The sequence below is a fragment of the Rhinoderma darwinii genome (assembly GCF_050947455.1).
Source record: "Rhinoderma darwinii isolate aRhiDar2 chromosome 1 unlocalized genomic scaffold, aRhiDar2.hap1 SUPER_1_unloc_1, whole genome shotgun sequence".
NCBI lineage: Eukaryota > Metazoa > Chordata > Amphibia > Anura > Rhinodermatidae > Rhinoderma > Rhinoderma darwinii.
In genome coordinates, this window is record NW_027461645.1 from 163,440 (window position 1) to 307,618 (window position 144,179).

Sequence of the window (144,179 nt, forward strand, 5' to 3'; positions counted from 1 at the left end):
TAGGCTCTCCCACTCCTCAGCCTCCCATCCTGACTGGTAGAAGATCGTGTCACTCTCTCAGACCTAGGAGCAGGTGCAGACTGATTACCCACGGGCGTCGACACAGAAGCTGTGTCTGGCAGATCCTTTACAGTTTGAAGACCGATTTCTTTGTAAAGCGACCATGAGAATGAAGAAACACACCCAAAAATCTATCACCCGGTTTCTCCTGTTTTCAAAAATACTCCCATTGTTGCCCCAAACTGCTTATTAGACGTGTGGCTGGGCCAAAAAGAGAGGGAGCATGCTTTGGCTTTCAGGGCACAATTGAATAAATTCTAGGCCCCATATCATGCATTTAGAGGCATTGAGCTGCCTGAACAAAAAAAAAAACCACGCATAAATGACCCCATTTTAAAAACTAAACCCCTAAAGGTATTCATTCATCTAGTGGTGTAGTGAGCATGCGGACCAAAACATTTTTAAAAGGAGGAAATAATGGGTATTATTTCAGACATTATGGGTATATAATGTTTTCTTCAAATTCCTATTACGTTTCCAGATAAAATAGAGGAGACGTGGTAGAAGGTTATTTTGTTAGAAATATGCCACATTAATAAATTTGTGCGGCATACAAAAGAGAAGTGAAGCCGTGTATTCATAATGGATACATGTTTGCTATAGACGTATTTGCGTGTACTTATGACTATGCCTTGCTGAAGAGGCAGTTGTCCCGCATCTGTGCCATTATGATGTCATTGTGGACAGAATTCTGTCCTAATATAAAATCAGTAAGAGAGGAAAAAATAAACTGTACTGGAGTGATGAGCAATATCTTCAAACAAATGGAGGAAAATGTATCCAACTATGTTGCAAACTCGAGTCTGTTCACTAGATAGAAGAACACCTGCAGGGCTGTCATGACAAGGTTTTTTTTTCTTTCAGTGACTGGTTGTACAACGTCTCTTTAGCTCCATCAATCCTTATGAGGGACGAACGTGCCAAGTGACGCGGTACACCATAACAGGCCCCTGCCCGACAAGGTAGAAACCGCTATGTGCACAAAACAACCAATCACCTACAGAATATATAGAGGGGCAGTGTCCAAAACCATCTATAGGAACAGTAAAGGATCACTAATCCCCAAAATGAAGTCAGTATTTCCAGAAGAACTGTAACAAACCCTATGGTGTATTGATAAGGAACAGCTCGATTATTAGAGATCCTCCAAATAAAAAAAGATCATGCCCGTATCACGGTACAGAATTGGGAATGTAACAGCTGTATGTGGCAGGACATAGTCATATGTACAGTCAAAATAAAAAAATTCTGAATGTGGGAATTTGTACTGGACAATTAATTCCAGCACTTGATCACCCACAAATAAATAAAAAAAATCATAAGGGGTAAAATTAGTTTCACGGTCTGAAAAAAATGTGCTCTGCAACCTCTCCCACAATAAATAATCCGTACTTGGAAAGCCCACAAACTAAAAAGAAAATATAAAGATATTTACTTCCTAAAAAGACCCCTCACCCATTTTTTTTTTTTTTGGTGTTAAATGCTAGTAATTTGAAACCGTGTGAAAGGTTTCGAAACAGGGGTAGTTACAAAGGGGTGGTTTTGATGGACACATGGGGCAATAAAAGCGGGTATCCCTCCTCCTGCCATGCTTGCTACACACCCGACACCTTCTTTGGGGATAATTTTGGGTCTCAGTGGAAGGAATAGGGTGTAAAAAGTGGTGCTCTGAAAGCCTGCGCACATCCTCATATTCGCAGGATTGTGCAGGTATAGTGAACTCAAAAAGGAGATGCTCAATGACCTTCTCTTGAAATTGAAGAAAAGTGAGCGTTCTTTGGGCTTTTTTGAAAATAACAAAACTGTTATAGGTAGCAACCTGGATGAGATAGATTGCTACCTTTTGTACCAGGCCTTATTTTTGCTCTTCACCAGGTAAGGCTGAAGCACCTGGTCGGAAAGGTCTACACCCCCCATAAAGTTGTTGTAGTCTGTTACAGACAGGTTTCTGCTTTGCAGTGGTAGCCCCCCTCTCCGTAATTGCCACAGTGGTGTCCGTGTGTACTGTGGACAGCATGTAGACATCCTTCCTGTCGGTCCACTTCACTGCAAGTAATTCCTCACTTGCAAGGGCCATAGATGTTTCTTTTCCCAAACGCCTTGACACCAACTGTTGTGGGAATCCCACTCTGTTCTTCCGTACTGTCCCACAGGCCCCTGTATTTTCAGCATGGGGGGCTTTATAAAGGGGAACACCAGTATAAAAGTTGTCTGTATAGACGTGGTACCCCTTGTGCAGAAATGGCTCCATTAGGTTCCACACTATTTTGCCAATAGTTTCTGGGCAGCCTGGGGTATGAATTTGGCGGTCCCTGCCTTCATATATTTTGAAACCGCAGGTGTAACCCGTTGTGCTCTCGCACAATTTGTACAATTTCATCCCATATCTGGCTAGTTTGGAAGGGTTGAATTGACGAAACGAAAGACGGCCTTTGAAGCTCATGAGCGATTCATCTATAGACAAATTTTTATCAGGGGTATACAACTTTAAAAATAAATAATTTAGAAGGGTGATTAATGGCATTAATTTATTAAGCCGATCATAGGCCTCATAGCGGTTTCTGGACATCACTGCTGCAAATATAGGGGTAGCGTGGACAGCACTAGAAGTCCAGTAGGACCGGAGAGATGGTTTTTTAACCAAACCCATATTGAGGGTAATGCCTAAATTTTTTTTTATTTCTGGGACACTTGTGGGGCTCCACATTCTTTAATAAAAAGACGCAGGCTTTTGCAGAACAAACTGCCTGGCATACAGATTAGTCTGCTGGACTATCAAGTCTAGAACCGTATCGCATACAAATAAATGAAAAAAATTATAGGGGGTAAAATTTTGGACGTCAACACTAATTCCTGGAGTCGCTTCAAATTGGGGTACTTGGGGGGGAAATGATAGTGCAGGATCCCACATCACGGGAGGGGCTGCAACACTCGGCCCTGCACTTGACACCTCTACAGCGACTGACGTATCTACCACCAAAAGACTATGGGGTTCAGTGGTAGAATTAGAATAGTCACGGTCACTGTCAGGAACAAATTCTGAAGCGGTGTCTGTTTCGCTTTCAGAACTGTCGGAACACAGCAAGGCGTAGGCTTGCTCCGCGCTGTACATTCGCTGAGACATATTTATAGATATGTGTATATATATATATATATATATATATATATACCCTATAAGTCCTAACCCTAAAGTAAACCTAAAAACGACAAATTATTATTTATTTATTTATATAACAGACGTAAAAAAAATTCAATAAAATAAAGCCCTAATGTAGTATTATGGACCTAAACACTAACGCTAAACTAGCCCTAACCCTAAAGTAACGCTAAACTAGCACTAACCCTAAACTAGCACTAGCACTAATCTAGCACTAACGCTAAACTAGCACTAACGCTAATCTAGCGCTGACACTAATATATATATATATATATATATATATATATATATATATATATATATTAGGTTGAGTTGTTTTTTCACTGTTTTTCTTCGCAGAACAGGACGCAGACTGATCTCTCTCTCCTCTCAGAACAACTACAATGGGAGGAGAGAGAAACACAGACCATGTCCTGGCTGTGTTATGAAAATAACTGTCTGTGATCTCTGTGATAGGTTTTATCACAGAGAACACCTGATCAGGGACCAGCCACAACGGTCCCTGATTGTTGCTGTGCCAGCTGCCGACACAGATGGGAGGGGGGGACACTAATTACCCATTCTCTCTCCTCTCTAAGGAGTTATTCCATGAGAGGAGAGAGAAATGGCAACGATCTGCTGCTTTACCGTGAAATAACGATTCACGGCGATCACGTGACCAGAGACCACTCGTGGTGGTCTCTGGTCGTTGCTCCGAACTCTCAGCTAAGAGAACAGAGCTCTGATCTTCCGTTTCGGCGCTACTTTAGGCTTAAGCGATCACGTGAAAAGGTATCGCCTTAGCCTAAAGCCCCTTAGTGACGAACGTAAAAAGGCGTATTGTTGGTCACTAAGGGGTTAATTGCCCTAAATTTTCAGAAAGGGTCTGTATTGCTTACAGGATCTGGGTGAAATTAATCATCTTAATAAGATGAGCTCTTCCTGTAATCGACAATGGTAATTCCTTAAACCTTTCCAGCACCTACTTCATTTTTTGTATTACCTTAATATAATTTAATTCATACATTTTATTCAGATTTCTAGCAAGCCAAATGCGTAGATACATGATTTTATCCCTAGCTCTTAAAACTCCCAGTTTAGGTGTATAGTGGGAGGATGCATCCTCCTCTGGACTATGAAAAAACACTTCGCATTTCTCCTTTTTAATCCTGAACCCTGAAAAGGATGCACACCCCAAAGCAACTCCATTGCCTTCCCTATAAATTTATTACAATCACTGAAGTATAGGACTATATCATCTGCAAAGAGATTGATCTTTAATTCCTCCTCACCTATAACGATCCCATCTATCTCTGGGTTCTGTCTTATGGCCTCTGCAATAGGCTCTATAGACAGATTAAATAATAAGGGAGATAAGGGATATCCCTGTCTTGTTCCCTTATGGAGGGTCATATGTTTAAAAATCACATTAGATGTACATATTTGTGCCTTCGGGTTTTCATACATTGATCGTATAACATTAATAATATTTCCTCTAAAGCCCATCTTAAACATCACCTTAAAAAGCCAGGACCACATCAAATTAGCAAAGGCTTTTTGTGCATCATTAGTCATCAATGGTTTTCCCCTGGCTTGTTCTGGATTAGCCTTTGCCCAATTCAAATTTGTAATAGCCCTTCTTATGTTACATGCCCCAGTTCTTCCCTTTTATTAAACCCCAACTGCGAAGAATGAATTAAGTCTAGCATTATTTTTGCCATTCTATCGGCCAATATTTTTGATAAATATTTTGCATCCTGATTCATCAGAGATATTGGCAATATGAACCCCCTCTCAGTGGGTCTTTCCGTTTTTTTAGGATTACTTTAACATGCGCTTGTTTTCCTGTTTTCACACACACATATATTATATATATATATATGTATATATATATATATATATATATATATATATATATATATATATATATATATATATATATATGTATATGTATATATATTCCTGTAGATATAAGAAAATCATAAAGCTTGGGGTTATCTGCAAAAATAGAAATAGTGCTATTAATCCCATCCTCTATATCATTAATAAATAAGTTGAATAATAGTGGTCCCAGCACGGAACCCTGGAGTACACCACTTATAACCAGGGACCATTCAGAGTAGGAATCATTGACCACAACTCTCTGGATACGGTCCTTGAGCCAATTCTCGATCCACTTACAAACTATACTTTCTAAGCCTGTAGTCCTTAATTTACCCATTAGACGTCTGAGGGACAGTGTAGTAAAAAAGAAAAACCTTTTCGCATTTTTCTTCAAAAGTAATGTAAAAAAAGGAAACAAAACTGGTACCGCTGCATCTGTAAAAGTTCGAACTATTACAATATAGCATTATTTAACTCGCACGGTGAACACCGTAAAAAAAATAAAAGAAATAATTAAAAATGCCAAAATCTCAGTTTTTTTCTCAAATTAGCTGTAAATTTTTTTTTTATAAAGACTGATCAAAAAGTTGTATGTACCAAAAAATGGTACCAATAAAAACAACAACTCGTCCCGCAAAAAAATAAGCCATCACACCGCTCAATCGACCAAAAATAAAAAAGTTACGGCTCTCAGAATGTGGTGAAAAAGTGAAAAATGTGGTGTAAAAGTAGTAAAATCTAAAAAAAAAAAACACTAAATAAATTTGGTATCACCTTAATCATATTGAGCCGTAGAATAGTTAAGTTGTCGTTTTTACGGAATGCAGGGAGTGAAAAACAAAAATAAAAGCAAAAATTGATCAGTCCTCAAAGGGTTAATTCATTTCTAATGAAAAAAACATTTATGACCACATGTGGGGTATTGCCGTACTCAGGAGAAATTGCTTTACAAATGTTGGAGTGCTTTTTCTGCTTTATTCCTTGTAAATATTAAAAATGTGTACATTTTGTCAGCAAACAAAATTTACATTTTTACAGACTAATTCCAATATATTTAGCAAAAAAACTGTGGGGTGATTTAGGGGGTCTATCTAGTACATAAGGCACTCAAAGCCATTTCAGAACTGAACTGGTCCCTGAAAAGATAGCCTTTTGAATTTTTTTTGAAAATGTGAGAAATTGCTGCTAAAGTTCTAAGCCTTGTAAAGTCCTAGAAAAATAAAAGGACATTTAAAAAACAATGCAGAGATAAATAAGACATATGGGAAATGTAAAATAGTAACTATTTTATGTGGTATAGTACTATCTGCAGATACATTTAAATTTCGAAAAACGCAAATTTTTGCTAATTTTCTTAAAATTTGGGTGTTTTTCGCAAAGAAATACTGAATTTATCGACCAAATTTTTCTACTAACATAAAGTACAATGTGTCACGAGAAAATCTCAGAATAGCTTAGATATGTAAAAGAATTCCAAATTTATTAGCACATAAAGTAAGACGTCAGATTTAAAAAAATCGTCTGTGTCCTGAAGGCCAAAACAGGCTGTGTCCTGAAGGGGTTAATATTAATTGGCAAGATGTTAAAATAAGACTTGTTTTCTATAGACTGGTTAAGCCTTAGGCTGGGTTCACACGAGCACATTAACGTCCGTAATGGACGGACGTATTTCGGCCGGAAGTCCCGGACCGAACTCAGTGCAGGGAGCCGGGCTCCTAGTATCATAGTTATGTACGATGCTAGGAGTCCCTGCCTCTCTGCAGGACAACTGTCCCGTACTGTAATCATGTTTTCAGTACGGGACAGTAGTTCCACGGAGAGGCAGGGACTCCTAGCGTCGTACATAACTACGATGCTAGGAGCCCGGCTCCCTGCACTGAGTTCGGTCCGGGACTTCCGGCAGAAATACGTCCGTCCATTACGGACGTTAATGTGCTCGTGTGAACCCAGCCTTACACTTCCATTCGGCAATTTCTGTAGTACTTTTAGTCCCTTGGTGGCTTCTCTTCTTATTTGTTGTTGATTTTTTATATTCGTTTTTGGGGCCAATTTTTCATGGTTCAAGGCCTTTCTGCTTCTCGTGTCGTTTACCACAGGTTTTCACCAAACTTTCAATTGTCTGGAGAACATATAGAGTATGTAAAAATTAAAAGGTTTCAGGGATTTTCCGCTCCTTATATCCTGTATACAGGGCCGCACCGTCCATGAGGTGAGATGAGCATCTCGCATCAGGCGGTGGCCTGCTGCCTCTCTGAGGGGGTGGCGGCGCTACTGAAACCAGCCGCCGCCACCCCCTCCTGCACTATAATTGTACCTGCGTCTTTAGGACGCAGATACAATTACATCCATAAGCAGTGAATGGCAATGACGCGCCACTTGCGTCCTTGAATTGAAGGGCACGGCTCCCCGCCAATCAGCGCCTTTCAACTACACAAACGGTGCGATTACATCATCGCTACCGCTTGCGTCGTTGAAAGATGCTGATTGGTAGGGCAGAATGACTTGCCCTGCGACTCAGCGCCTTTTACAGACGCAAGCGGCGCGATGACATCGCTTAGCCCCAGCAGACCTACTCAGAACAGAGCAGGCCTGCATTGCAAGAGGACGACATGGGAACGGTATAAGGTGAATATGTAAAGTTTATTTTTTTCTGTTTGAGTGGCTTTATGTGGGGCACTATCTACACTGTTGAGCACTATCTACAGGGAGGGGCTATATGTGGAGCACTACAGGGAGGGACTATATGTGTGAGGGGCTATATGTGGAGCACTATCTACAGGGGGGCTATATTTGAAGCACTATCCACAGGAGGGCCATATGTGGAGCACTATCTACAGAGAGGGGCTATATGTGTGAGGGGCTATTTGTGGAGCACTATCTACAGGGGGAGCTTAATGTGGAGCACTATCTACAGGGGGGCTATATGTGGAGCACTATCTACATAGTGTGTGAGGGGCTATATGTGTGAGGGGCTATATGTGTTTGGGGTTATATGTGGAGCACTATCTACATGGGGCTATATGTGGAGCACTATCTACAGGGAGGGGCTATATGTGTGAAGGGCTGTATGTGGAGAACTATCTACGGGGGGGTTAAATGTGGAGCACTATATACAGGGGGAGCTCAATGTGAAGCACTATCTACAGGGGGCATATGTGGAGCACTATCTACAGGGGGAGGCTATATGTAGAGCATTAGCTACAGGAGACTATATGTGGGCGCTATCTACAGAGTAATCTCTAGGGTCCACTATCTACAGGGGGATCTATGTAGGGCACTATCTACAGGGGGCTCTATGTATGTGGGGCACTGTCTGCAGGGGTCACTATGTATGTGGGGCACTGTCTACAGGAAGCTCTACGTGGGGCAGTCTTCAGGGGTTTCTATGGGGGCACTATATACCTATGGGACACAGTTTATGGTTCTATTATAATCAGGGACACAGTGTATGGTGCTATTATAATCAGGGACACAGTGTATGGTGCTATTATAATCAGGGACACAATGTATGGTTCTATTACAGCTTTATTAGAGGTGAGGTATGGCAAGATTATATTTAGGGGAATAGTGTGTGTGACACCATAAACATTTTATCTTTGTTTATAGGATAAGAATTGTTTGAAATGTGAGAAGCTGAAGATATCGGAGCGGAAAACTGCAGAAATAGGCTGCGGCCGGGAGAAGTCATCATAGAAGTCTGGACCAGATGGAGAAGAAATGAGAAAAAGAATGTAGTATATATGTCAGAGCTTGGTTCTGGTGCTGTAATTATTTAGGATATATTTATTTATAATAACAAAATTTCATGGCAGATGGAATTGTTGCAATTCATTGTATATTTTATGGGAACCTGTCTGGTAGTTTTAACCCTTGAACCGCCACCATGCAGTAAAACATGACCTGACAATATTTCCAAACATTCCCCTGTAAGTTTTTTTCAGATGCAGCAAAATCTATAAAATAATCTTTTAAATGGCGCACACAGTATGTGAATTACTCATTAAAGTGTCATGGGCAGTACCACTATCTTGAAGAGTTACATAGTCCTGCCTCCAAACCCACCTTTCCATGTGTTATTGACATCCCCCTGGCTGTTCTACATCATTACCAGTCTCCTCTAACTTTCTCGGATGCGCCTTTGCCTTGTACCACTTGGGCACGCACCGTAGAGGCAAAGGGAGGTATCAATACATGCAGATGACAGTCAGGAAACAGCCTTACCCATTACAGCAAAAGAGTGTCCAAACCTGTGTCGGCTCTGCCACAATGACCCCAATGCGCGTTTCGCTGTGCTTCCTCAGCACATATCCCCTGAGGAAGCACTCACAGCGAAACGCGCGTTGGGGTCATTGTGGCAGAGCCAACACGGGTTTGGACACTCTTTTGCTGTAATGGGTAAGGCTGTTTCCTGACTGTCATCTGCATGTATTGATACCTCCCTTTGCCTCTACCCTGCTTCTACCAGTCCATAATGTGTATGGGATACTAGAGGGTACTAGGGGCTATCAGGGTAGAACCCACTGTGGTCCAGAATATATATTTTGCGGTTAGTCAGTACAGTCTTTCTATACTTCATTAATTTCATTAAGTAACTTCCATGTTAAGCGCTACAATACCACATTGTTTGCACTAGAGTCTTGTAATTACATGTTTTTTTAAATGTATGTTATTTTTATGTAATAAAATGGTTATACTCTTCTATAATTCTGGCTATATGCTCTATTTTTTTCTGGTATGGTTCATATTGCGGACAATTGCAGATTATGCACATAAAGGACTGCAGGCAGAAAAACAACCTTCGTGAAAATTCAATGTACATTTGTCCGAGGTTGTATCACAAGTTTTCAGCCAACTGTTCTTTAATGAGAGCAGGCTAGAATATATAAAATATAGATAAATAGCTTATCCAGTGGCTTGCTTTTAGGTTTAGCAACCTATTCCTCAAATGTGGTCAAGTTAAAAGTTCAGGGCACTCTTGGGCACGCAAAAGCTCCTAAGAGAATTTGCACACGCTCCCCTAAAATGGATTAATCCCCCAGATACAGGGAGGCCAGGTGTACTATAATAGGTGGGGGCAATACAGGTGGAGCAGTACAGTGCAGTAGCACAGAGACAATAGCACGGTAGTGGCGGTATCACAGCAGGCCAGCCAAGATATTTGTGGTGTCACAGCGGACCCGCACCACATACATTTAAAGAAAGGAGAGGGCAAAATCAGGGTCAGGGCGGTTAATCCCACTCAAGTTTACCACACACTCCAGGGGTCACCCCAGGATCTTCAGGGGGGCCTCTGGAGACTGGTAGTGCACGGCATCTGCGGCGTTCAGCATTAAAGAGAGAGGATTGCGGGGAAAAGAACACTCGCGTATGCGTGCGGACGTTCCTATGTCACCACGCCACCATCCTTAATGGGCAAAAAGGAAATGTTAAAAGCCATCCCCCTTTTAAAGCAACCAGACTGATCTTATAATTCAATCAGCATGACAGAATCATATCTTCTGCCTTGTCCTCGTCAACCCTTTCTCCTGAGCTAACAAGAACATAACCAAAATGATTTTAGCAGGTCATGTTGTGGCAGGGCTGAAATGCAGTGGAATTTTTTTTTTGTGGTTAAGTGAATTTTCCTGGCAAGGAATGACTTTGCAATTAATTGCAATTCATCTGATCACTCAGATGGTTTATCACTAAAGCACTTCCCACATTCTGAACATGAATATGCCTTTACCCTGTGTGACTTCTCTTATGTGTAACAAGACTTGAATTATGTGTAAAACATTTCCCACATTGTGAACATGAATATGGTTTCTCTCCTGTGTGAATTCTCTCATGTTACAAGATTTGATTTATGTGTAAAACATTTCCCACATTCTGAACATGAATATGGCTTCTCTCCTGTGTGAATTCTCTCATGTTTAACAAGAGTTGATTTTTCTGTAAAACATTTCCCACATTCTGAACATGAATAAGGCTTCACTCCTGTGTGAATTCTCTCATGTTTAGCAAGTTCTGTTTTATCTCTAAAGCACTTCCCACATTCAGAACATGAGAATGGCTTTTCTCCCGTGTGAATTCTCTCATGTGTTACAAGATTTGATTTATGTGTAAAACATTTCCCACATTCTGAACATGAATATGGCTTTTCTCCTGTGTGAATTCTCTCATGCATAACAAGAGTTGATTTTTCTGTAAAACATTTTCTACATTCTGAACATGAATATGGCTTCTCTCCAGTGTGTCCCTTCTTATGTTTAGTAAGATGTGATTTTTGTATAAAACATTGCCCACATTTTGAACATGAATACAGGTTCTCTCCTGTGTGACTTCTCTCATGTGTAACAAGATGTGATTTTCTTGAATAGCATTTCCCACATTCTGAACATGAATATGGCTTCTCTCCTGTGTGAATTCTCTCATGTTTAACAAGATTTGATTTTTCTGTAAAACATTTCCCACATTCTGAACATGAATATGGCTTCACTCCTGTGTGAATTCTCTCATGTAAAGTAAGATGTTTTATCTCTAAATGACTTCCCACATTCTGAACATGAATATGGCTTCTCTCATGTATAACAAGACTTGATTTAACTCTAAAACATTTTCCACATTCTGAACATGAATATGACTTCTTTCCTGCGTGAATTCGGTCATGTAAAGTAAGACCTCTTTTATCTCTAAAGCACTTCCCACATTCTGAACATGAATAAGGATTCTCTCCTGTGTGACATCTTTCATGTCTAACATGTGATTTATCTGTAAAACATTTCCCCCATTCTGAACATGAATATGGTTTCTCTCCTGTGTGAATTCTCACATGTTTAACAAGAGTTGATTTTTCTGAGAAACTTTTCCCACATTCTGAACATGAATATGGCTTCTCTCCTGTGTGAATTCTCTCATGTAAAGTAAGATGTTTAGGGGAATTATATGATAGATCTGTACTGTGAAGTCCTGGATGTACATTAAGGGCAATGTGGTTTTCTCCTGAAGACGGCTGCTTGATATCTTCATCTTCTATTTCATAATTTATCGAAAACATGAGGTTTCCCTCAGAGTTCATACTGGCATCTTCTGTTAGAATTAAAAATAGATTTTGTGAATTTTATATTTTTCAAACCACAAAGTAGACAAATTTATGACATATTAGGCTATATGCAGTTTATTTTATAGTCAGTCAGTAGTGGATCCAGCAGGAAGAAAAGGTTTGAGCCATTCCCTTCAAAACCACCACTGGATTTGGCTCAAAAAAACCGCACCAAATACTGCCACAAAAATTTAATGCCTAACTCCAGCCTTAAAAATCTTTGAAAAACACTTTAAATGGACAATAACTTTTCATTAACAAACTTATGTTAATCTAATAGTATACCTTACCTCTAGCAATTTTGCTTTCTTAAAAAAAATTATTATTTATCCTTGCAAAGTCTATATGAAGTTACTGCCACTAGGTGACTCCTTTTCTAGAATTTGTTGTCCTGCTATAAACTGTCATGTAACATCTGCCTGAAAAAAAACTAATAAAAAAGGACAGAAAAACGACACTGTGAGGGTGGTTTCACACACAGTGCAAGGCTGGAAATGTCAACGAGAGAATTATCAGAATTGATCTTGATGCTCAAGTGGTTAAACTGAGTTTTCTCAGATCTTGGCTGTTAGTGCAGCGGTTAATTGCAGCTGATGCCCCTCAAAATCTGATACTAAGCCTAGTGCATAACCGGATCAACACCGTGTAGAGAACTTCTATGTGCAGGCACAGCTTACTCAGGTCCAGCACTATGTATAACATGTTGTCTGAAGTGTTACTGTACTGTAAAACCAAGGAGGAACCTCATCTCAAGAAACCCCCAGAATTCACCTTCTAAATTTAATATTACTTACCTGTGGTAACACCTCCGGGAATTTCCTCCTCCACTTCACTCTTACACGGTTGATCGCCCCTCAACCACTCTTCTTCTGCTTCATCCTCTGCTTTAATATTGGTCAGATCTTTCCCCTGATTTCACATGTGTAACAGTTTAGTACAATACAGCAGAGAGTGCGAAGAATCTAACAGATCAACATAAGCAACCACCAAAATCTATGACCACAGGACCAAAAAGCTCCACACACCCCTATATAGATCTGGTATAGGGCTCAGCTTCATCTACCTGATGATTCTCTGGGACATTGTGATTTTCCTCTGGGCAATTCTGGGAATACCGAGGACTGGAACATCTCTCTGGTGGATTTTGCCTACTCGATCCATCTGTAGGAGACACAGTGACTGAATACATGACTACTGTCGATCTGTCTATATATCAGACACTTCTTTCTACTCTTCTATGTTTATTATCAGAGCCAAAACAACAATGTTGTGCTTCTAACCAACTGCGCCGTGGTCCCAGTGCTTTGCAAGCTGCAGGCCTATTGTGGACTACCAGAGTGAACGGCGGGGAACCGATGGCTTTCTGCTCCACCATAGTATTCAATTGCATTTCCCTCTTAAGGATGTGAATACACGTGAAATCGGCAGGACGCAGGGGTCCTATTATAAGTGCCCCGTGCCAACCAATGTAGTATCAGGTCATTGCCCTGGAAAAATAACCTCTGCTTATATGGGAAGTCGTTTCCTTGCCCTGGTGCTGTTATGGCGAATGGAGAAAAAAATGATATTTAGGATTACATATACTGGTAATTGGTTTTCTGTGAGACCATGACAGTGCTATGATAGAGATGACCCACACTGTCGTCCTCCATATACAGTATACACCGATCAGCCATAACATTAAAACCACTGACAGGTGAATTGAAGAACATTGATGATCTTGTGACAATGGCGCCTGACAAAGGGGGGGATATTAGACAGCAAGTGAACAGTCAGTTCTTTAAGTTAATGTGTTTGAAACATGGAGAAGTGTAAAATAACAAAAGGCCAAATTGGTCATGTATCCCCAAAACTGCCAGTCTTGTGGGGTGTTTCTGGTATGTAAGGGTTCTTCCCTACCAAAAGTGCTCCAAGAAAGGACAACCGGTGTACCGGCAACAGCGTGATTGGCGGGCAAGACTCATTAATGTGTGTGGGGAGCTCATCTGGTCCCAACCCACAGAAGAGTTACTGTACGACAAATTAATGAATAAGTCACTTCTAGATATAACAGAAAGGTGTCAGAACACGCAGAGCATCGCAGCTTACTGCACAAGGAGCTGTGTAGCCACAGACCAGTCAGAGCACCCATGCTGACCCCTATCCACCACTAAAAGCACCTACAATAGGCAGTATCAGAACTGGGCCATGGAAGAAGGAGGCCTGGTCCAATAAAAAAAAAAATCTTTTACATCATGTGGACGCTGGGAACGTCGCTTACCTGGGAAAGAGATGGCAGCAGGATGCATGATATGAAGACGACAAGCCGACAGAAGCAGTGTGATGATCTGGGCAATGTTCTGCTGTTCCTGGCATTCATGTAAATGTGACACGCACCACCTACCTAAACATTGCTGCAGACAAGTACCCCCTTACTTTCTGAGCTTGGTGGTTTAAGTGGCTTATGAACTAAGTGGAGTTCTAAAACCGGATTGTGTTGCTGTACTTCTGTGTTTGTGAATCTGTTTTGATTGCTAGCAAATTGAAGATAGCAAAAACTCACACAATTTAAAAAGAAAAAAAAAAATTATAATATTTTTTTTTTCTCTTGCAGATTCGTTCCAGCTGAGCAGCTGTCTAGGAGGAAGGGGTTAACTGGACACAGGTGGTATAAATTAGTCAGCAGACCTCATTTTGAGCTTGCTCTTTCTGAGCTTGGTGGTTTAAGTGGCTTGTGAACTAAGTGGAGTTCTAAAACTGGAGTTGAAAAGAGGAGTTGAAGCCACAGTAAGTACTCTTCTTTTCTTTTACTTTGACAATTGTTCGCTGTTTTGGTGTAACTTGGATAATGGATAGCAAGATTGGAGGTTTTCTTCAGTGCACAGTTTGCCATATGTATACACGACTGGAGCCGGAGTTCCAGGGTGAATATCTCTGTGGCAGATGTGAGCATGTTGGTCACCTGGAAGCTCGTATTAGAGATCTGGAGGAGCAGAATGCAACACTAAGGAGGATAGACAATCTTGAGCTGAGCTTGCTGCTCACGGAGCATGCAGTTAGTGGGTTAGAACTGGAGGGTGAAGACATGGGTGAGCAGGATCAGGTAAGTAGCTGGGTTAATGTAGTTAGGGGCAGTAGAAAAAGGTCAAAGACAAGGAAGGCCGATCCGGTTTCTGGCATTCCAAGCAAAATTGCCAGGTTGGGTGATGATGCGAGGGTGTCAGTCTCAGAAAAGGCATCCCTAGTGGATACTGATCTCCCTAACAGCCGGGAGAACAGCCCAGCTAGTAGTCGTCGGGATGGTAATGCAGGTAAGCCAAGACAATTGATAGTTGTAGGGGATTCTATAATCAGGAAGACGGATAGAATAATTTGTCGCCAAGACCGCCTCAACCGAATGGTTTGCTGTCTCCCTGGTGCCAGGGTTCGGCATGTGGTGGAACGGGTGGACAAATTGCTGGGAGGGGCTGGTGATGATCCAGCTGTTGTGGTCCATGTCGGTACCAACGACAGAATAAATGGTAGGTGGAGGAGCCTTAAGAATAATTTTAAAGAACTAGGCTACAAGCTGAAGGGAAGGACCTCCAAGGTTGTATTCTCAGGAATACTGCCTGTGCCATGCGCATCACAGGAAAGACAGCGGGAGCTCAGGGAGTTAAATGCATGGCTTAAGTCTTGGTGTAGAGGAGAAGGATTTGGGTTCCTAGAGCACTGGGCTGACTTTTCATTGGGGTACAAACTGTATTCTGCAGATGATTTGCACCTAAATGGAAGGGGGTCCGCTGTGCTGGGGGAGAGAATTCTAGCTGGGGTGGCGGAGTGTTTAAACTAGGGTTGAGGAGGGAGGCCAATGTAGGAAATAAAGGGGTAGTTAGGTTAGAGAGGGGTCAGACTATATTGGTGGGGGGAGAAACAGACGGTGGGGAGAGGACTAGGCAACAAGATAAGGAGATCCTTTCGTTACAAAACAGCAGTGAAAATAAAAAGGCCCAAATGTCAAATAATCACATTTCTGATAGTGAAAGTGAAACATTTAAAGGAAAGTTAAAGTGTATGTTCACAAATGCCAGAAGTCTAGCAAGCAAAATGGGGGAGCTGGAGGCCTTAATACTGGAAGAAGATATAGATATAGTTGGTGTTGCTGAAACATGGCTGGACTCTTCACATGACTGGGCTGTAAATCTACAGGGTTTTACACTGTTTCGGAAAGACAGGGCAAATAGGAAAGGTGGTGGTGTATGTCTGTATGTGAGAAGCGATATGAAGGTGAGTGTAAATGAGACATTAGAGGGTGAAGACTGTGAGGAGGTTGAAACCTTGTGGGTGGAATTACAAAGGGAAGTAAACACTGAAAAAATTACTTTTGGTGTAATCTATAGACCCCCCAATATAACTGAAGAGATAAAAGGTCAAATATATAAACAAATGGAGCGGGCTGCACAGGCGGGTACTGTTGTGATAATGGGAGATTTTAATTATCGGGATATTAATTGGTGTCATGGTTCGGCTTCAACTGCAAAGGGGAGACATTTCCTCAACCTGTTGCAGGAAAATGTTATGTGCCAGTTTGTGGAAGACCCGACTAGAGGTGAAGCTCTGTTGGATCTGGTCATTTCTAATAATGCAGAGCTTGTTGGGAATGTCAATGTTCGTGAAAACCTTGGTAACAGTGATCATAATATAGTTATATTTTACCTATACTGTAAAAAACAAACGCAGGCTGGGAGGGCAAAAACATTTAATTTTAAGAAAGCCAATTTCCCCAGGATGAGGGCGGCAATTCAGGATATAGACTGGGAAGAACTAATGTCAAATAATGGGACAAATGATAAATGGGAGATTTTCATATCTACTTTGAGTTATTATAGTGCAAAATGTATTCCTACAGGTAACAAGTATAAACGACTAAAATTAAACCCCACATGGCTTACACCTTCTGTGAAAGGGGCAATACATGACAAAAAAAGGGCATTTAAAAAATACAAATCTGAGGGTACATCTGCAGCCTTTGTAAAATATAAAGAGCTTAATAAAATCTGTAAAAATGTAATAAAATCAGCAAAAATACAAAATGAAAGGCAGGTGGCCAAGGATAGTAAAACAAATCCTAAAAAATTCTTCAAGCATATAAATGCAAAAAAGCCCAGGTCTGAACATGTAGGACCCTTAGATAGTGGTAATGGGGAGTTGGTCACAGGGGATCAAGAGAAGGCAGAGTTACTAAATGGGTTCTTCCGCTCGGTATATACATCAGAAGAAGGAGCAGCTGATGTAGCCGCTGCCGGTGCTGTTAATATATCAGTTGATATACTGAATTGGATGAATGTACATATGGTCCAATTTAAATTAAATAAAATAAATGTACACAAGGCCCCGGGACCAGATGGGTTACACCCTAGAGTTCTTAAAGAGCTTAGTTCAGTTATTTCTGTCCCCCTCTTCATAATATTTAGAGAGTCTCTCATGAGTGGTATAGTGCCAAGGGACTGGCGCAGGGCAAATGTGGTGCCTATTTTCAAAAAGGGCTCTAGGTCTTCGCCGGGTAATTATAGACCAGTAAGCTTAACATCAATTGTGGGGAAAATGTTTGAGGGGCTATTGAGGGACTATATACAGAATTATGTGACAATAAATAGTATTATAAGTGACAGCCAGCATGGTTTTACAAAGGACAGAAGCTGTCAAACCAACCTGATTTGTTTTTATGAAGAGGTAAGCAGAAGCCTAGACAGAGGGGCCGCTGTGGATATAGTGTTTTTGGACTTTGCAAAGGCATTTGACACTGTCCCTCATAGACATCTAATGGGTAAATTAAGGACTATAGGTTTAGAAAGTATAGTTTGTAATTGGATTGAGAATTGGCTCAAGGACCGTATCCAGAGAGTTGTGGTCAATGATTCCTACTCTGAATGGTCCCCAGTTATAAGTGGTGTACCCCAGGGTTCAGTGCTGGGACCACTATTATTCAACTTATTTATTAATGATATAGAGGATGGGATTAATAGCACTATTTCTATTTTTGCAGATGACACCAAGCTATGCAATATAGTTCAGACTATGGAAGATGTTTGTGAATTGCAGGCAGATTTAAACAAACTAAGTGTTTGGGCGTCCACTTGGCAAATGAAATTTAATGTAGATAAATGTAAAGTTATGCATCTGGGTACAAAAAACCTGCAAGCATCATATGTCCTAGGGGGAGCTACACTGGGGGAGTCAATTGTTGAGAAGGATCTGGGTGTACTTGTAAATCATAAACTAAATTTCAGCATGCAGTGTCAATCAGCTGCTTCAAAGGCCAGCAGGATATTGTCGTGTATTAAAAGAGGCATGGACTCGCGGGACAGGGATGTAATATTACCACTTTACAAAGCATTAGTGAGGCCTCATCTAGAATATGCAGTCCAGTTCTGGGCTCCAGTTCATAGAAAGAATGCCCTGGAGTTGGAAAAAATACAAAGAAGAGCAACGAAGCTAATAAGGGGCATGGAGAATCTAAGTTATGAGGAAAGATTAAAATAACTAAACCTATTTAGCCTTGAGAAAAGACGACTAAGGGGGGACATGATTAACTTATATAAATATATGAATGGCGCATACAAAAAATATGGTGAAATCCTGTTCCATGTAAAACCCCCTCAAAAAACAAGGGGGCACTCCCTCCGTCTGGAGAAAAAAAGGTTCAACCTGCAGAGGCGACAAGCCTTCTTTACTGTGAGAACTGTGAATCTATGGAATAGCCTACCGCAGGAGCTGGTCGCAGCAGGGACAGTAGATGGCTTTAAAAAAGGCTTAGATAATTTCCTAGAACAAAAAAATATTAACTGCTATGTGTAGAAATTTTTTACTTCCCCTTTCCCATCCCACTTCCCCTTTCCCATCCCTTGGTTGAACTTGATGGACATGTGTCTTTTTTCAACCGTACAAACTACTACTACTACTACTTATGGCGTTATTCCTAACCGTAGTGGGCACTTTCAGCAGGATAATGCCGCCCGCCACACTGCAAATATTGATCAGGAATGGTTCAAGGAGTTGACTTGGCTCCAAATACCCCAGATCTCAATCCGATCGATTATCTGTAGGGTGTGCTGGAAAAACAAGTCCGATCCATGAAGGCCGCACCTCACAACTTACAGGACTTGAAGGATCGGCTAACGTCTTGTACCAGATACCATGGAGATGCCACGTCTCCATGGGTCAGAGCTGTTTTGGCAGCACGGGGGCGGCCTTTACCATATTAGGCAGTTGGTTTTTAGGTTAGGGCTGATCGGGATAGACAGAGAGAGACATTTTAAATAGTTACATAGTTAGTGAGTTAAACAAGGTCTAAGTCCATCAAGTTTAAACTTCTTTATAGAGGACTTGTCGGCTCTCCTCACATGTCTGTTTTACGACATACTTGTATTCCCCATGAATCAACAATACTGGGGCATCTTTTCTCAGAACTCTACGTTATGCAGTTCCTCGGTTATTCCTACTGGAAATTTAAGATTAAATTGAGAAAAAGGGTGTTACCATTCCCCTTGTGAAAGAGTTGTGTCCCTACACCTTTTGATATTGTCAGCACTTTTTGGACATTGTCAGACTGTATGGACACACCCTCGGCTGGTAACACCTAGATGTCAAATCATTCATACATTTCTAGGAGGAATAACAGAGGAACAGTACAATGCAAAGTTCTAAGAAAAGGTGATCTATAATTGTTAAATTATGGGAAATGCAAGTATTTAATATATCTAACGAATCCCAGTAGATTTAGAGGAAGTTGAAAACCAATCTTTACACGACATAGACCCAATTCTACAAAAGTGGATAATACCTCCATGCCCCCGGCTGACAATCGGATAGATCCCTGTATCCACATTCTACATTACTAGCAGTGACCCTGTATATTGTGTCTTACAAGGAAGATACTTAACCCTTTGTTATATCTCCATGATTGTCACGTCCGCTGTTCCCACATGATAGAACTTTACACTCCTCATGTTGTAGAGATTATAAGAGCAGTACAGATCAGTCACTGGTTATATAAGACTATGTTCACACATAGAAAAATGGTTGCAGAAATTTCTGTGATTGTCCAACTCATCTGATTGTGGTTTAAAACTTCATGTACTTGCTACAAAAACAACAACATTCAGTTATAAGGAAACTTCTACAACAAATCTGTGAACATTCCCTAGTGCAGCACTGCAGCAAAGCGAGGAACGTGTGATCTGACATCAGGAATCACATATCTGTATATACTGCACATGATGGAATTAACACTTCAACAAAAAAATTATAATATATAAATTATATATCTATATCTCACCTTGTGATGTGCGCGACCGATAGTTCTCCATCATGACCTCCTCGTACAGATCCTTGTGTTCTTCAAGATACTCCCACTCCTCCATGGAGAAATAAACAGTGACATCCTGACACCTTATAGGAACCTGACACACACAATGATAGTCATCACCCAGACACCTCCAGTGCTGTTACTGTAGAATTTCCCAGCATTCCCAGCAGTGTCACCTCTCCAGTCAGCAGCTCCGTCATCTTGTAGATCAGTTTTAAGATCTTCTTATTGTTCTTCTCATGTATCTGGGAGTGAGGGGGTGGCTCTGTGATGGGGCTCTGACTACTACACCATCCTTATGACTCATGGATGATGGGAGTCGTACAGTCACCCGATGTCTTCTTCACTATTGTGTACTCCTGTGTATGGAGAGAGACACTTAGAGAACTGAGCACAGTATTCCCCCCTCAGTAGAAAGAGGGAGATTGTGACCCCGCTGTATAGAGCTCTAGTGACCCCACATCTGTAATACTGGAGACCTCACCTACAAAAACACATTGAGAAAATAGAATGAGGCCAAAACTAAAAAGGAAATACTATTGGGGGGACTAGATGGACCATGTGCTCTCCTCCTGCCGTCATCTTCTATGTTTCTATATAGAGGTCATCCTGATCCTCCTGGTTCCTTGTCATTCTCATTGCTCTACAACATTACTATTGCTGCATTGGTGACATGACACATAACTGACCGTATTGGTGGCTGATCTTCAGCTTTTCTGCTGTTGGCTTCTTGACGTCACTTGGAAGATGAGAAGACTGGAGGAACTGGAGGATCTAGTACTGCAGACGTCTTTATAAAGAAAGGGGAAGATAGAAATCATACAGGGGACAACATCATGTGTGACATACAGAACCACACTTATTGATCATTGAGCGAGAGTATCGGCTGTGTGCTGTAGCTGACACTTCAAGGTAACGAGAGGGATCCCGCTCGTTTAACCCGTTAAATGCCACGGTCAATAGCGACCGCGGCATTTAAATTACTAGAAATGGGGGCGGCCCACTGCGATGTTCTAATGGCCCCCCTTGCGACACAATCGGTGGGGCGCCGTTGGTTGGCATGGCAGCTGATGACGGTCCCCAGGTCTGTTTTTCTGAAGGAATCAATAGCGTAGTCGACTGCGCTATTGATTCCGTCATTAAAATGGAAACCTGCCAGAATGGTGACAAACGGAAACCATTAGCAAGGTTTCCGTCACCATTGATATCAATGGTGACGGAAACGGAAGCTGTGGTTTCAGTTTGACTTTCCGTTGCGGGGTTCACCCGACAGAAACCTCAGACGGAACGGAAAGCCAATTCTGATGTGAACAGGTCCTAAATGCGGCTCCACCTCTGCCCGTGCCCAGGGCTGGCATTAGGGGGGCAAACTGTGCAATTGCCCAGGGCCCCAATTCTCAAAGGGCCCCCTGGTTCAGCACCGCTGTTTAGCTGCCTGTCCGAGGATGCGTGCAGCTGAAAAACAGTTTAGAGACTGTAAGCACAAAACTGCTCTCTCTATGCTGAGAGCACTGTGTGATAGCAGAGGAGAGGAGGCCCACCCACCGGCAGAATCTGCTAGTTGCTCAGTCTCTGTCAGGTCCTGCATCACCTACCTCAGCCTAGCTTGTAGTAACAAGTAACATTTAGCAGTCGGGACAGACATAAGGGGAGGGAGACTGCAGACACTCAAACACAAGAGATTTCCTGTACTGTAGTGCCAATGCTCCTCCACTCACAAAACTTCATGTGCAGAAAAGGTTAGTCTATGTGTAATGTGTGTGCATAATGTGCAGATATGTTATAATAATATTTATATAGCGCCAACATATTACGCAGCACTTTACAATTTAGAGGGAACATGATACAAACAAAATCAGACATTACATAGTGACAAAGTTAATTTACAATTCAAACCAGAGGAGTGGGGACCCTGCTCGCAAGAGCTTACAATCTATGAGGAAATAAGGGAGACACAAAGTGTAACAGTTTTTGTTCTGTACAATAGTTCAGCCATTTTTTATAGACATGGGTGGTACACATAAAGCTGCATGAGCCGGTCACCAGCCAGTATCCGTGTATGACGCTTATTCTGATAACTAATCTAAAAGTGGGGCCATGGAAAGGAGTCAGATTAGGGAATGTTATAGGCCTGTCTAAATAGATGTGTTTTCAGGGCACGTTTAAAACTGTGGATATTGTGAATTAATCTGATTGCCTGGGGTAGCACATTCCAGAGGACCGGAGCAGCACGAGAAAAATCTTGGAGACTGGAGTGGGAGTTTCGGATTATGGAGGAGCCCGAGTAGGGTGGTAGACAGATGAGGGAGGAGATGTAAGGAGGTGCAGCACTGGAGAGAGCTTTGTGGGTGAGAGTAATAAGTTTAAAGTTTATTCTGAAGGGGATGTGCAACCAGTGCAGTGACTGGCACAGATTAGAGGCGTTGGTGTAGCGGTTGGTCATAAATATGAGACTGGCTGCTGCATTGAGGATAGATTGGAGAGGGGAGACTTTAGTGAGGGGAAGACCGACTAGTAATGAGTTACAGTAGTCAAGACGAGAGTGAATCAGAGCAACAATTAGAGTTTTGGCCATTTCCTCCTTAAGAATAGGGCGGATTCTGGAGATGTTTTTGAGGTGAAAATGACAGGAGCGTGAAAGTGATTGAATTTGAGGAGTAAAGGACAGATCTGAGATATGTGTGCAGATATTTGTATATATGTGTTATGTATATATGTATGTAATATAATGTGTGTAATATGTATGTATATTTTTAATGTGCGTTATGTATGTATAATATAATCTGTGTGTGTTGTGTATGTGAATACTGTATGTATATAGCGTGTAAATATACTATATGTATGTAATGTGCACGTATATGTGTGTGTATCTATCTTACTATATAAATATATATATATATATATATACAGGGTGGGCCATTTATATGGATACACCTAAATAAAATGGGAATGGTTGGTGATATTAACTTCCTGTTTGTGGCACATTAGTATATGGGAGGGGGGAAACTTTTCAAGCTGGGTGTTGACCATGGCGGCCATTTTGAAGTCGGCCATTTTGTATCCAACTTTAGTTTTTTCAATGGGAAGAGGGTCATGTGACACATCAAACTTATCGAGGATTTCACAAGAAAAACAATGGTGTGCTTGGTTTTAACGTTACTTTATTCTTTCATGAGTTATTTACACGTTTCTGACCACTTATAAAATGTGTTCAAAGTGCTGCCCATTGTGTTGGATTGTCAATGCAACCCTCTTCTCCCACTCTTCACACACTGATAGCAACACCGCAGAAGAAATTCCTCCCGATCTGACCCCCTTAGACTATTATCTTTGGGGTCATCTGAAGGCAATTGTCTATGCTGTGAAGATACGAGATGTGCAGCAACTGAAACTACGGATACTGGAAGCCTGTGCTAGCATTTCTTCTGCAGTGTTGCTATCAGTGTGTGAAGAGTGGGAGAAGAGGATATATTCAGTGTTTATTGGTGAAAAATTGCAAAAATTGCAAAAATTAGAGAAAATTTTGAAAAAACAGCATTTTTCACAATTTAAATGCATCTGCTTGTAAAACACACGGTTATACCACCCAAAATAGTTACTAGTTCACATTTCCCATATGTCTACTTTAGATTGGCATCGTTTCTTGAACATTCTTTTATTTTTCTTGGACGTTACAAGACTTAGAACATAAACAGCAATTTCTCATATTTTTAAGAAAATTTCAAAAGCCTTTTTTTTAAGGTTCCTGTTCAGTTCTGAAGTGGCATTGTATTAGAAACCCGCATAAAACACCCCATTTTAAAAACTAGTATTCAAAACAGCATTTAGAAAGTTTTTTAACCCTTCAGGCATTTCACAAGAATTAAAGCAAAGTGGAGGTGAAATTTGCAAATTTCATTTTTCTTGCTGAATTTCAATTTTATTACATTTTTCTTCTGTAACACAGAAGGTTTTACCAGAGAAACACTACTAAATATGTATTGTCCAGATTTTTATACATCCCCCTGAGGAAGCATACGTGGCGAAACGCGCGTCGGGGTTTATGCGGCGGAGCAGACACTGTCTTCTACTCTATGGGTAAGTCTATGATCTGACAGCTAACCTTGCTCAATGTACTGTTTCTTGTAATACACTTTTGAAATAGATGTCTATCTAGTATATCCACATGTTTGCCCATAGACTATAGTTAGCAATAATATTTTGTGCGGTCTCCGTCTGTTATACTAGAGTCATTTCTTTCTGTTTATTTTAACTATGTATGGTGTTTGTTTAATAAAATTCAAAACTTTTATATATATATATACATTGGCGTCAAAGGCTCTTAATTGTTTCTCTGTGTTATATAGATTGTCCAGATTCTGCAGTTTTTAGAAAAGTCCCACATGTGACTCTGGTGCGCTCGTGAACTAAAACACAAGCCCGAGAATCAAAGAAGCACCTAGTGCATTTTGAGGCCTCTTTTTTTATTAGAATATATTTTAGGCAGCATGCCAGGTTTGAAGAGGTGTTGAGGTGATAAATCAGTAGGAATCCCCCAATAGTGACCCCATTTTGGAAACTGCACCCCTCAAGGAATTCATTTATGGTTGTTGTTACCATTTTAACCGCACAGTTTTTTCACAGCACCTATTTGAATTGGGCTGTGAAATTAAAAAAATTACATTTTTTCCAATAAGATGTCATTTGTGATCAAAATTTCTTCGTTTCACAGGGAAAAAAATACCCCATTTTGTTGCCCAATTTGTCCTTAGTGTGGCAATACCCCATTTGTGGTGATAAACTGCCGTTTGGGCCCATGGGAGGGCTCAGAAGGAAAAGAGCGCAATGTGTTTGTTGGAGTCCAGATTTTGGTGGATTGGTTTTCGGGTGCCATGTCACATTTGCAGAGCCCCAGAGGTATCAAAGCAATGGAAACACACCAGAAGTGACCCCATTTTGGAAACTACACCCCTCAAGGAATTCAAACATGGTTGTTGTTATAATTTTGACCGCACAGTTTTTTCACAGCACCTATTTGAATTGGGCTGTGAAATGAAAAAAATGTCATTTTTTCCCATAAGATATCATTTTTTTATCAAAATTTCTTATTTTCACAGGGAACAAAATACCCCATTTTGTTGCCCAATTTCTCCTGAGTGCAGCAATACCCCATTTGTGGCGATAAACTGCCGTTTGGGCCCATGGGAGGCCTCAGAAGGGAAGGAGCGTTGTGTCTTCTTTGGAGTGCAGATTTTGCTTGTTTGGTTTTCGGGTGCCATGTCGCATTTGCAGAGCCCCAGAGGTATCAAACCAATGGAAACCCACCAGAAGTGACCCCATTTTGGAAACTACACCACTCAATGAATTCATTTATGGGTGTTGTGACCATTTTGACCCCATAGTTTCTTCACAGAACTTATTTGAATTGGGCTGGGTATTAAAAAAAATATATTTTTTTCCAATAATATGTAATTTTAGCTCAAAAATTCTTATTTTCACAAGAAATAAAATACTACATTTTGTTGCCCAATTTGTCCTGAGTGCGGTAATACCCCATTTGTGGTGATAAACTGCCGTTTGGGCCCATGGGAGGGCTCAGAACGAAAGGACCACAATTTGGCCTACTGGGGTTTTTCTGGTGCGAAGCCATGTATGCATAAGCCCCTGAGGTACCAGTACAGTTGAATCCCCCAAGAAGTGACCCCGTTTTAAAAACTACACCCTTGAGGCATTCATCTAGAGGTGTAGTGAGCATTTTGACCGGAGACATACAACCCATAAAACTGTAATGTTGGTTCTCACGGGTACGGCAATACCCTCAATGTGGCTGTTATCAGCTGCCTGGGCACACGGCAGGGATCAGAAGGGAAAGATGAGGGGAATAAGCTGTGCGGAGTGCATCAGGGTAAGTAAAATTGGGGCAAATTATAAACCAAGGGATGTATGATAAATCTTAAAACACTCTTTCATACAGAGCTCTGGTTTTTCGGGACACGCGTCACATTGATATATTGTGTCCTCCCTTAACCCCCTCTTATAGCAGACTTTGCACCTCTTTTGACTCTTTCCCTTCTTGCCAGTTTGGGGAACTTCTCCTGGAAAGTGTTGCGCTGGTAAGATGCATGTGGCCTCGCTTCCAGAAGTACTGGGTGCCCTCCCCTTCCTGGTCCCTAAAGATTAGGTTCTTGATAACCACCTCTTGAAATTCCAGGAAAGTTCTCCTCTGGCCTGTACATCGACGTAGCACGTACCCCATTGTACAATGCCATCTGTATGATGTGCACTGCCAGCTTCTTATACCACACCGCATGGCGCTGTAGGGCTTCAGGGCTTGATCTGACAAGTCCACCCCTCCCATGTACCTATTGTATTCCAGGATGCAGCCTGGTTTGGGGGTCTCTGTACTGGTACCTCGTACAGGTACATGGGTACTGGTGTGGCATCTCTCTTGTATTGTACTTGACACACAATATGTTGCTGCTGGATTGTGCCCTGCTCTCACCCCTTCTGAGTGTTTGCCCAAGCAGAGTCTTGGGGAGGCCTCTCAGGTTTCTTCTAGCAGTGCTGCAGGACTGGAAGCGAGGCAGTTGAAGAGTGGGACGCTGGTATAAAAATTATCCAGGTAGAGGTGGTAACCCTGGTCCAGCAGTGGGTGCACCAAATCCCACACAATTTTTGCATTAACTCCCAGTAAGGGGGGGGGGGCATTTTGGGGGTTGAATACTGGTGTGTCCTTCCCTTTATATATCCTGAATCTGTAGGTATACCCTGATGCACTCTCACACAGCTTATACATCTTCACACCATACCTTGCCCTCTTACCCGGCAGGTACTCGCGGAATTGATGCCTCCATTTAAAATCTACCAAGGACTCATCAATAGAAATACACTTCTCGGGGGTGAATGCTTGGGAAAACCGGGCACTGAAACGGTCTAATAGGGGTCTCCGTTTATACAAACGGTCAAAACTGGGGACATCTCGGGGTGGGCACGGCTCATTATCCGTATAATGTAAGAAGCGAAGTATTGCTTCATTTATTTATTTTTTTAGGTTCCAGTTCAGTTCTGAAGTTGCTTTGAGGGGCCCATATATTAGAAACCCCTATCAAACACTCTATTTTAGAAACTAGACCCCTCAAAGTATTCACAACAGCATTTAGAAAGTTTATGAACCCTTTAGGTGTTTCACTGGAATTTAGAGCAAAGTAGAGGTGAAATTTACATATTTTTTTTGTCAGAAAATCCTTTTTATACCATTTTTTTTATAACACAAAAGGTTTTATCAGAGAAACGCAACTCAATACGTATTACCCAGATTCTGCAGTTTAGAGAAATATCCCACATGTGGCGCTAGTTCGGTAATGGACTGAAGCACCGGCCTCCGAAGCAAAGGAGCACCTAGTGGATTTTGAGGCCTCCTTTTTATTAAAAAACTAAACAACAGCAATTCTACTATTGTTTTTGTATTCTATTTTTTTACAGCGTTCACCGTGCGCTATAAATGACATTCACTTTATTCTGCGGGGCGATACGATTACGGCGATACCAGATGTTTATAGGTTTTTTATGTCTTATGGCGTTTGCACAGTAAAATACGTTTTGTAAAAAATCATTTACTTTTTGTGTTACCTTATTCTAAGAGCCAGAACTTTTTTATTTTTCCATCAATAAAGCCGTGCGAGGACTTATTTTTTGCATAACGAACTGTAGTTTCGATCAGGACCATTTTTAGGTACATGCAACTTTTTGATCTCTTTTTATTCCATTTTTTGGGAGGTGAACTGACCAAACAATTGTGATTCTGGTACGTTTTATTATTATTTTCTATTACAGCGTTCACCGTGCGGGATAAATAATGAAATAATTTTGTAGTTCAGGCCGTTACGGACGCGGCGATACCAATTATGTATAGTTTATTTGTTTGTTTATATATTTTTATTAATAATAAAGGACTGATAAGGGAAAAGGGGGGATTTTGACTTTTATTACTTTTAAAACTTTTATTTTCTTATTTTTACACATCTTTTTTGAACTTTTTTTTAACTTTATTACTTTGTCCCACTAGGGGACTTGAGGGCAGGAGGCTCTGATCACTATTCTAATACACTGCACTACATGCGTAGTGCAGTGTATTAGAACTGTCAGCTACTCACTGACAGCAAGCATAGTGGGTCCTGACTTCGTCAGTACCCACTAGGCTTCCGTCGATGGCATAGCCGGACGCCATTGTTTGGTGTCCGGTTGCCATAGCTACCATCGCCAGCCGCTATCGTGTAGCAGGCTGGCGATTGTAGCTTAACCCCTAAAAAGCCGTGATCGCTATTGAACACGGCTTTTAAGGGATTAATCAGCGGGGACACAGCGATCGGTCCCCGCTGTAGGAGCTGTGACAGCTGCTGTACGAGACAGCAGCTGTCACAGCTCCTGTATGTGTCGGGAGGACGGCCGAAATGGCCGTTACTCCCGCGACGTAACAGTCCGTCGCTGAGCGCTAACGATATAGTTAGCGCAACGGATTATTATGCCGCTGAGCGCGAAGGGGTTCAAAAAAGTATTTGGACTAGACCCATGTCGCAGCTCTATAGATCTGCTCGATTGAGGCAGAAGCACTCTCGCCCAGGACGTAGAAACATCTCTGGTTGAATGAGCATTAAAGAGGCTCTGTCACCAGTTTATAAGTGCCCTATCTCCAACCTAATCTGATAGGCGCTGTAATGCAGATAACAACAGTGGTTTTTATTTTGAAACACGATCATTTTAGAGCAAGTTATGAGCAATTTTAGGTTTATGCTAATTCATTTCTTAATGACCAACCGTGCATTTTATAACTTTTTACCAAGTGGGCGTTTTAAAGAGAAGTGTATGACGATGACTAATCAGCGTCATACACTTCTCTTCATTCATGTTTAGATGTGCTGTCACTTACTCACACATTAACTTTACTGAAGTGCCTTGAGAGTGAATAGACATCGCCTCCAGCCAGGACGCGATGTCTATTCACACTCCCGACACTTCAGTAAATTTTCTGTGGGATTTATTGCACAGCGGGATCTCGTGAGATCAGGCTGTGAATGACATTTGACATATGGCTGGAGGCATACGTCTATTCATACGCCATTGTTCCAAGAACCTATATAAAAAAGAATGTCATGTCATGTGACCCCTGCAGCCAATCACAGACTGGAAAGGTCACATGTGATTAAACGCTATCACCGGGTTCACCAGGACAAAGAGCAGCCAGAAGAGCAGGGACGTGTTGCTATGGCAACGCTCGGAGAGGTGAGTATGGGCCTTTTTGTATTTTCTCATCAGAAATTCCGGAGGATTATACGCACTCCATATGGGGTGAATATTCGGCTGAATTTCCTTGCGTGTTGTGGGTCGTAGACGCTACATGTGAACATTCAGTTAAACCGCACGGTAAACGCCATTAACAAAAACAAAACATAATAGGATAAAATAGCTTTTTTTCATACACCCCTAAAATGTATAAAAGATAGTGAATAATTTGTATGTACCTAATATTATGTCATTACAAAATACGACTCGTCCCACAAAACATCAGACAACTACAAAAACCAGAAAAAACAACTTTAACGCTCTCTGAAGTTCCTGCACTATTGACCCCAAAGAGGTTGGTATCGAAGGGGCTAAAATCCTGATCAGTCTGGGATTAGGAGTCCAGTGGGCTGGGTCACTCAATGATTGACAGCTATCTGTGTACACATTTATACAGGGATGACTGATAACAGAGAAAACACCCGACCATCGCCTGCTCCCTACCTCTTATGCTGCAATCGCTGAAGGACCTGTGCTGATGTCACCACCATGTGACCGGCGCAGGAGGAGCGGAGCTCAGCAATAGAGAGTAGTACTGGATGAAGAACCTGTGACGATATCAAGATCACTTGACCGCTACATCAGGGGGGCGGAGCTTAGAAGTGGTAAGATGGATGAAGGACCTGTGATGATGATCACGTGACATGAGGGGGTCATGAGGAACATGTGACCGATGCAGGAGTGGTCGTAGCTAAGCAGTGCAATATATAATAGTTTGTGGCTAAAAGACCTGTGATGATTTCACCACCATGTGACCGGGCCAGGAGGGGCGTAGCTTATCAGTGGAGAGACGTATTGGATAAAGGACCTGTAACGATCACGTAATGTGAGGGCTTGGTGAGGGTTGGGGCCCTGTGCTGTGTGGAGAAGTGATGGATTCAGTGTTTTCTTCTTTGATAGGCTGTCAGCAATTGTGTGAGAGCTGGAGCCAGGGTAATGCTAGGAGTTGTAGTCCTCTCCTTTTATATTCCTCCCCGTAAGGTCCTGTAATATCCAATAACAACAGTCTGGAAATGCTGGGTATTGTAGTCCTATCCTCTTATACCCCTCCCTGTAATATCCTCTAAAATCCTATAATAACAGTCTGGACATGCTGGGAGATGTAGTGCTATCCACTTATACCTCCTCCCTGTAATGTCCTCTGATATCCCATAATAGCAGCATGGAGATGTTGGTAGTTGTAGTGCTCTCTTCCTATGTACAATTCTATGAAGGCCTTTATTTATTCTGGTCCTGCAGCAGAATTTCTAGATTTGGATTTGGCCAAGAAGTTGGGGGTTATCCCTGCACCTGTGGAGAAACCCATTGACATTTGTTCATTGGATGGTACTCGTGTGTCTGGAGGATCGGTAAGATGCCGTACTCCTGGTCTGAAGTTTTCAGAAGGAAGTATCCACTGTGAGCCTGTTTCTCTTCTGTTAGTTCTCTCTCCCTCCTATACAATTATTTTGGGGTATCCTTGGTTGTTCCTCCTTAATCCAGTGTTTGATTGGACTTCAGGAGAATTAGTGCAGTGGGAAAATTTTGTTCAGGGAGATGTTTTACTTCCCCCGATTCTAGTCGCAATCACCAGTCTCCAGGGTCTGCCTGTTGAGTATAGAGAATTTGTGAATGTTTTGTGTGAAAAATCTGCTGATGTTCTTCCCGCTATAGAGAGTATGAGTACCTTAAAGAGGCTCTGTCTCCACATTATAAGTGCCCTATCTTCTACATAATGTGATCGGCGCTGTAATGTAGATTATACAAGTGTTTTTTTATTTAGAAAAACAAGCAAGTTATGACCTATTTTAGATTTATGCTAATGACTTTCTTAATAGACAACTGGGTGTTTTTTAGCTTTTGACCAAGTGGGCGTTGTAAAGAGAAGTGTATGACGCTGACCAATCAGCAGAAGTAGTAGGACAACAGCACACGTCTTCAAATCATCAAAGTGGTTTTATTGTCAAGACATCCACAAACGACAAGCAACGTTTCGACCCATAGTGAGTGAAGGGTCTTTGTCAAGCCTTGACAAAGACCCTTCACTCACTATGGGTCGAAACGTTGCTTGTCGTTTGTGGATGTCTTGACAATAAAACCACTTTGATGATTTGAAGACGTGTGCTGTTGTCCTACTACTTCTTTGGATATACATCGTGCTGGAGTGGGTTTGCCTGGCTTGACAGCGTGCACCGCACCATACTCGGGACTAGTGCTGCTTCAAAAATCTCCTTTTTGCTGACCAATCAGCGTCATAATCTTCTCTCCATTCATGTACTCAGCACATAGTGATCTTGCTAGATTATGATGTACTGTCACTTACTCACACATTAACGTTACTGAAGTGTCTTGAGAGTGAATAGACATCGCTTCCAGCCAGGACGTGATGTCTATTCACATTCCCACAAAACGAAAAGTTTTACCAGTACAGCATGGTTGATATAGCACAGAGAGACAATTCAAGAGCCTTTAACGCCAATGTATCAATATAAAAATTGTTACTTTTATTAGACAAACATCGTATAAGTTAAAAATGAACAAACAAGTATGACTCTAGTAAAATGACGGAGTCCGCACTCACAGACTGTTACTAACTGTAATGCATGGGCAAGCATGTAAACATAGTTGTATAGACCACCCTTCAAACATAATCAAAGACAGTGCATTGCATAAGGTTAACTGGTCAAATCAAAGGACTTACCCATGTAGGTAACAGAGGATAGAAAGAGTGTCTGCTCCGCCGTGTTTGGAGTCTATAAATTGACAGTACAGCATGGTATATTTATTAATTTGATTCATGGTTAGCATTTACATCAGTGGGTATACACTAATTTTGGGAATCATTTGTATGTTCACATTTATTAGGACACTATCATAAACCTTAACAATGGGTAACTGGAGGCGTTATGCCTTCGTTATCTATATATTTAGATGGGTATAAACCTATTTATCATATAAAATAATCAGTATATAGATACATTATTGACCCTACACAAAGTGTTCCCAGCTGATAAATTCCCCTGGATAAAACCCCCCCTTTTTGGACTATTTGTCCTATTGGATTACGTTTCTATAGGATAGATTCTCTTCCGGGTAGTAAAATGGCCGATACACAATGGAATACACACTGCGCATGCGTGAAATTAAGATAGTAACTTTTTGCCAAGATAGCCGCCGCACTATGTGCGATCTAGTACGCATGCGCGGGAATAGCTGCTTGCAATCTCGCTGGATTTTGCGATGCATCGCAAGCAGCGATTGCAGTTCTATTACACGTGTGTTATACGTTGTATACCCACATGGACAGCTGAGACCAAGAGGAATGAGCCCTTCCGGTTTCTGCAATTGAGATTTTTGAATCATTTTGATTATACACAACCGGGTGAGTTATTATGTCATTAAAGGAAGGGTGTCGCGAAAAAAATACTTTTTTTATATCAATTTGCTTTTAGTGTTTTATTTTTAAAAAAAATTAATTTATTTGTGTGTTTGTGTTTTACTTTTTTTTTCTAACTTTTTCTTCCCGATGGGGGCTGCCATTTTTTTTTTCATCTCTGTATGTGTCGATTAACGACACATACAGAGATGGAATACGGCACATACATCCCCATAGAGAATGCGAACGGGAGACGTTCGCATTCACTATGGTGTACGCCGTATGTGTGGGAACGGCGCATGCTCCCACAGTCCAAATGGAAGGTCTTCGGCCGAGCGACATCCGGCGCCATTTTCTTGTGGACCGGAAGCCGCGGCCGGACAGTAAGATGACTACTTCCGGTCGCGGCTTCCGGACATATGTTCAGAAGCGAGCAGACGGAGTGGACGGACCGGAGGGAGCGGCGGCGGCAGGAAAGTTATATTTGTGTATGTTCGTGTTTTTGTGTGTGATTACCACTGTATGTAAGCCTACAATGCTGTGTATTCGCTCAAAAAATGGCGACACACAGTGTAGGAGGTTTGAACATTCAATCCCCTCCTTTCTCCTGGCACTAGCCAGGATAAAGGAGGGGGGATTGTTTGAGGACGCTAGAGCGAGTGTGTCTTCTCAAATTTTGCAGCATAAAGCAATGTGGTTGCTTTACCACATGCCAATGCTGCAATTTTGGGAATTGCTCCCTCTAGTGACCAGCACAGGGAAATGTTATAAATTAGAATCTAATTTATAATATTTCCTGACTCGTGAAAAAATAAAAAAAATTAGAACAATGTTTAATCATTTATACACTAACTGTTTAACTAAAAAAATATATATATATTTTCTAGCGACACATTCCTTTTAACACTCTATTGAATCTAGGACCGTCCTTTTTCCGTACCAGTCCCTTAAACACCATTAAGTATATTTACATGTGCACTGGCATTCATGTCTGTATTTTAACACTGCACGTTGTCTTTGTGCAATCCATTTTATATTGTATTTGGTCTTAATCACTGCTTGATTTCAATTGGGCTTTGCAAGCCTTTATATACCTATGACTTGATGTGTGTTTTTATGCTTGAAAAAAGTCTTGTTGGACTGAAAATTCGCACGGGTGAATAAACAGCTGATGCTTTTTTGGAAGTGCTGCCTCTGTCCATTTCTTGTCTGCTATTCACAATCCCGACACTTCGGTAATGTTTATGTGGGACTTAACCCCTTCGCGCCATTTCACGTACAGTTACGTGATGGGAGATGGCCTTTTCGCGCATCTCCACGTAACTGTACGTGATGGAGATGAAGCTGGCTCAGTAGTTGTGCCAGCGACATCACCGCCGGGTGACAGCTGTATGTTACAGCTGGCACCCTGAGGTATAGGCCAGGACTGAAGCTAGCCTCCGATCCGACCGATTAACCCCTCACATGCTGCGTTCAATAGAGATCGCAGCATGTGAGGAGTTTATAGCCATCGGCACCCCAGCAACGTGATCGCTGGGTTGCCGGTGGCTGCAAAGGCGATCGGAGGGCTAATGCTTACCTCCCGATCAGCCTGTAACGGAATCCTCCTATGCCCCGTCGTCGGCGGGGCCCAGGAGGCTTCCGGTACCATCGGCAAGATGGCGCCGGCTCAGCTTCCGGCTCAGAAGCTGAGCCGGCTTCATCAGCAGTGGGTGTCCGCTGTATGTTACAGCGGACACCCCGATCTATCGGCAGGAACTGGAGCTAGCTCCGATTCCTGCCATTAACCCCTTCAATGCAGCGATTCAATGCAATCGCTGCATCAAAGTGGTTTGTATGCAATCGGCAGCCTTGCCATGCGATGGCAAGGCTGGCGACTGCTACTATGGCAACAGGATGCCTAACAATGGCTTCCTATCTGCCATTACGTTAGCCGATTAGGCCCCGCCCGGAGGCGGAGCCTGATCGGCTTGCTGTCAGTGAACAACTGACAGTTCTAATACATTGCACTACATAGGTAGTGCAATGTATTAGAACATCAAACAAACAGTTGGACCTTCAAGTCCCCTAGTGGGACTAAAGAAAAGGTGTAAAAAAAAGTGTAAAAAAAGTAAAAATAAAAGTTGTAAAACATACAATAAAAGTTTCAAGTAATAAAATAAAACACAATCGCCCTTTTTCCCTTATCAAGTCATTTATTATTGAAAAAAATAATAAAGCCATACATATTTGGTATCGCTGCGACCGTAACGACCTGAACTATAAAAATATTATGTTATTTATTCCGCACAGTGAACGGCGTAAAAAAAAAACTAAAAAATACTGACATAATTGCTATTTTTTGGTCACTTTGTCTTCCAAAAATTTTAATAAAAAGTGATCAAAAAGTCGCATGTACCTAAGAATGGTACCTATAAAAACTATAACTCGTCTCGCTAAAAATAAGCCCTCATACAGCTCCGTCGACGAAAAATTAAAACCGTTATGGCTCTCACAACTTGGCAACAGAAAAAATCCATTCTCTTTACAAAAGTTATTTTATTGTGCAAAAAGTTGTAAAACATAAAAAGTGCTATAAATTAGGTATCACCGGAATCGGACGGACCCGCAGAATAAAGGTAACATGTAATTTATAATGTGTGGTGAACGCTGTATAAAAAAAAACTAAAAAAATCACCTGGCCTCCCAAAAAAAAAAGGATAACAGGTGATCAAAATGTCGCATGTACCCCAAAATGGTACCAATAAAAACTACAGCCCGTCCCGCAACAAACCAGCCGTCATACCACTACGTCTATGAAAAAATAAAATTAGTCAAGGCACCAATAAATCAGGAAAGAAAAATATGTAGTTGTGCCGGCTCGAGGGGAACATTTCTTCTGTTTCAAGTGGCGAATTATCAAGGCCCCTAAAATTAGGGATCCAGGAAGGGGAGGGCTCAAACATATCTGCTGGAAGCGACGGTGCCCGTATTATACCAGGACAACACTTTCCCAGCAAAATTCCCCAAACTTCAAAGGTGCGGAGTGTGGACCAAAAGGGAATAAGTAAAGACCATTTATTAGTGCGACACCGGCTGGTGCAGAAAGGATTGTGTCACAGCATAACACACATCTATGGATTATTTTATTGTTTTTTTTTTACCCCACTATACCACCTGACTATGCCCCTTATATACTCCGCCCGCCTTACATGTACCCCGACATTATAAACGGAAACACCAGTAAGACTCAATACAAGACTACTACAAGCAAAATCCACACTCCAAAAGCCAAATGGCGCTACCTCCCTTCTGAGCCCTACAGTGTGCCCAAGCAGCAGTTTACTTCCACATATATGGCATCGCCATACCCGGGAGAACCCTTTTAACAATTTTTGGGGTGTGTATCTCCAGTGGCACAAGCTGGGCGCCACATATTGGCATATCTATTGAAAAAACATTTTCACTCTGCAACATCGAGTGCACACCAATTTCTGCCAATCACCTGTGGGGTTAATATGCTCACTACACCCCTAAGTGAATACCTTGAGGGGTGTAGTTTCCAAAATGGGGTCACTTCTGGGGGGGATCCACTGTTTTAGTCCCACAGGGACTTTGCAAATGCGACATAGCGCCCAGAAACCAATCCAGCAAAATCTGTACTCCAAAAGCCAAATGGCGCTCCTTCCCTTCTGTGCCCTACTCTGTGCCCAAACAGCAGTTTATGACCACATATGTGGTATTGCCGTACACAGGAGAAGTTGCTTTACAAGTGTTGGGGTGCTTTTTTTCATTTATTTGTTGAGAATATGAAACATTTTCAGCTAAAACTACGTCTTATTGAAGAAAAAGGATTTTTTTTATTTTCACTGCCCAATTCTAATAAAATCTATGAAACACCTGTGGGGTCAAAATGCTCACTACACCCCTAGATGAATTCCTCAAGGGGTGTAGTTTCGTGAATCGTGTCACTTTTGGGGAGTTTCCTCTGTACTGGTACCTTAGGAGCTTTGCAAAAGTGACATGGTGTCAAGAAACCAATCCAGCAAAATCTGTGCTCCAAAAGCCAAATGGCACTCCTTCTCTTCTGATCCTTGCCGTATGCCCAAACAGCCGTTTATGACCACAAATTGGGTATTGCCGTACTCCAGAGAAGTTGCTTTACAAATGTTGGGGTTCTTTTATTCCTTTATTTGTTGAGAAAATGAAAAATTTTGAGCTAAAGCTACGTCTTATTGGAAAAAAATGTTTTTTTTTTATCTTCACTGCCCAATTCTAATAAAATCTATGAAACCCCTGTGGGTTCAAAATGCTCACTACACCCCTAGATGGATTCTTCAAGGGGTGTAGTTTCCTAAATGGAGTCACTTTTTTGGTGTTTTCACTGTTTTGGTCCCTTAGGGGCTTTGCAAATGCGACGTGGTCTCCGCAAACCATTCCTGCTAAATTTGATCTCCAAAAGACAAATGGCGCTCTTTCCCTTCTAAGCTCTGCCGTGTGTCCAAACAGCCGTTTATGACCACATGTGGGGTACTGTTTTACTCGGGAGAAATTGCTTTACAAAAGTAGTGGTGCATTTTCTCCTTTTAGTCCTTGTGGAAATTAGAAAAAATTAGCTAAACCTACATTTTCTTTGAAAGAATGTAGATTTTCATTTTCACGGCCTACTTCCAATAATTTCTGCAATAAACCTGCGGGGTCAAAATGCTAACTATACCCCTAGATAATTTCCTCAAGGGGTGTAGTTTTCAAAATGGGGTCACTTTTGGGGGATTTCCACTGTTTTGGCACCGCAAGAGCCTTTCAGACCCGACATGGAGCCTAAAATATTTTCTAATAAAAAGGAGGCCCCAAAATCCACTAGGTGCTCCTTTGTTTCTGAGGCCGGTGCTTTAGTCAATAAATGCACTGGGGCCACATGTGGGGTATTTCTAAAAACTGCAGAATCTGGGCAATAGTTATTGAGTTGCATTTCTCTGGTAAAACTTTCTGTATTACAAAAAATATAGATGAAAAATGAATTTCTGCAAAAAAAAAAAGAAATTTGAACATTTCACATCTACTTTGCCTTAATTCCTGTGAAACATCTAAAGGGTTAATAAACTTTCTAAATGCTGTTTTGAATACTTTGAGGGGTGAAGTTTTTAAAATGGGGTGACTTATCGAGGGTTTCTAATATATAAGGCCCTAAAATCCACTTCACAACTGAACTGGCCCCTGTAAAAATAGCCTTTTGACATTTTCTTGAAAATGTGAGAAATTGCTGCTAAAGTTCTAAGCCTTGTGATGTCATAGAAAAATAAAAGGATGTTCAAAAAACGATGCCAATCTAAAGTAGACATATGGGTGATGTTAATTAGCAACAATTTTGTGTGGTATTACTATCTGTCTTACAAGCCGATACATATAAATTTAGAAAAATGCTAATTTTTGCAATTTTTCGCTAAATTTTGGTGTTTTTCACAATTAAATACTTAATGTATCGAGCAAATTTTGCCAGTAACATAAAGTCCAATGTGTCACGAGAAAACAATCTCAGAATCGCTTGGATAGGTAAAAGCATTCCGGAGTTATTACCACATAAAGTGAAACATGTCAGATTTGAAAAAATAGGCTGTGTCCTTAAGGCCAAAACAGGCTCAGTCCTTAAGGGGTTAATGACAGCAAACGGGATCTCGCGAGATCACGCTGTAAATGACCCGTCCACCTCCAGAAAGAACTGCCGAGAAGTATCAGGGTGATGGAGAACGGAGGCTGAGGTGAAAGCGCTCTTGAGGTTAATAAATTCTGATTCTACCTCCAGAAGCCAATCCTTGGCGTTCACCCTCCTCTTGGTGAGGGATGAGATTGCAGCAGTCAGAGACGAGAAGTTCGAGATAAATTTCCGATAAGAGTTTGCGACTCCTAGAAATCATAGTATGGACCGAAGGCCCTGTGGATGTGGCTATTCTAAGAGGGATTTCACCTCCTCTGGGTCCATCTTGAGTCCACGGTCAGATACGATGTAGCCTAGGAAGGGCAGAGAGCTCTTCGAGAACACACTTCTCGAGTTTAGCATATGGGCGATTCCCCGTTAACCCCGACAGAACTTGGCGAACATGCTTCCGATGTGTTATCAAATCATGTGGCCCCACGAGTTCTATTGAAAAGTTCTGAAAGAAGCGGCATGGGATACTTATTCTTGACGGTAATTTGGTTCAGGTCCGGTAGTCGATACAAGGACGAAGAAATCCGTCCTCCTTCACGAAGAAGAATAAGACTCTGGCCGGAGAGGAAGACTTCCGGATGAATCTTCTCGAAGTTCTCCTTAACGAAGGCGGACATGGCCAGGGTCTCTGGCAGTTAGACAGGATAAACTCGTCCGCGACGTGGTGAGGCATCAGGAAGTAACTCAACCGGGCAGTCGTAGATGCCATGACCACGAAGAGTCTCTGCTTCCTTCTTACTGAAGACGTCCGCAAAACTAGCATAACGTGAAGGTAGATCGGAGTGTGACTGAGACAGTGGAGGAAAAACAGGACGAACCTGTGGCAGGCAGGGGTTAAGGCATTTGGGCCCCCATTGGAGGACTTCTCCAGAACTCTAGTCGAGAACCGGAGTGTGTAGACAAAGCCAAGGCAGGCCTAGCAGAACAGGGTTGATAGCTTTAGGTAGAACGAGGAAGGTGATCTTTTCCGAGTGAAGGACTCCGATTTGTAGTGTCAGTGGTTTAGTGACGGACACAATAAGATCGGGAATTGGTAGTCCATTCACAGAGGCAACAGCCAGGGGTCTCTCCAGAAGAAATGTGGGTAGATGTAGGAGATTCACTAGCTCCTGGTGGATAAAGTTTGAAACTGCTCTGGAATACAGATAGGCAAAGGACGGGTGTGATGTCTCTCCATAGTTGATGGTTACATGAATAGATAACTTGGGAGAGGCTTTGACGTTTGGCGTCGTCCCACCTAGGGTTGTCTCTCTAACCAACCCTAGTTGCTGGAGTTTCTGGGCTTTTCCGGACATTTGCGCACGAAATGGCCTTTAAGGCCGCAATACAGACACAGACCTGAAAAGCGTCTGCGCTGTTTCTCCTGTTAGGACAATTTGATTATGTCTACCTGCATAGTTTCTTCAGGTAGAGCAACAGGAGGCGGCAATAGGGATCTCTGGAACGAGGGAGCCAGTCTGTGGAAAGGTCTCTCCCGCCGAACCTCCTGAGCACGTTCCTGGATCCTCATGTCGACACGGGTAGCCCACAGGATAACAGCATTAAGGGAAGAAGGAAGATCGCGGGCTGCTAGCTCGTCTTTGATGAGCAGAGATGAATGGGCACGAGTAGATTTAGCCTGATCTCTTAGTGCACAGACTCCTGTGTATAGATTTTATCAGTAAATTCATAGCAGAAGTCAGAGCGGGATTAGGTGAGGAGTCTGATAAGTGGAGCAAAAAAATGTATTTTCTGTAATAATATAAATTACAAAAAGTTTCTTATCCTTGGATATACTGTACTATTGATTTATGGGAAAAATAACTTAAATGATAGTTAACCTGCAAGAAATCGCTGAAGTCAATTTCTAAATTCATTATTACTTACCTGTGGTAATAGCTCCTGGAATTTCCTCCTCTTTACTGTTACAGGGTTGATTGCCCCTCACCCGCGCATCTGCTTCATCCTCCGCTTTAATATTAGTCAGATCTTCCCCCTGATTTCACATATGTGACAATTCAGTACAATACGGCAGAGAGTGTGAAGAATCTAACAGACCAACATAAGAAACCACCAAAATCTATGATCACATCTATGTCGGCAGGACCAAAAAGCTACACCCCCTCCCCCCGGTCCTATATAGATGTAGTATAGGACTCAGCTTCATCTACCTGATGATTCTCTGGGACATTGTGATATTCTTCTGGACAGTTCTGGGAATACAGAGGACTGGGATATCTCTCTGTTGGATTTCTCGTACGGGATCCATCTGTAGGAAACACAGAGTGACTGAAATACATGACTACTGTAGATCTGTCTATATATCAGACCCTTTACTCATGACCTGCAATTTCCATGTTTATTTTTAGAGTGTAAGTTATAGTGTTTGGGTCCTCACAAAGTGTTCTTGGGTCCTAGAAGTTAATAGTTTGCAGGCCTGATGTGGCCGATGGGCAAATGAGAGCTAATAGTGTTGCAGGGGAAAGACGGCTTTTTTACTCACTTAACAAGATGTAAAAGAAAACGTGATTCATCAGACCAGGCCAACTTCTATTTCTCCATGGTCCAGTTCTGATGCATGTGCCATGATGCAGCAATTTAAAGAGTTCTGACTTTTTGATGTGCGTAAAGTGCTGTTCCTCATGTATTTACATTGTGATCCTCAGAGTCAGGGTAAGTGGAGCAACATATCGGAAGCTGTTGTACTTCTGAACTCTTACTGAAGTTGCCCGGTTTCTTAACCCCTTCCCGACATATGACATAGCTACATCATAGCCGGATAGGGGAAGTATGGAGCGTGCTCACAGGCTAAACCCGCTCCATACAAAGCTGGTTTGTTTGCCGACACTTCACAATAACGAGCAGGATCGAGCGTGATCCTGCTAGTTTAACGAGTTAAATGCAGCGGTCAATAGGGACCGTGGCATTTAAAATACAAAGAGGGGGGACGACCCCCTCTAACAGCTCATCGATCGCAATGCGATCTCGGGGGCCCGATGGTTGTTATGGCAAGCTGGGGGCCTAATAAAGGCCCCCAGGACTACGATCTTTATGCTTATGCTACCAACTACCTCTGGTAGAAAGACGATATACTGCAATACATTAGAATTTCAGTATATAGTGCAAGCGATCCAATCCAATCACTGGTTCAACCCCCTGGGGGGACTAATAAAAATGTATTATTTAAATAAAGTTTTTTTTGTTGTTTTTTTTTATCTACAAAAAAAATATATTAAATGTCAAAAAAAAAAAAACCTTTTCCCCACAAAGCATTGTGAAAAAAAAAAACAAGTCTGAACTATTAAAATAAATATTTAAACCACACGGTGTACGCCGTAAAAAAAAACAAAAAAATATTTAAAACGCCAGAATCACTGTTTTTTGGTCACCTCATCTCCCGTAAAAAATGAAATAAAGTGATCAAAACCTCGCATGTACCCAAAAATGGTACCATTAAAAACATATATATTCCCTCATACCGCTCAATCCACAGAATAATGAATTTTTTACAATTAGTTTTTTCCATGTAAAAGTAGTAGAATATAAAAAAATATATAAAATCTAAGACTAAAATTAACCTGTCATTTTATTTGCATGTTGAATTCCGTAAAAACAATGCGCAAAAAACAATGGGGAAAATGCTGTTTTTTTTTTTAATTTCCTATTCCACAAATATTTTTTCCCGCCGTTTCCTAGTACATTACATGGCACAATAAATGGTGCCATGAAAAACTACAAATCGTCCCACAGAAATCAAGTCCATAGGACTATATCGACGGAAAAATAAAAAGTTATGGCTTTTGGAATGTGGAGAGGAAAAAATTAAAAACTGAAAAACGGCTGTGGCAGAAAGGGGTTAAAATATGGACGTGGTCTAAAAGAGACGACATCATGGCTTGTAAGCCGGTCTCAGCCTGAACAGACTCACGTGACTGTGTATGTATGTCCAATGTGGAAAAAGCCAGAAGGCTATTGAGATCAGTGAAAATTATGTGTACTACAAGCTACGTGGTCTCTGGTGGGACAAATACTACATAAATTTCTTGTTCCACACATAAATTGCCCTTCCCACAAATGTGCACAGAAGTGTAAAGTAATGAACCCCACATCACAGACTTGCAGCAGGTGTTCTTAACATGGCCACCAGTGCCAGCCTGTGCCCACAGTAATGGTCAAAAAAATTAAATATATATATATATATATATATTTATATACACAGTGAAGGAAATAAGTATTTGATCCCTTGCTGATTTTGTAAGTTTGCCCACTGTCAAAGCCATGAACAGTCTAGAATTTTTAGGCTAGGTTAATTTTACCAGCGAGAAATCGATTATATTTAAAAAAAAGAACAGAGAACCACATTGTCAAAATTATATATATTTATTTGCATTGTGCACAGAGAAATAAGTATTTGATCCCTTTGGCAAACAAGACTTAATACTTGGTGGCAAAACCCTTGATGGCAAGCACAGCAGTCAGACGTTTTTTGTAGTTGATGATGAGGTTTGCACACATGTTAAATGGAATTTTGGCCCACTCCTCTTTGCAGATCATCTGTAAATCATTAAGATTTCGAGGCTGTCGCTTGGCAACTCGGATCTTCAGCTCCCTCCATAAGTTTTCGATGGGATTAAGGTCTGGAGACTGGCTAGGCCACTCCATGACCTTAATGTGCTTCTTTTTGAGCCACTCCTTTGTTGCCTTGGCTGTATGTTTCGGGTCATTGTCGTGCTGGAAGACCCAGCCACGAGCCATTTTTTATGTCCTGGTGGAGGGGAGGAGGTTGTCACTCAGGATTTGACGGTACATGGCTCCATCCATTCTCCCATTGATGCGGTGAAGTAGTCCTGGGCCCTTAGCAGAGAAACACCCCCAAAACATAATGTTTCCACCTCCATGCTTGACAGTGGGGACGGTGTTCTTTGGGTCACAGGCAGCATTTCTCTTCCTCCAAACACGGTGAGTTGAGTTAATGCCAAAGAGCTAAATTTTAGTCTCATCTGACCACAGCACCTTCTCCCAATCACTCTCAGAATCATCCAGATGTTCATTTGCAAACTTCAGACGGGCCTGTACATGTGCCTTCTTGAGCAGGGGGACCTTGCGGGAACTGCAGGATTTTAATCCATTACGGCATAATGTGTTACCAATGGTTTTCTTGGTGACTGTGGTCCCAGCTGCCTTGAGATCATTAACAAGTTCCCCCCGTGTAGTTTTCGGCTGAGCTCTCACCTTCCTCAGGATCAAGGATACCCCACGAGGTGAGATTTTGCATGGAGCCCCAGATCGATGTCGATTGACTGTCATTTTGTATGTCTTCCATTTTCTTACTGTTGCACCAACAATTGTTTCCTTCTCACCCAGCGTCTTACTTATGGTTTTGTAGCCCATTCCAGCCTTGTGCAGGTCTATGATCTTGTCCCTGACATCCTTAGAAAGCTCTTTGGTCTTGCCCATGTTGTGGAGGTTAGAGTCAGACTGATTAATTGAGTCTGTGGACAGGAGTCTTTTATACAGGTGACCATGTAAGACAGCTGTCTATAATGCAGGCACCAAGTTGATTTGGAGCGTGCAACTGGTCTGGAGGAGGCTGAACTCTTAATGGTTGGTAGGGGATCAAATACTTATTTCTCTGTGCACAATGCAAATAAATATATATAATTTTGACAATGTGATTTTCTGTTTTTTTTTTTTATATAATCTATCTCTCACTAGTAAAATTAACCTAGCCTAAAAATTCTAGACCGTTCATGTCTTTGACAGTGGGCAAACTTACAAAATCAGCAAGGGATCAAATACTTATTTCCTTCACTGTATGTAAGATGTGAGGAGTACATCAGTGTATATGTAAGATGTGAGGAGTACATCAGGGTATATGTAATATGTGAGGAGTACATCAGTGTATATGTAATATGTGAGCAGTATATCAGGGTATATGTAAGATGTGAGGAGTACATCAGGGTATATGTAAGATGTGAGGAGTACATCAGGGTATATGTAATATGTGAGCAGTATATCAGGGTATATGTAAGATGTGAGGAGTACATCAGGGTATATGTAAGATGTGAGGAGTACATCAGGGTATATGTAATATGTGAGCAGTATATCAGGGTATATGTAAGATGTGAGGAGTACATCAGGGTATATGTAAGCTGTGAGGAGTACATCAGGGTATATGTAAGATGTGAGGAGTACATCAGGGTATATGTAAGATGTGAGGAGTACATCAGGGTATATGTAAGATGTGAGGAGTACATCAGGGTATATGTAATCTGTGAGGAGTACATCAGGGTACATGTAATATGTGAGGAGTACATCAGGGTACATGTAATATGTGAGGAGTACATCAGGGTATATGTAATCTGTGAGGACTACATCAGGGTATATGTAATCTGTGAGGAGTACATCAGTGTATATGTAAGATGTGAGGAGTACATCAGGGTATATGTAATCTGTGAGGAGTACATCAGGGTATATGTAATATGTGAGGAGTACATCAGGGTATATGTAAGATGTGAGGAGTACATCAGGGTATATGTAATATGTGAGGAGTACATCAGGGTAAATGTAATATGTGAGGAGTACATCCGGGTATATGTAATATGTGAGGAGTACATCAGTGTATATGTAAGATGTGAGGAGTACATCAGGGTATATGTAAGCTGTGAGGAGTACATCAGGGTATATGTAATATGTGAGGAGTACATCAGGGTATATGTAATATGTGAGGAGTACATCAGGATATATGTAATATGTGAGGAGTACATCAGGGTATATGTAATATGTGAGGAGTACATCAGGATATATGTAATATGTGAGGAGTACATCAGGGTATATGTAATCTGTGCGGAGTACATCAGGGTATATGTAAGCTGTGCGGAGTACATCAGGGTATATGTAAGATGTGAGGAGTACATCAGGGTATATGTAAGATGTGAGGAGTACATCAGGGTAAATGTAATATGTGAGGAGTACATCCGGGTATATGTAATATGTGAGGAGTACATCAGTGTATATGTAAGATGTGAGGAGTACATCAGGGTATATGTAAGCTGTGAGGAGTACATCAGGGTATTTGTAATATGTGAGTAGTACATCAGGGTATATGTAATATGTGAGGAGTACATCAGGGTATATGTAATATGTGAGGAGTACATCAGGGTATATGTAAGCTGTGCGGAGTACATCAGGGTATATGTAATCTGTGCGGAGTACATCAGGGTATATGTAAGCTGTGCGGAGTACATCACGGTATATGTAAGATGTGAGGAGTACATCAGGGTATATATAAGCTGTGCGGAGTACATCTGGGTATATGTAATATGTGAGGAGTACATCAGGGTATATGTAATATGTGAGGAGTACATCAGGGTATATGTAATATGTGAGGAGTACATCAGGACATATGTAAGCTGTGAGGAGTACATCAGGGTATATGTAATATGTGAGGAGTACATCAGGGTATATGTAATATGTGAGGAGTACATCAGGGTATATGTAATATGTGAGTACATCAGGGTATATGTAATATGTGAGGAGTACATCAGGATATATGTAATATGTGAGGAGTACATCATAGTATATGTAAGATGTGAGGAGTATATCAGGATATATGTAATATGTGAGGAGTACATCAGGATATATGAATATGTGAGGAGAACATCAGGGTATATGTAAGATGTGAGGAGTACATCAGGGTATATGTAAGCTGTGAGGAGTACATCAGGGTATATGTAAAATGTGAGGAGTACATCAGGGTATATGTAAGCTGTGAGGAGTACATCAGGGGATATGTAATGTGTGAGGAGTACATCAGGGTATATGTAAACTGTGAGGAGTACATCAGGGTATATGTAATATGTGAGGAGTACATCAGGGTATATGTAATGTGTGAGGAGTACATCAGGGTATATGTAATATGTGAGGAGTACATCAGGGTATATGTAATCTGTGAGGAGTACATCAGAGTATATGTAAGCTGTGAGGAGTACATCAGGGTATATGTAATATGTGAGGAGTACGGCCTCATGCACACGACCGTAAAAACTCCCGTTATTACGGGTCGTAATTACGACCCGTAATAACGGGCTCATAGACTTCTATTGGCGACGGGTGCCTTCCCGTTTTCTCACGGGAAGGTGCCCGTGCCGTTGAAAAAGATAGAACATGTCCTATTTCAGGCCGTAATAACGGCACGGACAGTCCATAGAAGTCTATGGAGCTCTCGTAATGACGGGTGGCTACATGTGTGCACCCGTCATTACGGCAGCGTTGCTAAGCGATGTCAGTAAATAGTCACTGTCCAGGGAGCTGAAAGAGTTAACTGATCGGCAGTAACTCTTTCAGCACCCTGGACAGTGACTACCGATCAGTATAAACCTGTAAAAAATAAAAATAAAAGACTTTCATACTTACCGACAACTTCCTGCTTCCTCCAGTCCGGTCTCCCGCCCGTTGCCTTGGTGACGCGTCCCTCTTGACATCCGGCCCGACGTCCTGGATGACGTTTCAGGCCATGTGACAGCTGCAGCCAATCACAGGTCAATCACAGGCTGCAGCGGTCACATGGACTGCCGCGTCATTCAGGGATGTCGGGCTGGATGTGAAGAGAGGGACGCGTCACCAAGACAACGGCCGGGTAAGTATGAATTTCTTTAACTTTTATTACCGAAAAGGCTGTCCCTTCTCTCTATCCTGCACTGATAGAGAGAAGGGGCTGCCGATTAGTGCAGTGCTATTTTGGCGCCAAAAACGTGCCCGTAAATACGGGTGGAATACGGGTGACACCGGACCCATATTTACGGGCACGGGTTCGTAAATACTGGTGCAAAACGGGTGGAATACGTGTGACACCGGACCCGTATTTACGCCAGTATTTACGGGTGGGAAAAAATACGGTCGTGTGCATGAGGCCTACATCAGGGTATATGTAATATGTGAGGAGTACATCAGGGTATATGTAATATGTGAGGAGTACATCAGGGTATATGTAATCTGTGCGGAGTACATCAGGGTATATGTAATATGTGAGGAGTACATCAGGGTATATGTAATCTGTGAGGAGTACATCAGGATATATGTATTATGTGAGGAGTACATCAGGGTATATGTAATCTGTGAGGAGTACATCAGGATATATGTAATCTGTGAGGAGTACATCAGGATATATGTAAGACGTGAGAAGTACATCAGGGTATATGCAATCTGTGAGGAGTACATCAGGATATATGTAATCTGTGAGGAGTACATCAGGATATATGTAATATGTGAGGAGTACATCAGGGTATATGTAATCTGTGAGGAGTACATCAGGGTATATGTAATCTGTGAGGAGTACATCAGGATATATGTAATATGTGAGGAGTACATCAGGATATATGTAATATGTGAGGAGTACATCAGGGTATATGTAATATGTGAGGAGTACATCAGGTTATATGTAATATGTGAGGAGTACATCAGGGTATATGTAATATGTGAGGAGTACATCAGGGTATATGTAAGATGTGAGGAGTACATCAGGGTATATGTAATATGTGAGGAGTACATCAGGGTATATGTAATATGTGAGGAGTACATCAGGGTATATGTAATATGTGAGGAGTACATCAGGGTATATGTAATATGTGAGGAGTACATCAGGTTATATGTAATATGTGAGGAGTACATCAGGGTATATGTAATATGTGAGGAGTACATCAGGGTATATGTAATATGTGAGGAGTACATCAGGGTATATGTAATATGTGAGGAGTACATCAGGGTATATGTAATATGTGAGGAGTACATCAGGATATATGTAATCTGTGAGGAGTACATCAGGATATATGTAAGATGTGAGGAGTACATCAGGGTATATGTAATATGTGAGGAGTACATCAGGGTATATGTAATATGTGAGGAGTACATCAGGGTATATGTAATCTGTGAGGAGTACATCAGGATATATGTAATATGTGCGGAGTACATCAGGGTATATGTAATATGTGAGGAGTACATCAGGGTATATGTAAGCTGGGCGGAGTACATCAGGATATATGTAAGCTGTGAGGAGTACATCAGGGTATATGTAAGCTGTGAGGAGTACATCAGGGTATATGTAATATGTGGGGAGAACATCAGGGTATATGTAATATGTGAGGAGTACATCAGGGTATATGTAAGGTGTGAGGAGTACATCAGGGTATATGTAAGCTGTGAGGAGTACATCCGGGTATATGTAAGCTGTGCGGAGTACATCAGGGTATATGTAAACTGTGCGGAGTACATCAGGGTATATGTAATCTGTGAGGAGTACATTAGGATATATGTAATATGTGAGGAGTACATCAGGGTATATGTCATATGTGAGGAGTACATCAGGGTATATGTAATATGTGAGTAGTACATCAGGGTATATGTAATATGTGAGGAGTACATCAGGGTATATGTAATATGTGAGAAGTACATCAGGGTATATGTAATATGTGCGGAGTACATCAGGATATATGTAATCTGTGTGGAGTACATCAGGGTATATGTAATCTGTGCGGAGTACATCAGGGTATATGTAATATGTGAGGAGTACATCAGGGTATATGTAATATGTGAGGAGTACATCAGGGTATATGTAATCTGTGAGGAGTACATCAGGATATATGTAATATGTGCGGAGTACATCAGGGTATATGTAATCTGTGAGGAGTACATCAGGGTATATGTAATGTGTGAGGAATACATCAGGGTATATGTAAAATGTGATGAGTATATCAGGGTATATGTAAGCTGTGCGGAGTACATCATGGTATATGTAATCTGTGAGGAGTACATCAGGGTATATGTAAGCTGTGAGGAGTACATCAGGGTATATGTAACATGTGAGGAGTACATCGGGATATATGTAATCTGTGAGGAGTACATCAGGGTATATGTAATCTGTGAGGAGTACATCAGGATATATGTAATCTGTGAGGAGTACATCAGGGTATATGTAATATGTGAGGAGTACATCAGGGTATATTTAATATGTGAGGAGTACATCAGGATATATGTAAGATGTGAGGAGTACATCAGGATATATGTAATATGTGGGGAGAACATCAGGGTATATGTAATATGTGAGGAGTACATCAGGGTATATGTAATCTGTGAGGAGTACATCAGGGTATATGTAAGCTGTGAGGAGTACATCAGGGTATATGTAATATGTGAGAAGTACATCAGGGTATATGTAATATGTGAGGAGTACATCAGGATATATGTAATATGTGCGGAGTATATCAGGGTATATGTAATCTGTGAGGAGTACATCAGGGTATATGTAAGCTGTGTGGAGTACATCAGGGTATATGTAAGATGTGAGGAGTACATCAGGGTATATGTAAGCTGTGCGGAGTACATCACGGTATATGTAAGATGTGAGGAGTACATCAGGGTATATGTAAGCTGTGCGGAGTACATCTGGGTATATGTAATATGTGAGGAGTACATCAGGGTATATGTAATATGTGAGGAGTACATCAGGGTATATGTAATATGTGAGGAGTACATCAGGGTATATGTAATATGTGAGGAGTACATCAGGGTATATGTAATATGTGAGGAGTACATCAGGGTATATGTAATGTGTGAGGAGTACATCAGGGTATATGTAAGGTGTGAGGAGTACATCAGGGTATATGTAAGGTGTGAGGAGTACATCAGGGTATATGTAATATGTGAGGAGTACATCAGGGTATATGTAAGCTGTGAGGAGTACATCAGGGTATATGTAATATGTGAGGAGTACATCAGGGTATATGTAAGATGTGCGGAGTACATCAGGGTATATGTAATATGTGAGGAGTACATCAGGGTATATGTAAGCTGTGAGGAGTACATCACGGTATATGTAATATGTGAGGAGTACATCAGGATATATGTAATATGTGAGGAGTACATCAGGGTATATGTAATATGTGAGGAGTACATCAGGGTATATGTAAGGTGTGAGGAGTACATCAGGGTATATGTAATCTGTGCGGAGTACATCAGGGTATATGTAATCTGTGAGGAGTACATCAGGGTATATGTAATCTGTGCGGAGTACATCAGGGTATATGTAATATGTGAGAAGTACATCAGGGTATATGTAATCTGTGAGGAGTACATCAGGGTATATGTAATATGTGAGAAGTACATCAGGGTATATGTAATATGTGCGGAGTACATCAGGATATATGTAATCTGTAAGGAGTACATCAGGATATATGTAATCTGTGTGGAGTACATCAGGGTATATGTAATATGTGAGGAGTACATCAGGATATATGTAATCTGTGAGGAGTACATCAGGATATATGTAAGATGTGATGAGTACATCAGGGTATATGTAATCTGTGAGGAGTACATCAGGGTATATGTAATATGTGAGGAGTACATCAGGGTATATGTAATATGTGCGGAGTACATCAGGGTATATGTAATATGTGAGGAGTACATCAGGGTATATGTAATCTGTGCAGAGTACATCAGGGTATATGTAAGATGTGAGGAGTACATCAGGGTATATGTAATATGTGAGGAGTACATCAGGGTATATGTAATATGTGAGGAGTACATCAGGGTATATGTAATCTGTGAGGAGTACATCAGGATATATGTAATATGTGCGGAGAACATCAGGGTATATGTAATATGTGAGGAGTACATCAGGGTATATGTAATCTGTGAGGAGTACATCAGGGTATATGTAAGCTGTGTGGAGTACATCAGGGTATATGTAAGATGTGAGGAGTACATCAGGGTATATGTAAGCTGTGCGGAGTACATCACGGTATATGTAAGATGTGAGGAGTACATCAGGGTATATGTAAGCTGTGCGGAGTACATCTGGGTATATGTAATATGTGAGGAGTACATCAGGGTATATGTAATATGTGAGGAGTACATCAGGGTATATGTAATATGTGAGGAGTACATCAGGGTATATGTAATATGTGAGGAGTACATCAGGGTATATGTAATATGTGAGGAGTACATCAGGATATATGTAATCTGTGTGGAGTACATCAGGGTATATGTAATATGTGAGGAGTACATCAGGGTATATGTAATCTGTGAGGAGTACATCAGGGTATATGTAATATGTGAGGAGTACATCAGGGTATATGTAATATGTGAGGAGTACATCAGGGTATATGTAAGCTGTGCAGAGTACATCAGGGTATATGTAATATGTGAGGAGTACATCAGGGTATATGTAATATGTGAGGAGTACATCAGGATATATGTAAGATGTGAGGAGTACATCAGGATATATGTAATATGTGGGGAGAACATCAGGGTATATGTAATATGTGAGGAGTACATCAGGGTATATGTAAGGTGTGAGGAGTACATCAGGGTATATGTAAGGTGTGAGGAGTACATCAGGGTATATGTAATATGTGAGGAGTACATCAGGGTATATGTAATCTGTGAGGAGTACATCAGGGTATATGTAATATGTGAGGAGTACATCAGGGTATATGTAATATGTGAGGAGTACATCAGGGTATATGTAATCTGTGCGGAGTACATCAGGGTATATGTAATATGTGAGGAGTACATCAGGGTATATGTAATATGTGAGGAGTACATCAGGGTATATGTAATCTGTGCGGAGTACATCAGGGTATATGTAATATGTGAGGAGTACATCAGGGTATATGTAATATGTGAGGAGTACATCAGGGTATATGTAATCTGTGCGGAGTACATCAGGGTATATGTAATATGTGAGGAGTACATCAGGGTATATGTAAGCTGTGCGGAGTACATCAGGGTATATGTAATATGTGAGGAGTACATCAGGGTATATGTAAGCTGTGCGGAGTACATCAGGGTATATGTAATATGTGAGGAGTACATCAGGGTATATGTAAGCTGTGCAGAGTACATCAGGGTATATGTAATATGTGAGGAGTACATCAGGGTATATGTAATCTGTGAGGAGTACATCAGGGTATATGTAAACTGTGAGGAGTACATCAGGATATATGTAATCTGTGAGGAGTACATCAGGGTATATGTAATATGTGAGGAGTACATCAGGGTATATGTAATGTGTGAGGAGTACATCAGGTTATATGTAATATGTGAGGAGTACATCAGGGTATATGTAAGCTGGGCGGAGTACATCAGGGTATATGTAAGCTGGGCGGAGTACATCAGGATATATGTAATCTGTGAGGAGTACATCAGGGTATATGTAATCTGTGAGGAGTACATCAGGGTATATGTAATCTGTGAGGAGTACATCAGGGTATATGTAATATGTGAGGAGTACATCAGGGTATATGTAATATGTGAGGAGTACATCAGGGTATATGTAAGCTGGGCGGAGTACATCAGGGTATATGTAATATGTGAGGAGTACATCAGGTTATATGTAATATGTGAGGAGTACATCAGGGTATATGTAAGCTGGGCGGAGTACATCAGGGTATATGTAAGCTGGGCGGAGTACATCAGGATATATGTAATCTGTGAGGAGTACATCAGGGTATATGTAATCTGTGAGGAGTACATCAGGGTATATGTAATCTGTGAGGAGTACATCAGGGTATATGTAATATGTGAGGAGTACATCAGGGTATATGTAATATGTGAGGAGTACATCAGGGTATATGTAATCTGTGCGGAGTACATCAGGGTATATGTAATATGTGAGGAGTACATCAGGGTATATGTAATATGTGAGGAGTACATCAGGGTATATGTAATCTGTGCGGAGTACATCAGGGTATATGTAATATGTGAGGAGTACATCAGGGTATATGTAATCTGTGAGGAGTACATCAGGATATATGTAATATGTGAGGAGTACATCAGGGTATATGTAATCTGTGAGGAGTACATCAGGATATATGTAATCTGTGAGGAGTACATCAGGATATATGTAAGATGTGAGAAGTACATCAGGGTATATGCAATCTGTGAGGAGTACATCAGGATATATGTAATCTGTGAGGAGTACATCAGGATATATGTAATATGTGAGGAGTACATCAGGGTATATGTAATCTGTGAGGAGTACATCAGGATATATGTAATCTGTGAGGAGTACATCAGGATATATGTAAGATGTGAGGAGTACATCAGGGTATATGTAATCTGTGAGGAGTACATCAGGGTATATGTAATATGTGAGGAGTACATCAGGGTATATGTAATCTGTGAGGAGTACATCAGGATATATGTAATATGTGCGGAGTACATCAGGGTATATGTAATATGTGAGGAGTACATCAGGGTATATGTAAGCTGGGCGGAGTACATCAGGATATATGTAAGCTGTGAGGAGTACATCAGGGTATATGTAAGCTGTGAGGAGTACATCAGGGTATATGTAATATGTGGGGAGAACATCAGGGTATATGTAATATGTGAGGAGTACATCAGGGTATATGTAAGGTGTGAGGAGTACATCAGGGTATATGTAAGCTGTGAGGAGTACATCCGGGTATATGTAAGCTGTGCAGAGTACATCAGGGTATATGTAAACTGTGCGGAGTACATCAGGGTATATGTAATCTGTGAGGAGTACATCAGGATATATGTAATATGTGAGGAGTACATCAGGGTATATGTAATATGTGAGGAGTACATCAGGGTATATGTAATATGTGAGTAGTACATCAGGGTATATGTAATATGTGAGGAGTACATCAGGGTATATGTAATATGTGAGAAGTACATCAGGGTATATGTAATATGTGCGGAGTACATCAGGATATATGTAATCTGTGAGGAGTACATCAGGATATATGTAATCTGTGTGGAGTACATCAGGGTATATGTAATCTGTGCGGAGTACATCAGGGTATATGTAATATGTGAGGAGTACATCAGGGTATATGTAATCTGTGAGGAGTACATCAGGATATATGTAATATGTGCGGAGTACATCAGGGTATATGTAATCTGTGAGGAGTACATCAGGGTATATGTAATATGTGAGGAGTACATAAGGGTATATGTAATATGTGAGGAGTACATAAGGGTATATGTAATATGTGAGGAGTACATCAGGGTATATGTAATCTGTGAGGAGTACATCAGGGTATATGTAAACTGTGAGGAGTACATCAGGATATATGTAATCTGTGAGGAGTACATCAGGGTATATGTAATATGTGAGGAGTACATCAGGGTATATGTAATATGTGAGGAGTACATCAGGGTATATGTAATCTGTGCGGAGTACATCAGGGTATATGTAATATGTGAGGAGTACATCAGGGTATATGTAATATGTGAGGAGTACATCAGGGTATATGTAATCTGTGCGGAGTACATCAGGGTATATGTAATATGTGAGGAGTACATCAGGGTATATGTAATCTGTGAGGAGTACATCAGGATATATGTAATATGTGAGGAGTACATCAGGGTATATGTAATCTGTGAGGAGTACATCAGGATATATGTAATCTGTGAGGAGTACATCAGGATATATGTAAGATGTGAGAAGTACATCAGGGTATATGCAATCTGTGAGGAGTACATCAGGATATATGTAATCTGTGAGGAGTACATCAGGATATATGTAATATGTGAGGAGTACATCAGGGTATATGTAATCTGTGAGGAGTACATCAGGATATATGTAATCTGTGAGGAGTACATCAGGATATATGTAAGATGTGAGGAGTACATCAGGGTATATGTAATCTGTGAGGAGTACATCAGGGTATATGTAATATGTGAGGAGTACATCAGGGTATATGTAATCTGTGAGGAGTACATCAGGATATATGTAATATGTGCGGAGTACATCAGGGTATATGTAATATGTGAGGAGTACATCAGGGTATATGTAAGCTGGGCGGAGTACATCAGGATATATGTAAGCTGTGAGGAGTACATCAGGGTATATGTAAGCTGTGAGGAGTACATCAGGGTATATGTAATATGTGGGGAGAACATCAGGGTATATGTAATATGTGAGGAGTACATCAGGGTATATGTAAGGTGTGAGGAGTACATCAGGGTATATGTAAGCTGTGAGGAGTACATCCGGGTATATGTAAGCTGTGCGGAGTACATCAGGGTATATGTAAACTGTGCGGAGTACATCAGGGTATATGTAATCTGTGAGGAGTACATCAGGATATATGTAATATGTGAGGAGTACATCAGGGTATATGTAATATGTGAGGAGTACATCAGGGTATATGTAATATGTGAGTAGTACATCAGGGTATATGTAATATGTGAGGAGTACATCAGGGTATATGTAATATGTGAGAAGTACATCAGGGTATATGTAATATGTGCGGAGTACATCAGGATATATGTAATCTGTGAGGAGTACATCAGGATATATGTAATCTGTGTGGAGTACATCAGGGTATATGTAATCTGTGCGGAGTACATCAGGGTATATGTAATATGTGAGGAGTACATCAGGGTATATGTAATCTGTGAGGAGTACATCAGGATATATCTAATATGTGCGGAGTACATCAGGGTATATGTAATCTGTGAGGAGTACATCAGGGTATATGTAATATGTGAGGAGTACATAAGGGTATATGTAATATGTGAGGAGTACATAAGGGTATATGTAATATGTGAGGAGTACATCAGGGTATATGTAATCTGTGAGGAGTACATCAGGGTATATGTAAACTGTGAGGAGTACATCAGGATATATGTAATCTGTGAGGAGTACATCAGGGTATATGTAATATGTGAGGAGTACATCAGGGTATATGTAATGTGTGAGGAGTACATCAGGTTATATGTAATATGTGAGGAGTACATCAGGGTATATGTAATATGTGAGGAGTACATCAGGGTATATGTAAGCTGTGCAGAGTACATCAGGGTATATGTAATATGTGAGGAGTAGATCAGGGTATATGTAATCTGTGAGGAGTACATCAGGGTATATGTAATCTGTGAGGAGTACATCAGGGTATATGTAATCTGTGAGGAGTACATCAGGGTATATGTAATCTGTGAGGAGTACATCAGGGTATATGTAATATGTGAGAAGTACATCAGGATATATGTAATATGTGAGGAGTACATCAGGGTATATGTAATGTGTGAGGAGTACATCAGGATATATGTAATCTGTGAGGAGTACATCAGGATATATGTAATGTGTGAGGAGTACATCAGGATATATGTAATATGTGAGGAGTACATCAGGATATATGTAATATGTGAGGAGTACATCAGGGTATATGTAATATGTGAGGAGTACATCAGGGTATATGTAATATGTGAGGAGTACATCAGGATATATGTAAGATGTGAGGAGTACATCAGGATATATGTAATATGTGGGGAGAACATCAGGGTATATGTAATATGTGAGGAGTACATCAGGGTATATGTAATCTGTGAGGAGTACATCAGGGTATATGTAATCTGTGAGGAGTACATCAGGATATATGTAAGATGTGAGGAGTACATCAGGGTATATGTAATCTGTGAGGAGTACATCAGGGTATATGTAATCTGTGAGGAGTACATCAGGGTATATGTAAGCTGTGCAGAGTACATCAGGGTATATGTAATATGTGAGGAGTAGATCAGGGTATATGTAATCTGTGAGGAGTACATCAGGGTATATGTAATCTGTGAGGAGTACATCAGGGTATATGTAATCTGTGAGGAGTACATCAGGGTATATGTAATCTGTGAGGAGTACATCAGGGTATATGTAATATGTGAGAAGTACATCAGGATATATGTAATATGTGAGGAGTACATCAGGGTATATGTAATGTGTGAGGAGTACATCAGGATATATGTAATCTGTGAGGAGTACATCAGGATATATGTAATGTGTGAGGAGTACATCAGGATATATGTAATATGTGAGGAGTACATCAGGATATATGTAATATGTGAGGAGTACATCAGGGTATATGTAATATGTGAGGAGTACATCAGGGTATATGTAATATGTGAGGAGTACATCAGGATATATGTAAGATGTGAGAAGTACATCGGGGTATATGTAAGCTGTGAGGAGTACATCAGGATATATGTAAGCTGTGAGGAGTACATCAGGATTAATGTAAGATGTGAGGAGTACATCAGGGTATATGTAATATGTGAGGAGTACATCAGGGTATATGTAAGCTGTGAGGAGTACATCAGGGTATATGTAATATGTGAGGAGTACATCAGGGTATATGTAATATGTGAGGAGTACATCAGGGTATATGTAATATGTGATGAGTACATCAGGGTATATGTAATATGTGAGGAGCACATCAGGGTATATGTAATCTGTGAGGAGTACATCAGGGTATATGTAATATGTGAGGAGTACATCAGGGTATATGTAATCTGTGCGGAGTACATCAGGGTATATGTAATCTGTGAGGAGTACATCAGGGTATATGTAAGATGTGAGGAGTACATCAGGGTATATGTAATATTTGAGGAGTACATCAGGGTATATGTAAGGTGTGAGGAGTACATCAGGGTATATGTAATCTGTGCGGAGTACATCAGGGTATATGTAATCTGTGAGGAGTACATCAGGGTATATGTAATCTGTGCGGAGTACATCAGGGTATATGTAATATGTGAGGAGTACATCAGGGCATATGTAATATGTGAGGAGTACATCAGGGTATATGTAATATGTGAGGAGTACATCAGGGTATATGTAATATGTGAGGAGTACATCAGGGTATATGTAAGCTGTGAGGAGTACATCAGGGTATATGTAAGCTATGTGGAGTACATCAGGGTATAGGTAATATGTGAGGAGTACATCAGGGTATATGTAATATGTGAGGAGTACATCAGGGTATATGTAATATGTGAGGATTACATCAGGGTATATGTAAGCTGTGCGGAATACGTCAGGATATATGTAATATGTGAGGAGTACATCAGGGTATATGTAATATGTGAGGAGCACATCAGGGTATATGTAATCTGTGAGGAGTACATCAGGGTATATGTAATATGTGAGGAGTACATCAGGGTATATGTAATCTGTGCGGAGTACATCAGGGTATATGTAATCTGTGAGGAGTACATCAGGGTATATGTAATATGTGAGGAGTACATCAGGGTATATGTAATATGTGAGGAGTACATCAGGGTATATGTAATATGTGAGGAGTACATCAGGGTATATGTAATCTGTGCGGAGTACATCAGGGTATATGTAATATGTGAGGAGTACATCAGGGTATATGTAATCTGTGAGGAGTACATCAGGATATATGTAATATGTGAGGAGTACATCAGGGTATATGTAATCTGTGAGGAGTACATCAGGGTATATGTAATATGTGCGGAGTACATCAGGGTATATGTAATATGTGTGGAGTACATCATGGTATATGTAAGATGTGAGGAGTACATCAGGATATATGTAATATGTGGGGAGAACATCAGGGTATATGTAAGCTGTGAGGAGTACATCAGGGTATATGTAATATGTGAGGAGTACATCAGGGTATATGTAATATGTGAGGAGTACATCAGGGTATATATAATATGTGAGGAGTACATCAGGGTATATGTAATATGTGAGGAGTACATCAGGGTATATGTAATATGTGAGGAGTACATCAGGGTATATGTAAGGTGTGAGGAGTACATCAGGGTATATGTAAGGTGTGAGGAGTACATCAGGGTATATGTAATATGTGAGGAGTACATCAGGGTATATGTAATATGTGAGGAGTACATCAGGGTATATGTAATATGTGAGGAGTACATCAGGGTATATGTAATATGTGAGGAGTACATCAGGGTATATGTAAGCTGTGAGGAGTACATCACGGTATATGTAATATTTGAGGAGTACATCAGGATATATGTAATATGTGAGGAGTACATCAGGGTATATGTAATTTGTGAGGAGTACATCAGGGTATATGTAAGGTGTGAGGAGTACATCAGGGTATATGTAATCTGTGCGGAGTACATCAGGGTATATGTAATCTGTGAGGAGTACATCAGGGTATATGTAATCTGTGAGGAGTACATCAGGGTATATGTAAGCTGTGCAGAGTACATCAGGGTATATGTAATCTGTGAGGAGTACATCAGGGTATATGTAATCTGTGAGGAGTACATCAGGGTATATGTAAACTGTGAGGAGTACATCAGGATATATGTAATCTGTGAGGAGTACATCAGGGTATATGTAATATGTGAGTAGTACATCAGGGTATATGTAATGTGTGAGGAGTACATCAGGTTATATGTAATATGTGAGGAGTACATCAGGGTATATGTAAGCTGGGCGGAGTACATCAGGGTATATGTAAGCTGGGCGGAGTACATCAGGATATATGTAATCTGTGAGGAGTACATTAGGGTATATGTAAGATGTGCGGAGTACATCAGGGTATATGTAATATGTGAGGAGTACATCAGGGTATATGTAAGCTGTGAGGAGTACATCACGGTATATGTAATATGTGAGGAGTACATCAGGATATATGTAATATGTGAGGAGTACATCAGGGTATATGTAAGGTGTGAGGAGTACATCAGGGTATATGTAATCTGTGCGGAGTACATCAGGGTATATGTAATCTGTGAGGAGTACATCAGGGTATATGTAATCTGTGCGGAGTACATCAGGGTATATGTAATATGTGAGGAGTACATCAGGGCATATGTAATATGTGAGGAGTACATCAGGGTATATGTAATATGTGAGGAGTACATCAGGGTATATGTAATATGTGAGGAGTACATCAGGGTATATGTAAGCTGTGAGGAGTACATCAGGGTATATGTAAGCTATGTGGAGTACATCAGGGTATAGGTAATATGTGAGGAGTACATCAGGGTATATGTAATATGTGAGGAGTACATCAGGGTATATGTAATATGTGAGGATTACATCAGGGTATATGTAAGCTGTGCGGAATACGTCAGGATATATGTAATATGTGAGGAGTACATCAGGGTATATGTAATATGTGAGGAGCACATCAGGGTATATGTAATCTGTGAGGAGTACATCAGGGTATATGTAATCTGTGCGGAGTACATCAGGGTATATGTAATCTGTGAGGAGTACATCAGGGTATATGTAATATGTGAGGAGTACATCAGGGTATATGTAATGTGAGGAGTACATCAGGGTATATGTAATCTGTGAGGAGTACATCAGGATATATGTAATATGTGAGGAGTACATCAGGGTATATGTAATCTGTGAGGAGTACATCAGGGTATATGTAATATGTGCGGCGTACATCAGGGTATATGTAATATGTGAGGAGTACATCATGGTATATGTAAGATGTGAGGAGTACATCAGGATATATGTAATATGTGGGGAGAACATCAGGGTATATGTAAGCTGTGAGGAGTACATCAGGGTATATGTAATATGTGAGGAGTACATCAGGGTATATGTAAGGTGTGAGGAGTACATCAGGGTATATGTAAGGTGTGAGGAGTACATCAGGGTATATGTAATATGTGAGGAGTACATCAGGGTATATGTAAGCTGTGAGGAGTACATCAGGGTATATGTAAGCTGTGAGGAGTACATCAGGGTATATGTAATATGTGAGGAGTACATTAGGGTATATGTAAGATGTGCGGAGTACATCAGGGTATATGTAATATGTGAGGAGTACATCAGGGTATATGTAAGCTGTGAGGAGTACATCACGGTATATGTAATATGTGAGGAGTACATCAGGATATATGTAATATGTGAGGAGTACATCAGGGTATATGTAATATGTGAGGAGTACATCAGGGTATATGTAAGGTGTGAGGAGTACATCAGGGTATATGTAATCTGTGCGGAGTACATCAGGGTATATGTAATCTGTGAGGAGTACATCAGGGTATATGTAATCTGTGAGGAGTACATCAGGGTATATGTAAGCTGTGCAGAGTACATCAGGGTATATGTAATCTGTGAGGAGTACATCAGGGTATATGTAATCTGTGAGGAGTACATCAGGGTATATGTAAACTGTGAGGAGTACATCAGGATATATGTAATCTGTGAGGAGTACATCAGGGTATATGTAATATGTGAGGAGTACATCAGGGTATATGTAATGTGTGAGGAGTACATCAGGTTATATGTAATATGTGAGGAGTACATCAGGGTATATGTAAGCTGGGCGGAGTACATCAGGGTATATGTAAGCTGGGCGGAGTACATCAGGATATATGTAATCTGTGAGGAGTACATCAGGGTATATGTAATATGTGAGGAGTACATCAGGGTATATGTAATCTGTGAGGAGTACATCAGGGTATATGTAATCTGTGAGGAGTACATCAGGGTATATGTAATATGTGAGGAGTACATCAGGGTATATGTAATATGTGAGGAGTACATCAGGGTATATGTAATCTGTGCGGAGTACATCAGGGTATATGTAATATGTGAGGAGTACATCAGGGTATATGTAATATGTGAGGATTACATCAGGGTATATGTAATATGTGAGGAGTACATCAGGGTATATGTAATCTGTGAGGAGTACATCAGGGTATATGTAATCTGTGAGGAGTACATCAGGGTATATGTAATCTATGAGGAGTACATCAGGATATATGTAATCTGTGAGGAGTACATCAGGGTATATGTAATATGTGAGGAGAACATCAGGGTATATGTAATCTATGAGGAGTACATCAGGATATATGTAATCTGTGAGGAGTACATCAGGGTATATGTAATATGTGAGGAGTATATCCGGATATATGTAATATGTGAGGAGTACATCAGGATGTATGTAATCTGTGAGGAGTACATCAGGGTATATGTAATATGTGAGGAGTACATCAGGATATATGTAATCTGCGAGGAGTACATCAGGATATATGTAATCTGCGAGGAGTACATCAGGGTATATGTAATCTGTGAGGAGTACATCAGGGTATATGTAATATGTGAGGAGTACATCAGGGTATATGTAATCTGTGAGGAGTATATCAGGGTATATGTAAGATGTGAGGAGTACATCAGGGTATATGTAATCTGTGAGGAGTACATCAGGGTATATGTAATATGTGAGGAGTACATCAGGATATATGTAATATGTGCGGAGTACATCAGGGTATATGTAATCTGTGAGGAGTACATCAGGATATATGTAAGCTGTGAGGAGTACATTAGGATATATGTAATATGTGAGGAGTACATCAGGGTATATGTAATCTGTGAGGAGTATATCAGGGTATATGTTATCTGTGAGGAGTACATCAGGGTATATGTAATCTGTGAGGAGTACATCAGGGTATATGTAATATGTGCGGGTACATCAGGATATATGTAATATGTGCGGAGTACATCAGGGTATATGTAATCTGTGAGGAGTACATCAGGATATATGTAAGCTGTGAGGAGTACATTAGGATATATGTAATATGTGAGCAGTACATCAGGGTATATGTAATATGTGAGGAGTACATCAGGGTATATGTAATATGTGAGGAGTACATCAGGGTATATGTAATCTGTGAGGAGTATATCAGGGTATATGTAATATGTGAGGAGTACATCAGGGTATATGTAATATGTGAGGAGTACATCAGGGTATATGTAATATGTGAGGAGTACATCAGGGTATATGTAATATGTGAGAAGTACATCAGGATATATGTAATATGTGAGGAGTACATCAGGGTATATGTAATGTGTGAGGAGTACATCAGGATATATGTAATCTGTGAGGAGTACATCAGGATATATGTAATGTGTGAGGAGTACATCAGGATATATGTAATATGTGAGGAGTACATCAGGATATATGTAATATGTGAGGAGTACATCAGGGTATATGTAATATGTGAGGAGTACATCAGGGTATATGTAATATGTGCGGAGAACATCAGGGTATATGTAATATGTGAGGAGTACATCAGGATATATGTAATATGTGAGGAGTACATCAGGGTATATGTAATCTGTGAGGAGTACGTCAGGGTATATGTAATATGTGAGGCGTACATCAGGGCATATGTAATATGTGAGGAGTACATCAGGGTATATGTAATATGTGCGGAGAACATCAGGGTATATGTAATATGTGAGGAGTACATCAGGATATATGTAATATGTGAGGAGTACATCAGGGTATATGTAATCTGTGAGGAGTACGTCAGGGTATATGTAATATGTGAGGCGTACATCAGGGCATATGTAATATGTGAGGAGTACATCAGGGTATATGTAATATGTGAGGAGTACATCAGGGTATATGTAATATGTGAGGAGTACATCAGGGTATATGTAAGCTGTGAGGAGTACATCAGGGTATATGTAAGCTATGTGGAGTACATCAGGGTATAGGTAATATGTGAGGAGTACATCAGGGTATATGTAATATGTGAGGATTATATCAGGGTATATGTAAGCTGTGCGGAATACGTCAGGATATATGTAATCTGTGAGGAGTACATCAGGGTATATGTAATATGTGAGGAGTACATCAGGGTATATGTAATCTGTGAGGAGTACGTCAGGGTATATGTAATATGTGAGGAGTACATCAGGGTATATGTAATCTGTGAGGAGTACATCAGCGTATATGTAATCTGTGAGGAGTACATCAGGGTAAATGTAATATGTGAGGAGTACATCAGGATATATGTAATATGTGAGGAGTACATCAGGGTATATGTAATATGTGAGGAGTACATCAGGGTATATGTAATCTGTGAGGAGTACAATAGGATATATGTAATCTGCGAGGAGTACATCAGGGTATATGTAATCTGTGAGGAGTACATCAGGGTATATGTAATATGTGAGGAGTACATCAGGGTATATGTAATCTGTGAGGAGTATATCAGGGTATATGTAAGATGTGAGGAGTACATCAGGGTATATGTAATCTGTGAGGAGTACATCAGGGTATATGTAATATGTGAGGAGTACATCAGGATATATGTAATATGTGCGGAGTACATCAGGGTATATGTAATCTGTGAGGAGTACATCAGGATATATGTAAGCTGTGAGGAGTACATTAGGATATATGTAATATGTGAGGAGTACATCAGGGTATATGTAATCTGTGAGGAGTACATCAGGGTATATGTAATCTGTGAGGAGTACATCAGGGTATATGTAATCTGTGAGGAGTACATCAGGGTATATGTAATATGTGCGGGTACATCAGGATATATGTAATATGTGCGGAGTACATCAGGGTATATGTAATCTGTGAGGAGTACATCAGGATATATGTAAGCTGTGAGGAGTACATTAGGATATATGTAATATGTGAGGAGTACATCAGGGTATATGTAATCTGTGAGGAGTACGTCAGGGTATATGTAATATGTGAGGAGTACATCAGGGTATATGTAATATGTGAGGAGTACGTCAGGGTATATGTAATATGTGAGGAGTACATCAGGGTATATGTAATATGTGAGGAGTACATCAGGGTATATGTAATATGTGAGGAGTACATCAGGGTATATGTAATCTGTGAGGAGTACATCAGGGTATATGTAATATGTGAGGAGTACATCAGGATATATGTAATATGTGAGGAGTACATCAGGGTATATGTAATCTGTGAGGAGTACATCAGGGTATATGTAATATGTGAGGAGTACATCAGGGTATATGTAATATGTGAGGAGTACATCAGGGTATATGTAATATGTGAGGAGTACATCAGGGTATATGTAATCTGTGAGGAGTACATCAGGATATATGTAATATGTGAGGAGTACATCAGGGTATATGTAATATGTGAGGAGTACATCAGGGTATATGTAATATGTGAGGAGTACATCAGGGTATATGTAATATGTGAGGAGTACATCAGGGTATATGTAAGCTGTGAGGAGTACATCAGGATATATGTAATCTGTGAGGAGTACATCAGGGTATATGTAATATGTGAGGAGTACATCAGGGTATATGTAATCTGTGAGGAGTACATCAGGATATATGTAATATGTGAGGAGTACATCAGGGTATATGTAATATGTGAGGAGTACATCAGGGTATATGTAATATGTGAGGAGTACATCAGGGTATATGTAATATGTGAGGAGTACATCAGGGTATATGTAAGCTGTGAGGAGTACATCAGGATATATGTAATCTGTGAGGAGTACATCAGGGTATATGTAATATGTGAGGAGTACATCAGGGTATATGTAAGCTGTGCGGAGTACATCAGGGTATATGTAATATGTGAGGAGTACATCAGGGTATATGTAATATGTGAGGAGTACATCAGGATATATGTAATATGTGCAGAGAACATCAGGACATAATAAGAGGGTATAATAATGCGGTAAATAAATAATAATTCATAGATATGTGGCCGGTGTCGCACTGATAAATGGTGCCCAATCTTATCCACTTTTGGACACTCTGCACAATTTCTGTCGCTATATTCTGAGCGCCATAACTTTTTTTAATTTTTTCTCCACTGGAGCCGTGCGAGGGCTTATTTGTTGCGGGACAATCGGTAGTTTTAATTGGTACCATTTTAGGGTACATGTGATTCTTTCGATCACTTTTTATTTGATTTTTTGGCAAGCAAAGTGACAAAAAAATATACATTTTGACAATGTTTTTTGTCCTTTTTTTTTTACAGTAATCCCTGTGCGCTATAAATGACATTTTACTTCATTCTGCAGGTCGGTAAGATTACGGCGATACCATATGTATATAGTTTTTTTATGTTTTGCAGCGTTTGCGCAATAAAATCACTTTTTTATAAAATTATTTATTTTTGTGTCGCCATATTCTGAGAGCCGTCATTTTTTTATTTTTCAGTCAAAAAAGCAGTGTAAGGGCTCGTTTATTGTGGGACGGGTTGTAGTTTTTATTGGTATTACTTTGGGGTACATACAAATTTTTGATCACTTTTTATTCTATATTTTGGGAGGGGTGATGACCAAAAAAATAGTGATGTTTTTTAATTATTTTTTTGCGGTGTTCACCGTGCGGGAAAAAGAATATTACAGTTTTATAGCTGGGGTCGTTACGAACGCGGTGATACCAAATATGTGTACTTTTTTAACGGTTTATTTTTTTTCCTGTAATAAATGACTTATTATAGGAAAAAAAGCATTTTTTGTTTTTACACTTTTATAAAACATTTTTATTACTTTTTTTTTTTTACTTTTTTTACTTGAAGAACTGCAGCACTGATGGATGCTATAATACATTACACTATCTAGGTAGTGTAACGTATTATAAACACAGTCAGTGTGACGTTGACAGTTACACTGACAGGAAGTCTATGAGGACCAGCTGGTCCTCTTAGGCTTCCGTGAATGGCAGACCGGAGGCCGTTGTATGGCCAATGGTTTTGCCATGCAACCGACAGCAGCACCCGCAATCGGTCCTCGGGAAAGTTTGTTGCAGCAACAAACTTTCCAGTTTGTTGCTACAACAAACGTTCCCTGCGATCACATGATCGGGACCTGAACCAATCAGGTCCCGGTCATGTCTACGAGACCAGAGGCAGGGGTTGACCGCGCGATCCGGGTGTCACTACTATTCTGAGACACCCAGATTGCGCTTTTAACACCTACTGTGAATTCACGTCAGCGCTGCACAGAGCCCAGCAAGTACCGACGTGAATTTACTGTCGGTGGTCACGAAGCGGTTAATACCGGTGATCATATTCTCTGTAGTCGAACCAATCGGTTCGGCTGTCAGAGAACAGGTTGCTGGGGAGCCGCGGACACTGACCCAGCCGGCGTCCGAGCGCTTTTCAAAGCGCTATGCGGGCTGGAACAGAGATCTGTATATACACGTCCTGGCAGCACGGGGTATGTGAGAAAAGCACGTGTATCTACAGATTGTCGGCATGAAAGGGTTAAAAGCTATGTACACATTTATAGGCACTTTAATTAAATAATTTTCTATCAAAATATATATATATATATATATATATATATATATATATATATATATATATTATATACTTTTTTGGGGAGGATTTACGTGATTAAACACGTTTTTTTAATTGACTTATTAAAACTTTTATTTCACATTTTTTCGATTCAGCGGTTACGTCTCCTCTATACACAGAAGCTGGATCATTCGCTACAGGACCCGCTCTCAGCCGAGTCGTCAGTTCACTTCACTTACGGATTTGGCTGAGATCGACTTACCTGCAAACGCTGATGCTGCTGCAGAATCAACTGTAGCCTCTGGTGCCGATGTGGCCGTCACGATGCAGGACCTGTGAGTGACGTCACAGATCTGCACTGTCAGAAGCTGGGCGTTCTGAAGAGAAGAGGATGTTACTTCTCTTCAGAGCGCCCAGCTAGTGAAAGTATTAAAAACGCCCCGATGTACGCACCTAATACACGCCCACTTGGACTTTTACTTTTAAACACACCCACTTGGACTTTTGCAAGCCTCATTTGCATAATTACAAAAATGGTCATAACTTGGCCAAAAATGCTCGTTTTTTAAAAATAAAAACGTTACTGTAATCTACATTGCAGCGCCGATCTGCTGCAATAGCAGATAGGGGTTGCAAAATCTGGTGACAGAGCCTGTTTAATAGGGATGAAAAAAGACACAAGTCCATCAAGACCAACCTATAATCCGACCGTGTTGATCCAGAGGAAGACAAAACCCCCATGAGGTGGATGACAATTGTCTAATTAGGGGAAATCTCCTCCCCGACTCCAAATCTGGAAATCAGAATAAATCCCTGGATCACCGTCCCATCTCCAGAATCTAGTGCCCATAACTTGTAATATTAAAGAGAACCTCCGATTATACTGACATTATATAGGAAACTATTATACTGCCGGAGTGTGCCGATAATCGTCTTTCTACATGACTTGTATTACCAGGTTTACTTCTGACTACAGCACAGACTGCCCATAGTCCACGCTGCCGGCTGCCCATAACTCTGCATTAGGAGACAGCGCGTCCTGCTCGTCTTCATGGCTCCTGTATCCAGAACGGCCGCCAGCGCTGTACAATGTAATGTGACCTCTAATGCAGAGTTATGAGCAGCCGGCAGCACAGACTATGGGCAATATGGTAATACAAGTAATTTAGAATAATTATCGGCGGTACTTTTTAATATTTATAAGAAAGGCGTCCAGGTCCTGCTTGAATTAGCTTAATGAACCAACAATCACAACATCCTGTGGCAGAGAGTTCCATAGTCTCACTGCTCTTACAGTAAAGAATCTCTGACTATGTTGGTATAGAATCCTTCTTTCCTCCAGATGTAGAGGATGCCCCCTTGTCCTTGTTACAGGCCCGGGTGTAAAAGATCATTAGAAAGATCTCTGTACTGTCCAATTATATATCTGTACATTGTGATTAGATCGCCCCTAAGACGTCTTACTTTCTAAACTGAATAGCCCCAAGTTTGATCGCATTTCTTGGTACTGCAATCCACCCATTCCCTTTTCTGCCTTGGTTGCCCTCCTCTCCACCCGTTCTAGTTCAGCCATGTCCTTCTTATACACAGGTGCCCAAAAATTCTAACCAATATTCCACGTGTGGTCTGACTAGCGTTTCGTTTCTAGGCTTCTTTTGATGCATCCCATGATTTTTTTTTGCTTTGGCAGCAGCTGCCTGACACTGGTTGCTAAAGTTAATTTTACTGTCCACCACTTTTTTATTGGTCCTGTAGTCTTTTATGGCTTTGGTGCTATCTAATAAACCATGTGGATTTCTCTGTGCTACCACCAGAGGACAACAATCTGCTCTGAAAAGTCTGTTAGAAATGTTCCACCCTCTCCTGTAAGAAGCCAACGGGGTTGTATAACCTACATTTTCTGTGGATAATCGCTACTTAAAGAGGCTCTGTCGCCACATTATAAGTGGCCTATATTGTACATGATGTGATCGGCGCTGTAATGTATATCACAGCAGTGTTTTTTATTTAGAAAAATGATCATTTTTTGAGTTATGACCTATATTAGCTTTATGCTAATAACTTTCTCAACGGACAACTCGGCGTGTTTTACTATATGACCAAGTGGGCGTTGTACAGAGGAGTGTATGACGCTGACCAATCAGTGACCAATCAGCGTCATACACTTCTCTCCATTCATTTACACTGCAGATAGCGATATAGCTATATCACTATATGCAGCCACATAAACACACTATAACATTACTGCAGTGCCCTGACAATGAATATACATTACCTCCAGCCAGGACGTGATGTGTATTCAGAATCCTGACCACTTCTGTAGCGTCTCTGTGAGTTACAGCATAGCAGGCGTAGTCTCGCGAGACTACGCTGTAAGCTGTCATTCCCAGCGAGATCTCGCTGTGCTGTAAATCACAGAGACGCCTCAGAACTGGTCAGGAGAATGAATACACATCACGTCCTGGCTGGAGGTAATGTATATTCATTGTCATGACACATGAGTAACGTTATAGTGTGTTTATGTGACTGCATATAGCTATATCGCTATCTGCAGTGTAAATGAATGGGCAGAAGTGTATGACGCTGATTGGTCACTGATTGGTCAGCGTCATACACTCCTCTCCACAACACCCACTTGGTCATATAGTAAAACACGCCCAGTTGTCTATTGAGAAACTCATTAGCATAAAGCTAAAATAGACCCCTAGAAGAAGCCAGAATTCTGGCGAAACGCGCGTCGGGTGCTCAGCAACAATTTTAATAATCCTATGGTGCACTACTTGGCATCCCTGTCCAAGTTCCACTATTTGCTCCACGATCCTCCTTCAACCACGGCTGCCAGCTGCTTGCTGGCTGTCCGTGCTTGTGACTGCAGTGCGCCCTGCTGAGTCTATCAGCTGGGTGATTCATCCTGTCTGGCCTATCGCCGGCTCCCGTTGGTGACTTAGTTCACCTGCGGGTACTGACAGTAACCCTGCCGCACACACTGCTTCTCGGCTCACAGCTGAGCACAGCTACTATTGTTTACGGCCGTTCTCACTTTGCCTCTCAGCTGACAGCTGAGAGTGTTCTCACTGTAATATACGACCGTTCCCAACGCTGCTGCTCTGATCCCCAGGGACACCAGCGTGTGGGTGCAGTTCATTCTCGGCTCACAGCTGAGCACAGCTACTATTGCTTACGGCCGTTCTCACTTTGCCTCTCAGCTGACAGCTGAGAGTGTTCTCACTGTATTACACGACCGTTCCCAACGCTGCTGCTCTGATCCCCAGGGACACCAGCGTGAGGGTGCAGTTCATTTACTGTTTACACCACCATACCAACACTAACGCAGGGGTAAGAGGCTTGCAAGGTTTCACCTTGCTTATTCTCATACCTCTTCTCATTACAGGGCACACCGCTACTGGCCCAGCTGCACTTAGTATTATACAGTATAACAGTCAATACTCTAATCCAGGCTATACAGCCGGTCCAATCTAAGACAGAGTGAACTACTAATTTACAGTTTCATTCATTTTCATTAATCTGTGGCCACTGCAGTTTAATTATCTGGTACTAGTAACGGAACAACGGACAGCAATATTATATATTACCTCATCTATTAATTTTTGGCCAAGGGTATGTGAATTGAGGGGTCACTCACACATACCAAATTGCACCATTGGACCTTTTAATCATTTTTCTTAATGCATACTTAATAAAAGTTAAATATTAATTTCTTCACAGACCACATCCTTTTCCCCTTTCCTTTTCCCTGATTCAACTCTATTGAGAAACTCATTAGCATAAAGCTAAAATAGGTCATAACTCCATCAAAAATAATAGTTTTTCTAAATAAAACACTGCTGTTATCTACATTACAGCGCCGATCACATCATGTACAATATAGGCCACTTATAATGAGGTGACAGAGACTCTTTATTACTAGGACCACTGTTATCTACATTACAGCGCCGATCACACCATGTACAAGATAGGGCACTTATAATGTGGTGACAGAGCCTCTTTATTACTAGGACCACTGTTATCTACATTACAGCGCCGATCACATCATGTACAATATAGGCCACTTATAATGTGGTGACAGAGTCTCTTTATTACTAGGACCACTGTTATCTACATTACAGCGCTGATCACATCATGTACAAGATATGGCACTTATAATGTGGTGACAGAGCCTCTTTAACCCTTTGGCATTGCAGCCATTTTTAGATTTTTCATCTTTTCTTCATCTTTTTTTAATCTTCCTCTAATTTTCCGTGGACATAGCCATATGAGGGCTAGTTTTTTTAATAGAACTATTTAATGTACTATATAATGTATTGGGAAACTGAAAAATAATTCTTTGTGGGATGGAGTTGGAAAAAAACAACAATTCTGCCAATATTTTTTGGGTTTCGTTGTCATGGCGTCCACCGTGCGGTAAAAATGACATGTTCACTTTATTCTGCGGGTCAATACGATTATGGCGATAGCAGCCATATAGAGTGGGCTCAGCTGAGCCCATGAACCCCATCCATACGTATCCCCCGTGCTATGACAGTGTCGTCATGGTGCAGCAAGTGGTTAAAGACCATCTGTCATCAAAATGTGCTTATTGCGCAATTCTCCTATGCTGAAATATAACCCAATTGAGGCCTAACAAGGAAGGAGCCCCCAGTTGATTTTTAGGGCAGAATTTTGGCTTAAATGATTTGCAGCCATTACTTGAGACCTGCTGAGGCCATACACTCTAGATAGCGGTCAGCTAAACCATCATTCCTCACCTTCTCCATATACATGAACGCTCGGTCAGGTGTGTATGTGTCCTCAATAGGGAGAAAACCGCTGCCAGACTCCTCTGATAGCGACTTATCTATTAACAAAAGGATCCGGAATCTTCAAATTCAACAGGCCGACCCTTCTCTCTCTTGACATCTGCCGTCCGGGGGGGGGGTGGTCTTCATAAACATTGGAAAATGAGCAGGTCCGGCCGACATACAACATATATGTATGACCAGCGAAGCACACTGGCGGAGATTGATGACCGGCAGGGACATACACCTGGTACGACTGCCCATCCTCCACACTACAAATGAGCATCAGGTCACATACTATGATTCTCTTGTTCCGCCCCACAACTGTGCACAGATGTGTAAAGTAATGGCCCCCACATCACAGATTTACAGCAGGTGATCTCAATGTCTGTGGGGGGGCTGATATTAACCCATTCCAGTATCACTCCTTACATGTTCTGCACGGACAGGAGGTAAAGCAAGGAATGTGTGTTTGGAGCTCAGGCATCGGCCCCATCAGGAACGTCTGTCACACCCTCAGAGTTCATGATCAGGATCACAAAGGAATAGCTGTCAATCATTCTGTGTGGGCGGGGGAAGCAGGACTCACAGGCTCTCTCTAGGTGTCCTGGCAGAAATTAGAAGGGAACCTTGTGAGTAGGTTTGGAGCCACAAACCCACAGAATGTCATTATGTACCTGGAATTTAGTGTTCCAAACCTGCCCACGTCAAAACCCTCCGTTTCAGCAAAAGAGCTTACAAGTTACCGAGAGGAGTCCAGAGAAGGAGACCGACGGGGCTGAGGGCATGCACATTACATATATGAAGCCGAGGACGGTACACCTCGCTTTAATGCGCTCGTACATAAATTTGTGGAGCTCCTACATTATATGTCATTGTACACACGTGTACGTACTACACATGATGGTCTTAAGACTTCAACATGGCCGCCACTCCAGCCTGTGCCCACAGTAATGCCAATATAGATCTGTCTCTTCTTACCTTGTGATGTGCGCGGCCGGTAGTTCTCCATCATGACATCCGCGTACAGATCCTTGTGTCCTTCTAGATACTCCCACTCCTCCATGGAGAAATAGACAGTGACATCCTGACACCTTATAGGAACCTGACACACACAATGATACAGTCATTACCCAGACACCTCCAGTGCTGTTACTGTAGAATTTCCCAGCATTCCCAGCAGTGTCACCTCTCCAGTCAGCAGCTCCGTCATCTTGTAGATCAGTTCTAAGATCTTCTCATGTATCCCGGAGTGAGGGGGAGGCTCTGTGATGGGACTACTGCTCCATCCTCCTGACTCATGGATGATGGGAGTCGTACAGTCACCCGATGTCTTCTTCACTATTGTGTACTCCTGTGTATGGAGAGAGACGCTTAGAGAACTGAACACAGTATTCCCCCCTCAGTAGAAAGAGGGAGATTGTGACCCCCGCTGTATAGAGCTCTAGTGACCCCACATCTGTAATACTGGAGACCTCACCTACAAAAAGACATTGAGAAAATAGAACGAGGCCAAAACTAAAAAGGAAATAATATTGGGGGGACTAGATGGACCATGTGCTCTTCTCCTGCCGTCATCATCTATGTTTCTATATAGAGGTCATCCTGATCCTCCTGGTTCCTGGTCATTCTCATTGCTCTACAACATTACTATTGCTGCATTGGTGACATGACACATAACTGACCATATTGGTGGCTGATCTTCAGCTTCTTGCCGTCACTTGGAAGGTCTGGACGCTGTTATACAGGACACTGGATTCCTCCTATTACTTCCTATTATGTATTGTCCCTTCCCTATGTGTGACTTGTTCTATAATGTAGAAAAGTTTACCTCTCCGCTCAGCAGGTAGATGATCTCCAAGGTGAAGTCTAATATTCTTCTGCTCATCTCATTCCTGTCCTTGTCCATCCTTGGTGGGTCATTCAGGAGAAGGAACGTTGTGGAGGAGAAGATGAGAAAACTGGAGGAACTGGAGGATCTAGTACTGCAGACGTCTTTATGAAGAAAGGAGAAGCTGGAAATCATACAGGGGACAACATCATGTGTGACATACAGAACCTCACTTATTGATCATTGAGAGAAACATCTTCTCAGAGCCGTCACCACATGGAATAAAGGGGTATTCCCAACACGGACAACTCTCCCCAGGATATGCCAGAAATGTCTGATAGATGAGGCTCCACCTCTGGCCGTGCTCGGCTGTTTCTGGACCTCCTATACAAGTGAATGGAGAGAGTCGTGCACATGTGTGGTCACCTCTCCATTCATTCTCCACCTGGATGTAGTCATCGCCTCACCAGGCAGGTCGGGGGACCCCCGTTCTCCACACAGAGGTGGGACCCCCATATATCAGACATTTATGGCACATCTCTCAGGTGAGAAGAGTAAAATGAAGACATTTTCCCCCCAGACAATGAAGACCTGACTCCTGACAACCTGACACATGGCGGATACTGGGGAGACATTGCTGACACCTCATAAGACGTGGTTTTTAGGTAAAGTTTTTAGTCATGTACAAAAAATAAACGCCATGAAATTTTTTTTAATAAAAAGTGATCAAAATCTACAGCTCGTCCCACAAACAACAAACAAGCCGTCATGAAAAACTATAGAAATTTGGTATCACCGTATTCGTATCGACCGCAGAATAAAGTTATCATGACGTTTTTACCACACACAAAAAAAACATTGGGGGAATCAGAATTTTTTTTCCTATTTCACCCCACAAAGAAGTTTTGCAGTTGCAGTGACATTATGTGATACTTTATATGACGCCCTGAAAAACTACAACTCGACCCGAAAAAAATAATTCTTCACACCGCGGGACTGACAGGAAAACAAAAGTTATAGATCTGAGAAGACGGGAGAGGGAAAAACTAAAACTGGCCTGGTGGTTAAGGGGTTAACCTGCAGTGCGAATTATAGACACGAAGGATATCGGATTTATACCGCGGATTCCCTGCACATTTGTTGCAGAATTTCCCCATTAAGTTCAATGGAAAGTCAAGTTCCGCAACAAACGCCATTGTTCCCAGAATCCTCTGCGGCTCCACCGCGTGTTCACAGCAACTATGCAGGTTACACATATATAAAAAAGAAGGCGTCATGTGACCCCTGCAGCCAATCACAGGCAGAACATTCGCTATGTGTGAACATTCCCTTAAGGGTATGTTCACACGGCAGCGTCCGTAACGACCGAAATTACGGGGCTGTTTTCAGTAGAAAGCAGCCCCGTCATTTCAGCCGTAACGGCATGTGCAGGCGCTTGAACACCGCGTCCATTACGCACGTAATTGGCGCTGCTTTTCATTGGAGTCAATGAATAACGGCTCCAATTATGTCCCAAGAAGTGACAGGACACTTCTTTGGCGCGGGCATCTATTTACGCGCCGTCTTTTGACAGCGGCGCGTAAATATACGCCTCGTGTGAACAGACAAACGTCAGCCCATTGCTTTCAATGGGCAGATGTTTGTCAACGCATTCAAGCCGTAATTTCGGACGTAATTCCAGGCGTAAAACACCAGAATTACGTCCGTAATTTGGCCGTGTGAACATACCCTTAACCGCACGGTGAGCGACATTAACAAGAAATGTATAAAAGTCAGTGAATAAGTTGTAAGTCCCGAATATTATGTCATTACAAAATACGACTCGTCCCACAAAACACCCGACCACTACAAAGACCAGAAATAACCACTTACCCCAAAGAGGCCAGCACTGGAGGGGTTAAATCCCGGCTAGGCGTCCAGGGGGCGGGGTCACTCAATGATTGACAGCTCTCTGTACACACACTCGTACAGGGGTGACTGATAACAGAGAGAACGCCCGACCAGCGCTTCTACAAGGCAATAATGGACCTCTGATGGGGCGGGGCTACTATGCTGTGTAAAGTGATGATGATCACGGGACACGAGGGGCGGAGCTCTGTTCTCTTCTGCCGGTGTCACATGGTGGTGACGTCATCACAGGTCCTTCAGCTGTTTCCGTGTATGAGGTAGAGAGCGGCGCTGGTCGGGTGTACATGACTTCTGGTCACCGCTGTTGTTTACTGTTCTCTCTGTTATCAGTCAGGAGATTTCCCATGATGCAGTAGTAAGGTAAGGTTATAAAGGGTCATTTCTGTCCGTCTTTGGTGCGTTTGTATTTGGCACAGTGTTTGTAATTATTATTATTCTGAGTGCTGTAAATATGAAATACAGGAGGGTTTAACCCCTTGGTGACATCAGATCTATAGTATTATGTTGTACGTGCGCCATCACACTAGAAGGAGCGGAGCCTGCACCGTACAAGGCTTCTCACAGCCGCCTGCAACCGCCAAGATCGGAGACAGCTCCATCCCGGGTGTTTAACCCCTCAGATGCCGTGACATCAGTTAGAGATAATGGCTTCCTCTGTCCTCTGAAGAAGTTGTGCGATGATGACCGGTTACCATTGCAATACTTTGTAATACGTTTTGTTTTTTTTTTACAAAAAATGATTTAAGCAATAAAAATAAGTAACGTAATCGCCACATCCGTTAAAGTCCAAATGATTAAAATATCAAGTTATTTAACCCGCAGAAAAAAATAATTCACAATGTGAACGTCGCTGTTTTTGGTCACTGCGCATATTGAATAAAAAGTCATGTGCACCGCAAAATGTCACCAACAAAAGCTACAGCTCGCGTGACACAAAAACACACCCTCGCACAATCTCCGGAAAAATATAAAAAGTTCTGTCAATCCCAATACAGCGACGCAAAACCATTTTATTTTTTGAACAAATAGTTTTTTCCTTGTAGAAGATAAATATGTACATTTTGGTATCGCCGAAATCGTATTGATCCGGAGAATAAAGTAAACAAGTCATTTTTACCGTATGGAGAACGCTGCAAAAACGACGCCCATAACACAATAGGATTTTTTTCCTCTTTCCCAGTATATTAAAGGGGTTTTCTACGACTGGACAACTGATGACCTCCACCGGAGAGGTCCTCAGTGTATGATGGGTGCACGTCCCGGACTCCACAGCGATCAGCTGCTCCGGCTGCCTCCGGGCACCAGACGTCCATGCTGAAAGCAGATACCTCTGGTCACGGAATATCGGCCGTGCTGCAATACTGTTCAAGTGAATAGGAGCAGATCTGCCTTTCTGCAGAACGTCCGCTAGGCAGTGGTCGGAGAACTTTGCTTCCTGCTCCAATTACTGCATACTGTTCAAAACATCCGGCAGCCGGGACAGCTGATCGGTGCAGGGTCCTGTTGTTGGACTTCATATACTGGTAAACTATCCGGTGGATAGATCATCTCTTGTCCGTTCGTGGAAAACCCCTTTGAAAACCTTCATCACGTCCCACAAAAGACATGTTCTCATCCGGCTATGTCACCGGACAAATCAAAAAATTATGGGTTTTGGACGGAGGGAGGGAAAATAAAAGTTGGCTGCGTGTCCAAGGGGCTAAGTACATAAGAAGAGACAATAAACAATGTATGACAGACTGGTCCAGAAGGAGAGACCCTGCCCGCATAGACTGCACTCTACAAGAGAAGGAGAGAGACCCTGCCCGCGTAGACTGCACTCTACAAGAGAAGGAGAGAGACCCTGCCCGCGTAGACTACACTCTACAAGAGAAGGAGAGGTAGACTGCACTCTACAAGAGGAGAGAGACCCTGCCCGCGTAGACTACACTCTACAAGAGGAGAGACCCTGCCCGCGTAGACTCTAGAAGAGGAGTCAGTAGGTGAGGGTAGAAGCTGGTCATCTGGTGGAGTAGTGGCAGCCGGTTATTTCAGGGTGTTTCTGAAGAGGGGGTGCTCAGGTTACTAGTGAAGGTTTGGATGGTGGGAGAGATTTGATGTGTTGGGTTAAAGAGTTCCAGAGTATGAGTGATGCATGGGAGAAATCTTCTAGATGATGATGTGAGGAACAGAGGAGCGGAGATGACGTGTGGGGAATTATTGGGAGATTAGGGCAGAGCTGTATGGAGGGGACAGGATGTTGACAACCTTGCATGTCCTTTTTAATATTTTTAATTTAGTAGGTAATGGGTAGCCAGTGACCGCAGAGGGGGAATGAGGGGAGAGGTAGATTTACCCATGCAGCTGAGTTGAGAATGGGTAGAAGGGGTTCACTAATGTTAGATGAAAAGCCACATAGAAGGATGTATGGTCTACTGTGTTGCAGGTGGTGGACAGGTCTATAGGGAGGTCTAGAGGGAGGAGCACAGTAATGTAGAAGCAGAGGACAGGTCTAGAAGGAGGAGCACAGAGTAATGTAGAAGCAGAGGACAGGTCTAGAAGGAGGAGCACAGAGTAATGTAGAAGCAGAGGACAGGTCTAGAAGGAGGAGCACAGAGTAATGTAGAAGCAGAGGACAGGTCTAGAAGGAGGAGCACAGAGTAATGTAGAAGGCGAAGGACAGGTCTAGAAGGAGGAGCACAGAGTAATGTAGAAGGCGAAGGACAGGTCTAGAAGGAGGAGCACAGAGTAATGTAGAAGCACAGGACAGGTCTAGAAGGAGGACCCGGACATGCATGAACCATGGTTGGTGTCTGTCTTGCAGATGTGAACAAAGTGTTAGTTACAGGGTACAGTGAATTACAATTACTATCCGGTAAAACAATCTACAAGGAATAGGGGAATACTGTAATACATAAGAATTTTAGATGTCTCTGAAGATCCAGGATCTCTGAGGTAACTTCTAATATCTGTAAAATCTTATATTAGGGGTCTATTAATTCATAAAGGGCATCTGTCACATTGACCACTAGTCTGATCTGTTGGCAGAAGATTATATAGCAGGACGACCTGAGCAGATTGTGTCTCTCCATTCACTTCTATAGGAGTTACGGAAACTTCCAAACAAGGCCACCCAGAGGTGGAGCCGCATCTATCAGACATTTCTGGCATATCCTGGGGAGAAATGTCCGTGTTTGGAATACCCCTTTATTCCATGTGGTGACGGCTCTGAGAAGATGTTTCTCTCAATGATCAATAAGTGAGGTTCTGTATGTCACACATGATGTTGTCCCCTGTATGATTTCCATCTTCTCCTTTCTTCATAAAGACGTCTGCAGTACTAGATCCTCCAGATCCTCCAGTTTTCTCATCTTCTCCTCCACAACTTTCCTTCTTCTGAATGACCCACCAAGGATGGACAAGCACAGGAATGAGATGAGCAGAAGAATATTAAACTTCACCTTGGAGATCATCTACCTGCTGACCGGAGAGGTAAACTTTTCTATATTATAGAACAAGTCACACATAGGGAAGGGACATTACATAATAGGAAGAATCCAGTGTCCTGTATAACAGCGTCCAGACCTTCCAAGTGACGTCAAGAAGCTGAAGATCAGCCACCAATACGGTCAGTTATGTGTCATGTCACCAATGCAGCAATAGTAATGTTGTAGAGCAATGAGAATGACCAGGAACCAGGAGGATCGGGATGACATCTATATAGAAACATAGAAGATGACGGCAGGAGGAGAGCACATGGTCCATCTAGACCCCCCCAATATTATTTCCTTTTTAGTTTTGGCCTCGTTCTATTTCCTCAATGTCTTTTTGTAGGTGAGGTCTCCAGTATTACAGATGTGGGGTCACTAGAGCTCTATACAGCGGGGTCACAATCTCCCTCTTTCTACTGAGGGGGGAATACTGTGTTCAGTTCTCTAAGTGTCTCTCTCTCCATACACAGGAGTACACAATAGTGAAGAAGACATCGGGTGACTGTACGACTCCCATCATCCATGAGTCAGGAGGATGGAGCAGTAGTCCCATCACAGAGCCTCCCCCTCACTCCCGGATACATGAGAAGAACAATAAGAAGAAGATCTTAGAACTGATCTACAAGATGACTGAGCTGCTGACTGGAGAGGTGACACTGCTGGGAATGCTGGGAAATTCTACAGTAACAGCACTGGAGGTGTCTGGGTGATGACTGTATCATTGTGTGTGTCAGGTTCCTGTAAGGAGTCAGGATGTCACTGTCTATTTCTCCATGGAGGAGTGGGAGTATCTAGAAGGACACAAGGATCTGTACCAGGAGGTCATGACGGAGAACTACCGGCCACGCACATCAAAAGGTAACAAGAGACAGATTATATATATATATATATATATATATATATATATATATATATTATATAATCTGTGATTCCTGATCTCTGATCGCACGTTCCTTGCTTTGCTTCAGTGCTGCTCTAGGGGATGGTCAGATTTGTTGTAGAAGTTTCCATATATCTGAATGTTGTTGTTTCTGCAGCAGGTACACTACCGTTCAAAACTTTGGGGTCACCCAGACAATTTTGTGTTTTCCATGAAAACTCACACTTCTATTTATCAAATGAGTTGCAAAATGACTAGAAAATATAGTCAAGACATTGACAAGGTTAGAAATAATGATTTTTATTTGAAATAATAATTTTCTCCTTCAAACTTTGCTTTGGTCTTGGAATCCTCCATTTGCAGCAATTACAGCATTGCAGACCTTTGGCATTCTAGCTGTTAATTTGCTGAGGTAATCGGGAGAAATGTCACCCCATGCTTCCAGAAGCCCCTCCCACAAGTTGGATTGGCTTGATGGGCACTTCTTGCGTACCATACGGTCAAGCTGCTCCCACAACAGCTCTATGGGGTTGAGATCTGGTGACTGCGCTGGCCACTCCATTACAGATAGAATACCAGCTGCCGGCTTCTTCCCTAAATAGTTCTTACATAATTTGGAGGTGTACTTTGGGTCATTGTCCTGTTGTAGGATGAAATTGGCTCCAATCAAGCGCTGTCCACAGGGTATGGCATGGCGTTGCAAAATGGAGTGATAGCCTTCCTTATTCAAAATCCCTTTTACCTTGTACAAATCTCCCACTTTACCAGCACCAAAGCAACCCCAGACCATCACATTACCTCCACCATGCTTGACAGATGGCGTCAGGCACTCTTCCAGCATCTTTTCAGTTGTTCTGCGTCTCACAAATGTTCTTCTGTGTGATCCAAACACCTCAAACTTCGATTAGTCTGTCCATAACACTTTTTTCCAATCTTCCTCTGTCCAATGTCTGTGTGCTTTTGCCCATATTAATGTTTTCCTTTTATTAGCCAGTCTCAGATATGGCTTTTTCTTTGCCACTCTGACCTGAAGGCCAGCATCCCGGAGTCGCTTCTTCACTGTAGACGTTGACACTGGCGTTTTGCGGGTACTATTTAATGAAGCTGCATGTTGAGGACCTGTGAGGCGTCTATTTCTCAAACTAGAGACTCTAATGTACTTGTCTTGTTGCTCAGTTGTGCAGCGGGGCCTCCCACTTCTCTTTCTACTCTGGTTAGAGCCTGTGTGTGCTGTCCTCTGAAGGGAGTAGTACACACCGATGTAGGAAATCTTCAGTTTCTTGGCAATTTCTCGCATGGAATAGCCTTAATTTCTAAGAACAAGAATAGACTGTCGCGTTTCACATGAAAGCTCTCTTTTTCTAGCCATTTTGAGAGTTTCATCGAACCCACAAATGTAATGCTCCAGATTCTCAACTAGCTCAAAGGAAGGTCAGTTTTATAGTTCCTCTAAACAGCAAAACTGTTTACAGCGGTGCTAACATAATTGCACAAGGGTTTTCAAGTGTTTTCTAATCATCCATTAGCCTTCTAACACAGTTAGCAAACACAATGTACCATTAGAACACTGGAGTGATGGTTGCTGGAAATGGGCCTCTATACACCTATGTAGATATTGCATTAAAAACCAGACGTTTGCAGCTAGAATAGTCATTTAGCACATTAACAATGTATAGAGTGTATTTCTGATTAATTTAATGTTATCTTCATTGAAAAAAACTGTGCTTTTCTTTCAAAAATAAGGAAATTTCTAAGTGACCCTAAACTTTTGAATGGTAGTGTACATAACTTTTTATTAACCACATTCAGATGAGTGGTACAGTGACTTCTGTGTGTGAACAGTCTCTTATATAACCAGTGACTGATCTGCGCTGCTCTTATAATCTCTCCTACATGCGTAGTGTAAAGTTCTACCGTGTATGAACAGCGGACATGACAATCGTGTGGAAAGATGTTCTGCAGGTTCAGTGTGAGATCTACTAATACTGGAGTCTACCCTTCTGCACATAGATAAGACGTTCTGCTAGTAGACACTTAAATAGTTTTGTACTTACAAGAGTAATAATAATCACGGTCCATATGTCCTATAAGTATATATTACTGTCAAACGGGGGTCTCCGGCTCGGTACCCCATTCTATTAGTCGTCGTCCCCTGCATTCCATTGGACATAACTTTTATTTTACATAATTGTTGTGGTGTGAGATCTTGTTTTCTGTAGGTTTTTTTTTTTTTTTAGGAACCATTTTCAAGGAATATAAGTGTAGTATTTAATTAATTTTTGGAGCAAAATGCATTAAATTGTCAAACGTTTTTGCCAGATTTTTGTTTTTTATACCAACTGATGGTTATGTTTTTTATGGAGGGGGATATTTTAGATTTGGGGATAATACGAGGTATGGAAGATCTCAGTTATGACGAAAGATCAGCAGAACTAAATGTATTTCCCCTAGAGAAGAGAAGGGGGAGGGGACAGCCTTATATAAATATGTAAATGTAATTATTATTTTCATGGACCCAGCAGAGAACATGGGATCACTGCCTACGATTAAAGGAAGTGCAATTACATCACCAAGTCCTAATGCCGCACATCACTGGCCGAACCGTAAAGTTATGGAGCCTGCTCCCGCAGGATTTGGTAATGGTAAAGTGTGGAGAGATATAAGTAAGGGTTAAATATCTTCCTAGTAAGACACAATATACAGGGTCACTGGTAGTAATGTAGATCTGTCCTATTGGCAGACAGGGGCAGGGAGGTATATTTCTCTTTATGGATTATTGGGTCTCTGCCGTGTAAAGATGTGGTCATCAGGGTTGTCATGGACAGGTTAAACTTTACTGTTCCTGTGCAGGGAGAAGCTGCTGATGATTACAAGCCGTTCTCCCTGCAGTAACACCACTGTCCGAGCTGTGCTCAGGATAAACCGTATCGTACTTTTTCTACTGCATGAGCATGGCTCCGCATAAGCAGTGAGAGAGTTAAAGAGCTACTTTCATTGTATTATATTGTTGGCGTTCGTGTGATTGGGAGTTGTGTAATATTACGTACATATTATCTTTGACCGCCCGCAGTGTAGTCCAGCAATATAATCTGACGTTGCGGCTTTCACCTGCTGGACCCATGGCGCACGGCTACTGTCTGGACCAGTTTCCTTTTTGAGAAGATTTCTCCAGTTAGAACAATCCATTTAGTGTGGATCTGTCAGGTCTCTTATATTCCCCTATCAGAGGGCAGCATAGGATCGGGGGGTAGAAGCTGAGATCTGAGATTTAACGTTGTCTATGACTTCATTCAGTATTTTCATGTAAAGAACGGTTTAAATGCTGCCAGGACACCTAGAGAAAGCCTGTGAGTCCTGCTTCCCCCGCCCACACAGAATGATTGACAGCTTTTTCTTTGTGATCCTGATCATAATATCTGAGGGTGTGACGGACGTTCCTGATGGGGCTGATGCCTGAGCTTCAAACACACGTTCCTTGCTTTAGCTCCTGTCCGTGCAGAACATGTAAGGAGCAATGCTGGAAGGGGTTAATATTAGCCCTCTGTCGTATAATTTGTCGAAGACAAATTATTACAGTATGAGTTTCTAACCTTGTATAAGGAGACCCGACGCCCTTAAGGTTCTTTTCTGATTTGCCTTTGTTCCAGACGTGCAGCTTATTTTATACCATAATTAATAACCTAGAAATACACTGATATCCAACCACAGTGCAGGTTCACACCTTCTAAGAAACCTTGATCAACCAATAATAACTAAGGGAACCTGTCAGTAGGTTTGGAGCCACTAAACCACCAGCATATCATTATACAGCCGGGATCTAGTGTGCAATACCTTTCTACCTCATAGACGTTTAGGGAATAGTTAGTAAAGTAAATTACAACTTACCGAAAAGAGTCCGGGAACGACATTTGGCGCATGCGCATATGAAGCAGACATTCCCTAAATGTCCTTTTTTGAGGTAGGCGGGTTTAGAATGCTAAACTCCAGCTTCATGACAGCGTACTGGTGGTTTATAGGCTTCAAACCTACTAACAAGTTCCTTTTTAACGGCTATGTACACCTTTTTTTAACGGCATTTTTTTTTTTTTTCATTTTCTTCCTCAATGCAAATTAAGCCACTTTCTAAATATTCTTCATTCAAATTTCCTACCATTTGTCTGCTGTAGAGTTTGTGTAACTCCTGTAGACAGCTGGTCTCCTGAAAATTCTAACTCAAATCCGCACTACTCTAAATGGCTGACTCAACCCCTCTTGCCCACTTCCCTTCTTTCAGTGTTAGAGATAGCAGCAGAGGGGGGGGGGGGGGGGATGGGTTGTACAGACCAGATCAATGTGTGATCAGGGAGGACAGATCACACAAGCTGTTAGTATCATAGTGAAGATAGGGAGGAGAGCACACATGCTGTCAAGATGCTTTCGCTATACGCGGACCTGCTATGTTCAAGCTCCCCCTGCTTCTATCTCTAACACTGAGAAAAGGGAGGGGGAAGTGAGGTAGAGTCAGCCATCAGGAGCAGTGGCATGACGGATTTGAGTTACAGGAGACCAGCTGTCTACAGGAGTTACACAGACCTTACAGCAGCCAAGTGGTAGGACATTTTTAATGAAGACTATTTAGTAAGTTGCTTAATTTTACATTTAGGAACCAAACAAACAATATAAAAATAATTCAGTTTGAGGGTGTACATAGCCTTTAACCCCTTCCCGACCACCCCACGTAGATTAACGGGCTGCAGCACTGGTCCTTGTGCCTGCAGCCCGTTAATCTACGTGTGCTCCTAACATCACACAGGCACTCACTTATGCCCGGCATCTCCCAGTATGGGCTGCTACTAGCAGCCTTAGTACTGGGGGAAAACATTGGGTCGGACCACAGCGGTGATCCGAACCGATTAACCCCTTCAATGCAGCAGTCAATAGCGACCGCCGCATTTAAGTTGTTATAGCAACATCGGCACACCGCTACGCGATTGCGGGGGGCCGATTGTTGCGGGGGGCGATTGCTATGGAAACCGGGTCTGCCATCTATGGAAGGCAATTAGGTCCTGCCAGAGGCAGGACCTAATATGCCTCCTGTCAGTGTGAAACTGACAGGTATAATACCATGCAATACATAAGTATTGCAGGGTATTATAACAACGATCCAACAATTGGATCTTCAAGTCCCTAGTGGGACTAAAAAAAAAAAAAAAAAAAAAAGTTCAAAAAAGTTACTAAAAATGTACAAAAGTAAAATGTCAAAATAATAAAAAAATTGTACCAATAAAAACTACAGTTCTGCAAAAAAACAAGCCCTCACACGGCTTTCCTGATAGAAAAATAAGAATTTTGTGGCTCTTCGACTATGGCGACAAAAAAAGAAATCATTTTTTTAAAATCGTGATTTTATCGTGCAAACACCGTCAAACATAAAAAACCTATATACATATGGTATCGCCATAAATCACATCGACCCACAGAATAAATTAAATAGGTCATTAATAGCACACGGTGAACGCCGTAAAAAAAAAGAATTAAAAAGCAATAGAAGTTTTGACGGCCTAATTACACTAAATTCAGCAAAAAACCTATGGGATCAAAATGCTCACTATACCCCTAGACAAATTCATTTTAGGGCTGTAGTTTCCAAAATGGGGTCACTTCTGGGGGGTGTCCACTGTTTTGGTTCCTCCAGGGTGTTGCAAATGCGACATGACACCCGAAAACCAATTGAGTAAACTTGAGCTCCAAAAGCCAAATAGCGCTCCTTCGCTTCTGAGCCCTGCTGTGCGTCCAAACAGCCGTTTATTACCACATATGGGGTTTTGCCATAATCCGGAGATATTGCTTTACAAACCTTGGGGTGCTTTTTCTTCTTTATTCTTTGTAAAAATTGATAATTTCTAGGTTTTATTTAAAAAAAAATTTAGATTTTCATTTTTACGGACTAATTCCACTAAATTCAGCAATAAACCTGTGTGGTTAAAATGCTCACTATACCCCTTGATGAATTCCTTGATGGGTGTAGTTTGCCAAATGGTGTCTTTTTGGGTATGTTGCCACTGTTTTGGCACTACAATACCTCTTCAAACCTGACATGGTGCTTAAAATATATTCTAATAAAAAGGAGGCCCCAAAATCCTCTAGGTGCGCCTTTGCTTCTGAGGCCACATGTGGGATATTTCTAAAAACTGCAGTATCTGGGCAATAAATATTGAGTTGGGTTTCTCTGGTAAAACCTTTCGTGTTACAGAAAGAATGGATTTAAATGGATTTTCCGACATAAAAAAGAAATTTGTAAATTTCCCCTCTACTTTGCTTTAATTCCTGTAAAAAAATTAAGGGTTAAGAAACTTTCTAAATTCTGTGTTGAATACTTTGAGGGGTGCCGTTTTTAAAATTAGGTTCCTTATGGGGGTTTCTAATATACAAGGCCCTCAAAGCCACTTCAGAACTGAACTGCTTCCTATAAAAATAGGTTTTGGAAATGTTCTTGAAAATTTGAGAAATTGCTGATAAAGTTCTAAGCCTTGTAACGTCCTAGAAAAATAAAAATAAAAGGATGTTCAAAAAACGATGCCAACATAAAGTAGACATATGGGAAATGTTCATTCGTAACTATAGTGTGTGGTATAACTATCTGTCGTACAAGCAGATACATTTAAATTTAGAAAAATGCACATTTTTGCAAATTTTCTCTAAAGTTTGGTGATTTTCACAAATAAATACTGAATTTATTGATCAAGTTTTTCCACTAACATACAGTACAATATGTCACGAGAAAACAGTCTCAGAATTGCTTGGATAGGTAATCGGTTATGGGTCCCCGCACCGATCCGGCACTCCGGCTGCCTCCGGACGATGTTGCCGTAAGCAACATGGCTCCGGTCAAAGAATAGGAACATAGCTGCAGTTTTGCCGAACGGCCGCCATCCAGTGGTCGGAGCCACATTCGGTGCCAGGAGACAGCCAGAGTTGTGGATCGGTGCGGGCTCCAGATGTCTGACACGCACCGATCATATACTGATGGCCTATCTGGTGGATAGGTCATCAGTTTTCAGAAAGTGGACAACCCCTTTAAGTAGTACAAAATTAAATGACGTCCGCTCATGATTAAAAGCCAGTAAATCATATAATCGTTTGTTTTATTTTCAACGGCTGAAACTAAAGATAACAAGAAGTTGTGGCCCCCTTATCATCAGTGCGTTCGAGCCAAATACAGATGTTATCCAACAAAAGTTCAGCCCAAAATGAGATGTGGTGAGAAAGCAAAATATTCTAATCCAAAAATCCATTAACAATTCTGAAGTTAATTTAATTATTCAAAATTCAGGCAAAATGGATCAAGTGGCCATTCCATAGTGAAGTTCTCCTACATTTCCCTCCTCTCATGATTCTATCACTCTTAATAAAAAAAGGTTTAGTAAACAACAAGGAGAAATTCTTCTCATCTACTAACCTTATTGTATTATCTGCAGTATACATTGCCACCATATTATTCATAGTTGATACACATCTGTTACTGGCCCATAGGATTATTTTAATATCTTTGTATATAAGAAATCTTATGGCCATACCTTGATCCCTTACCTGAGGTGCCTCACTGAACCATCTGTTTGGCCTTCGTCGGGCTGATATACGTCAGTATACAGCAAAAAAAACTGTATAGAATATCGTAGTACACTACAGTATTCCATTCTGCAGAGTCCGGTAAAAAACATATACCCTAAACATAAGGTTTTTTTCTTTTACAATGGGGGGCCTATAGGTGGCAGATGGCACTATATGGCATCCGTCACAGGACTCAGTTAAGCGGATAAGGTGAGAAGCTCCAGTGATGTAACTGAACAGTTATCACTGGAGCTTCCCTGGGCAAACTCAATCCTTTCAATATTGTGTATCTCCACCTTAGAGGATCGTAAGACGGATAGGCTTGACCTGATCTTGCTCCTTTAATAACCTTCTCTAGAACAGAGACATTAGGGCCTGCAGTGTGTACGTAGGCTGTGGCCCCCTTCTCCTTGCCACAGCTGTGCTCGTGCCGCAGACAAGAACACTCCCCACTTCTGGCCCGCACCTCATAGCTGGGCACAATACATACTCCCCGAATGAAGCGGCTGCAAGAGGGGAACAAACTACAATACATACAGCATGACAGGCATTGTTTCTATGAACTATACATAGTATATGGGGGAACAAGGAGAAGTATGGAAGAGGTAAAGGCAAGGTGGGGTGATCACTTTGTACCTCTGTTACACTGATTGCCTCTTCCTCATGGTAGTAGTAAAAAGTACCCCTCCTTGTTTCCCTATAATGTGTATTGTTCAGTGAAGCACTGCCTGCGAGGGGAAAGGGTCTGTATAGGCAACGTATCCCACCGTCTATTTAGTGGGATACATTGCAGCCTTCCGTGGAAGGTATACGTCGGGAGTCCTGACATGTATGGAAGGCTCAAAACGTGGTCTGCACAGAGCCCAAGATATACACCCATCAGCCATAACATTAAAACCAGCTTCCTAATATTGTGTATGTCCCTTTCGTGCCACCAAAACAGCTGTGATACAAGACCACTGAAAGTTCCTGTGGTATCTGCCACAAGATGTTAGCAGCAGATCCTTTAAGTCCTGTAAATTGTGAGGTGCGGCCTCATTTGATCGGACTTGTTTTTCCAGCGCATTCTACAGATCATCGATCGGATTAAGATCTAGGGAATTTGTAGTTTGTCAGCACTTTAAGCACTGAACGCTTTGAAGTTGGAACTTGGAGTAGTTGTTTTCCTTTATACAGGTACTTTGTGTAACTAATAAGCGATGAGGGTCTTCACTGTGGGTTCCCTCTCTTGAAATTTAGAATTCCCTAATAAGCAGGTTAATAAATGTCCTCTGCGCCCGACCTCTTTCAACTGTATTTGCAAATGTCAGGACACGCCCTTTTACTTTGATTAAATAAACATAGATTTGAAGGTGGTGACAAAAGTGTGTGATATATAGACCGATATACAGTAGTCATGTATTTAGTCACTGTGTGTTTCCTACAGATGGATCCAGTAGGAGAAATCCACCAGAGAGATGTCTCATTCCTCTGTATTCCCAGGACTGTTCAGAGGAAAATCACATTGTCCCAGAGAATCATCAGGTATATGGCTTTAAACTCTCATCAAAATATGACTATAAAGCTGAGGGGGGGGCAGACGGAGATTGTGCCGCGGGCACAATTAGGAAAGATGGTAGGGGGGCGACATGGGCATAGTAAACAAAAATCCTGAATTTGCCGGGACAGTCCCAGCAAATTACCGCACGGACGTATCCCGGCAACTGCCCTATTCAAATGTATCTGCGTCCTCAGCAGAAAAAGAATGGCGACAGCACACTGCGACACTAATGCCACCTAAACCACTAAATATAAATAAATATGCACTAAAGCTAAATCTACTTATAATAGGGAGGTTCTTAGTGTATCCCGGCAACTGCCCTATTCAAATGTATCTGCGTCCTCAGATACAATTGAATATTATGGCAGATCAAGAAACTATCACTGCTCTGCCATTCACTCTTGGAGTGGAATCCCCGGCCAGAGAGTTGCCGATGCTCTGGCCGGGTATTCTGCTCTTAAAGGGAGCCCCTGACACCCCTGTCCATATATGGACAGTGACGTCGGGCTCCTCCAGGAGAGGAATCCCCGGGCAGAGCGGGGATTCCACTCCTAGAGGGAGCCCCAATGGCACTATCTACAGGGAGGGGGGTGTAGCACTATCTACAGGGTTGTGTGTGTGTGTGTGGCACTATCTACAAGGGGGGCTGTGTGGCTTTATCTACATGTGGGTGTGTGTGGCACTATCTACAGAGGGCTGTGTTTGGCACTATCCCTTGGGGGGAGTGTGTTATTACCTACAAGGGGGTGTGGCGTTCTATACAAGGGATGTGTGGCACTATCTACAGGAGGGGTGTTTGGCGGTTTCTCCTATGGGGGAGTTTGGCAGTTTCTCCTATGGGGGAGTTTGGCAGTATAGACAGCGGTAGCTGTGTGGCAGTATCTATAAGGGTGGTGGTGGCACTATCTGCAAGGGGGTTGTAGTACTATCTACTAGGGATAGTTTGGAAGGGCAGTATCAACAAGGGGGGCTATGTGGTACTGTCTACAAGGGGGGCTGTGTGGCACTATCTACAGTGGGGGTTTGTGGCGCTATCTAGAAGGTGGCTTTATTTGGAGCGCGATCTACAAGGGGGGCTGTGTGGCAAGATCTACGAGGGCGGGTGTGGACTATACAAGGGGGGTGACACTATCTACATGGGTAGGTGGGTGACACTACAGGGTGGGTTTCGTGACACTACAAGTGTTCGTGAGAGACACTATCTACAAGGGGGGCTGTGTGGCACTATCTACAAAAGGAGGCTGTTCATTATGTCACCATATAGTCTCATTACCCTCAGTTATACAATCTGTTTTAGTCTGGCACTGACCTCTTTATTTATTTTCTTTTAATTTATTGTTATGGTAACTCCCTTATAGAACTATATTGCTTGTAAAATGCACAAATGATTTTATGCTGAAGTTAAATAAAAAAATAAAAACAAAAGTGAAAAAAAATTACATCATATTGATTGGTAGGTGAAAGCAAACCTGGCGAGGGGGAAAGAGATGTCGGAAGAGGAGTTGGAGGGGGGGGGGGGCAAACTAAATCTTTGCCCTTGGTGCTGGATTACCTAGCTACGTCTCTGCTTTAAAGTAATTGAACCCAAGTTCATTTTGCATTTTTTTCTTGTCTGTTTAGGGTGAAAATCTTATTGATATTAAGCTCGAGGCTAAAGATGAAGCAGAAGAGGAGACGGATATAATGGCTGATCAGCAGTGTAAGGAGGGGGAGACTTTAATTTGTTGTAAAGACACACCTGTATTGAGGGTCAGCTAGATACTACGCCCATCATCTCATCATCACATGTAAACAATCTATTCCTTCTATGTGTGTTTCCTACAGTCGGATCCAGTAGGAGAAATACACCAGAGAGATGTCCCAGTCCTCTGTATTCCTGGGACTGTGCAGAGGAAAATCACAATATCCCAGAGAATCACCAGGTAGATGGCGCTAAACTCTCATCAAAATATGACTATAAAGCTGAGGGGGGGGGGTGGGCGGGCAGGCGAGAAATGTGCCCCGGGCACAGATAGGAAAGAAGGTAGGGGGGCAACACCGGCATTGTTGTCAACAATCCTGAATTTGCCGGGACAGTCCCAGCAAATTACTGCCCGGACGCATCCCGGCAACTGCCATATTCAACTGTATCTGCGACCTCAGGACGCAGATACAATTTAAAATTTTTGGCAGGGCAGGAAACTATCCCTGCTCTGTCATTCACTTCTCCTGGAGTGGAGTCCCCGGCCAGAGAGTTGCTGATGCTCTGACAGGATATTCCGCTACTAAAGGGGGCCCCTGACGTCACTGTCCATATATGGATAGTGACATCAGGGGCTGCTCCTGGAGTGGAATACCCAGCCAGAGCGTTGCAGACTCTCTGGCCAGAGACTCCACTCTTGGAGAAGCCCCTGACGTTACTATCCATATGTGGACAGTGACGTCTAGGGGCTCCTCCAGGAGAGGAATCCTTGGGCAGAGCGGGAATTCCACTCGGAAAAGGAGCCCCAATGGCACTATCTACGGGGAGGGGGGGTGTAGCACGATCTACAGGGGGAGCTCTGTGGCAGTATCTACAAGGGAGGCTGTGTGGCACTATCTACAGGGGGGCTATGTGGCACTAACTACAGGAGTCTGTGGCAGTATCTACAAGGGTGTACTATCTACTAGGGGGTGTGTGTGGCAGTCTCTACAAGGGGGGCTGTGGGGCACAATCTACAAGGAGGGGCTGTTTTTATAGCAGTATCTACAAGGGGGGCTGTGTGGCAGTATCTACAAAGAGGGAGGTGGCAGAATCTACAAGAGGGCAGTGGCAGTATCTACAAGGGGGGAGTTGTGGCAGTTTCTACAAGGGGGGCTGTTTGGCAGTATCTACAAGGGGCTGTGTGACACTATGTACAAAACGGTGTGTGTGACACAATCTACAAGGGGGCTGTGTGGCAGTATCTACAAGGGAGTGTGTGTGGCAGCATCTACAAGGGGGGTGTTGTCTGGCAGCATCTACAAGGGGGGGGGTGTGTGGCAGTTTCTACAAGGGGATGTATGTGGCCGTATCTACAAGGGGGGCGGTGTGACTATAAGGGGGTGTGTGTGGCAGTATATACAAGGGCGGTTGTGACTATAAGGGGGTGTGTGTGGCAGTATCTACAAGGGGGGGGTGTGACTATAAGGGGGGTGTGTGTGGCAGTATCTACAGGGGGCTGTGTAGCACTATCTACAGGGGGCTGTGTGGCAGTATCTACAAGGAGGGTGTGACACTATCTAAAAGAGGAGGCTGTTTCGATTATGTCACCATATAGTCTCACTAGCCTCAGTTATACAATCTGTTGTAGTCGGGCACTGACCTCTTTAATTTAATTTCTTTCAATTTATTGTTATGGAAACTCCCTTTATAGAACTATATTGCTTATAAAATATACAAATGGTATTATTATCAAGAAATATAGAAAAAGAAAAAGGTGAAAAAAAAATGATATCTCTTGATTAGTAGAGAAATTAAACATGGCGAGGGGGAAGGAGATGTCAGGAAAGAAGTTGGGGGGGTATGGGTGGGCACCAAACTAAATATTTGCCCTGGGTGCTGGAGATCCTAGCTACGCCTCTGCTAATTGAACCCAAGTTAATTTTACATTTTCTTTCTTGTCTGTTTAGGGCGAAAACCTGATTTATATTAAGGTTGAGGTTAAAGATGAAGCAGAAGAGGAGACGGATGTAATGGCTGATCAGCAGTGTAAGGAGCGGGAGACTTTCATTAGTTGTACAGACAAACCTGTTTTGAGAGTCACAAAGATATTACTCCCATCATCACATGTAAACAGTCTATTCCGCCACTGTGTTTTTCCTACAGATGGATCCAGTTGTAGAAATCCACCAGGGAGATGTCCCAGTCCTCTGTATTCCCAGGACTGTCCAGAGGAAAATCACAATGTCCCAGAGAATCATCAGGTAGATGAAGCTGAGTCCTATACCAGTTCTCTATAGGGGGGTGTGGAGCTTTTTGGTCCTGTGGTCATAGATTTTGGTAGTTTCTTATGTTGGTCTGTTAGATTCTTCGCAGTCTCTGCTGTATTGTACTGAATTGTTACATATGTGAAATCAGGGGGAAGATCTGACTAATATTGAAGCAGGGGATAAAGAAGAAGAGCGGGTGAGGGGAGATCAACCATGTAAGTGTGAAGTGGAGGAGGAAATTCCAGGAGGTGTTACCAGAGGTAAGTAATAATGGATTTAGAAAGTGAATTGGTAGGTTTGTTAACCCCTTCCCGCTCCTGGACGTACTATTAGGTCATGGTAACTATAGCGTTCGCGCTCCATGACCTAATAGTACGTCTCGGGAGTAACGGCCGTTTCGGCCGTCCTCCCGACACATACAGGAGCTGTGACAGCTGCTGTCTCGTACAGCAGCTGTCACAGCTCCTACAGCGGGCACCGATCGCTGTGTCCCCGCTGATTAACCCCTTAAAAGCCGCGTTCTATAGAGATCGCGGCTTTTTAGGGGTTAAGCTGCCATCGCCGGCCTGCTACACTATAGCGGCCAGCGATGGTGACTATGGCAACCGGACACCAAACAATGGCGTCCGGCTATGCCATCGACGGAAGTCTAGTGGGTCCTGACAACGTCAGGACCCATTATGCTTGCTGTCAGTGAGTAGCTGACAGCTCTAATACACTGCACTACGCATGTAGTGCAGTGTATTAGAATAGCGATCAGGGCCTCCTGCCCTCAAGTCCCCTAGTGGGACAAAGTAATACAGTAAAAAAAAAGTTACAAAAAGATGTGTAAAAATAAGAAAATAAAAGTTTTAAAAGTATTAAAAGTAAAAATCCCCCTTTTTCCCTTATCAGTCCTTTATTATTAATAAAAAAATATAAACAAACAAATAAACTATACATAATTGGTATCGCCGCGTCCGTAACGGCCTGAACTACAAAATGATTTCATTATTTATCCCGCACGGTGAACGCCGTAAAAGAAAATAATAATAAACCGTACCAGAATCACAATTGTTTGGTCACTTCACCTCCCAAAAAATTGAATAAAAAGAGATCAATAAGTCGCATGTACCGAAAAATGGTACTGAACGAAACTACAGTTCGTTACGCAAAAAATAAGTCCTCGCACGGCTTTATTGATTGAAAATAAAAAAGTTCTGGCTCTTAGAATAAGGTAACACAAAAAGTGAATGATTTTTTACCAAACGTATTTTATTGTGCAAACGCCATAAGACATAAAAAACCTATAAACATCTGGTATCGCCGTAATCGTATCGCCCCGCAGAATAAAGTGAATATGTCATTTATAGCGCACGGTGCACGCTGTAAAAAAAATAGAATACAAAAACAATATTAGAAGTGCTGTTTTTTAGTCACCACGTCACCTAAAAATCGAATAAAAATTGATCAAAAAGCCGCATTCACCCCAAGAAAACTACAATGCATTTCTCAAGGGGTCTAGCTTCCAAATTGGGGTCACTTTTGGGGGGTTCCCAATGTTTTGGCACCACAAGACCTCTTCAAACCGGACATGGTGCCTAATAAAATGGAGGCCTCAAAATCCACTAGGTGCTCCTTTGCTTCGGAGGCCGGTGCTTCAGTCCATTACCGCACTAGAGCCACATGTGGGATATTTCTCAAAACTGCAGAATCTGGGCAATAAGTATTAAGTTGCGTTTCTCTGATAAATCCAATTGTGTTGTAAAAAAAATGGAATAAAGAGGATTTTCTGGCCAAAAAAAAATTTAAACCTCACCTCTACTTTGCTCTAAATTTCTGTGAAACACCTAAAGGGTTCATAAACTTTCTATATGCTGTTGTGAATACTTTGAGGGGTCTAGTTTCTAAAATGGGGTGTTTGATAGGGGTTTCTAATATATGGGCCCCTCAAAGCAACTTCAGAACTGAACTGTAACCTAAAAAAATAAATAAATGAGGCAATACTTCGCTTCTTACATTATATTGATAATGAGCCGTGCCCACCCCGAGATGACCCCAGTTTTGACAGTTTGTATAAACGGAGACCCCTATTAGACAGTTTCAGTGCCCGGTTTTCCCAAGCATTCACCCCCAAGAAGTGTATTTCTATTGATGAGTCCTTGGTACATTTTAAAGGGAGGGTTCAATTCCGCGAGTACCTGCCGGGTAAGAGGGCAAGGTATGGCGTGAAGATGTCTAAGCTGTGCGAGAGTGCATCAGGGTATAGCTACAGGTTTAGGATATATGAAGGAAAGGCCACCCCCAAACCAGACTGCATCCTGGACTACAATAGGTACATGGGAGGGGTGGACTTGTCAGATCAAATCCTGAAGCCCTACAGCGCCATGCGGTGTGGTATAAGAAGCTGGCCGGGCACATCATACAGATGGCTTTGTACAATGCGTACGTGCTATGTCGATGTGCATGCCAGACGGGAACTTTCCTGGAATTTCAAGAGGTGATTATCAAGAACCTAATCTTTAGGGACCAAGAAGGGGGGGCACCCAGTACTTCTGGAAGCGGGGCCACACACATCGTACCAGGGCGGCAACACTTTCCAGGAGAAGTTCCCCAAACTGGCAAGAAGGGAAAAAGTCAAAAGAGGTGCAAAGTCTGCTATAAGAGGGCGATAAAGGATGACCCAATATATCAATGTGACACGTGTCCCAAAAAAACAGAGCTCTGTATGAAAGAGTGTTTTAAAATTTATCATACATCCCTTGGTTTATAATTTACCCCAATTTTACTTACCCTGATGTACTCCGCACAGCTTATCCCCCCTCGTCTTTCCCCTCTGAGCCCTGCTGTGTGCCCAGGCAGCTGATAACAGCCACATGTAGGGTATTGCCATACCCGGGAGAACCCACATTACAGTTTATGGGGTGTAGGTCTCCGGTCAAAATGCTCACTACACCTCTAGATGAATGCCTTAAGGGTGTAGTTTTTAAAACGGGGTCACTTCTTGGGGGTTTCAACTGTACTGGTACCTCAGGTGCTTCTGCATACATGACTTCGCACTAGAAAATCCCCAGTAGGCCAATTGGTGGTCCTTTCCTTCTGAGCCCTCCCATGGGCCCAAACGGCAGTTTATCGCCACAAATGGGGTATTGCGGCACTCAGAACAAATTGTGCAACAGAATGGGGTATTTTGTTTCTTGTGAAAATAAGAAATTTTCAGCCAAAACTACATATTATTTGAAAAAAATAATTTTATTTTCATTCCCAGCCCAATTCAAATAAGTTCTGTGAAAAAACTATGGGGTCAAAATGGTCACAACACCCATAAATGAATTCCTTGAGGGGTGTAGTTTCCAAAATGGGGTAATGTCTGGTGGGTTTCCATTGCTTTGATACCTCTGGGGCTCTGCAAATGCGACATGGCACCCGAAAACCAATCCAGCAAAATCTGGACTCCATAGAACAAATAGCGCTCCTTTGCTTCTGAGCCCTTCCATGGGCCCAAACAGCAGTTTATCACCACATATGGGGTATTGCCGCACTCAGGAGAAATTGGGCAACAAAATTGAGTATTTTATTTCTTGTGAAAATAAGAATTTTTGAGCTAAAATGACATATTATTGGAAAACATATATTTTTTTTTCATTCCCACCCCAATTCAAATAAGTTCTGTGAAGAAACTATGGGGTCTAAATGGTCACATTACCCATAAATGAATTCCTTGAGGGGTGTAATTTCCAAAATGGGGTCACTTCTGGTGGGTTTCCATTGCTTTGATACCTCTGGGGCTCTGCAAATGTGACATGGCACCCGAAAACCAAACCAGCAAAATCTGCACTCCAAAGAACACACAGCGCTCCTTCCCTTCTGAGGCCTCCCATGAGCCCAAACGGCAGTTTATCACCACAAATTTGGTATTGCTGCACTCAGGAGAAATTGGGCAACAAAATGGAGTATTTTGTTCCCTGTGAAAATAAGAAATTTTGATAAAAAATTACATCTTATTGGAAAAAATGTCATTTTTTTTTAATGTCACAGCCCAATTGAAATAGGTGCTGTGAAAAAACTGTGCGGTCAAAATGCTAACAACAAGCATAAATGAATTCCTTGAGGGGTGTAGTTTCCAAAATTGGGTCACTTCTGGCGGGTTTCCATTGCTTTGATACCTCTGGGGCTCTGCAAATGCGACATGGCACCCGAAAACCAATCCAGCAAAATCTGTACTCCAACAAACACATAGCGCTCCTTTCCTTCTGAGCCCTCCCATGAGCCCAAACGGCAGTTTATCACCACAAATGGGGTATTGCCACACTAAGGACAAATTGGGCAACAAAATGGGGTATTTTGTTCCCTGTGAAAACAAGAAATTTTAATCACAAATGACATTTTATTGGAAAAAATTACATTTTTTTCATTTCACAGCCCAATTCAAATACGTGCTGTGAAAAAACTGTGCAGTCAAAATGGTAACAACAACCATAAATGAATTCCTTGAGGGGTGCAGTTTCCAAAATGGGGTCACTATTGGGGGATTCCTACTGTTTTGACACCTCAACACCTTCAAACCTGGCATGCTGCCTAAAATATATTCTAATAAAAAAGAGGCCTCAAAATGCACTAGGTGCTTCTTTGCTTCTAGGGCTTGTGTTTTATTCCACGAGCGCAGTAGAGCCACATGTGGGACATTTCTAAAAACTGCAGAATCTGGACAATACAGATTTAGTAGTGTTTCTCTGGTAAAACCTTCTGTGTTACAGAAAAAAAAATGAATAAAATTGAAATTCAGCAAGAAAAATGAAATTTGCAAATTTCACCTCCATTTTGCTTTAATTCCTGTGAAATGCCTGAAGGGTTAAAACACTTTCTAAATGCTGTTTTGAATACTTTGAGGGGTCTAGTTTTTAAAATGGGGTGTTTTATCAGGGTTTCTAATACATAGGCCCCTCAAATCCACTTCAGAACTGAACTGGTACCTTAAAAAAAAAAAGGCTTTTGAAATTTTCTTAAAAATATGAAAAATTGCTGTTTATGTTCTAAGCCTTGTAACGTCCAAGAAAAATAAAAGAATGTTCAAAAAACGATGCCAATCCAAAGTAGACAAATGGGAAATGTGAACTAGTAACTATTTTGGGTGGTATAACAGTCTGTTTTACAAGCAGATGCATTTAAATTCTGAAAAATGCTATTTTTTCTAAATTTTCTCTAAATTTTGCAATTTTTCACCAATAAACACTGAATATATCGACCAAATTTTACCACGAACATGAAGCCCAATGTGTCACGAGAAAACAGTCTCAGAATCGCTTGGGTAGGTTTAAGCATTCCGACGTTATTACCACATAAAGTGAAATATGTCAGATTTGAAAAATGGGCTCTGAGCATTAAGGCCAAAACTAGGCTGCGTCCTTAAGGGGTTAAGGTGAGGTTCCTTCTTAGTTCTACATTACAGTAACACTTCAGACAATGTTTTACACATTGTACAGGACTGAGGGAGATGTGACTGCAAATAGGTGTTCTATAAGTCCGGTCATGCACTAGGCTTGGTGTCAGATTTTTTGGGGCACCAGCTACGAATAACAGCTGCACTTAGGCTGGGACTGGACATAGACTTTTTTTTTTGCAGTGAGCGATAAATCGCTGCCCCTGGGAATTAATTGTATAACTTGAAAATCTCTTAAATACTCCTGACAAGCTCTGAAATCCCAGCATGTAGCAATAAAAAACAATTGTTAACCACTTAAAGAGGCTCTGTCACCACATTATATCTTGTACATGATGTGATCGGCGCTGTAATGTAGATTACAGCAGTGTTTTTTATTTAGAAAAATAATCATTTTTGACGGAGTTATGACCTATATTAACTTTATGCTAATGAGTTTCTCAATGGACAACTGGGCGTGTTTTACTTTTTGGCTAAGTGGGCGTTGTACAGAGGAGTGTATGACGCTGACCAGTCAGTGACAAATCAGCGTCATACACTTCTCTCCATTCTTTTATACAGCACATAGCGATATAGCTATATCACTATGTGCAGCCACATACACTAACATTACTGCAGTGTCCTGACAATGAATATACATCACCTCCAGCCAGGACGTGATGTGTATTCATTCTCCTTACCACTTCTCTGTGATTTACAGCATAGTAGGCGTAGTCTCGCGAGATTACGCTGTAAACTGTCATTTACAGCGAGATCTCGCTGTGCTGTAAATCTCACAGAGATGCTACAGAAGTGGTCAGGATTCTGAATACACATCACGTCCTGGCTGGAGGTAATGCATATTCATTGTCAGGGCACTGCAGTAATGTTAGTGTTTGTGTATGAGGGTGCACATAGCGATATAGCTATATCGCTATCTACAGAGTAAATGAATGGAGAGAAGTGTATGACGCTGATTAGTCACTGATTGGTCAGCGTCATACACTCCTCTGTACAACGCCCACTTGGTCAAAAAGTAAAACACGCCCAGTTGTCCATTGAGAAACTCATTAGCATAAAGCTAATATAGATGATAACTCCGTCAAAAAACCATCGTTTTTCTATATAAAAAAAAACACTGCTGTAATCTACATTACAGTGCCGATCACATCATGTACAATATAGGCCACTTATAATGTGACACAGCCTCTTTAAGCATTACGTTAAATACGGAAACTGTTTCACACACAGCACAGTGTTTTGTGCTGTTTTTCTTGTCCAAAAACGCTGCGGCCGGATGTTACATGGCAGTCTATAGTGAAATATAAAATGCTTCACTGGTTTGTGGCATTTTTCTGGCCTTTTTGTGCGATTTTTGGTTCCTGGTGTATTTTTCAAAATGCTTTGTTGAACTTTCTATTTTTTTGCTTTTTTCTTTAATTTTTTTGGAGCGGGGGCGTCTTACTCTTTAAGACTTAAAAAAAACACCAGAAAAAAACCACATGTAAATAAGCCTAAAGTTAATGACGTTCTGCCCCCAAAGAAAAACTACAGAAAAGAAAAACTGTGTGAAGGAGGCATAAGGGAGAATTCACACTGAATTTTTGCAGAAATTTCTGTGACATTTGAGCCAGAAAGCCATGCACAGAAATAACCGTATACACATATATGGAACGGAGTGCATGTAAGTCATTGTGCAGGAAAGGGTTGAGCATTATTCTGGGAAAGTCAATAGAAGTAAAAAACACATACATTTTTGTGATTGCTTTTGCACTTTGTAATTTATTTGGTTAAACCATTACGAATCCCCTAATATTAACCGCTGAGAAGAAATATCCTCATTATAGTTCTATATTTAATATGAGGCGGGGACAAGAATTGAGGAACTATTAGAAAACACACAAGGTCCCCATGACAACTCTGCACACAAGTCACAAGGAAACATGTTATCTTCAGGATATTTCTGGATTACAACCTTAGGCAGTAATATCAAGCACTCAGAACTCTGCTATAATCTACTGTACACTAAGTAGATCTTTTGGATCATGTCCGTCTTCTTTAAGGGTCTTTATGAAGCTTTTATAGCCGTCATAAAGGTGTTGTTGTTTTTTTTCTGGTTTTTATTTTTTTTATAAATTTCGGGGTAATCCATTCGTCCAGATCAATGATTATTAGGAAGCATGTATTTCACATTTAATTAATCTACATACAAAGACATTTCAGTGATGATAACCTGCACTCCGAGGCCACGTCATTAGGTCCACTTCTTTTTTTTTTTTTTTAAATCAGTTCAAGTTTACTCAACAAATAACAACCGCATTACAGGTGATGATCGAAGTGCCAGGAGTTCCGCTGATGCCCATCCAGACTGATCAATCCATGTAGTCCATTGTTTCTCGAACTTCCTAATAGACCCCCTCTACTCCATCAATACCTTGTAATTGATTGTACCAATGATTTCCTGCATTGAAGGCGGTTCCGCATCCAACAAATGCTGAGCTATACCCCTCCTGACTTGGTACAACATTTTGGCAATAGCAAAACATTCCAGCCGTTCCCCCTCCAAATCCCCAACATATCCCAGAAGCATCACTATTGGGTCTATTGGAATCTGCACCTCATACACTCTCCCCACTAACTCTGACATCTCCCCCCACAAGTTCCCCAGAGCCCCGCAGGACCAAAACATGTGATAAATGTCCGCCTTTTCCTCCAGACACCGAGGACACTTGGCATCTGTTCTTAATCCCATACATTTCAGAACCCAGGGGGTCCTATATACCCTGTGTATCAAAAAGAGTTGGAATCTTCTTTGCGCCACATTAGTCGACAGAAGACTCGGCGATGCCAGTATATCCCCCCGGTGATCTTTGGGAATAGATCCCACATCACGTTCCCATTTAGCTTTAACAGGCGCCCCCAGATGTTCGGACAACAACCTGCGATTTACCAAAGAGATCAACCCCTTGATGTAGCTGCTTTCGCAATATATTCCAACACTCCCAATGTGTATATCTCCAGGTCTACCCTGGTAGCTTGCGTCTGTAAGGCATGGCAAATTTATTGATAGAACAGATGTGGATTCAGCTCAAACCCATCCCTCAGTTGCTGAAAGGATTTGAGGGTATCCCCCTCATACAGCTGACTCAGTCTTACAATGCCCTGTTGTTCCCAACCCTGCATCCCCTCCAATTGGTACAATTCCAACAAATATGGATTCTTCCAAAGCAGAGTATATTTATTACAGTCCCCTATCCCCAACAATTTCTTACATTGCCACCACACTTTATGTACGAGAAGCAAGGTGGGTCCATTCCTCGCTAGCCTCTTATACATGTGTGCTTCCAGTCCTGCCAACGGATTTTCCCCTACCCCCAAATATGATAAAATATGTGCACAGGAACTCCATTTTTCTTCATGTTCCCACCCCCAAAAATACTGGCATTGAGCAGCCAAGTAATACACCCACGCATTTGGCAGAGCTAGGCCCCCCTCGTCCTTAGGCAATTGCAGCTTCTCCAGTTTGATTCTGGGCACTCCCCGATTCCACACTAGATCTCGAAAAAGGTTATGCAGCCTCCTAAAACAGTGTTTGGGGATCCACATAGGGGAGTTATGGATAACATATAGCACCTGAGGCATGAGAATCATTTTCATCAGATTAGTTCTACCGAAAGCAGAAAGTGGGAGCTTGTTCCAAGACTCCACTTTGGCCTTTATCTTTGGCAACAATGGTATAATAATAATAATAATAATCTTTATTTATATAGCGCCAACATATTAACCCCTTCCCGCACCTTGGCGTAACTGTACGTCCAGATAAGCAGTAACTTCGCGCACCTGGGCGTACAGTTACGTCCGCGCTTTAAAAGTTAACCGCCGCGCGGCGCTACAACGCAGTGGCGGTTAACTGTGCAGGGTGTCAGCCCTGCTCTCCCCGTTGCCGATCAGCGGCCTGTCGCCGCTGAAATCGGCAATTAACCCCTTCGATGCGGTGGTCGATTGCGATCACCACATCGAAGAGGTTTACAGCGGATCGGCAGCCCCCCACATGTATTTGCGGGGGCTGGCGATCCTTATCATGGCAACCAGAGGCCAAACAATGACCTCCGGGTTGCCATGTACGGAAGCCTCGGAGGATCAGCCTCCGGCCGTTCCTCCTCTGCTTCCTGTCAGTGTGACTGTCACGTCACAATGACAGTTAGAACACATTACACTACGTGTGTAGTGTAATGTGTTCCAGCAGCGATCAGAGCTGCCAGTCTAAGTGTCCCCTAGTGGGACAAGTAAAAAAAGTTAAAAAAAGATAATAAAAATGTTTTGAAAAAGTGTCAAAATCAAAGTTAGAAGTGACATAAACAAAGAATGCTTTTTTTCCTATAATAAGTCTTTTATTATAGGAAAAAAATTAACACGTTAAAAAAAGTACACATATTTAGTATCGCCGCGTTCGTAACGACCCCAACTATAAAACTGTAATATTATTTTTCCCGCACGGTGAACACCGCGAAAAAAATAAACGAAAAACAGTGCCCGAATCACAATTTTTTGGTTACCAACCCTCCCAAAATATACAATAAAAAGTGATCAAAAAGTCGCACGTACGCCAAAATGGTACCAATACAAACTACATCCCGTCCCGCAAAAAACAAGCCCTTACACCGCTTTTTTGACTGAAAAATAAAAACGTTACGGCTCTAAGAATATGGTGACACAAAAATTAATTTATTTAATAAATAAGTGATTTTATTGCACAAACGCTGCAAAACATAAAAAAATTATATACATCTGGTATCGCCGTAATCGTATCGACCCGCAGAATAAAGTATAATGGTCATTTATAGCCCAGGGTGAAGGCCATAAAAAAAACAAATAAAAAACATTGTCAGAATTGATGGTTTTTGGTCACCTTGCTTGCCAAAAAATGGAATAAAACGTGATCAAAAAAATTTCTGGTACCCCAAAATGGTACCAATGAAAACTACAGATTGTCCCGCAAAGAATAAACCCTCACACGGCTCCGGTGGAGAAAAAATAAAACCGTTCTGGCTCTCAGAATATGGCGATGCAAAATGTGTAGTGTCCAAAAGCGGATAAGATCGGGCACCATTTATAAGTGCGACACCGGCCACATATCTGCGGATTATTATTTATTTACTGCATTATTATACCATGATGTACCCCGCACAGATAACATGTACCCTGATGTACTCCGCACAGATAACATGTACCCTGATGTACTCCGCACAGATTACATATGCCCCCACATTATAAACTGAAACACCAGTAAAACCCCAAACAGAACAACTACCAAGCAAACTCTGTGCCCCAAAAGCCAAATGGCGTCCCTCCCTTCTGAGCCCTGCAGCGTGCCTAAACACCAATTTACGTCCACAGATATGGCATCGCCATACCCGGGAGAACCCGGTTAATATTTTCAGTTATTTGTCTTCAGTGGCACAAACTGGGCATAACATATAATGCACTAAAATGGCATATGAGTGGAAAATTGTAATTTTCACTCCGCACCATGCGCTGCGCATTAACCCCTGCGCGCACCATGACATAGCATGTCGTAGTGTGGGGGGTGATGTATGGAGCGTCTCACGTAAAAAATAAAGAATTTAGAACGGCAAAATCGCTGTTTTTTTGGTCACCTTGGCTCTACCTAAAAATGTAATAAAAAGTGCTCAAAAAGTTGTATGTACCAAAAAGTTGCACCAATAAAAACGACCGCTCGTCCCTCAATAAATAAGCCCTCATACCGCTCTATTGACTGAAAAATAAAAAAGTTGTGGCTCTTGGAACGCGGGGAGGAAAAAACTAAGAAGGAAAAGAAAAAAATGGATCACTCCAGAAAGGGTTAATTACTTTCTAATGAAAAACCATTTATGACCACACGTGGGGTACAGCCGTACTCGGGAGAAATTGCTTTACAAATGTTGGGGTGCTTTTTCCCCCTTTATCCTTTGTGAAATTGAAAAAAATGCAACATTTTAGTGGAAGAAATGTCGATATTCATTTTCACGGCCTAATTCTAATAAATCCTGCAAAAGACTTGTGGGGTCTAAATGCCCACTATATCCCTAGATAGATTCTTTAAGTGGTGTAATTTCCACTTTTGGGGGGTTTCCCCTGTTTTGGCCTCTCAGGGGCTTTGCAAATGCGACATGGCACCCAAAAACCATTTCAGCTAAATTTGAGCTCCAAAAGCCAAATAGCGCTCCTTCCCTTCTAAGCCTTGCTGTGGGTCCAAACAGAAGTTTATTACTACATATGGCATATTTCCGTAATCGGGAGAAATTGTTTTACAAATGTTGGGGTGCTTTTTCTCCTTTATTCCTTGTAAAAATTAAAAATGGCTACCTTTTTTCAGAAAAAAAGTCGATTTTTACCTTTACAGAATAATTTCAATGAATTCAGCAAAACAACCGTGGTGTCAAAATGCTAACTTTACCCCTAGAAAAATTCCTTGAGGGGTGTAGTTTCCAAAATGGGGTCACTTTCCAGGGGTTTCCACTATTTTGTTCCCTCCAGTGCATTTCAAACGCGACAAGGCACTGAAAACCATTCCAGCAAAATCAGAATTTCAAAATCCAAATGGTGCTCCTTTCCTTCTGAGTCCTGCTGTGGGTCCAAACAGCAGTTTATTACCACATATGGGGTATTGCTATAATCAGGAGAAATTGCTTTACATATGTTGGGGTGTTTTTTCTCTTTTATACCTTGAAAAAATTAAAAATTTCTACGTTTTTTCAGAAAAAAGTAGATTTTCATCTTCACAAACTAATTCAAATAAATTTAGCAAAAAAACTGTGGGTTCAAAATGCTAACTATACCCCTAGATAAATTCCCTGAGGGGTGTAGTTTCCAAAATGAGGTCACTTTTGGGGGTCTTTATTGTTTTGGCCCCACAAGACCTCTTCAAACCTGACATGGTACCTAAAATATATGCTAAAAAAAGAAGGCCCCAAAATCCACTAGGTGCTCCTTTGCTTCTGAGGCCTGTGTTTCAGTCCATGACCGAACTAGGGCCACATGTGGGGTATTTCTAAAAACTGCAGAATCTGGGCAATAAATAATAAGTTAAATTTTTTGGGAAAAACCTTCTGTGGTACAGAAAAAAATGTATTACAAATGAATTTTGTATAAAAAAAATGAAATTTGTAACTTTCACCTCTACTTTGCTTTAATTCCTGTGAAACGCCTAAAGGGTTAATACACTTTCTGAATGCTGTTTTGAATACTTTGAGGGGTGCAGTTTTCAAAATGGGTGATTTATGGGGACTTTCTAATATACAAGACTCTCAAAGCCACTTCAGAACTGAACTTGTCCTTGTAAAAATCGCCTTTTGAAATTTTCTTGAAAATATGAGAAATTGCTGCTAAAGTTCTAAGCCTTGTAACGTCCTAGAAAAATAAAATAATGTTCAAAAAACGATGCCAAACTAAAGTAGACATGTGGGGGATGGTAACTAGTAACTATTTTGTGTGGTATTACTATCGGTTTTACAAGCAGATACATTTAAATTTAGAAAAATGCTAATTTTTGCAATTTTTCGCTAAATTTTGGTGTTTTTCACAATTAAATACTGAATCTATCGGGCAAATTTTGCCAGTAACATAAAGTCCAATGTGTCACGAGAAAACAATCTCAGAATCGCTTGGATAGGTAAAAGCATTCCGGAGTTATTACCACATAAAGTGACACATGTCAGATTTTAAAAATCGGCTTCGTCCTGAAGGCCAAAACAGGCTCAGTCCTGAAGGGGTTAAGCAGCACTTTACAATTTAGAGGGAACATGAAACAAACAATATCAGACATTACATAGTGACAAAGTTCATTTACAATTCAAACCTGGGGAGTGAGGACCCTGCTCGCAAGAGCTTACAATCTATGAGGAAATAAGGGAGACACAAAGTGTAACCGTGTTTGTTCTGTACAATGGTCCGGCCATTTTTATACACATGCGGTGGTAACATAAAGCTGCATGAGCCGGTCACCAGCCAGTATCCGTGTATGACGGACATGAAGAGAAGGAGTGTGAGGGAATCTTAAGGGGCATGTAATCCGTCACTCTCGCCATTACCCTAATCCCCAGGTATTTAAATTCAGTGACAGCTGGTATCGTTACCTCAACCTCCCCAGTCGGGAGAACCACCGGATCTATTAACAGAAGAGCCGATTTCGACCAATTTATTGTTAATCTTGAATATATCCCAAAGCGTTTAATAAGGTCCATAACTAACGGCAGGGTGTGCTCGGTATCCGCCATAAACAACAGCATATCCTCAGCATATGATGCAATACGCTCCTCCACCGCCCCATATCTGAACCCCAGTATGTCCACATGTTGGCGGACTATGCACGCCAATGGCTCCACTACTAGAGCGAACAATAACGGTGACAAGGTACGTCCCTGACGCGTCTCCCTAGCCAACGAAAAAGGATCAGAGAGCACACCGTTCGCCCTTATCCTTGCAGTTGGTGCCACATATAACCGCTTAATCCATTGTACATAGTTAGGACCGATCCCGATTCTGTCCAGGACCGACCACAAATATCCCCACTCCACACAATCGAAAGCTTTAGCAGCATCCAACGAAAGAATGGCTCGTCCAATAGAATTATCTCGGATCACCTGTAAGTTCAAACACGATCGTCTCAGGTTCACCGCCGTCGATTTAGACGGCATGAAGCCTGACTGGTCCCCATGTACAACCCCATCCACTACTCTAGAGAGCCGCAGTGCCAAGACCTTCACCAGAATTTTAATATCTGCCGTCAACCGGGACACCGGACTATAGGATTCTGGCAGTTGAATATCTTTTCCCTCCGTAGGCAGAACCACTATGTTGGCCTCATACATTGAGTCCGGAAGCCGTCCCCTATCATAACTACAGAGCAAGCGCCTCCCCATATTTCTGTGCCATTTTGGCTAGCAACCATCCTGTTGTTTCCTCTTCCTCATAATATTGTTGTTTAAGAAATATTGTCTTATCTGCCCTTTCCAACTGATGCTTTTTTAGTAACTTCTGTGCCTCCACCCAATTCCTCAAAGTATCTGGCGACACCGGCCACATATGAATGAATTATTTATTTACCGCATTATTATACCCTCTTATTATGCCCTGATGTACCCCGCACAGCCTACATATGCCCCCACATTATAAACTGAAATACCAGCAAGACCCCAAACAGAGCTACTACCAAGCAAAATCTGCACTCCAAAAGCAAAATAGCATCCCTCCTTTCTGAGCCCTGCAGCGTGCCCAAACAGCAGTTTGCGCCCAAGAGAACCCGCTTAAAGTTTTGAGGTATTTGTCTTCAGTGGCACAAACTGGGCACGACATATTATGCACTAAAATGGCATATCCGTGGAAAATTGCAATATTCACACCATCCGCTGTGCATTAACCCCTTTACGCACTGTGACTTAATAGCACGTCATGGTGCGGGGGTTGATTGTATGGAGCGGGCTCACATGCTGAGCCCGCTTCATACGCTGCGGGTGTTGGCTGTGTATTACACCTGACACCCAGGACTAACGGACAGGAACAGCGATCGTGCAGTTACAGAAGCCTGTAAAAATAACAATATACTGCAATACATTAGTATTGCAGTATATTATACCAGCGATCGCTGGTTCAAGTCCCCTAAGGGGACTAATAAAATGTGTGTAATAATTAAAGTTTTTAGTAGTGAGAGAGAAAAAAGTTTAAAGTTAAAAAAAAACCTTTACCCATTTTTCTTCTAAAGTAATGTCAAAAAATAAAATTGGTATCACTACGTCCGTAAAAGGCCGAGCTATTACATTATACCATTATCTAACTCGCACACCGTCAAAAAAACGTAAATAATTTAAACTGCCAAAATCTTTTTTTTTTTTTTTTTTTTCCCTTTACTCTCCAAAAAAATGAAATACAACATTTTGATCACTTTTTATGTACGAAAAAATTGTACTAATAAAAACTGCAGCTCGTCCCGCAAAAAATAAGACCTCCCACTGCTCGATCAACCGAAAAATAAAAAAGTTACGGCTCTCCGAATGTGGTGAAACAAAACAATTTTTGTTTTAACAATGAGATTTTTCTTTGTAAAATTAGTATAATATAGAAAAACTATACAAATTTGGTATCCCCGTAATTGTATTGAGCCGCAGAATAAAGTAACGTTTTTGTTTTTACCGCTTGGCGAAAGCTGTAAAAACGTAAACCCCAAAAATTGGAATCAGATTTTTTTCTTATATCAACCCGCAAATAATTTTTTTTCAGTTTCCCAGTACATTTTATGGCACTTTAAATGGTGTCAATAGAAACTACAGCTCCTCCTGCAAGAAATAAAGAGGCTCTGTCACCAGATAAGTGCCCTATCTTCTACATAATCTGATCGGCGCTGTAATGTAGATAACCGCAGAGGTTTTTATTTTGAAAAACTGTCATTTTTTAGCAAGTTATGAGCAATTTTCGATTTATGCTAATTAGTTTCTTAATAGACAACTGGGCGTTGTACAGAGGAGTGTATGACGCTGACCAATCAGTGACCAATCAGCGACCAATCGGCATCATACACTTCTCATTGTTCCAGCCCATTGTTAGTGTGATTGTGCAGTGAAAGAATCTGGGCTGGAACAATGAGAAGTGTATGATGCTCATTGGTCACTGATTGGTCAGCATCATACACTCCTCTGTACAACGCCCAGTTGGTAAAAAGTAAAAACACGCCCAGTTGTCTATTAAGAAACTAATTATCATAAATCTAAAATTGCTCATAATTTGCTAAAAAATGATCGTTTTTCAAAATAAAAACCACTGTTATCTACATTACAGCGCAAATCAGATTATGTAGGAGATAGGGCATTTATAATCTGGTGACAGAGCCTCTGAAGCCCTCACACCGCTGTATTGACGGAAATAGAAAAAAGTTATGTGGGGAGTGAAAAACGAAAATAAGAAAGCAAAATATGGATCAGTCCTGAAAGGGTTAATTCATTTTTAATGAAAAAATGTATGACCCCATGTGGGGTATTTCCATACTCGGGAGAAATTGCTTTACAAAAATTGGTTGTTTTTTTCTCCTTTATCCCTTGTGAAAATGAGAAAATGCAACATTTTAGTTGAAAAAAATGGTGATATTCATTTTCGCGGCCTAATTCTAATAAATTCTGCAAAAGACCCGTGGTGTCTAAATGCTTACTATGCCCCTAGAAAATTTCAAAAATGGGGTCACTTTTGGGGTGTTTCCACTGTTTTGGCACCACAAGACCTCTTCAAACCTGACAAGGTGCCTAAAATATAGTCTAAAAAAAAAGGAGGCCCAAAATCCACTGGATGCTCCTTTTTGCTTCTGAGGCCTGTGTTTCAGTCCATTAGCGCACTAGGGCTACATGTGGGATATTTCTAAAAACTGCAGAATCTGGGTAATAAAATATTGAGTTGCATTTCTAAACCTTCTGTGTTACAAAAAAAATGCATTAGAAATGAATTTTGGCAAAAAAAAATAATTTGTAAATTTCACCTCTACTTTGCTTTAATTCCTGTGAAACGCCTAAAGGGTTAAAACACTTTGTGAATGCTGATTCGAATGCCTTGAGGGGTGCAGTTTTCAAATAGGATGACTTCTGGGGATTTTCTAATATAAAAGGCACTCAAAGCCACTTCAGAACTGAACTGGTCCCTGAAAAATTGATGCTAAAGTTCTAAGCCTAGAAAAATAAAAGAACGTTCAAAAAACGATGCAAACATAAAGTAGACATATGGGAAATGTTAACTAGTAACTATTTTGCGTGGTATTATTATCTGTTTTACAAGCAGATACGTTTAAATGTAGGAAAATGCAAATTTTTGCTAATTTTTTTCAAAATTTTGGTTTTTATCAGAACTAAATACTGAAATTATCGATCACATTTTCTTCTAACATAAAGTACAACATGTCACGAGAAAACAATCTCAGAATCGCTTGGATAGGTAAAAGCATTCCGATGTTTTTACCACATAAAGTAACACATGTCCGATTTGAAAAAATCAGGCTGGGTCCTGAAGGGGTTAAAGACTGTATGTTTTTCCTCAGCCTTATAGAAATATTATAAATGTGTCTACTTTGTGATTTGAAAAAAATAAAAATTAACTTAATCCATTTTTAATCCTAACAGAAAATCCCAGTAAAAACTCAGAGGGGAAGTTCATGTTATCGCTAAATTATAAAGTAGAAGATGAAGATATCATGCAACAGTCTTCAGGAGAAAACCCCATTACCCTTAATGTACATCCAGGACTTCACAGTACAGATCTATCATATAATTTCCCTAATCACGAGGAACCTTCTCCTGACCAATCACAGATTGTTACCACAAGTACATCTCAGAAAGGGGGTAAAAGATTTAAATGTGATAAAAAGTTTACAAAAGGCCCAAGTCGTTTTACCAACCGAAGAAGTCGCACAAGGGAGAAGCCATACTCCTGTTCAGAATGTGGGAAATGCTTTACACATCAATCAATTCTTGCTGTACATTTGAGAAGTCACACAGGGGAGAAGCCATATTCATGTTCAGAATGTGGAAAGTGCTTTACACATCAATCAAGTCTTGCTGTACATAAGAGAAGTCACACAGGAGAGAAGCCATATTCATGTTCAGAATGTGGGAAATGTTTTACAAATCAATCACATCTTGCTAGACATGTGAGAAGTCACACAGGAGAGAAGCCGTATTCATGTTCAGAATGTGAGAAATGTTTTACACAAAAATCAGGTCTTGTTAGACATCAGAGAAGTCACACTAGGAGAAGCCTTTTTGATGCTCAGAATGTGGGAAATGTTTTATTACTAAAGGCAAACGTTGGGATCATCAAAGAATTCACACTGGGTGATAGCCATTTTAATGTTCTATATGTAAAAAATGTCTTATAAGGAAATAAAATGTTGAAACTCATCAGAGAATTCATATAGAGAAGAATCCATACTCTCGTTTGGAATGTACTAGCCAATAAGAGTGTTTGTTTTTTTAGTGGAAGTAGAAGCTTTTCCTGGGATCCATGGATGAAAATTATTGTGGATTTAAACAAGAAGAGGAAAACCTTGTTTACTTTCAAAGCAGAGAGGCTGAATTGTCACCGTGAACCTTGCTTCTTATTACTGTATTCATAAATTCCCCCACACTACAGGAGAATCCAGAGTGACAGTATGGACACCCCATGTAAATATTTTAGTTTTTTTAAATATTTGATCATATTCGTATGTGATCTTCATTCAAAAAGTATAAAAAGATAATGATCGAATTAAAAAAAAAACACTAATACATTTTGCAATAGTTTATAAACTCCTTCCCGACATCCGCCGTACTGTGCAAAAGTTTTAGGCAGTTGTGAAAGAATGTTGTAAAGTAAGAATGCTTTAAAATATAGAAGGGTTAATTGTATGTTTTCAAACCCCTATCTCCTATTGCAGCAGATCGGCGCTGCAATGTAGATAACAGTAAAGTTTTTGTTTTTTTCAAAAACAAGCATTTTTGGCCAAGTTATGACCATTTTTATATTTATGCAAATGAGCCTTTCTTAAGTATAACTGGGCGTGTTTAAAGTTATGTCCAAGTGGGCGTGTATTGTGTGTGTGTACATCTGGGCGTTTTTACTTCTTTTACTAGCTGGGCGTTGTGAATAGAAGTGTATGATGCTGACGAATCAGCATCATCCACTTCTCTTCGTTACCACCAAGGTTCTGGAAGTTCAGACACACAGCGTGTCCTCGCTCATCCGACGTGATGAAGTTCCTGTGGGAGGAAGTGAGTGACGTCACAGCGTGATCTCGCGAGGACACGCTGTGTGTCTGTGCACTGCCAGAAGCTGGGTGGTAACGAAGAGAAATGGATGATGCTGATTCATCATGGAAACAAGGCCAAGCGACTTGACTATGCACAAAACATAGCAACTGGGATGCAGAAAAATGGCAGCATGTGTGCTGGACTGATGAGTCAAAATTTGAAATATTTGGCTGTAACAGAAAGCCGTTTGTTTGCAGACAGGCTGGAGAGCGGTACAAAAATGAGTGTCTGCAGGCAACAGTGAAGCATGGTGGAGGTTCCTTGCAAGTTTGGGGCTGCATTTCAGCAAATGGAGTTGGGGATTTGGTTAGGATTAAAGGGGTTTTCCAGCCACTAAAAATTGATGGCCTATCCTCATGATCAGTGCATAGAACCAGAGCTGCAGTTACCGATTATGTGGATAGGTCATCAGTATAAAATACATACTTAAACCTAGAAAATTCTAAATGTGGCCTGGATACAGAGTGCTGTTTAGCGTTTAATAAACATTCTCAATAGCTCATACTTATCACACTTCTGTGGGGATGTCCGGTCCTCCCAGACCTCCTCCCATAGGCGCTGGGTTGCAGTGTGGTCTGCGTGTAGGTGATCAGACTGGTCCCACAGCAGCGGACGAGCCTCCATCAGTTGGTTGAGGAGTTCACCGTTGATATAGATTTGATAATCCTCTTCCTCCTCATCTTCCCTGATGGGCCGTGTGGAACCCTAGAGAATGAAAAAAAAAATTATTGAGCAGCAAACAATGTGAATACAGCATACATGGCTTTGTTCCCTTTATAACATTAGACATGGTAAAATATTTTTAAAAGATAATGCCTGAATATGGGAGATTAATGACATTAGGGGTAAATGTTTTTTAAACTACGGTACAAAAGGGTATGATAACACAAGCATTAATGCATAGTAGAAGTTTTGACCTTCAAAAAAATGTTAATTGTAAGAATTTAAATTATGAAATGTTCTTAAAAATACAAGTCTGTGACTGCCACGCTGCACTGGAACGGTCCTGGGAGAACCTGACTGGTGGGTGTTTCCTGTAAACAAATTGAATATAGATTTTAATATTTTTTATTTATTTGCATTTTTTAGCATAATATTACAATATTTACATTTGGTGAAGCCACCTCGTGTATATTGCGCCCTTCTCTTGCAACAGTTTGGGATGGCTGCTCAACACCCACCTGAAAAATGTATATGAAAAAATTATTAATCTTGAAATAGTTTTTTTTTTTTTTAATATAACACAGCTTCTGCAACACCGTGATTTTCATCACTTTCGGATGATGAAGCTTCCCACGGCAAAAAAAAAACAAAAACATGTAGAGCACATTTTTCATTTATTATTTTAAAACATAAAGAGCAATACTTACAACTATTTGCGGTCTTGATCTTCGAGGGAAAAAAAATCACAACTAGAAGACATCCATTGAAGAAATATAATAATTATTTCGTAAATAATAAATTTAAATGGAATAGAAAATGCATTTCATACAAACACAATCATTTATTACCTTTTTCCCTTCTGTATTAAAAATTGTTATTGAATAAATATTTATTTGGTACCTCTTCAATGTCAGAGGGCAGTGAGGTTTATCTTCTGGATTGAATAAATAGTTCAAAAAGATGGATGTTTAGTACAATTGCATTTCAAAAGAAAAACAGGCAAAACATAAAAAAATAAATATTGCAAACAACATGAAAAGTTCAGAACACTGATCATACCACTGACATATCTGATAATTATGTATTTGGATTGATTAATGAATAAAATAATTACGCTCCTAAAAGCATACCCAAGATGCACCACAAACTGACATAAAACACGTCAAATTGACCCTACTGCAGACATCCCCCTAGATCAAATTTGATGTGACTACACAAAGACATAACATAAAAAACAAACCTGATCACACTTTATACTGTATATGTAGACCAGCTCAGCATAGCACTCTTCAGACGCTCTTCTGGAAAAAACACTTCCAAAATGGTGGCTCAGTTTGACCATGTGACTAGGTGGGGCGGAATTTAATGTAGTCAGTCACTAGAGATCTTTCTTTGATTTTTAAAGGGAGTCTGTCACCCACATGTCTGTATTGAACTACCAACAGGTTATTATAGATTAGGCTAACCTGATTCTGAAGTGTATTATATTTTTTCACAGAGTGCCTCCTTTGAAGAGGAAAAGTTTATATTACATTTATGCAAATTAGCATTGTGGAGCAACTAGGACGTCATCGTTGCTCCAGAATGCTTGTTCGTCAGTTCAACCCCCCTCCGTCCCTGCTTCCTTCGATTGACAGGGGCCAGGCAGCGTACTAGGCGAGTTCACGCATTGCCCCATAGTGTAGTGAAGGCGTGTGCGTCCCTACATCCTAATCGAGACATGACACTTTTGTCATAAAAGTATCACTTTGAAGACCGATTTCTTTGTAAAGTGACCATGAGAATGAAGAAACATACCCCAAAATCTATCACCCTGTTTCTCCTGTTTTCAAAAATACCCCCAATGTGGCCTTAATGCGCTGCCTGGACACACGGCAGGGCCAAAAACGAAACGAGCACCCTTCAGGACAAATGCTTTGCTTGAAAATGTTTTAGGCCAAACAACACATTTGGAGAGGCATTGAGCTGCTAGAACGATAGAACCTCCCCATAAATGACCCTATTTAGAAAATTAGACCCCCTTAAGGTATTTATCTAGGGGTGTAGTGAGTATTTTGCTAAATTTAATTCATAGCAGGTGGAAAAATAAAAATCACTTTTGTCATAAAAATATCACTTTGAAGACCGATTTCTTTGTAAAGCGACCATGAGAATGAAGAAAAACCCCCAAAATCTATAACCCTGTTTCTCCTGTGTTCAAAAATGCCTCAACTTAGGACGTAATCCATTGCCTGGCTGCATGGTGGGGCACGAAATGACTGGAACCCCTCTATGGTTTTCAGGACATAATTTTAGCTTAAATGACTTATAGGCCTAACTCCTTCTTTACAAAGGATTTGAGCTTTCAGAACGATGTAACACCCCCAAAAGTGACCCCATTTTGAAAACTACATTCCCTAAGGTATTCATCTAGGGGTGTAGTGAGAATTTTTTTTTTGGGTGTGGGATATTTCCTTAATGGTATTTATCTAGACGAATTGTACAGCGTACAGGAATGTGGCTGCTGCTGTCTGGGTGAATCGATTTAAGCATCAGGACATCCCTCTTGTCACGGAATTTGACAAGCAGCAAGTCCTCATTACAAAGTCCCCTGATTTCCCCAGCTTTTAATTTTTGGTTTACTAGGGACTTTGGCAGGCCTTTTTGATTTTGGCGTATGGTGCGACAGGCCACTGTTTTTTTTGCAGACAGGCACCTGAAGAGGGGTACACTAGTGTAGAAATTATCCACATACAAATTGTACCCCTTATCCAAAAGAGGATGCAAAAGCTCCAAGACAATTTTTCCACTGCTGTTGAGTGAAGGGGGGCATTCTGGAGGGACAATTTGGGAGTATTTCCCTTCATACGGACACGAAGGGTCTGTGGGCCGTACCGCCTTGACGGTATGGCAGCTGGCCAACAGTGTGCAGGTCAATGTCTATAGTTCGTATAGGGTACCTGTGGCAGCTCGGACAGTAGCAAGGCAGGCTCGGCTGAAACTAGGCAGCAGGCAGATGTAAGGCATGGTGAAGTAGGTCAGGCGTGGTATACAGTATTCGACCAGGATAGTACGGAATGCAAGGAACAGGAACACACTAGGTGGCCATCACATAGACAAACTTAGGAAACAACAACGCTCAGGCATCGAAGCAGGGGGCTGGACCCCTCTTAAAGTCCCGGCTACTCACGTCCTGATGTTCATCAAAGTCCGGTGCGCGCTGCCCCTTTAAGAGCAAGCACGAGCATGCACACGCACCCTTCGGGATCCGGCTGAGGTGAGTGGAAGCGAGCGCTGGCGTCTCCTGAGGAGGAGGCTGGGGCCAGCGCTTGCCGACTCGTGGCTGCGGCTGTTAGGAGGAGATTGGAGCTGACGGCCCGCAGCCACGGACATGACAGTATCACCCTTTCTTACTCCCCCTCTTGGGACCAGAGCGAGAGAGAAACTTTTTCAGAAGAGTAGGAGCATTGAGGTTCTCCTCTGGCTCCCAGGACCTCTCCAGGACCAAACCCCCTCCAATCCACCAAATAAAAGTCTTTCCTCTCACTTTTTTGGTGTCCAAGATCTCCTTAACCATAAAGGTGTCTGAAGGACCGCTGGAGGCAACCGCAGGGCTACGAGTCTTGGTATAGCAGTTCAGAACCACCGGCTTCAGGAGGGAGACATGGAAGGAGTTGGGGATCTTGAGGGTAGGCGACAGGATATTCCTAGAAGACAGCCAGACCTTCGTGTCAGGGAGAAATTGAAGAGGTTCTCCTCTCCTTGTGTCAGTCTTCCATTTCATGCGGTCGACTGCCATTAGGATGTATGATCGAGTCTCCTACCAGATCTGCAGGAAGTCTCTAAAAGCGGAGTCAGCCGCAGGTACCTCGGAAGTATCGGGCACAGGGAGAAAAATTTGTGGGTGTTGGCCGTAGACAATGAAGAACGGTGTATTCCTTGTGGACTCACTGGTGTAATTATTATATGAGAACTCAGCCCACAGAAGCAGCTGCACCCAGTCATCATGCTGCTTGGAGATGAAGTGGCGTAGGTAGTTCTCCAAGATCTGATTGATCCTCTCGACCTGACCATTGGACTGAGGATAGTAGGCTGAGGAAAAGTCCAACTTCACACCGAGAAGTCCGCAGAGGGCTCTCCAGAACTTTGAGGTAAACTGAACCCCCCGATCAGACACAATATGCTGCGGCAAGCCGTGCAGGCGGAAAATGTGTTGGATGAACAGCTTGTCCAGCTGAGGAGCAGAAGGAAGACCGGTCAGAGGAACGAAGTGGGCCATCTTCGAAAATCGATCCAACACTGCCCAGAAAGTACTGCATCCGGCAGAGAGAGGCAGGTCCGTAATAAAGTCCATAGCTGTATGCTGCCAGGGAGCATTGGGCACAGGCAATGGCTGGAGCAGACCAGCAGGTCTGGAGTGAGCGACCTTGTTGGTTACACATACAGAACAGGAACAAACAAAGTCCATAATGTCCTTGGGGAGCGTGGGCCACCAGAAATGACGAGCAATCAGATCCCGGGTCTTACGGACCCCCGCATGACCTGCCAGTGTCCCCAGCGGAGGATTCTTCCACGATCAGCCAGCCGCACAAAAGTCCTCCGTGGAGGAATGTCCCCAACTTGCAGGGGATTGACAGAGATAATGCAAGACGGATCAATAATGTTCTGTGGAATCTTCATGGTATCTTCCATCTCGAAAGACCTGGACAAGGCATCTGCCCTCACATTTTTGTCGCCGGCCGATAATGGAGCTCAAACTGGAACCTGGCAAACAACAGTGACCACCTGGCCTGACGAGGGTTCAGCCGTTGGGCTGTCTGGAGGTAGGTCAGATTCTTGTGGTCTGTAAAAATTAGGATCGGATGAGCTGCGCCCTCTAGTAGATGTCTCCACTCTTCCAGAACCAATTTGATGGCCAGTAACTCCCGATCCCCAATCGAGTAGTTGCGGTCTGCGGAAGAGAAGAGCTTAGAGAAATACCCACATACCATTGACTTGCCCTTGGGACCTCTCTGGAACAGGAGTGCACCAGCACCGACAGAGGATGCGTCCACCTCCAACGAGTACTGCAGAGAGACATCCGGATGATGGAGGATAGAGGCTGACTTGAATGCGGACTCTGCCTCAGGAGTCCACACCTTGGCGTTCATGCCCTTCTTAGTGAGTTTAGAGATAGGAGAAGTCAGTGAGGAGAAGTTGGGAATAAACTGTCTGTAAAAATTGGCGAATCCCAAAAAGCGCTGTATGGCCCTCAAGCCTTGAGGACGTGGCCATTCCAGGACAGACTTTACCTTCTCAGGATCCATTTCGATTCGAGACGATGTAGCCCAGGAAGGGTAGAGCATCTCTGTCAAACACGCACTTCTCCAACTTGGCGTACAGACGATTCTCCCTTAACCGTAGCAGAATTTGACGGACATGTCTCTGATGCATCATAGGATCTGGAGAAAAAATCAAGATGTCATCAAGGCAGACTACTACACAAATATAGAGGCGGTCACGGAAAATGTAATTCACAAACTCCTGGAAGACCGCGGGAGGCATTCCACAGGCCGAAGGGCATTACTAGATACTCATAGTGTCCATCACGGGTGTTAAATGCAGTCTTCCATTCATCACCCTGGCGAATCCAGACTAGGTTGTAAGCCCCACACAGGTCTAGTTTAGAAAAAATCTTGGCACCACGTATACGATCAAACAGTTCAGAGACCAGTGGCAACGGATATTTATTCTTCACCGTGATCTGGTTGAGACCTCGGTAGTCGATACAAGGACGAAGAGAACCATCTTTCTTTTTGACAAAGAAGAACTCGGCTACTGCCGAGGAGGAAGACTTTCATATGAAGCCCCTCTCCAAGTCCTGCCAATGACCGAGGCAGAGAAGGCTGAACCGAACAAATCTGCACCAGGCAACGGCTTTGGCACTTAGGGCCCCACTGGAGAACCTCCCCAGAATTCCAGTCCAGGACTGGGGCATGCAGTCGGAGCCAAGGCAGGCCCAGCAACACAGGGTTAACAGCTTTGGATAGGACATAGAATGACAGAAGTTCAGAGTGAAGAGCCCCTACCCTTAGCGGCTTGGTCACAGCTATAACTGGGTCTGGCAGAGGTAGTCCATTTACTGAAGCAACTGTCAATGGGCTCTCCAGAGGGGTGGTGGGTAGTTGAAGAAGATCCATCAGGTCTCTACGGATGAAATTAGCAGCAGACCCAGAGTCCAGATACGCAGAGACCTGATACGTTCTCTCACCGGACACTATGGTCACAGGTATGGACAATTTAGACGGAAGTCCTCTCTTACCCAAGGTTGTCACTCCAAGCAACCCTAGGCTTTGAGATCTTTCTGGGCACAGGCGCACTAGATGGCCACCGAGGCCGCAATAAAGACAGAGTCCAGAACTGCGTCTGCGTTGTCTCTCCTGGGTGGATAGCTTACACTCGTCAATTATCACAGACTCCTTAGGAGGATCGATATCTGAGGACAGCAGGGGTTGCTGCAAAGTAGGAGCCAGACTAGGAAGAACTCCCACCCGACGAACCTCTTGGAGGCGTTCTCGGATCCGTATATCAATCCGGGTGGACAGAAGAATGAGGTCATCCAGGGTAGACGGCAGATCTTGAGCGGCAAGTTCGTCCTTAATTTTAGGAGCCAGTCCATGCCAGAATGCAGCCACCAGGGCCTCATTGTTCCATAAGAGCTCTCCCGCCAGGGTGCGGAAGTGGATGGCGTACTCACTCACAGAGGTTTCTCCTTGGCGTAGGTTAATCAAAGAGGCCGCTGCAGATGAGACCCAACCAGGCTCATCAAACACCATACGAAAAGTCCAGAGGAAGGCTTGGAAGTCACGGGCCTCTGGTCCTTGTCTCTCCCAGATAGGGTTCGCCCATGTAAGAGCCTTGCCAGTGAGGAGAGAGATGATGAAAGCGACCCTTGCGCCATCAGATGAAAATGTCCTACTGTACAGGCTGAAGTGGATCTGGCACTGATTCAGAAATCCACGACCGGTACTTGCATCTCCATCATAGCGGCCAGGAAGTGGCAAAGAAACATGCGGGTCAACACTGCCAAGAGGTTTAGTCTGAGGATCAACACTGCCAGGAAGTGTAGTAGGAAGAACGGCAGCTTGTGCCTCCTGCCGATGTGCAAGAATGTTCAACGCCTGGAGAAGTTGGTCCTGTCGAGAACGGAGGTCTAGCATATCCGCCCGCATCTCTTGAGATGTCGTCATGGTCTTGAATCGACCCGCGGGGTCCATGGCCTGAGCGTACTGTCACGAAGGGTCTGTGGACGCACTGGGCCGTACCACATTGACGGTATGGCAGCTGGCCAACAGGGCACAGGTCAATGTCTATAGTTCGGATAGGGTACCTGTGGCAGCTCGGACAGTAGCAAGGCAGGCTCGGCTGGAGCTAGGCAGCAGGCAGATGTCAGGCGTGGTGAAGCAGGTCAGGCGTGATATACAGCACGGCACGACTTTGGCTCAGCACAGTACTCGACCAGGATAGAATGCAGCGAACAGGAACACACTAGGAGGCCATCACATAGACAAAATTAGGAAACAACAACAACGCTCAGGCATCGAAGCAGGGGGCTGGACCCCTCTAATAGTCCAGGGTACTCACGGCCTGATGTTCATCAAAGTCCGGTGCACGCGCTGCCCCTGTTAGAGCGGGCACAAGCATGCACGCGCACCCTATGGGATCTGGCTGAGGTGAGTGGAAGCGAGCGCTGGCGTCTCCTGAGTAGGAGGCTGGGGCCAGCGTTTGCCAACTCATGGCTGCGGCTGTCAGGAGGAGATTGGAGCTGACGGCCCGCAGCTACGGACATGACACATGCACTCTGAATTTATGAGTGTAACCCGAGTCGCTTTCACACAGCTTATACATTTTTAACCCAGATCGGGCCCTCTTGTTTGGCAAATATTGCCTGAATTGTAGGCGGCCTTTGAAAAGGACCAGAGACTCATCCACGACATTATTTTTTTCAGGGGTATATGTCTCCGCAAACTTTCCATTTAAAATATTTATTAAGTACAGTGAAGTTTACCGCTCAGACGGCACTGGTAACAGTCCAATATCATTCAGTATGGGCTCTCTCCCAGAAAAATGCAGTGGACAGTCCGCAATCCAAAATTTCTAGGCGGCACGCCAAACACTCTCGCCCGACCCTGGGTTTCGCCCTTCCGGCTTCCTCTGATGCCCCAGAGGAAGACGGAAGGGCGAAAGCCAGGGTCGGGCGAGAGTGTTTGGCGTGCCGCCTAGAAATTTTAAAGATTTTTACTTACCTTGATGCTTTTATTTCTTGTTACTTCTGTGAGTATGGATTAAACTTGGCGTGGAGCAATCTTTTTGCAGAGGGTGTTGCACTATGTTTCTTCCTTTTTCCATCTATTAGAGACATAAGATCCTTTTCCTACCAGGAGTTCTTTGAATGTGGAGAGAGACGATAAGGAGCTTGGTGGAACTACAAGGATAAGAATTACCATCCACACCCTCATTGGATTGCGGACTGTCCACTGCATTTTTCTGGGAGTGAGCCCATACTGAATGATATTGGACTGTTACCAGTGCCGTCTGAGCGGTAAACTTCACTGTACTTTATATATGTTATTTAGGGTATTTGTTGGATCATACCCAATTTAGTTTTGCCTGCTCCGGTCTGAGAGAGATTTTGTGGGTATTTGAGCCAAGAGAAACCACCATTATATTTAAATTATTTATTAGTGACCTAATTTTAAAAATCCAGTCATGGCTGGGGTTACTGCTGGGTGGGCAAAGCGTGTTATCAACAGAATGAAGGAAGCGCAGTATGTTCTCAAAGTGCTGCCTCATCGTTACTTCTGTGTAGATAGGGGTGTCGTACAGGACATCAGATGTGGGGTGACGCGATAAATTGAACAGCATATAAATTGTTCTGCTCAACCATCAGGAATAATAACTCCTCTGAAAAGAAGATTTAAAAATAGTCCTCCTCCCTAAACCCCTCGGCTGATTTGGATGCCCGTCACAGAACTAAATTCTGGAACACATGGGGTGTACGTTTCCGTGGGAACCTAATCCGTGTCAATGGCACTAGTGTCTATTCGGACAATCGTGCCTGCGGCGCCTTGGCTGTGGCTCCTCATCACTAGAGCTAGTGGGTGATGACAAAATAAAAAATTGCTCATCAGTCTCACTTGCGCTTTCTGTATCCGAGCAGATCATGGCATAGGCCTCTTCTGCCGAATATAGACGCTGAGCCATTTTATTACTATAAACATAACACTGACCCTAACTAACTATTTCTAACTATTTGCCCCCTAACTAACGCCCTACACCTAACTTACCCTACCTAATGCCCTATGCCTAACACTAAGTAACGATAATGAACCCTACTAAACCCCAACTAAATGCTACACTATCATTTTTTTCATTTTTTTTTATATATAAAACGCTAAAACGTCCCTACTACACTAACCCTATAAACCTATGTTCCCTAACACTAGCCCTAACTAACTGTCTAACTAATTGACCCCTAACTAACGCCCTACACCTAACTTACGCTACCTAATGCCTAACACTAACTAAATGCTTAACGCTATATATATATATATATATATATATATATATATATTGAAATTTTAAACTATAATACAGAACAAAGGTGGGGGGAGGGGGTGAATGGGGTACAGGGGGTGATCAGTATCTTTTTTTTTTTTCACTTTTTGCAGGATCATTGTTCTCCTCAACGATCTGACAGGAATGGTGAGAACAGCTGTTTGCCCTGCCTCACAGCCTTTGACTGACCAATCACAGCAATCGCTGGACGGGGACCACTGTCATTGGTCCCTCGACAGCTCCCTGTGACACTCAGCTGTCTATGATAGCTGTTGCCAGGGACTTGTCACCGTGTAAACACACACGGTGACAGTTTAAGTGCAGGACGGATATATTTGTCCTCCTGCGCGAACTAGTAGCTGCAGAGGACGGATATATCCGTCCTTCGGCGTTAAGAGGTTTGTGTATTTCCATAGCATCCCGCTGTTTTTTTCTTACCTCTGTGGAGAGTTCCTTTGATCCCTAGTATGTTTTATTTGTCCAGAATCTGCCTCTCCTCACTTTCCTCATGTGGCCCTTTGTTTAAATGCCGTAACTCGGGTGTCCCTCTCGCCGTTTATATAATTGTTACACACATATACAGTATAAAATCCGTTCTTCATGCTATTGTGACTTTGATCGCTGTAAGTACCCTGTATTTTATATTGATCTGCATTTATTATGATTTTGTTTATTTTTTTAAATGTTTGTCTGACCCAGTTTCTTTGTATTACTCTGACCCCACATGACGTCAGTGCTGTGCTTTGACTTGTGTTCTGGTGGTTTATTAAGTGATTTACATAATGTAGCACACTATATAAAAAGTGGCCCTGTTGGTCCTCTGGCCATAGAAGATGCTAGTTCAGCGTTGAAACACGAAGCCTCAATAAATTATTATTCCATCCCCTGACTTGGATTCCATTTATCAAAGCAGCACCTCTTCAAGGTCCATTGTTTGAACTCAAAAATTGCGTTACATAACTGTACATGACAGTGATGGAGCAGGGTCAGAAGCTGGGCAACTGGTGTCCACTGTATATTACAGCTGACGCTCTGCTGTAATGGTAGGAACCGAACCAATGTCCGATACCCAACGATTAACCCCATTAGATACTGCTGTCCATTGCCACCACTGCATCTAGGTGGTTTGTAGCCGTTCGGCACCACTGCGACGAGATCACGGGTGTGCCGATTATTGCTATGGCAACTGGAGGCCTAACAATGGCCTCCTAGCTGCCAAGTATGGAAGCCTTTTAAGCCCTGTCCATAAGCGGTACATTATAGGCTTACTGTCAGTGTATAACAGAACAGCTATAATATATTGCACTACTTAGGTAGTGCAGTGTATTAGAATAGTGATCAAGGCTTCATGCCTTCACGTCCCCTAGTTGGACAAAAAAAAAAAGCTAATAAAAATTTTGTAGAAAAATTAAAAAAATTTAAATTTTTTAGTTAAAAAAACAAAAAACGCCCTTTTTTCACATAATAAGTATTTTATTATAGAAAAAAACTGAAAACATTAATCAAAGTATACATATTTGGTATTACCGCATCTGTAGCGACCCGAACTATAAAACTATAATCAAAACCACCAAAAAGGCCACCTAGTAGGTATGGCCTTTTTGGTGGTTTTGATGATATCTATGTCCCATTTTTTCTGTTTGTGTGTATAAAACTATAATGTTATTTTCCTCGTACGGTAAACGGCATAAAAAAAATACACATATCCCCTGATGTACTCCTCACAGATTACATATACCCTAATGTACTCCTCACAATTTACATATATTCTGATGTACTCCTCACAGTTTACATATACCCTGATGTACTCCTCACAGATTACATATACCCTGATGTACTCCTCACAATTTACATATATTCTGATGTACTCCTCACAGATTACATATACCCTGATGTACTCCGCATAGATTACATATACCCTGATGTACTTCTCACAGATTACATATACCCTGATGTACTCCTCACAGATTACATATATCCTGATGTACTCCTCACAGATTACATATGCCCTGATGTACTCCTCACAGTTTACATATACCCTGATGTACTCCTCACAGATTACATATACCCTGATGTACTCCTCACAGATTACATATACCCTGATGTACTCCTCACAATTTACATATATTCTGATGTAATCCTCACAGTTTACATATACCCTGATGTACTCCCCACAGATTACATATACCCTGATGTACTCTGCATAGATTACATATACCCTGATGTACTCCTCACAGATTACATATACCCTGATGTACTCCTCACAGATTACATATATCCTGATGTACTCCTCACATATTACATATACCCTGATGTACTCCTCACTGATTACATATGCCCTGATGTACTCCTCACAGATTACATATGCCCTGATGTACTCCTCACAGTTTACATATACCCTGATGTACTCCTCACAGATTACATATACCCTGATGTACTCCTCACAATTTACATATATTCTGATGTACTCCTCACAGATTACATATACCCTGATGTACTCCGCATAGATTACATATACCCTGATGTACTTCTCACAGATTACATATACCCTGATGTACTCCTCACAGATTACATATATCCTGATGTACTCCTCACAGATTACATATGCCCTGATGTACTCCTCACAGTTTACATATACCCTGATGTACTCCTCACAGATTACATATACCCTGATGTACTCCTCACAGATTACATATACCCTGATGTACTCCTCACAATTTACATATATTCTGATGTAATCCTCACAGTTTACATATACCCTGATGTACTCCCCACAGATTACATATACCCTGATGTACTCTGCATAGATTACATATACCCTGATGTACTCCTCACAGATTACATATACCCTGATGTACTCCTCACAGATTACATATATCCTGATGTACTCCTCACATATTACATATACCCTGATGTACTCCTCACTGATTACATATGCCCTGATGTACTCCTCACAGATTACATATGCCCTGATGTACTCCTCACAGTTTACATATACCCTGATGTACTCCTCACAGATTACATATACCCTGTTGTACTCCGCACAGATTACATATATCCTGATGTACTCCTCACAGCTTACATATATCCTGATGTACTCCTCACAGATTACATATATCCTTATGTACTCCTCACAGTTTACATATGCCCTGATGTACTCCTCACAGCTTACATATACCCTGATGTACTCCTCACATATTACAAATATCCTGATGTACTCCTCACAGATTACATATACCCTGATGTACTCCTCACAGATTACATATACCCTGATGTACTCCTCATAGTTTACATATATCCTGATGTACTCCGCACATCTTATATATACACGCTGATGTAGTCCTCACATATTACATATACCCTGATGTACTCCTCACATATTACATATACCCTAATGTACTCCTCACACATATAAAAAAAGAAACCTCACAAATATCCAGGCTTCTTGTGGCCTGTGCACAGCATGTAAAATTCTTGAAAAGAAAAATGGCTTTACAAATGGAATGGGACAATATTATAAAATCCAAGAACACATTACTTGTGCCACCAAAGGGGTAATATACATACTTAAATGTACATGTGACTTATATTATGTGGGAAAGACCAAAATAGAACTCAAAACCAGAATAAGGGAACACATTGGCAGCATTAAAAATTATGATAAACTGGAAGCGTCGACTAAAAGACCGAATAAATTATTCCAACCAACTCCGGTTGCCAGACATTTTAAATTCTATCATAATCTTAATCTAAAAGAACTTTCAGGCTGGGCCATATGCCACCTCACTACAGGAATCAGAGGTGGCGATATAGACTCCCTCTTATTGAAAGAGGAGAGTAAGTGGATTTACAAAATGAACTCAGTGAGTCCTAGTGGATTAAATGAGTCTTTTAACTTTGGCTGTTTTCTCTAAATAGGTGAAATACCTATCTTGTTTCCCACTATAATGAGAAAATGTATCGTTACCTAAACAACACATAACCTCTCTAATTCTTCTGCCCATATATAACAAACTATGCAGACCATGTTACTCTGTATAAAATTGGTTAGGTTCTCCCATAAAGTATGAGACAATTAATGCACAAAGTAATTAAAAATAATGAAAAATAATGAAACATCCCATGAGCCACTAAAAGAATGACAACTATCATCTTGACAAATGATTAAGAATGTCGGTTACACTACCAATACAATTTGGACAAATTGGGATACAATGTGTATCTTATTTAACCCCTATCCGCACCAGGACGTAACTGTCCGTCGTTGCGGGAGGTTACTTCCCGCACGAGGACGTACAGTTACTGAGTTAATCCCGGTGCACACTGTCGGCGACAGTGTGCACCGGGAACCGGGAGGTCAGCTGTCGCCGACAGCTGACACTCCCCTCTTGCCGGCCAGCGGTCCTTTGCCGCTGATTTCGGCGCATTAACCCCTTAAATTCGGCAATCGGGTGCAATCGCCGAATTTTAGGGGTTTCTAACATATCGGCAGACCCCCGTCCGAAATCGCGGCTTCCTTGTCTGCCATGGACGGAAGCCCATCAGGACCAACCTTCGGCTGGTCCTGATATGCTTCCTGTCAGAGTGACAGAAAGTCACTGTGCCGTTCCCGATGCACACTGTCGGCGACAGTGTGCATTGGGAACTTGGAGATCAGCTGTCCCCGACAGCTGACACTCTCCAGTGTTGCCGATCAGCGGCTCATCGCCGCTGATTTTGGCAATTAACCCGTTACATGCGGGGCTCGATTGCGATCTCCGCATGTAGCGGGTTTGTAGCGCATCAGCAGCCCCCATGCAATCGTGGGGGCTTCTGATGCTTGTGATGGCACCCGGGGGCCAGACAACGGCCCCCAAGTCTGCCATGTATGTCAGCCTTTGAGGATCAGCCTCTGCTGATCCTCGTAGACCAACTGTCAAAGTGACTGTGACGTCACACTGACAGTTGGAATACATTACACTACCTAGGTAGTGTAATGTATTCTAGCAGCGATCAGAGCTGCAGGTCAAAAAAAGAAAGTGTAAAAAGTAAAAAAAAAGTCAATAAACAAAAATATAAAGTGTAAAAAGTAAAAAAAAGTAAATAAAAATGTTTTATAAAAGTGTAAAAATAAAAGGTTTTGTTTTCCTATAATAAGTCATTTATTATAGGGAAAAAATGAAAACGTTAAAAAAAAGTAAACATATTTGGTATCACCGTGTTCGTAACGACCCAATCTATGAAACTATAATGTTAATTTTTCCGCAATGTGAACGCCGCAAACAAAATAAACGGAAAACTGTCAGCATCGCTATTTTTTGGTCACCACCCCTCCCAAGATATAGAATAAAAAGTGATCAAAAAGTCGCATTTACCCCAAAATGGTACCAATAAAAACTACAACCCGTCCCGCAAAAAACAAGACCTCCCACAGCTTTTTTGACGAAAAAATGAAAAAGTTACGGCTCAGAATAGCGTGTCTCCGAAAATAAATTATTTTATAGAAACTTAATTTTATTGTGCAAACGCTGCAAAACTTAAGAAAAACTATACACATATGGTATCGGCGTAATCGTACCGACCGGCAGAATAAATTAAAACGTAATTTATTGCGCACGGTGAACGCTGTAATAAATAAAGAATTTAAAGCGCCAAAATCGCTGTTTTTTGGTCACCTTAGCTCTAAAAAAGATCCTGAGGGGCCAAAATGCTCACTATACCCCTAGAAAAATTCCTTGTGGGGTGTAGATTCCAAAATGGGGTCACTTTTGGGGGGTTTCCACTGTTTTGGTCCCTCCGGGGCGTTGCAAACCCGACATGGCACTGAAAACCAATCCAGCAAAATCTGCGCTCCAAAATCCAAAAGGCGCTCCCTCCCTTCTGAGCTTTGCTGTGGGTCCAAACATCAGTTTACGACCACATATGGGGTATTGCCGTAATCGGGAGAAATTGCTTTACAAATTTTGGGGTGCTTTTTCTCCTTTATTCCTTGTAAAAATGAAAAAATTCTATGTTTCCACAGAAAAATAGGTGATTTTCATCTTCACAGACTAATTCCACTAAATTCTGCAAAAAAAACTGTGGGGTCAATATGCTAACTATACCCCTAGAAAAATGTCTTGAGGGGTGTAGTTTCCAAAATGCGGTCACTTTGGGGGGGGGGGGGTTTCGACTGTTTAGGTACCACAAGACCTCTTCAAACCTGACATGGTGCCTAAAATATATTCCTAAGTAAAGGAGGCCCCGAAATCCACCAGGTGCTCCTTTGCTTCTGAGGCCGGTGCTTCAGTCCATTAGGACACTAGGGCCACATGTTGGATATTTCTAAAATCTGCAGAATCTGGGCAATAAATATTGAGTTGCGTTTCTCTGGTAAAACCTTCTGTGTTACAGATTTTTTTTTATTACAAATGAATTTCGGCAAAAAAAATGAAATTTGTAAATTTCACCTCTACTTTGCCTTCATTCCTGTGAAACGCCTAAAGGGTTAAAATATTTTCTGAATGTGGCTTTGAATACCTTGAGGGGTACAGTTTTCAAAATGGGGTGATTTATGGGGACTTTCTAATATATAAGGCCCTCAAAGCCACTTCAGAACTGAACTGGTCCCTGAAAAAATAGCCTTTTGAAATTTTATTGAAAATATGAGAAATTGCTGCTAAAGTTCTAAGCCTCGTAACGTCCTAGAAAAATAAAAGTACGTGAAAAAAAATGATGCAAACATAAAGTAGACATATGGGGGATGTTAACTAGTAACTATTTTGTGTGGTATAACAATCTGTTTCACAAGCAAATACATTTAAATTTAGAAAAATTCTAATTTTTGCAAATTTTTGCTAAAATTTGAAGTTTTTCACAAATAAATATTGAATTTATCGACCAAATTTTTTCACTAACATAAAGTACAATATGTCACGAGAAAACAATCTCAGAATCGCTTGGATAGGTAAAAGCATTCCGGAGTTATTACCACATAAAGTGACACATGTCAGATTTGAAAAAATCATCTGTGTCCACAAGGCCAAAACAGGCTGTGTCCTAAAGGGGTTAAAGAACTGATCCCTTATATTGACATCTGCAGTGTCTCTGCATATAAATATATGTACAACTCTCCCTTATAAATATTATGCAAAAATTATAATAATAAATAAGACAGAAAATGAGATAAAAATTAAATAAAGTAAAAATAAATAAAAAAACATAAATAAATATATAAAAAAATAAATATAAAAAATATATAAAAAAATTAAAATAAATAATAAAGACCCCAAAAATTAGATATAAAACCAATAAAAAACAAATAATTATTAGTATAAATTTGGAGAGCATATAAAAGGAGAGAGATGTATGAAACATAAAATTAACAAAACACTAAAAACAAATTAATCGATATCCTTAGACCCATTTAATTAATAACAAATAAATTGGATATACCTAATGCTGAAACTACAATATGAGATAGAAAGACATAATTTATAAATTATGGATTGCTTCTGTAAAAAACACACTCATGCATAGAATACAAATTGATGCAAAAGTCATTTGCTGATGTAACAAATTTCACACTCTTGTATTCTCTATGAGAGATACGTAATAATAAGTTACCCCCCCCCCTCTATTGTCCCGTACGTCGGGACAATACCGACCAGTTATCAGGGAAAGGAACACACAGGGAGAGATTAGGGCACTAAATTATTAAAATATCTGACTACTGGGCTCAAATCTGGACAGAGAGAGTGAGCGGCGATACTGTCTGCTTAAGCCGCGCGGTCGAGTTCCGATGACGTCACGCCACACGAGGCTGACACTTTGAGATTTATGTTCGGAATACTGCGGGCACAATACAGCTTGTGCTCGCGATCCCTCCGTTCGGTGGTGTGTGCCTGCGAACTGGTAGCTGTTCCTGCCTAAGCACAGTGACAGCTACAATCCCGGTCTCGCTGCTCAACTGACAGGTCCTGCAGCGATGATGCTGGGATTTTAAACACACAAAGTTCGGACACACACAACTACCTCTCCTGGTATACTGACATTGAATCTGCTTCTGCAGTGTTAAAGGAACAGTGTTACCACCAAATTTTTTTTAATATGTTAAAGATGTTAGTGCTTTATTAAAAACGTTTGGATTAATTTGTGTGTTTGTGTGTTACTTTTTCTTATTTTTACACTTTTTCTTCCCTATGGGGGCTGTCATTTTTTTTTCCATTTCTGTATGTGTCGATTAACGACACATACAGACATGGAATACGGCAGCTCCAGTCCCATAGGGACTGCGAACGGGACCCGTTCCATCCACTAACATGTACGCCGCTGTGTGGGAACGGCGCATGCGCCGCTCCCACACAGTTCAATTTGAAATGCGCGCCGTCCGGCGCCATTTTCCTGTGGACCGGAAGTCGCGGCCGGACAGTAAGACTACTACTTCCGGTCGCGGCTTCCGGACTTGTGCACATGGAGCAGCGGCAGCAGACGGAGCGGATGGACCGGAGGGAGCGGCGGCGACTGGAGCAGGTAAGGGATTTCTATGTATGTTTTTGTTCAGTGTGTGTTTACTACTGTATGTAAACCTTCTACACTGTGTGTTAGCTAAAAAAATGGCGACACACAGTGTAGGAGGTTAGACCGTTCAAACCCCTCGTTTCTCCCGGCACTAGCCAGGATAAAGGAGGGGGGATGCTGAGAGCTCACTAGAGCGAGGGCTTTTTACCCAATTTTGCAGCATTAAGCAATGTGGTTGCTTTACCACATGCAATGCTGCAATTTTGGGAATGGCTCCATCTAGTGACCAGCAATGGGAAATATTATAAATTAGAATCCAATTGAATCCAATTTATAATATTTCCTGACTCGTGAAAAAAAAAAAAAAAAATTAGAACAATGTTTAATCACTAGAGATGAGCGAACTTATGAAAAGTTCGGTTCGGCAAGTTCGCCGAATTTCGTGCAAAAGTTCGATTCGGACCGAACTAGTTCTGACCGAACCTGTAATACAAGAAAGCCCCTAAAAATCGTGTATAACACTGTTTTAAAGCCCTAGAAGCCCTGTATAACACTCTTAGGTCACCCATGAGTGTATCCAAGTACTTTTGAGCTGTCTTTAATGCAAAGTTGGTGTCAAAGTTACGCCAACATGTATGGCTCTAGGAAAACGGATGGGACACGGAGATAACTAACAGAAACCACTGCACTTGTGCATGTTGTATGCTTAATGCATTGTTAAAAAAGGTACAAAAATTTACCATTTTAGGCGGCTGATGCCTGCCAGGGTTCATACATATAAGGTGGTAAAAGAAGAAGCAATGGCTTTTGACAAGCCCTCCAAAAATTGACCCTTTTTATTGGCAGATGCCTGCCGGGGTTCATCCATACATGGATGTAAAAGCAACAAGCAATGGCTTTTCACAAGCCCTCCAAAAATTGACCCTTTTTATTGGCAGATGCCTGCCGAGGTTCTTCCATACATGGATGTAAAAGCAACAAGCAATGGCTTTTCACAAGCCCTCCAAAAATTGACCCTTTTTATTGGCAGATGCCTGCCGGGGTTCTTCCATACATTGATGTAAAAGCAACAAGCAATGGCTTTTGACAAGCCCTCCAAAAATTGACCCTTTTTATTGGCAGATGCCTGCCGGGGTTCTTCCATACATGGATGTAAAAGCATTAAAGCAACAAGCAATGGCTTTTCACAAGCCCTCCAAAAATTGACCCTTTTTATTGGCAGATGCCTGCCGGGGTTCTTCCATACATGGATGTAATAGCATTAAAGCAACAAGCAATGGCTTTTCACAAGCCCTCCAAAAATTGACCCTTTTTATTGGCAGATGCCTGCCGGGGTTCTTCCATACATGGATGTAAAAGCATTAAAGCAACAAGCAATGGCTTTTCACAAGCCCTCCAAAAATTGACCCTTTTTATTGGCAGATGCCTGCCGGGGTTCTTCCATACATGGATGTAAAAGCATTAAAGCAACAAGCAATGGCTTTTCACAAGCCCTCCAAAAATTGACCCTTTTTATTGGCAGATGCCTGCCGGGGTTCTTCCATACATTGATGTAAAAGCATTAAAGCAACAAGCAATGGCTTTTCACAAGCCCTCCAAAAATTGACCCTTTTTATTGGCAGATGCCTGCCGGGGTTCTTCCATACATGGATGTAAAAGCATTAAAGCAACAAGCAATGGCTTTTCACAAGCCCTCCAAAAATTGACCCTTTTTATTGCCAGATGCCTGCCGGGGTTCTTCCATACATGGATGTAAAAGCAACAAGCAATGGCTTTTCACAAGCCCTCCAAAAATTGACCCTTTTTATTGGCAAGGGTGAGTAGTAGCAGCACATTAAAAGACACTGGACGACAGTCACAGGACAAAGCCCTGTGGTGGGGCAGGCCTGCTTGTAGCAGACGGGCGGCAGTGGAGGTTTATTGGTGGTAGTAGTCGAGGTAGCCAACACAGACAGCAAGGGTGCAAGCAGTAGTAGCAGTAGTAGCAGCACATTAAAAAAAGAGACTGGACAGTCAGAGGAGGACAAAGCCCTGTGGTGGGGCAGGCCTCAGGCCTGCTTGTAGCAGACGGGCGGCAGTGGAGGTGTATTGGTGGTAGTAGTCGAGGTAGCCAACACAGACAGCAAGGGTGCAAGCAGTAGTAGCAGTAGTAGCAGCACATTAAAAAAAGAGACTGGACAGTCAGAGGAGGGCAAAGCCCTGTGGTGGGGCAGGCCTCAGGCCTGCTTGTAGCAGACGGCAGTGGAGGTGTATTGGTGGTAGTAGAGGTAGACTAGCCAACACAGACAGCAAGGGTGGTAGGACTGGTAGTAGCAGCAGCACATTAAAAAAAGAGACTGGACGACAGTCACAGGACATAGCCCTGTGGTGGGGTAGGCCTGCTTGTAGCAGACGGGCGGCAGTGTAGGTGTATTGGTGGTATTAGAGGTAGCCAACACAGACAGCAAGGGTGCAAGCAGTAGTAGCAGTAGTAGCAGCACATTAAAAAAAAGAGAGACTGGACAGTCACAGGAGGACAAAGCCCTGTGGTGGGGCAGGCCTCAGGCCTGCTTGTAGCAGACGGGCGGCAGTGGAGGTGTATTGGTGGTAGACTGGTAGTAGCCGAGGTAGCCAACACAGACAGCAAGGGTGCAAGCAGTAGTAGCAGTAGTAGCAGCACATTAAAAAAAGAGACTGGACAGTCAGAGGAGGGCAAAGCCCTGTGGTGGGGCAGGCCTCAGGCCTGCTTGTAGCAGACGGGCGGCAGTGGAGGTGTATTGGTGGTAGTAGTCGAGGTAGCCAACACAGACAGCAAGGGTGCAAGCAGTAGTAGCAGTAGTAGCAGCACATTAAAAAAAGAGACTGGACAGTCAGAGGAGGGCAAAGCCCTGTGGTGGGGCAGGCCTCAGGCCTGCTTGTAGCAGACGGGCGGCAGTGGAGGTGTATTGGTGGTAGTAGTCGAGGTAGCCAACACAGACAGCAAGGGTGCAAGCAGTAGTAGCAGTAGTAGCAGCACATTAAAAAAAGAGACTGGACAGTCAGAGGAGGGCAAAGCCCTGTGGTGGGGCAGGCCTCAGGCCTGCTTGTAGCAGACGGGCGGCAGTGGAGGTGTATTGGTGGTAGTAGTCGAGGTAGCCAACACAGACAGCAAGGGTGCAAGCAGTAGTAGCAGTAGTAGCAGCACATTAAAAAAAGAGACTGGACAGTCAGAGGAGGACAAAGCCCTGTGGTGGGGCAGGCCTCAGGCCTGCTTGTAGCAGACGGGCGGCAGTGGAGGTGTATTGGTGGTAGTAGTCGAGGTAGCCAACACAGACAGCAAGGGTGCAAGCAGTAGTAGCAGTAGTAGCAGCACATTAAAAAAAGAGACTGGACAGTCAGAGGAGGGCAAAGCCCTGTGGTGGGGCAGGCCTCAGGCCTGCTTGTAGCAGACGGGCGGCAGTGGAGGTGTATTGGTGGTAGTAGTCGAGGTAGCCAACACAGACAGCAAGGGTGCAAGCAGTAGTAGCAGTAGTAGCAGCACATTAAAAAAAGAGACTGGACAGTCACAGGAGGACAAAGCCCTGTAGTGGGGCAGGCCTCAGGCCTGCTTGTAGCAGATGGCAGTGTAGGTGTATTGGTGGTAGTAGAGGTACTAGCCAACACAGACAGCAAGGGTGCAAGCAGTAGTAGCAGTAGTAGCAGCACATTAAAAAAAGAGACTGGAGAGTCACAGGACAAAGCCCTCTGGTGGGGCAGGCCTGCTTGTAGCAGACGGCACTGGGGTGGATTGGTGGTAGAAGTAGTAGCAGCTGCAGCACCAACAGCGGCACATTAAAAAAAGAGTGGACAGGACAGAATCCCATAGTAGCAGGCGGCAGTAGCAGGCGGCAGCAGCAGCAGCAATGTAAGATCTAATCAGTGGCATCAGGCACAGGGGTTTTAAAATCCTCACCGATCCACGCTTGATTCATTTTCAGAAACGTGAGATTTTCCAAGCTGTTGGCGGACAATCTTGTTCGCTTAGGGGTGACGAAGCCCCCTGCTGCGCTGAATACCCTCTCTGACGCTACACTGGAGGGTGGACAAGACAGTACACCCATGGCAAACTGGGCCAGTTCTTGCCAATGATCCAATCTGCTGACCCAGAAGTCCATGGGGTCTGGGATCAGCATTTCTGACGGAGAAAGGGCACAGTCCAAGTACGAGTGAACCTGGTTGTTTAGGTGCTGCACCTGGAGATGGTGAACATCCCTTTGGTGACTAGTGCTACGATGTGTGTCAGGTCGGGGTATTGGATGTAAAAATGTTGTCATCATATTTTCCAAACTGAATTGGCTGCTGCTGCTGCTGCTGCTGCCGCTGCTGCCACGGCTGCCGCCTATTGCAGAGGTAGCTCTGCCAGAGGCGGTGGAACGATGAGACAGTGGGGAGCGGAGAGTGGCCCCCCGGTCAGACATGCTTGCAGCGGGTGTCTGCCGTTTGAAAGCCATGACAAGCTGGCTGCATAGCTTCTCTCTATAATAAGCCAATTTTGCCTCCCTCTCGGAAGGCGCAAAAAACTCCCCCATTCTGGCTTTATACCGAGGGTCTAAAAGTGTGGCTATCCAGTAGTCATCTCTTTGCTTCATGCTAACAATACGACAGTCAGCGCGCAAGTAACGAAGCATACAGCTCGCCATCCTGGCCAGCGTTTCAGAGGGCCCGGTTGGTTCCATCTCCGCCCCATACTGCCATGGTTGTCCATCATCAAGGTCGTCGTCAGACTCGTCATCACCACCATCACTGTCATGTTGTGCGGCTGCCTCGTCCCCTATCCCTTCCTGTGATTCCATCTCCAAATCCAGCTCCTCTTCAGGTCCTGTTTCCTCATCCTCCTCCTCCTCCTCAACATCCATAGCCAGATGTGATCCTTCCTCCATCCTTTGCTGAATCATCGCTGTGAGCGTTTGCTCCATAATGAATATCAGCGGCATAACATCGTTCATTCCGCTAGCGTCACGGCTCACAAATCGTGTGGCCTCTTCAAAGGGCCTCAAAACGCGACATGCGTCTCTAACCAGCTGCCAGTGCCTGAGCTCGAAATTACACTGGCTCCAAACGCTGCCCGTCTGCTGCATCAGGAAATCATTCACGGCTTTCCGCTGTTCGTACAGACGGTCCAACATGTGCAGGGTGGAATTCCATCGTGTTGGAACGTCGCAAATCAGGCTGTGTTCTGGGAGATTGTTTTGACGCTGCAAGTCCAGGAGGGCGTGCTTAAATGCATACGAACGTCTAAAGCGAACGCAAACCCTCCTGGACATGGCCAGCACACCCTTCAAACCAACATATGACTTTAAGAAGCGTGTTATGACCAGATTGATCACATGTGCCATGCAAGGAGCGTGTGTCAGGTGACCTAGACGCAGTGCAGCCACAACGTTCTTGCCGTTATCAGAGACAACATTGCCCAGTGTGAGTTTCAGAGGAGACAGCCAGCGTGCGATTTCCTCCTTGATGCACAGCAGCAGCTCCTGCCCTGTGTGGCTTTTCTCGCCCAGGCTCAGCAGGTGTAAGACAGCGTTGTGGCGCTTCACCTTGCACCTATGAAAAGAGGAGGGAGGAGGAGTGGAAGATACGCTGTGTCCTGTCGGGGACGGGAAGACCTCCAAGGAGGAAGGCAAGGAGGAGGAGGAGGAGTAGGAGGAGAAGGATGGTAGGCGCCTGGTGTCCGGAGTTGAACTAGAAACATACAAGCGTGGAGGTGGTAATGCCTGGCATTGCTGCGGTGGTGCATCGGACTGCAAAATATTGACCCAGTGGGCCGTGAAAGACATGTACTGTCCCTGCCCATAGTTGCTGCTCCACGTGTCGACGGTGGCATGTACCCTGCTGCACACGGATAATTGCAAGGACTTGGACACCTTTTCCTCCACATGCTTGTGCAAGGCAGGGACAGCTGTTTTGGAGAAGTAATGTCGGCTAGGTATTCGCCACCTAGGCTGAGCGCACGCCATCAATTGCTTGAAGCCGGCGGAGTCGACCAGGTGGTATGGCAGCGACTGCACCACCAACAACTTTGCCAGGTGTGAATTAAGCCGCACGACAAGTGGATGACTGGGTATATATTGTTGCTTATTGGACAACGATTCCGTAATGGATAACTGACGGGACATAGGAGGAGCACTAGATGACAGTGATGATGATGATGACAACGACATGGTGGATAAGGCCTGGCTACTACTTAGATGACAGGGACTCGGAGCAGCAGCAGCAGCGGAAGAGGGGTCTTCATTAGATGTACATGATGGTGGGGCATGTTGATTGTCCCACATGGCCTTGTGATGCCGTTCCATGTGTTTACGTAGAGCAGTAGTTCCTACATTGCTGCCCTGCCCACGCCTTACTTTCTGCTTGCAGATACGGCACTGTGCCATGTTTTCCTCCTCTGGGAAGGTACAGAAAAATTGCCACACGGCAGAGTACCGTAAAGAGGTAGTACCACGTCCACCACCACCACCACCACCACAACCACCCGAGCTTGCCCCTTGTCTGGCAGGCTTTTTTCGGGAACCTACACCAGCATCTGTGTCGCCGTCACCGGCTCCTGAGCTGACCCTACCGCTGCAACGTTTTGCAGATTGACTTCTGCCCCTACCTCGGCTTGGCTGTTTATCACATCCAGTGCCGCCACTACTACCCTCCTCCTCTGACGCCGTCATCACCTCGTCACCTGGTTCCCACGTCCTGTCTAAAACAACATCATCATCATAGCCTTCCTCATCATCCCCGCCACTTCTGTCACTGTGTTGTGAATGTGATGTGACATCATGGCGGGCTCCATGCCCCCCCTCATTACTGCGTCTGCCACCACGGCTACCACCACCAACACCCCCACTACCGCAGCTATGCGTCTCGGTCACCGCTTCCACCTCCACCACCGCCGCAACACACTCCGTTGGCTGACTCGCGGAAAACAAATCATCATCATCACTATGTTGTTCAGTATCTTCCTTCGCACCCGAGGAGATGTCTCTTAGGACTCTCAGGAAAGATGGCTTCCCGCTAGGAAGGGGGAGCGAAGACATAGATGATGGAATGGAAACGCTAGAAATACCTATATTACTACTGTCACCGTGCCAAGGAACTGTAGAGGATCTGGAATCCAACGAAACCTGGCTTGAAGCCAGATCGTCAGAGTCTTCCTGCTGAGATGACCGCGAGCCAGCCAACCAGTCCACAATGGCCGTATTGTCTAAAGTAACCCGCCCACCGGAGGAGATGGACAAGTCTGGCTTGCTGATACTACTACTAGCAGGCACATGGCAGCTGCTACTAGTGGAACTGGGCACATGTCTTGTGCCACAAATGCTGCTACTGGGTCTGGCACCAACAGATCCAACATTTGGACTGGAAGAGGAGACGGCATGGGTGTTTCTTCCTCTACCCCGTCCTTTCACAACCTTTTTTTTCCCAGACATTTCAGAGCCCCTTTTAAAAGCGTATTCACACACGGACACTGGCTTGGCAAATGGCAATGAATGAGAATTTCAATCAGCCTCGCTGCAGTGCACTCAGGGAATGCTGGGCCTTGTAGTACTACTAGGCTGCCTGTATGGCAAGTTGGATTGTTATTCCAGGGATGAGCCCCTTTTAAAAGCGTATTCACACACGGACACTGGCTTGGCAAATGGCAATGAATGAGAATTTCAATCAGCCTCGCTGCAGTGCACTCAGGGAATGCTGGGCGTTGTAGTACTTCTAGGCTGCCTGTATGGCAAGTTGGATTGTTATCCTGTTAATAACGGCCAGGGATGAGCCCCTTTTAAAAGCGTATTCACACACGGACACTGGCTTGGCAAATGGCAATGAATGAGAATTTCAATCAGCCTCGCTGCAGTGCACTCAGGGAATGCTGGGCCTTGTAGTACTACTACTACCACTACTACAAAGGCTGCCTGTATTGCAAGTTGGATGCAATGGGGATGAGCCCCTTCTAAAAGCGTATTCACACACGGACACTGGCTTGGCAAATGGCAATGAATGAGAATTTCAATCAGCCTCGCTGCAGTGCACTCAGGGAATGCTGGGCCTTGTAGTACTACTACTACCACTACTACAAAGGCTGCCTGTATTGCAAGTTGGATGCAATGGGGATGAGCCCCTTCTAAAAGCGTATTCACACACGGACACTGGCTTGGCAAATGGCAATGAATGAGAATTTCAATCAGCCTCGCTGCAGTGCACTCAGGGAATGCTGGGCCTTGTAGTACTACTAGGCTGCCTGTATGGCAAGTTGGATTGTTATTCCAGGGATGAGCCCCTTTTAAAAGCGTATTCACACACGGACACTGGCTTGGCAAATGGCAATGAATGAGAATTTCAATCAGCCTCGCTGCAGTGCACTCAGGGAATGCTGGGCCTTGTAGTACTACTAGGCTGCCTGTATGGCAAGTTGGATTGTTATTCCAGGGATGAGCCCCTTTTAAAAGCGTATTCACACACGGACACTGGCTTGGCAAATGGCAATGAATGAGAATTTCAATCAGCCTCGCTGCAGTGCACTCAGGGAATGCTGGGCGTTGTAGTACTTCTAGGCTGCCTGTATGGCAAGTTGGATTGTTATCCTGTTAATAACGGCCAGGGATGAGCCCCTTTTAAAAGCGTATTCACACACGGACACTGGCTTGGCAAATGGCAATGAATGAGAATTTCAATCAGCCTCGCTGCAGTGCACTCAGGGAATGCTGGGCCTTGTAGTACTACTACTACCACTACTACAAAGGCTGCCTGTATTGCAAGTTGGATGCAATGGGGATGAGCCCCTTCTAAAAGCGTATTCACACACGGACACTGGCTTGGCAAATGGCAATGAATGAGAATTTCAATCAGCCTCGCTGCAGTGCACTCAGGGAATGCTGGGCCTTGTAGTACTACTAGGCTGCCTGTATGGCAAGTTGGATTGTTATTCCAGGGATGAGCCCCTTTTAAAAGCGTATTCACACACGGACACTGGCTTGGCAAATGGCAATGAATGAGAATTTCAATCAGCCTCGCTGCAGTGCACTCAGGGAATGCTGGGCCTTGTAGTACTACTACTACCACTACTACAAAGGCTGCCTGTATTGCAAGTTGGATGCAATGGGGATGAGCCCCTTCTAAAAGCGTATTCACACACGGACACTGGCTTGGCAAATGGCAATGAATGAGAATTTCAATCAGCCTCGCTGCAGTGCACTCAGGGAATGCTGGGCCTTGTAGTACTACTAGGCTGCCTGTATGGCAAGTTGGATTGTTATTCCAGGGATGAGCCCCTTTTAAAAGCGTATTCACACACGGACACTGGCTTGGCAAATGGCAATGAATGAGAATTTCAATCAGCCTCGCTGCAGTGCACTCAGGGAATGCTGGGCCTTGTAGTACTACTACTACCACTACTACAAAGGCTGCCTGTATTGCAAGTTGGATGCAATGGGGATGAGCCCCTTCTAAAAGCGTATTCACACACGGACACTGGCTTGGCAAATGGCAATGAATGAGAATTTCAATCAGCCTCGCTGCAGTGCACTCAGGGAATGCTGGGCCTTGTAGTACTACTACCACTACTACAAAGGCTGCCTGTATTGCAAGTTGGATGCAATGGGGATGAGCCCCTTCTAAAAGCGTATTCACACACGGACACTGGCTTGGCAAATGGCAATGAATGAGAATTTCAATCAGCCTCGCTGCAGTGCACTCAGGGAATGCTGGGCCTTGTAGTACTACTAGGCTGCCTGTATGGCAAGTTGGATTGTTATTCCAGGGATGAGCCCCTTTTAAAAGCGTATTCACACACGGACACTGGCTTGGCAAATGGCAATGAATGAGAATTTCAATCAGCCTCGCTGCAGTGCACTCAGGGAATGCTGGGCCTTGTAGTACTACTAGGCTGCCTGTATGGCAAGTTGGATTGTTATTCCAGGGATGAGCCCCTTTTAAAAGCGTATTCACACACGGACACTGGCTTGGCAAATGGCAATGAATGAGAATTTCAATCAGCCTCGCTGCAGTGCACTCAGGGAATGCTGGGCCTTGTAGTACTACTACTACCACTACTACAAAGGCTGCCTGTATTGCAAGTTGGATGCAATGGGGATGAGCCCCTTCTAAAAGCGTATTCACACACGGACACTGGCTTGGCAAATGGCAATGAATGAGAATTTCAATCAGCCTCGCTGCAGTGCACTCAGGGAATGCTGGGCGTTGTAGTACTTCTAGGCTGCCTGTATGGCAAGTTGGATTGTTATCCTGTTAATAACGGCCAGGGATGAGCCCCTTTTAAAAGCGTATTCACACACGGACACTGGCTTGGCAAATGGCAATGAATGAGAATTTCAATCAGCCTCGCTGCAGTGCACTCAGGGAATGCTGGGCCTTGTAGTACTACTACTACCACTACTACAAAGGCTGCCTGTATTGCAAGTTGGATGCAATGGGGATGAGCCCCTTCTAAAAGCGTATTCACACACGGACACTGGCTTGGCAAATGGCAATGAATGAGAATTTCAATCAGCCTCGCTGCAGTGCACTCAGGGAATGCTGGGCCTTGTAGTACTACTAGGCTGCCTGTATGGCAAGTTGGATTGTTATTCCAGGGATGAGCCCCTTTTAAAAGCGTATTCACACACGGACACTGGCTTGGCAAATGGCAATGAATGAGAATTTCAATCAGCCTCGCTGCAGTGCACTCAGGGAATGCTGGGCGTTGTAGTACTTCTAGGCTGCCTGTATGGCAAGTTGGATTGTTATTCCAGGGATGAGCCCCTTTTAAAAGCGTATTCACACACGGACACTGGCTTGGCAAATGGCAATGAATGAGAATTTCAATCAGCCTCGCTGCAGTGCACTCAGGGAATGCTGGGCGTTGTAGTACTTCTAGGCTGCCTGTATGGCAAGTTGGATTGTTATCCTGTTAATAACGGCCAGGGATGAGCCCCTTTTAAAAGCGTATTCACACACGGACACTGGCTTGGCAAATGGCAATGAATGAGAATTTCAATCAGCCTCGCTGCAGTGCACTCAGGGAATGCTGGGCCTTGTAGTACTACTACTACCACTACTACAAAGGCTGCCTGTATTGCAAGTTGGATGCAATGGGGATGAGCCCCTTCTAAAAGCGTATTCACACACGGACACTGGCTTGGCAAATGGCAATGAATGAGAATTTCAATCAGCCTCGCTGCAGTGCACTCAGGGAATGCTGGGCGTTGTAGTACTTCTAGGCTGCCTGTATGGCAAGTTGGATTGTTATTCCAGGGATGAGCCCCTTTTAAAAGCGTATTCACACACGGACACTGGCTTGGCAAATGGCAATGAATGAGAATTTCAATCAGCCTCGCTGCAGTGCACTCAGGGAATGCTGGGCCTTATAGTACTACTAGGCTGCCTGTATTGCAAGTTGGATGCAACGGGGATGAGCCCCTTATAAAAGCGTATTCACACACTGGCTGAGTAGTGAGTAGTGGATGAGCCCCTTCGATTTCTGAATTCCTGCCTTTTAGATTCCTAAAGCTTTCCCTTACTGCACAGAGATGCTATTCCTACAGCTCCTGTCTGTAAAATGGCCGCTGAGCTCCGTGCATAGACTTTTATTGCAGGCTTGAGCCCGCCCCTATGCTGCCTCCCGATAGGCTGGGAGAGCCGTTTGCAAGGCATTATGGGGTAGCCTGATGTCAGGTGATCTTCTGTAATCCTCCATTTTAGATGTAACATGTGGCAGGCGCCAAAATGTAGCCGGGTTCGGTCAAAACGGGTTCGGCCGAACCCGGTAAAGTTCGGATTCGCTGCGAACCGAACTTTTCCTGAAGTTCGGACCGAAACCGGGTTCGGTTGTCCCGGTTCGCTCATCTCTATTAATCACCTATACACTAATTGTTTAACTAAAAAAAAAAAAATCATGTTTTGCTGGCAACACATTCACTTTAAAAGCTATTAAAGATCGTGATTTATACGAACATAAACCAGGAGACTTACTTTCTCCAGGTATATCAGCTGATTGCCTGATACTGTCTGCAGTGCTAACAGCTATAAAAGATCGAGATTTACATGGTCATAAACCAGGAGACTTACTCTCTCCTGGTATACCAGCTGATTGCTTAATACTGGCTGCAGTTTCAGTATTATGTTGTGTAAATCATGAACTAAGTCACAGTTATAATACTAAGCCCAGCACTCCCTTCTTTTTCCCATTGACCAAAATTGTCAAAGGGATCTGAACAAAGTAAATAATACTTGCTATGCATAAAGCAATAAAAGCACAAAAAATAATAAAATTTAAAAATACCATAAAAAACAAAATAAAATTAATTCAAATAGTAATTGTGCAATCAAGGAAAAGGGGACTTTGCACAATTAAATCCTTTCCCTACAACAGTCGGTATCAATAACAAAATAATTCAAGGCGACCTTGACCAGTCCTGCTCTATTTCCCTCTCTTCCCATACCCACAACATTTATGAATTCAATAGGTGGTGCACACCAGAGCAGGAACGGCCACTAGAATTTTTAAACAAAAATTTTTTTTTTTAATACAAAATAAAATAGGAGGCTCATCCTTCCTCATCTCTCCTCACACATTACATATACCCTGATGTACTCCTCACAGTTTACATATACCCTGATGTACTCCTCACAGTTTACATATACCCTGATGTACTCCTCACATATTACATATACCCTGAT

The 144,179-nt window shown here is 42.3% G+C and overlaps 2 protein-coding genes and 1 pseudogene across 2 annotated transcripts; 1 reads left to right on the forward strand and 2 right to left on the reverse strand.

Annotated features, from left to right (window-relative positions):
- Positions 1–10,591: 10,591 nt before the first annotated feature.
- Positions 10,592–14,520, reverse strand: LOC142667533 (uncharacterized; annotated as a pseudogene).
- A 16,841-nt stretch (positions 14,521–31,361) lies between these two features.
- Positions 31,362–76,299, reverse strand: LOC142667534 (uncharacterized). Its single transcript, XM_075847076.1, has 8 exons — positions 76,145–76,299; positions 74,273–74,456; positions 73,631–73,795; positions 73,423–73,546; positions 40,997–41,094; positions 40,713–40,821; positions 32,486–32,537; positions 31,362–31,392 (listed from the first exon to the last, which is right to left on the reverse strand). Exons 2-8 carry the CDS (start codon positions 74,348–74,350, stop codon positions 31,362–31,364), a joined length of 657 nt encoding a protein of 218 aa, XP_075703191.1. The 5' UTR covers positions 74,351–74,456; positions 76,145–76,299.
- A 115-nt stretch (positions 76,300–76,414) lies between these two features.
- On the forward strand, positions 76,415–101,360 carry LOC142667535 (uncharacterized). The gene is made up of 11 exons (XM_075847077.1): positions 76,415–76,540; positions 79,488–79,651; positions 80,121–80,300; positions 80,385–80,508; positions 89,547–89,644; positions 91,281–91,359; positions 91,485–91,582; positions 93,291–93,369; positions 93,487–93,584; positions 93,739–93,850; positions 101,278–101,360. The coding sequence occupies exons 2-11, from the start codon at positions 79,574–79,576 to the stop codon at positions 101,358–101,360; spliced, it is 1,029 nt and encodes a 342-aa protein (XP_075703192.1). The 5' UTR covers positions 76,415–76,540; positions 79,488–79,573.
- The last annotated feature ends 42,819 nt before the right edge of the window (positions 101,361–144,179 follow it).

What these genes read in the sequence shown, in the direction of transcription:
- LOC142667534 (XM_075847076.1), bottom strand. Translation starts at nt 74,350, where the DNA reads ATGGACAAGGACAGGAATGAGATGAGCAGAAGAATATTAGACTTCACC. An exon ending in CGGAGCTGCTGACTGGAGAG is followed by an intron (nt 73,547 to 73,630) that starts GTGACACTGCTG and finishes TGTGTGTGTCAG; the next exon opens with GTTCCTATAAGGTGTCAGGA. An exon ending in ATCCTCTGTTACCTACATGG is followed by an intron (nt 31,393 to 32,485) that starts GTAAGTCCTTTG and finishes TATACTCAACAG; the next exon opens with GCAGACCCTGGAGACTGGTG.
- LOC142667535 (XM_075847077.1), top strand. Translation starts at nt 79,574, where the DNA reads ATGGACAAGCACAGGAATGAGATGAGCAGAAGAATATTAAACTTCACC. An exon ending in ATATCCCAGAGAATCACCAG is followed by an intron (nt 91,583 to 93,290) that starts GTAGATGGCGCT and finishes TTGTCTGTTTAG; the next exon opens with GGCGAAAACCTGATTTATAT. An exon ending in TCCAGGAGGTGTTACCAGAG is followed by an intron (nt 93,851 to 101,277) that starts GTAAGTAATAAT and finishes TTTTTAAATCAG; the next exon opens with TTCAAGTTTACTCAACAAAT.